The sequence below is a fragment of the Poecile atricapillus genome, chromosome 2 (assembly GCF_030490865.1).
Source record: "Poecile atricapillus isolate bPoeAtr1 chromosome 2, bPoeAtr1.hap1, whole genome shotgun sequence".
NCBI lineage: Eukaryota > Metazoa > Chordata > Aves > Passeriformes > Paridae > Poecile > Poecile atricapillus.
Genome location: NC_081250.1, coordinates 30,095,752 through 30,239,930, shown reverse-complemented (window position 1 = coordinate 30,239,930; position 144,179 = coordinate 30,095,752). Strand labels below are relative to the sequence as shown.

General features: G+C 37.4%; 1 protein-coding gene across 4 annotated transcripts; it reads left to right on the top strand.

Moving 5' to 3' along the window:
* The first annotated feature begins 25,190 nt into the window (after nucleotides 1-25,190).
* Nucleotides 25,191-92,931, top strand: SNX13 (sorting nexin 13). 4 transcript variants are annotated; one of them, XM_058831770.1, is made up of 26 exons: nucleotides 25,191-25,427; nucleotides 46,625-46,737; nucleotides 52,787-52,889; nucleotides 57,874-57,963; nucleotides 58,365-58,486; nucleotides 60,854-60,975; nucleotides 61,122-61,223; nucleotides 61,882-61,970; nucleotides 62,418-62,501; nucleotides 64,885-65,023; nucleotides 65,466-65,554; nucleotides 66,221-66,320; nucleotides 67,817-68,010; nucleotides 69,064-69,168; nucleotides 70,753-70,885; nucleotides 71,622-71,659; nucleotides 75,921-75,990; nucleotides 78,561-78,700; nucleotides 81,096-81,203; nucleotides 81,934-82,044; nucleotides 83,337-83,498; nucleotides 84,711-84,782; nucleotides 85,640-85,785; nucleotides 87,550-87,618; nucleotides 88,753-88,865; nucleotides 89,341-92,931. In XM_058831770.1, exons 1-26 carry the CDS (start codon nucleotides 25,416-25,418, stop codon nucleotides 89,586-89,588), a joined length of 2,874 nt encoding a protein of 957 aa, XP_058687753.1. In that variant the 5' UTR covers nucleotides 25,191-25,415; the 3' UTR covers nucleotides 89,589-92,931. The 4 variants fall into 4 exon arrangements, with proteins under 4 accessions (XP_058687753.1, XP_058687752.1, XP_058687754.1 ...); XM_058831769.1 differs by having other exon boundaries at nucleotides 25,207-25,427; nucleotides 78,528-78,700; XM_058831771.1 differs by lacking the exon at nucleotides 69,064-69,168 and having other exon boundaries at nucleotides 25,207-25,427; nucleotides 78,528-78,700.
* Nucleotides 92,932-144,179: the final 51,248 nt, after the last annotated feature.

Below are 144,179 nucleotides of genomic sequence, written 5' to 3'. Positions count from 1 at the left end.
CAATCATAGAAACAACAACAAAAAAAAATGGAGAATCAATCCACAAAACTATTCTGTCAAAATAAAACCTGTCATAATTTCAACTAATAGGCAAGAAAGGTCTATTACAGTTTCTTATTTTCATAACAGAGAACACAGGATTGCATGCAATGGATAGCCTAATGCTAAGAGCTGTGATCTGTACAGAAGATAACACAGCATAGTGTTTCCATACTGGTGTGTAAATGAGAGCAGAGAAAGCTGTTTCAGCTTATAAACCTCGTTTGTTCTTTTAGAACACAGGCTAATTTTTTTCCCCTAAATTTCATTCAGAGACATGGCAAAAGAGTCTTCTCAAAGAATGAGGCTTCCTATTAGCGCATTTGGAAATCTACTTGAAGATGTGCACCTCTGGAGGAATTCTGCAGCTTTGGAAAAGGTACAGTGGTAGCCATTACAAATGTGTTTAGCACAAGGGGAGAATGAGAGAAAGATGGATACTTGTTCTGCTGACTTGAGCTTCATTTCTGACTGTTTACTTCTGGTGACCAGTGACAAATTTCGGACATGCTTCTGTACAAGTATGAATTCAGGGAGTTAACAGAATATGAGATATAGGGAATAAGCATGACAGCTGAAACTGTAGAAGAGCATAAAATTAACTACTGAGTTACCTTAAAGCAATTTGTTTATCCATGGAAATTTGTACCTTTCCTAGCTAGCCTCTTTTAAAAGATAATTTCACTCTGTTCTTCATGTAGTAATAGAAATATTGCAATTTCAGCAGTTAAAGCAAAAGAATTTGACACTGTTTTGATGAGTTAAATCAATGATAATTTAATGATAGAGCAAGATAATTTTAAATACTATTAATGCTTAGAGTGGTTTTAACCTACAACTGAATGCTTTTAAATGAGAGTGCATTAAACAAAACCAGCTCTGGATGCTTTAACTTCTCTATAAATATAATTTCAGGAAAATCCAGCCCATGGTAAATCATGTTTTACCATCATGCTTTCTGCTATGGGGGTGGTGACATTTCTAAAATATTCCCATATAGACACCAAACTTCCAAAACTGAAAAAGTAGAGCTCGTACTCAACAACCTAAGCTGGCCCATCATTTTTTTTTTGTAGTATATATTTTTGAGGAAAAAACTAAGTGACAGTATGTCTACCCATGCAAGAAGGTATTAATTGAATGAACTTAATTTCTGAATCTGGAAACAGAGATGGAAGAAACCTTGGTAATGAAGTCCTTTCAAGCCAGAAGCCTAAGAGATCAGGATTTTTATATTTTCACAGTTAAAATAAAACCAAAAAAGATGAACCCCAAGAGACCCATATGGAAAAGTTTAATAAAATTAAAACCAAACTGCCAACCTTTTTTTAATGACATCACTTCAAGAACAAATAGTGCTGTAAGGGCCCAGCAGGCACAAGAGCAGTAGGAGAATGGGGATTTTGAAAAGAGAGATGATTGAAGTAGACTAGAAGTAGATTAGGGATTTTGCCTTGACTTAAATAAAAAAAATAAAAAAAAAAAATCTATGAAAGCTTGTTTTAGGTTTGTTAGAGCTTGTTTTAGACATCTTACCAAGAGTTACATAAACACTAGAAATTAGGTTAAATTTTAGGCACCCCACATGCCAGTTTGATGCCCATGTCTTTATTCCAGCTAAATTGTGTACAGCCTAATATGCCTTCAAATAGAGTAATACTTAAAATGAAAACTTGTATTACTGTGAAAAGTTAAAATTCCTGTACTTCATTTAAAGAACTTAGATTGTCTGCAAGGATTACATTGGTCATCCACAGAGAGTTTCTGACTCTTAAAGTGAAGTAAACTGTTGGGACTACTTCCCATAGTTGCTTGCAGCAATCTATTATTCCTCAGTAATCACACTCATCTCAATTAGAGACAAACTTGGAACTGGATTTCTATGAATATGCAACACTGGATTTTGAAATAGGTATGTCTACCCAAAACCTCAAATAATCTTTAAAAATCTATCTAAATTAAAAATTTAAAACTCTTAGTCTTATTAGCAAGATCCATGTAATACAACAGGCTTGGATCAACTGCAATGCATATAATGACATAGTTCCTTAGACTCTCCCTTAACCCCTAAATATTCAGTCACTTTTGAAAGCAATATTTAGCTTTGGAATATGTAGATAATTTTAGAAATATTGAGCATCACCCAAAGTATATTAATCCCTGTCCCACAGGGATTTTAATACAAAAAAACCCCCATAATTTCAGGCTAAACTGGGGTCTTTTCCCATTCTAAACCAAGGGGTTGACCAATGGTAAACCCTGCCTGTTGGTTGGGTAGAATATACTGTTCCCACCTCAGTTAATGGTGCTGGAGTTAGTGAGTATGACGTGGCCACAGCTGAAGTCACAGAATATTTCATCACTGGCATCAGTTACAGCTTCTACATCAGTTTCTTTCTTGACAATTTTACTTCCTTCTCTGGCTTCTGTTCTCAAAACATATCAAATTAATACTCTTCTACGTAACTTTGAACATTTTATTTTAATTGTACATCTTGCCTTCCTATTTACTAATCCAGAGTTTAATCCATCAGCAATAACTGCTGGAATTTTAAATTTTAGTTTTTCCAGCTGAAAATCACAGCTCTTGATCATTCCTGCATTTCAAATATATGCCTGAAATGTCATGGTATGTCATTTGAGACCACTACTAAAATTCTTTATATAGCTCAGGTCTGTGTAGGATTAAAAGGAAATCTGTTCAGTTTTCCTAACATAACACTCAATAGTATCCACTGAGTCTCTCAGTTATGACTTATACTGTCAGTCTCAGTAATTACTTCCTATTAAAATGAAGGATGGACATTCCTTCCCCTTGGCTTTCTTTGCATGTGTAACTGAACACCAAAGTCATCAGCCTGCAAAATTAACTTCTCTGCAGAGAGCAGAGTAACCTGGTCTGACTCCCAGCTGACCATGCCTTGAGCAGAAGGTAGGACTAGAACCCTCCAGCACTCTTCCTTTCAAGCCTGAATTATTTTATGGTCCTGCATATCCTGAACATCAGAACCTTCAACAGTGAAGAGCTGAAAAAAAGGGTGCAGACTGCTCAGAAGCAGCAGCAGCAACCCACATCAAATACTTGCAGCCAGACTACTAGAGATCATTTATTTAGTAGCTACTGGCTCGTTTGGCCAATAGTATGGTAAAAGCAGAATTGCAGAGGTGTTTTAGAGCCAATATCAGGTTATTCCCGGCCATCTCAGAAATATAGAAAAGACTAATAATTCAGGAAAGCAAAACTCTAGTCATACTTTGTTAAATCAGAATCTTAAATGGTCAGTGACATGGTTATAGGAAGAAATATATTTAAGAAATCAGAATAACTGTCATCACAGTTTTATTTGCTTTTTCTTTCAGCATTTATAATGTTGCATTTACAAAAGGGTGCTGATCAGTAGGCTTCTGCTTAGACTGCATTTAAAAAATATACGGAATAAACTGCCACCTAGAGTTAAATCCTTGATGTTAATATTGGTTACATTTATATTCAAGATAGACAGCTTTACTATTACAATATTCAGGACCCAGGTACCAGAGTCAGCACAGTCTTTGAGCACTGGCAAAGGAAGTACACATTTGATGTACATTACAAATGGAATCTGATGATGTGCCTAATTTCTTGACAGATATAAATCCATTTAAAAGTCAGTAAGGAGCTAGAGATCATTACTGGCATAGGTTATTCTCACCCTGTTAATGGTGATCAATGGTCTGAGCAAGTATTATTGAAACCAGGGTTTCTTTTTCATTTGGCAGTCACTTTCAGTCCATTGGGACTGCCTGTGTATTTGCAAACCTCAACAAATTCATTAGCTGGTTGATTTCATCCTAGATGCATTTTAAAGCAAATAAATATCTACTGCCCCCTATACGTGCTGCAACAATTCTTTTATTTATTTTTTTTTTGTATTTAAACTATTATTAACTATGCTAAGTAAGTGTAGTGAGTCGACCTCATCTAACTGCCAGGTGCCCACCAAGCTGCTTGCTCAGCTCCCCTCCTCATCAAGGCTGGGAGAAAAGAAGATTAAAAGCTCATGGGTCCAGATGAAGGCACTTTAATGAAAGAAGCAAAGGCTGTACATAAAAGCAAAACAAAAAACAAAAGAAAGAGGAAGATTTATTCTCCACTTCTTATCAGCAGGCATTGTCCAGGCATTTTCTGGGAAGCAGAGCCTCAGAACTTACAGGAGTCCTTCAGAAGACAAATACCTTAAAAACAAGTTGCCCGTTTCCACCTTCCCTACGCCCCCATCCCCTACCTTTTATTGCTGGACATGACATCACATAGTATGGCAAATCCCTGTGGTGAGTGTGGGACAGCTCTCCCAGCTTCCCAGCCCCCTGCCCACCCCCAGCCTGCTGGCCTTTGGCAGGGGAGGATGAAGAGACAGCCTTGATGCTGTGCAAGCATCACTCTGCAATAGCCAAAACACACATGTGTTATCAGCACTGCTTGGGCTACACAGACAAGCCTCAGCACTACAGTGCTGCTATGAGGAGAGTTCATTCCATCCCAACAAGTAACCTGAAAGTGCTGACAAGTCCTCTGTTGCCCTGTAGGAAAGTAATCTCTGCATTAAGGCAGCTGTGGCAGCTGAGGACAGTAGTGAATAGTGCAGGTGGTGATTGACATGTCCTTTTGTGAAAAACAGAATAACGCTTCAGAATTTTTAAAAAGTTTATTAGGGAATAAAATAAGAGACAAAAGTCCAGTGCTGGGGTGCTCCTGGCAAACAGCCAAAGAACACACTGGTAGTCCCCAACAATATAACTATACTGTTATATTACTGAGGTACATGCATATTCATTAGGTCCACACATTATTTACACGCTGCTGTGAATTGTTTGATGTTACAGGAATTCTTCTCTTTGGTTTCTTCATTCTCTGGTCTATCTGCATCTTGTGTGTCAAGTTAATATATTTTATTCCTTCTTGTGTCTCCATCCTGTTGTTTTACATCCTCTTATAAGGGTTTAGTATGTCCTTTTTAAATTTAACATGGCATTTTCTAATTGTCCTCCAGTGCTCTGGTTTGTGTCACGGTTATCTTAGCACTTGGAGAATTCAGTCAGTGAAGAAATGATTGCCTTACACCTTCTATTTGGGTTACATAGAGGTATTTTAACACCCACTGTTTAGTTAAGGCCTATAACACCACCCCACTACTATTTCTATATGCTATGCAGTACATACTTAAATTGGTAGATTACATTACACTAACAAACAGCTAAATAAAGGTATATATAATACTATATGTAAATACTTATGATCAGTGCAAAGACTAATACATAAATACAAAAGCAAATATCATATTGCAATCCTTTCTAACAGTCCACAAACGTGAGGAACCACCTAATTATCTTACACAATTCTCTGAGTTAGTAACATGGATAAAAGCATTTTAACTTCACATAGTCTCTAGTTCAATATTATGCTCCAGCCTAAGACATATTTATCACACTACTATTTATATAAACTATACAGTGCATACATAAACTGACAGATTATACTATACCAAAAAACAGTTAAAAGGAAATATAAATTGTACCATATCAAAATCTTTGTGATTAATAATAGGCAAAAGCTAATACATAAATGCAAAAGCCAACACTATATTGTCATCTATAATACTTTGAATACTTACCTTCTCCAGATACTGATCATTTGTGTCATCTGATTTCCCAGAGCAGTTTACACAGATATTATATTTTTTAAAATCTCCCAATTAGAGATGCAAGAAGTACATAAAAGGTGCATGTCATGCAGTCTATGGCAGGAAGGGAGATGGAAGTTAGACCCCTTTAATACCTTCCCTTACACTAACGCCTGTCAATCCTTTAATGAAGAACAAGCTTATTACATTCTCTTTTTGTGCTAGTATTCTGATACAATGTGGTTGACCAAATCATGCCATATGTTCACAAGTCTGGAAGCCTGTTCCCAGTAAGATATTCGTGCATTTTTCCCTACAAACCAAACTGGAAATAAGATTTCAAATCTTAAAAAAGCTGTGAAGAAATCTATGATTGAATAGAGAGGATAAACCTAAATTAGTAGCCACCTATAAAGGATTGGCCAACAAGATTAAGCCATTTTACCTCCCCCTCCCCTCTCCTTTTGGAACCAACTGATCAGCTTGTGAGTGAAGAAGTGGTAGGTCAGCTTTGGTGAGCAAAAATTGCTTGAAGAGAGGGATAAGGCAAACCTGCAAAAAAAGGCAGAAAGAGGAAAGAAGAAATTGATGAGAGGAAAAATATGACAGGGAATTATTTTATACCATTTTTTTTTTAAATCAGCAGAGCTGAGTGACTCTTCAGTTCCTGAACTAACATCCACAGCACAGGGAATGGACAGGGGGATGGAGAATGGTAGGATAGCTCACACAACTGTAGAGCTGTCATGGGTGGATGTAGGCTTTTTAGGATGGACTCAGGATAGCAGTGATGAACAGGAACAGCCTGCAAAACTTTACTTGTAAAACAAGTAATAAAATATGTGACAGGATGCCCAGCAGTCTGCCCTGGTATGGACGATGACACAGTTTAAAACTTTTAGACTGGGATGAGAGGAGTGATCAAGGATGGACAATGTTTGGTGGGTGTCTCCTACAGACTGTCTGATAAATGAGGTCTCTTCAGACAACTGAAGCGCCTTCACATTCCCCATTATTCATCAGGAATGACTTGAACCACCAGTTGTCTGATGAACAGACAACAGAGCAGAGCACAAGCCATCCAGGAGGTTTCTGGGGGGCATTGGTGGCCACTCTCTAACATGGGCAAATAAGGAACAAATAGAGGGTAGCTTTAGCTGCAGTGACTCCACAGGACATTGTGGAGTTCAGGATTCTGAGAGAAGGAAACAAATCCAATAAACAGAATCATAGCCCTGACTTTCAGGCCTCTTCAGGGGGTTACTTGGAAGAATCCTGTAAGACAGTCCCAGAGGAATGAGGGTTGTAAGAGGTTTAGTTGCTTTTCAAGGATCCTTCCAGCTGGTAGGCAGGAGGTTAAGCAAAGGCCTGCATGGGTGAACAGTGAGCTCCTGACAAAATTCAAATGTAAAACAAGTAATAAAAACAAAACCAAAAAATAGGTGGTTTGTGCATATTCACTCTATTGTCACTATATACTGGAAGCATGATGCTCTGCTCCTCTGTAATAACTTACAAGCCTCAAATCCACCAGTAAATTCTGTCTCAGACAGTAGCTGACATGATATAACCATGTTACTCCCTGTTACAGAGCTGTCATGCAGAATGAAGTCTGTCACTAGCACTTTAAAAGTATTTATAAAAGCCTTGCTGCTACTGTTGCTATATCATCATCATGGTTTGTGAAGAAGACTCCTCACATCACAGACACTGAAATAGTGAAAGTTTGCACAAAGCCATTAAATATTAAAAAAGTTGCAGCTATTCTTGCAATTGAAGTACTTAGTCCTTAAAATACAGAGAAATTGTGCAGTTCAGTCCATGTCAAGTAGTTGTTTATCAAGCTACAGTTACAAAGAAATAAATTCTTTCCTACTTTGTATGTCTGATCTGCTTATAAGTTTTTCACACCTCACTTGTGCACAGCAATTCCTTTCTTTTTCATCCACCTAATTTTGTTTAAGTTGGATGACCTTGAAATGAAGGTTTAGACATGTAGTAATGGCAGATAATCCGTTTCACGCATTTGGAAATGTTTGTTTAATTTCATTACCATTAAAATCCCTTAAAAATAGAAGAAAAAGGGACTATTACTAGGGGTTTTGCCCCTGTAAGGGACTCTTGTCTGCAATAATTAAGGATCCTGTTATTTGTTTTGAGTATACATGAGATGCTCAGAATCAGAGCCTAATTTAGTATTGTTTGAAAGGGATACAAGGTGATATTTTCAGAAAATTAAAATTACATACTTTGTATTAAAAGTACATCTGTGTTTGTAGATAGTCTTGAAGGCCACAGATACCTAGGACAAGCAGTGTGAATACCTGGACTATCCATAAATGCATGCCTGTTCCCTAGAAGCAGAACATTTTTGGGGTTTTTTTAATGTAGAACTGCTTTCATCTGTAGTATTTACATACAGGTTTCTTCAAGGACTTGTGCTTCTCTGTACTTAAGTTCAATGATAGACAACTATCAAAGCAACGGAAAGTATTTGAAAAAGCACATATTTTTTTCATTCAGACAGCTTAACTCCTTTAAAATATAAGTTTGTAGCTGATCACTTTTTTTTAATTAGATCTATGCAGAGGCTGGGTTTTAACTCTACTAGTAGCTCAGGCAGCCTTTGTTCAATAAGCAGCCTGAGTATGGGCAAGATAAGAAAAAGGAGGTAGAAAAAGGAGGTATAAAAATAATCTGCAGTGACCCAATTCTAATGTGAACAAACACAACCTATGACCTCCACAGTCTGGAGTTTTGAATCTCAGTCCCATCTGGAAGACAAGAGAAGGGGTCAAATATCCCAGTCTCTACCTGCCTAATGCAATTGCTTTGCTGCAGCTGGGGTGATTCACCAGTCACTTGCTTTGCCAACTTCATCTAGGACCACTGAAAGCATGTGAGTGACACTGGAGATAGTGCTGCACTGCTGCTACACTCTAAATATGCTTCTGGCTGCAGAACTCTGTTTTGCAATTTGGAAGTCAAATTGCAAAGCTTAGCTTAGTTAATAACCTGCTCTGACGTCTGTTGTCACTGAACAGGCTAAAAGATATAGTTCACAATGAAGAAACAATGAAAGCAAACACATAGCAAATTTTCCTTACAAACCTTCTTCAGAAATTCTAATACTATTAATGTATACACCAAGTACTGATAGAGAGGCAGGATTAGTCTGAAAGAAGTCCTTGCTTGAGAAACTTCTTTCATCTAAATTTTTCAAGCTAAGTCCTGTTTCTTCAAGCACTCATCAGTAAAGTAGTACCACTTAATGGCTGGTAGGTTTATTCAGTAAGAGCCATTATCTTCTGAAGAAAGAAAAAGTAAGACTAATGAGTAGTCTCGATAAAGGTAGTGAATTGGAGTAGGAGGACTGGAGGGGGCAGGCTGAGTCACATTTCCCACCCTGCAGCCACACTATGGCACTGCTGGCCCTGCATCACCATAGGGCTCTGGCAGAGACCACAGCACTGACGGGAGCTGCAGGAGGGCATCTCTAAGGCCCCTTTCAACCCAAACCATTCTACAATTCTCCAACACTTCTTGCAGAATTACCCAGGGCAAAAAGATCAGCGTGAGAATTCATAGCCCCAGAATAAAAGAAATAACCCCAGTACAAAACAAACATCACCTGGCACATGTTGTGAAAAACCACACAAGACCTTTTAAAACATAAGGAAGCATCCAGTACCTTTGATTCTGCTAGGAAAACATAATCTTGTTTATTGTACTCCTACTGCTTTCCCCACCACTCCTTCCTCTGTTTTCTCGGATGCCATTGTGGAAACCTAGATCGAGCAATAAGTTAGCTGCAGACTTTTAGACAGAGAACTTGTTTTATTAACTCTACTCCAAAATATTGAGTATGGGGGCTTGAAAAAGAATAGATTTTTAGTACACATGGAAAAACGAGAGTTTTGGCATAGTTCTGCTCCCATTAACAATCAATTGTAAGGGACTTAAGTTTCAAGTAAAGAACAAGACAGAGATTAAATGGAGGTCTTGAGCCAGTGGCAGAAGCTGTGTGGGTCCAGGTCTCAGCTAAGGATTCTCACAGAAATTGCAGCCTCTCTGTGCACTTGGTGCCCTGAACCATACGTCTTTATTCACCAGGAGAATTCCTCTGGAATTACAATCATCCTGATGAAAAAAATACCTCCAAAATTTTGTTCAACTGTTATCATCAAACAACCAGATCATCTCTGAAATCCTCTCAGAAAGAGAATTATCCTAAAAAGGTCATTGAACATAGGTATACCTTTAGAAACATTAATAACACCTGCTGGGATGAAGACTCGGGACAATACTTATTTCCAATTAGTAACAATCTGCTTTGCATCAGAGAATGCAATTTTTAATCTTCAAGAGACTTTGTACTAAGCAATTGTGTGATGAATAAGATACAGTAATTCTTGAAAACAGTTTGCCCCAAATTTTATAAGAAATGTGTTTTTTGACATGGCTGGGTGTCTCACAGGTAACAACTGCATAAGAGATATGTTCTGACTTTAAAACAATTGTGTGAATTTATACACCTATCAGTAGCTTTGTCCTTTAGTTGGAGAGGTTTTTATTTCTAATTTTGAGTCAATTCTTCAGCTAAGCATAAATGTAGAGCCATCATTGTTGAAGATGTAATGCACTAAATTAGGTCCCCTGGGGTGTATATGGGAAAAAAGAAAGAAGGAAATGTGATTAAAAGGAAATTCAGACAGATTGTTAAGAAACTGGCAAAATAAAGAATCTTACGGTATTCCTGAACTAATGTTAGAAGCTTGGGAGAACATCAGAAACTACTACAGATTTTCATGAATAAACATAATTATAATTGGATTGACAGACAATGTAGAACGAGCTTCACAAGTGAAATGCTCGTCAGTGACACCCTGTACTCTCAGTTCAGAGATGACAAACTACTAAACTACTGGGGAAGTGGCAGGCCTAGTCTATTATAGACTTGAGCCACAGAGTAAAGGGTCATCTCTGAATACACATCCAGGGAATATGATGTGACTTCACATAAGATATATTGATTCAGAGGCCCGTTCTTCTTCAGCTTTAGTTTGTTTCTCACTTTTTAGCAGCTCAAAATCACATACTTAACCCAATATCACTTTAGGACCTTGTGCACTAGACTGAATGCATGGGATTCAAAAAGATCATGACCAGAATTACTTCTATATAATTGTTCATGGGTTTTATGTTAAATGTTCTATGAAAAAAAAAATGCAAAAGGGAGTCAAAAGATAATGTGACTTTTGAAAACTCAAATTTGGCTCTTTTTTGCGCACTCCCCTCAGAAGTTATGAAATGGTTCTCCTTGTGCAAGGTCTTCTCCTGGCAATTTGGAAGTGACCAGTGACCTCAAAAAGCACTATGGTTTCATGGTTGACGTATGTCCTCATATTCAGTGAAAAAGAAAATTACACCAATAGAGAGAAAAGAGCTGGTACTAATGTTCATTAGAAGAAAGACAAATAGAATGGAAACATTTATACCCTGTTTAACAGAAGTGCTTGGCTGATCTACTTACACTGGCCAGCCAGCCAGCACAGATGTCACTGAATTAGCCATACCATAAAGAAGGCAGGTAAAATGAGGGTAGATTTAGGATATGCTGAGTGCTGGGCAGTTTGGGTTGTATTTGCAAATTGGGGTGGACATTGGAGATACTGCTAGGGATGAGGCCAATAAAGGTCTTGGAGAAGACCAGATTTGCAGTGGGTGTGCTATATAGACCTATGGCAACATGGGATTATTACAAGAGTGCATTACTACATCATAAATCCACAAAAAACACCAAACTTTAATATTAATTTTCAGTTTTTAAGACATCTTATTCTGCTACTTAAGATTTATAACCAGCCTTTGAAAGTAAATTTTTAACTTAAATCTACCATGAATATTAAGTTTGGTTATTCTAGGTAGGAAGAAGACATTACAGAAACTTCCATCATTTTAATTTGAAATCTCATACCGTACCTGAAATGGTAGGACACTCTATCTTTATTTAATAAGATAATTTTTCTCCATTTTGTGTTTTGATTGTAGTATTTAAGTAAATGCATATTTAGTCAATGAACAATTTGTCTATAAATAAGTTTTTATGATTGAACTATGGAATGCATCCACAGCTATTTAAAGTTTTTAATTAGATTCTTTTTTTTTATATCAATGGTCTTCCATGCTAGTTTCTATAGCAAAGTATTTTAGAAATACCAACATTATCCACAAGCTCCATAAAAGATCACAAGCTCCATAAAAGCGTCCAAATTCTTACTATGTACATGCACCCTTACATGAAAAAACTACTGATGTTTGCCTTTAAAGCAATAGTTTCATGCATGGATGATGATTACTTCCCCAAATGCCCTCCATAATTACTTTAAAAGATGTAAATACTTGTCCTTATATTTCTTACTATTTTAGAACTTGGAAAATGTATTGCAAAATGAAATATCTGTCAATTCAAATAAATATATCAATAAATCAATTTCTTTTTCTCCTAATTTCTATATTAAATGCAGTTGCACATAGAAGAAAGCTTTAGTACTTCATCAAGCATTTTGAATATATTTGCATACAGAATAACCAGAAAAGACCAAATTACAACTTAGAACACATTTTTATAGTAGTTATACCCTATGCCAAACAGAGAGTGTCTTTTCTATGCAAACAAAAAAAAAAAAATCTAAAAGTAGTATATGACTGTAGTTCTGCTGTTGCTATGGATGTTCTGAATGTCCTCCTTAACATCTTTACCTACTTAAGACAAACTACTAATATACAAGGACAATATAAGGACATATGAATTACTTAATCAAAATCACAAAAAAACCAAAATTAATTTTATAAGTGTGAAGCTGTGGGCTTTTTTTTTCTTTTGTGATTTGCTTTTATGTTACTACATAGTTTCCTAAAGCTTCCTCTTTGATCATGAACAATGAAACTTTATTTAAGTGTGGGGTTTTCAAGAAAATGAAGATAATATAAGCCCCAGAAGTCTGACAAAAGTGCCATAGAGACATGTGATATTAATGAGAAACTTTTATTCTTCCACATAGTATTTGGATAGGAAGTCTCAGAAAAACGGGGAAAAAACCCAACAAAACAGTTTTAAAGTATCAAAGGGGGCACACCCTGCAGGGTTTCTTACACTTTGGATTACTTTAAGCTACTAGATCGAGTGCTCTGGAGACCTTTGAAAGTGGCTGGCAGCACCAAGTCTCTGCTAGTCCGTGGAGATTGGCCTACGATTTCAGAGGTGAAAATGAGCTGAGAAGCTTCTGAAAATCTATCTTTAGAGGTTTCAGTGAATTGTCTGACTGCCATGCACTACAGAGCATCCCAGAGGGTGGAGGACAGGGTAGCAGGGCTGGATGTATGCTGCTGAGGGACACTGCCTATTAGGTGCTGCTGTCAGCAGGCAGCAAACACCTACACAGGCTGGATGGAGGCAACAGGTACCCTTTAAAACTCTTCAAGTAATTTAATGGAGCTGGGCATTCCAGGGACTTAACAGCTGTAACATCAAAGGCTGCACATGAATGGAGGACTTGGAACCTTTACCAAGGTTGGTAAAGAAAGGACATAAAACCAGACAGCTAGGCATCTTGAACGTATCTTAATATGCAATACCCAGTTTAGGTATCAGCCAAGAAGTCCCTCATCTGAGATAATTATACAGGGTGTCCTCAAGGTAGCTTCTCTAGTGTCTGATAATGTATGCACTTACACGACAACTTTTCCTTTAAAAGAACACTGATAAGATTTCCTTATTTTACTTGGCCATTTTCCAAGCCTTGTAAGAACATATTTTATTTTTAGAACTATGGTCCTAAGTTAATTTTGGCTTGAATTAGCCAAAGGGCTCAAAGGCATTAATGGAAAACAGAGAGATAAACATGCATGTGTGCATGCATTTGGCACACATACATATTTGAGCCCACACAGGCATTTTTGTTATCTCATAAAAACCAATTTGAAAATACAATTTAAAATATAGCCTTCAGCAGTAATCTGCATGTTATACAACAACAAATACATTAAGAATAGCTGACACTTTATTTGGTTTGGAAAATTTCCCTATTGTTCATAAAAAACAAAATTTAACTATAGAATTAAGCTTATATAGGAAAAAAGATTATTTCTATACTCCCAGCAAGATACTTTAACTATATGTAAGTCCCAACATAATGAAAGATTCCCTGTTTGCCAAGTAACAGCATGGTGGTCTGTAATAAATACTAATATAATATAGCATGTCAGAGATCAAAGCCTCAGTCCTAAAAGATACAGAATAACTCATGAAATCATAATTACTGTTTTGATTTAATCCGGGCAGTTTGCTTAAAGTATTTTTTAAAGGCATGCAAGAATTTCAAAGAAAACAATTTTCTAAAAGCAAAACAGGAAATAATCTGGTTGCCTGTCCTTCCTCTTTTTATTTTCTGGCACACCTATTTTTTTTGATATTATATAAAAAAGCCCATATCCAACCTACTAATTCCCTCATCACGGTTTTCCTTCAGTACTGTTGTCAACTGAATCCTATTGAAGTGGAAATAGATTGCTTTAGCAAAGGTCTCCTGCTTTTGCTTAGTATCATATAAGCTATAACGTGATTAAAATGTGCAGTCATTTAAGATGCAAAACTCAAACCCACAGTTTTGCAGAATCAGGTCATGATTATACAGTCTGTTTAATGTGATTAAATCCTGCTGATTACATGCAAAAATGGGTGCATGTACTCTCACTTGCCTGGCTCAAAAGCCTCCTTGCTTGTAGCAGCATTAAGGGAGATGCTGGGAGTGAGCAGCTGGGCACATGAGGAGACAGAGTCAATTTGTGTCAGGTTAACGTGAGTGTGAGCCATCACTGCAGCCTCTTATTTGCAAGTAATAGATGTAGTTTTTCTTATTTCTATGAAGCATCTCATACAGTCGGGGCACTTTAAAAAAGTTAATTTTCCTTGTAAATGTTGCCATTTTTAGATAGAAAACTTAAAAATAGTTATTATGAAGGAAGACCATTATTAGCTATTCATTCGTTCGACCATAGGATTTTAATGTCAAAACTGTCAAACCAATGCTAATGCCTACACACCTCAAAACTGACCTTATGACAGTTTGTGGTCTGCATAACAAGGTGCATTTTACCTCATTCTTGAAGAGAAAGGTCTACCACCAATACTGGTGAAGTCAGTGAGAATCTTAAACCTACTTCTTCCATAAAAATCTAGAAATATACATGATATATAAAAACTGGACGCAAAAATACATTTGGGGTTGTGTCATTCACAACAGTAAGTATAGTCCTACACATTAAAACTGAGACTTTTGGAAGAAGATGTAAGTACCATGTATCTGTGCCTAAAACCCTGGGAGCTCCAATCAGCAATCACGCTAGTAGGCATATGCACCTGAGCCAACAAAATGTTATCTTAAAAACAGATCAACTCTTAAAATTAAATGTCATTCCTAATTGGAAAACAAATCACAAAATGCCACTCAAATGATTTCATTCTGTACATTTAAAATTTTTTTTTTTTTGCAATCTTTTAATCAGCAGCTGTGTACTTTACATACATGATGAGTGTGTTAGCTCCAAAGAAAAAAAAAAAAAGAAAATTTTCCATGGAAATATACGTAGTTTTGCTTTCTCTGTCTTGAATGCAGGACTCTAATTCATTCTAGATTCATTCCAATTCATTGTAATTCATCCCACAATTGAACTTTGTCTAAATAGAATGTAAAAGTTTAAGAAACAGTTTAGAAAGACTTTGCCAACTTCTGTGTAACTAGCCTACTCCCAGATACGTGGATCCCAATGAATAAATGCAATTCTATTCATATCTCTCACCTAAGGTAAGGAAAGTATTTTTCCTTATCCTCACTGAAATAAATGTCCTTGTGGAACAGAGCTCTGTCTCTTTATAGTTATTTTTGGATAAAGACTGCTAAAGAGGTCTTCTGTGTCCTGGAAATCTCCAGATTTTGGAGAAGAAGACTGATCACATCTTTTTAAATATTAATCTGCTTGTGGAGCACTGTTTGGAATAGAGCTACCCAGTCAGTAGCAGGTGGCAGAAGACGCCCAAATGTGCTTTGGTCACAATCCTACAGACACTTTAGCATATTTGTGTTAAAGTGTAAGTTCTGTGCATTGAGTGATTCTAAGTTATTCCAGTAGTAAAGTTAACAGATGCAAAAGTTTCTGAGGGCTTCAAGCATTAGGAACAACCAAGATGGAGGGGTTTGAGTCCAGCGGTACCCATATCACAAACTAGAAATGCATTTTTTTCTACTTACCCGAGTTTCTAAGACTTTAGGATTCACATAAGTAAGCATTTCTGTTCCAAGAGGAAGAACGAAAACTTGCTTGCCTACAGCAGAATCTTTCATCATCACATGGCTCAGGCACATGTCTTCACAGATGGCAGCTTTAGGTCAAGCAGCAAAACCAACCCCAGAACCTGCTATAGTGATGAACTCTATTTTATTTTTCCATTTAAAGCTGTTTCATATTTACTGAAAAGCTATACAGTTTAAAGTTACAGAGCAAATATATCCTTTCCCCATTAGTGAGACTATTCTATCCAGAAACACTTTTGGTAGCTACCATCAGCCTTGTTCCTGAGCACACTTCCTTTCAGAGATAGAAGCTCTTTGGTTTGAGGGAAGGGCAGAAGATGGATGAATCCTGGCAGCTTGCTCACTCCCCTGGGACAGTATTTTCCCCAGGTGGCAAGCAAAAGATATGTTCATGCTGAGCTGTGAGAAAGAGAGGTATTTCTGAAAGGAATATGGAGTTGTTGCCACACCAGGGGCCTAGGAACAGAAAGGAAGCATATTTCTCCTATGAAAATGGAGGAATAGAACTAAGAATGTATTACATACAGCTATTGCTGGGTGAAGAACAAAAGAAAAAATAAAAATGATACTGAGTCAGCAGAGAAGGTACAGATGGATGAACACTAGACTTTGCAGAGAAGATATTTATTTTTCACAGCTGGATGTAAATGGGATTGTAATTTTTTTTTTTTTTAATCTTAAATTTTCTCAACAAGTATGTTATTCTAACTTCGTTTTGTTTCTTTCCCCTGATATATTTTCTAACTGCGTGTTCATTGGATTGCTCCAGAAAGAAGCAAGAAAAGATCTAGCACAGCTGATTTATGTTTTGTAACTGGAAAATATTTGTTCCAGCCCTGTTCTTTGTCACTTCTGTCAGTTAATTTGCAAGTTAAATTAGAGGTGTTGTTTGTTTTTAACTCTGGCAACACCTGAAGGCATTACATAAGTTTTTAATTGCATCATGTATTGAAGAAGTACTTAATATACCTAATTGTTTCTAACTCACAATTTTAAATTTAATAGGTGGATAAAAATTCAAAATAACAATGATCAGATCAGTCATACATTAGGCTCGGACAGGACAAATCTTTTTTCTCACCTCGAAAGCACAGGTGAGTTTGGAGTAAATTGGGCTTTTTCTGGCAGTTATCTGTGTAAATCCAAAATCTCCATTACTATGATGACTAAGCAGATCTAAATTTCAACTCAAAACTGCACTGCAGACTCCTGTGCACAGTTGTTAAAGAGATTTTAGCTTAATTTTTTACTTTGTAATCTCAACTTTGACCCCAGAGTAGTCTGGGTCAAATGATGTTTATATTGAGTGTTTTCAAATAAAATCCCTGTGATTGTACTTTTGGTTTGAGACTTATTTTGACTGCAGCATCTGTACTGTTTGTAATACGGGACATAAGTAAGCCTGAAGTACTGTGTTCTCAGCCTGAAGAAAAGTGATAACCTTTGTTAAACCCACTGACATCAAGGAGAAAGGGAAAGACTAAACATGTATTTTAAGCTTAAAAATTCTTTTCCAGCTGGCATTTCCAGAAGAACTATTTTAAGAAAGAACAGGAATTATCAGGAAATTATGGGATTTATCATAGAAAATTTCACTGTCCTACTTTAGGATATGCCTTTGCTGCAAGGACTAATGCTCAGGCATGTGAGTCACTCTGCAAAATCCTACCTAAGATTATGCCTTTACTGGTCCTTTGTGACCTTAGGTGTACTGCTGATGTCCCTATGTCAGCAGTAGTGGCATACATGGTTCCAATTATTTCACAATAGACTGTGGAGAAATGGGTCTGTCTTTCCAGAAAACCAAACTTGTGAAAAACTTAAGGAGAAACCAGCATGTCAAAAATAAAGCAAATAAACCATGGAAACAAATAGAGAATCAAATCTTCATTGCATGCACCTTGTATATAAAATCCACCCAAATGAAATTCTTTGTAATGGACTCTCTGACTATGCGTCCAAAAATGAGGAAGAGGAGTGCCTGAGGAACAGGTTTGTCTGGTGAAGGAGGGAGTTGGTAGTCCTTGTAATACATGAAAAACAATTTGGCATTGACATAGGACCAGTTTTTTAACTCTCCTTCAGGAGAGCAGACACTGATTTCTGTTGTAAAGTCCACAGGGGAGAGTATTGTGAGAGTCCCAGATAACCAGAGGAAACATTGTTATTCAAATAAACAAAAATTGTTGTGCTGTCACTTCTTAATGCATTTTGTTTCAGGTGTTTGAACTTACTGTGGCTGTTTCCAGTGGTTAAACTAAATCTCTACATGTTGTAGTTGCATCAGTGTCTGTTAAGAACAAACCGCTGTAAGTGGGCAGCAAAACAAACGAGCAGAAGAGTGCAGCCAATCCCCAAGGTGACTTCAAAGGTCTAAAGCTTCAACTCTGAGAACACATAGAGTACTAATAAAGTCCCTCACACATAGTCAAGATGCAAACATCAGTGATGCACAGTGGAAGGAAAGTATAATAAGCTCTCCAGTATTCTCACAGTTTTTGCCAAGTCCTAAAAGTTTATTACAACTTATAATATTTAGCTTCTTTCTTATATGGTTTTTGGAGCCAAGTAATTTATTGCCAGAGGAAATAAGCTTTTAAAAGATTTTGTAGTGATTATGATTGCAAAGCAAAGCCTAAAAATATGACTTGACAATTTCATACAGGTTCAGGAGACACAGAATATGTAAACAACTTTCAGTTCCAATGTCATGATTCTTAGGGCTTGGCTAATGTTTCTGAACACCTGAGGTTGCTGATACTGCAGACAGAATATTTATTTTACTCATAGCTATTAAATTCTTCTCATTTTCTCCTCTACATCCATCCCCTATAAGTCGATTAACTGTCCTAGAAATTTTATTGATTATAGATTAAGCCTTTACAACTCAGTGGAAAACATTGCTTAAAGAAAAAAGAAAAAAAAAGGCTTTAGAATCACTTCTAATACCCCTCTGCTCAGATTATTGTTTTTTAAATACATTTCCTAACCAAGAACATTTTGTACCATGTGATAACTGCAGTACAGTTAGTCAGGCTTCTTAGACTTCTCAGAATGATATATTCATCTGGATTTATGTAAAGAGGACACAATAGACACTAATTTTGCAGAATACAAATATGGTAAATGATGATAATTTTTTTAATGCATAATGAATAACTTTGCTTTCTATTTGGTTTTTTGGGTTTTTTATTAGCTGTTAGTCTTATTAAGTGGATATTTCCTCCCAAAATGTTTTAGATATAACTTATTTAATGTTCTTTTTAACATTGAAAATCCTAATTTTGTTCTTAAATTACTGGCAAAATTCTGTATTGTTGTAACAATCACAGTGCCAGTATCACTGTAATCGCTACTGTATCAGTTTGTAACCTGAAAATTCAGGCCCAAACTCCTGTTTGGGACCTACACCTAATGTCTGGAAGGATAACTATGATATAATGATGTAAACAAATTCTTCTTACTAGAAAAGCTAACTGAGCCCACTGCGACACCATCATCAAGCAAAACTAAAACTCATGTACACAAATTGCTTGAAGTATAATTCTAAAATTCTGCCTACGTATGCTTGATAGAATACCAAAAGTATCCTTTTGAAGTATCCTTTTAATACTTTTTAGATCGATGGACCAGTCACATAGGCTGATCTACCTACCAGATACACTCAGGGGTTCAGATCTCAGAAGAGAAACCATCCAAACCCTTTTGCATTGAGTAGTTGTTGATACTGTGTCAAGCTTGGGTAGCAGCAAATAGTCTGAAAAGCAATAGAAATATCTTTAAATCACAGATATGCTTTCATGACTCTTGAGACACTTGAAAGGAGTGGGATAAGTTACCATAACGTAGAATAAGAATTCCATTTAACAGTTTTTTTTACCATATCAGTCAGATTATCGTACCATTCAGATAAAGAATTGCACTGGTTGTTTCCAAAGGAATTTTAAGAATTGAAGTGAGTTTTCCAAACAGTTTGTTGCATTCTACCTTGCTTGCCTTTGTATCAACAGTGTACAAATAGCATAGGAAGCCTTCTGTTTGTGTGCAGTATTTTCACAGAAAATCCCCAGCCAGAAGCTAAGCAGCTGATGACTAATATGTATGTTACAATTCTGATATGACTCTAGTGATAGACTCCTGATAGACTTCTGAAAAAGACACCATAATTTTGAAAATTCTCTTTGTATTAAAAAATATAGCTTATCTTTATTCTAATACTTACTTAGACAACAAGGATGAAGCTGCTAAGGCAAACAGTGTCTGACTAGCCTGTCTAGCTGCAGACAGCTGTTTGAATACAAAATGTTCACAATAGCAAAGATGTAAACTGGCAAAAGCTTTAAAAGAAATGTCAGCCTCCCATAAACAATTCTGAGAACATGAACACAGGGGAGATATTGCAACCTTACTGCAAAGGATGAAGCAGGAATTATAGCTGATGCTTCTTCAGTAATTATTTATCTAATGCCCAACATCCACATCATATTGCTTTGAGTGGGCCTTTCGCATGTAGCCTTGCATCTTCTATCTGTGCTGCATCTCAGGTGAATGATGAAAAAGCTTATAGAGAATGAGATATTTAATTGGAAGTTATAAAGTTGTGATCCTGACCAGAAACAAAACTTCTGATCAGGCCACTCAGACCAAAGAGCTTAGAACTGGCAACATCCTGAAATAACAAAACATTCAAATTTCACACATAAAAGGTGTTTTGAGTTCCCCTTTCAGTCACGTTGCTATGTAGACTTTTGGGGTCATGTGACCTTATTTGAAATGAAATGGAATGCAATTACAGAGAATTGCTCTTAGACAGTCAAGACTTAACACTTGAAATATTTAATGACCAAAAAATTCTTCAGATCTTCTCCACCTCACCTTCTCCCCCAACGAAAAGAATGAATCCCAAACTGAACAACCCTATGGAAACTCTAACCATACTGCCAGCCTGAGCTACAAGCAACTTAAACAAGAGAACAGAAGCCAAACCTTGGTTTGCATCAGTTGTTATGGACAAACAGAACTAATTACAGTGTTCAGAAATAATTCTGTAAGAGATCTTTCTAGATTATAAAGAAAGGCACAGAAGTTCAGGCTTGCTGATGTTAGAAACAGTCTGGTAGCCACTTCCATGAAACTGCTTTGTAAAGCAAAATCAGTCTGTTGTTCTTTCAATCTGTCCCTCCCCCAACCCTGCCTGTAATTTCCCCTTTCCTTAGTCTTCACTTGTTTTCCTGTACAGGCCACAAGAACATATCCTTTTGCTCTCCAAATGCAGGCTATTGCTCTATCAGAGGTTATCGTGATGGCAATTAGGTCACCAATTTCATTTTTTATAAGCTGGTGAGCTAACAGTCATTTAGTTTGTGGAACTGCCCTCCTTTCAGGGCTGGAAAATAATTTGCACTCCTTTGTGCTTCACTGCAAGTTGGCACAGTTGCTCTTTTATTGCTAAATCCTGCTTCTGCCCCTGCTTCTCTGTGTGTTGTGTCCTCCTCCCCATGACTATATTTTTGCCTCTTAACTTAGTGCACTTCCTATGCTTTATTTTACAAAATCTTAATAAACTTCTGGATGTAGAGCCTGATGGTGTTATCTCTGTCTCCTCCTGTTGTATTTCAGATTTTAATGCTGCATTCATCCATCATTTCAGTAGAGAGCCCCATGGCTCCTAGTGTCCCCCCAGTGGGATTTCAAAATGGATCTAGACCATCAGACCACTCTTTTAGCTTATAATGAAAACTGTAATGAGTGCAAAGAGCACAAAGATGTTTGGCAACAGGTCAGAGTTGTTTTATAACTATGAAGGTATTTGCAGACATCAGTTTTCAGGTAGATGAACTAAACATTTGTCTAGGCCTAAGAGAAAAAAAATCTGTGAGTATTTTAAGGACTGACTGCAAACACTTTCCACCAGGTTTGCCTTTGACTGCAGATATAAATACTTGCCCTAACACGCTACTTCACACTGTGCTGCGGGCTTGTGGAAGTGACATGAAAAACAAGGCTGCTCTGCCTGGATGAGTGTGGTGCTAACGTGGCTGCCCTGCTGCTGTTAATATGCTGGCTTGTTGCAGCGCCTGTCCCAAGCTGTATGGAATGAATGCAAAAGGATGACATGGATAAAGCTCTCTTACGGATGACTCATCAAGTCTAATGGAATTATTGTCACTTGAAGATGGGCTCAGGGAAAGCATTCTAGTACTTCTGGACTACTACTGATAATTCTTTCAGTCTCTGTTGAAGCTGCATTTCCAGGTTTGTTCACAGTAATTTAGAAACACCCTCCTTCCTAGGGAAAAAAAAAAACAACCAACAACAAACCAAACAAAAACCTTGTACATTTTTTCAGTTTACTGTAAGAAAGGGAACAGGCAAAATAACTGCTGAGTTGCTCTCTTTTTCTCACAACAGTTTTTTAAGAATTCCCTGATATCATCCCCTTCCCAAACTGCTGCCTCTTCTCACCTCTCCTTTATGAGGCTGCCTCTTCTTCTGCCTTGAGTCTATGTGGTTCAGTCCTTCCTCATAGCCTCACTCCTTGCAGCTGAAATTACACTTTCCCTTTTGAAGTTGATATGATATTGACCAAAAATTAGAACAATGGATTCTAGCATTAGTAACAATTTGGAACACTATTAAGGCTGTGCTGATTGTTGTATAATCAGACAACAGTTTTCAGCAGAAGTACTGGTAGGTTTATTCCCAGCAGTAAAAGAACAGAAGGTGCTTCCCAGACTATTACACTGTTGGGATGCCAAATCCCAAGCAGAAGCAGGGGAAAATTCAAGTACAAAGTGTTAATTGTGACTTTATCTTGCTGGGAGATTTGTGTAAGGTTTGGTCCTCTTTTACATCTAGCACACTTAGGATATATACATCTTTGCAGTAAGTTGTTAAAAGGGATTATTTATTTTGAAAACCTTAACTGCTATTCATAAACACACAAAGTAAAGAGATACAGTGCTTAGAAAGTTTGCTTTTCTACATTATTACCTTGGCTCAATTACTATTATTTATATATATTCAAAAATATAGAACTTTTTAACCTCCTGCTTAACTCTTACATTTTATGAAATTTATTTTATCAGTTCATGATACTGTGCCTTGCCCAGAGGACATATTTATTGACTCAATGATGTGTCAAGCAGTATGTGCTTTAAGTATTTTGATTCTCAATCCTATCTACCTATGTATTGCAGTTTTTTCATAATTACACACTACTGATTTCATAATTTCATAATTACACATTTACTGATCACTCTGCTACTTTATGGGTACCTTCAGGAGTTCCTGTAACATAGATCTGAGCACAGGGCATTATTTGCTTGACTTGAAGCACAGTGAAAGCCACAAATATGGATCCTAGCTGTGTACATATATGTCTACCAAATAAGCACCTACAAAATTTTAGGGGACCAAAGCAGTACAATGGAATTGGTATTTCACAACCCTTGTTTCTTAGTGGTTTTGAACAATTTTTAATTTAGCAAAGTGGTGACTGTTGCATGGTGGTGTTATTGCCAGTGCTGTTGTTTAAAGTAGAGTTGTGTGTGCTGTAAGATTTGGATTTTCACTGAGGGATCAGCTTGGGAGAAAGAGTACTGCTAACATGAAACATTCAAAGTTATAGACTCAGGAGTAAAATAGCGTATTAGACACTTTAAAAAATAGTAATTTTTATTAATTATAAAAGGCAAATAAATGATTATGTGTATCAAGGGTTTGCTCTTTTTGCTTCACATGGCTAACAGCTGGGTCTCTGACAGGGAAAAACCAGTTGTATGAATAAAACTGAAACTCAGTAATACCCACAAATAAAAGAAAGAAGTGGTCAACCTTGAAATGTTAAGTATTTAACAATCTCTGGGAAAATTACAGAACTTCTACAAAACCCATCAGCCTTAAGAACTGCTTAATGCCCTTTACATTTCTGCAAGGAAACAGATTCTGTTTTTACTGAGGGAGAAATAAACACTGTAATTGAAGAAGGTTGGTTTTCTTAACATTAAAATAGCAGTGTTGTTTTTCCTTCATCTTTCCTTAAAACCATTACTATTTCTTTGGTGTGCATGTAGTGTTACTGGCAATGCAGGAAAAAAATCACATCTTGTTTCTACTGCCCTAAAGCACCTAAGGTTGACTGTGTAACTTGAAGTCTAGTGAAAAAGCAAGCACACAAACAAAAGCCCACAGAACAGTGCTTAAAGGAAGAGCAAGTTTCAGACCGGAATCTTTCCGTGTATTCAAATACTAAGCTGTGGCGGCGCATCACCCCAGGGCTCTCTGTGCTGTGGCAGACATTGCCCTGTTTCTGAGGAGATGTGTTTCTGTTCCATACTTTATGCCGTTTCTTAACAATACTGTAGGTAACAGAATTATAGAAGTTTCTTTCACGGAATCAATGTGTTTGGAAAAAACCTGAGATCGTCATGTTCAAACAATGACCGATCACCACCACGTCCAGTAGACCATGACACTAAGTGTCACATCCAGCGTTTCCCTAAACACCTCCAGGGACAGTGACCCGACCACCCCTCTGGGCGGCCCACTCCAATCTCTAAACACTTTCGTGAAGAAATTCTTCCTAATATCTAACCTAATAATATCGCCCCTTGTGCAGCTTAAGACCGTGTCCTCCCGCCCTGTCGCTGGTTGCCCGGGAGAAGAGATCACCTCGCTACAGCCTCCTTTCAGGGACTTGTAGATAGCGATAAGGTCACCCCCGAGCCTCCTTTTCTCCAGGCTAAACTCCCCCAGCTCCCTCAGCCGCTCCTCCAAGGACTTGTGCTCCGGATAGGACATGCGCTCTTCCTTAGCATCCAGAGCAGGGAAAGGCGCGTAGCGCTGCATACGTCACTGCTGGATGAGAGATGCGCTGCTTGGTCAGAAATTTAACAAAATATTTCGATTAGCGTCCGCAGCACACCGGAGAGCTCAAAGACAGGTCACACCAAGGGAGATAGGGCAAAAAACGCGACCCGCAGTTTCGAGCTCCGTGCCCTGCGGCCGGAGCCTACCAAGAGCCGCCGCTGCCGCTGCCGGTGCCGCCGGGCGGGGCGGGGAGCGCAGCGCCGGCCCCGGCAGGGGCGGCCCCGCTGGGCGGGCGGGGCGCGGCGGCGGCGCACGTAGCCGTCCCAAGATGGCGGCCGCTCCGGACCGGGCTGCGAGGGCGGCGGCGGGGCCGGGGCCGGCGGGCGGGCGCTGAGCGGGGCGGCGGCGGGGGCTGGCGGCGCTCGCCTCGCCTCCCCGCGGGGTGCGGGGTAGCTTTCCGCGGGGCCGCCAGGCTTCATCATGCTGCGGGGCTAGAGCCGCCGAGGCGCCGCCGCAGCGCAGCGGGGTAATAATGTTAACAGAGGTAAGAGCGCTGCCGGCGAGGTGCGGGAGCGCGGGGAGCGGCTCGCTGTCCGCCCGAGCGGACAGCGCTCAGTGCCGCGGCTCAGCCCTCAGCCGGGGCCTCCGGGTTGTCTCGGTAGCTGGCAGTTTCCCCCTTGGCCGCGGAGGGCAGAGGCGCTGGCCGGCTCGCCCAGGGCAGCGCCGGGCTCCTCTTATCAGCCTCCCTCCTCTCCCGGCAGGGCGGGACGGGAGCGGGGCGCTCCGTCTCCGCGGCGGAGCCCGGTCCGACGAGCCCGCTCCGTGCTCAGCTGGGCCCGGTCTCTGTTCCGACGCGGTCCGCAGACGGCCGGGCTGCGCTGTCCGGCGAGGGCCCGTGGGGCCGCGCCCCCGCGGCGGGCCCGTGTCTGGAGGAGCGGAGCGCACCTGGTGAGGGGGAACCCGCCTGGGCCCTGGGCCGCTCCGGGAAGATGCCCCCGCCTGGGCCCGCACACCCGCTCCGGCTTCAGCCTCTGTGGCCTCCTTCTCCGCGGTGGCTTCGTAAAGGGAACGTGTTTGTTTTCTTTTTGGAGGGTTTAAGCCGAGCGGTTCGGCTGTGCTTGTAGGAGTTTGTGGCAGTAGATAATCCTGAGAAGTTGGTTCCCCCGGTTCACCTCTGCCTGGTGAAGGGTTTCTGTTCTGAAGCAGCCCGGCTATGAGGCAGGCGGCTACTTGAGGATCAGCGTGGGCTATAAAGGTCTGCTGTGTCCAAAGGCATTCTAAAAGGTGGACTCTAGCAGTGCTTTCCAGTTGCTGGAAATTAGACTTTACCCCGTATTTTGTTTTGTCTACAAAAAGCAATTGATTTTCTATTTTTAATGTGAGCAAGGTGTCCTGAGTGCAGGTACTTGTGCAACACAATGACTGTGTTACCCGTGTTTTATAATTTTATTTTATTTTTTTCATTTTATTTCATTTTATTTCATTTTATTTTTTCATTTTCATTTTATTCTACGATGGACGTTATTCATACTCAAGTGAGTTGTCTTAAGTCTTGCAGGCTAAAGGCTTGCTTTACAACACCTGAACGTTTCAGCTTTGGTTTCCTGAATGATATTAAACAGTATCTTCCACGTTTTAATTCACATCAGTTCAAAGTTTCAGGGCATTAAGAAAGCAGTTGTATCGAGCCATGAGCTCTCAGATTTCCCCAGGAGGGTAAAATTTGCAGAATGAGTTAAACCTGTAAAAATATATGACCTATTTTTGCGTTGAGAGTATTTGGTGGGTGGTCATAAGGATTAATAAGCTGCATTAAAGAGAGTTGGTGAGTGTTATGCCATAAGCATTAGCCATAGTAATTTAGATTATTTTAAGAGTAGCATAGAACGTTAGAATGTTCTATGGTCGGTGCCTCCTACTGGACTGTTTCAAGTCTACTGATACATTATTTCTTTGTACATGGAAATGGAGATTGGCTGTATGGTGAACTGACATTAGAAGCAAAAACTGCACTAGTTTTTGGTGCTGGATATTTGTGGCCTTGTCGAGTTTGCTACTGCCTAGAGTGCCAAAATCACTGCAAATATTTTTTTAGCCATTAAAAATTTAGGTCCATTTTTCCTACCATAGCTGCTAGTTGTATAACTTAAAAACACAGAAAATATTTTTTATTAAATATGTTTAAGAATGAAAGAAAGGCAGGTCGGGTTTTATGTGTATTGTTATCATGCAACACAGTGTTGAGTTTCTCAAGGTCGGTTTCGTACATCCTTTGACTGTATCCGTATATGCAGACCCCAGCAGATTTGTTTCAGTTTTGTGTGAACGCAGTTAGGATTAGGAGTTTGTAATCAGTAATTTCAGGGGAAGATCATGCTTCCTGTCAGGAAAAAATACTCTGTGTGGTTTTTTTTTGGCCCTTTCTGCCCATCTTATTTTAGTTGTATTAAAAACACATGCTGTTGGATGCCAAGTACATACATTTATTTACCTAGCTGGAAAATGCCATTTCCAAATTCTTCACCATAAAACATATTTCTGCAGTAATGTGGAATACATTCTGTCAAGATGTGTTTATAGTCCTGCTGTGATGATCATTTTCCTAGTCTGTGCCTTTTCACTTGCTCCCCTTTTCTTGTTCATCAGATGTCTCCTCTGCTTTCCAGGCTAGTGTGGGCTGTTCCCGTGTGACTTACTGCCTCAGCACTTTCTCATCTGGCAAGGTCATGATGGACACAAGTTGCAGTGGTCTTTCTCTTGTTTTTTTGGACAACTGGCTTTGTCATGCTCGCCTCTTGTGCGGTGGTAACTGCACTGCATGGACTATAGGGAAGCAGTTGGTGTTTTATAGCTTTGACTCTTGGTGGTAACTAGTGTCTTAAATTCTTATGGAACAAACATTCAGTAGGATTTTCACTCAATTTACAAGAAGTTTTAGATGTCTTTCAAATTAATGACCTGTGCTGTCTGCATTTGCAGCCTGTGTTATCTCTGAAGAAAGCACTTTATCTCAGCTGAAAAGTAGGTTCCTTTTTTTTTCTCCCGAGCTAATCATTAAACTGCTTGGAGATGCTTAGGGAGGACTTCAGAATTTACCAGCAGCTAAATTTTTGGCAACTTAATTCTCAATTTAGCAAGAGTAACTTGTTGCAGTATTAGTGGCAGTTGAGATTTTTTAAATTTGATGAAGTAGGAAAACTTTCTTTCTTATCCACAACTACAAATGAGCCATACTAAATGAGCTCTGATGTGCTGGCATTTCTTGTTATTGCAACTGGTCAAGATAATTCACTAACTACATGCAGTATTTCCTATCCATTAAACAATCTACATTTTATTTATAAGAGTGGTTTAAAAACTTTTTTTTTGTTGTTAAATTTTGGTAACTACTAGCCATTGAGAACTGTTTCTTAGCAAAACCAAGAAAATTAGCCTGATTTTTAAGAATAAAGGTTGACTCAGCAGCTTAACTTGCTCTAGAATAATAGTGAATTAGCCTTTCTGCAACAGTAGCACATTGTAAAGTATATAAGTACAGCTCTGAAAGATGCAGGACACAGTTAACTACTTGATGTACTGTAGCATTAACTTTTTCTGTTCCTTGACACAGTGGCAGATTGCTCTAGTGCTTTATGTGTCTGAACTATGTTCTCCTGGTAGAGTCATTTTCAAATGTGTGGATAATTACCAGGGTGCTGAAATAAATTAATTTCCTGTCCTTTTGTGAAACTTATGTGCTGGGGCTTTCTTTAGTGCCAGTGTTTTGCTAGATGAGATGTAGCTGGAGCATTAGTTGCAAGCCCATGGGAGGTAAAAAGCCTCTTTCTCCTTCAGTATTTTCTTTCAATGAGGTTTCCCCTACAGCTGGTCTGTGTTGTGTCCCTAATTGTTCCCATTACAGCTCTTTTAATAACTCCATAGTTTATGAAGTGTCAGTTGAAAGTATATGAGAAATGCTAAAATTAAGAAAACTCATCTTTTGCGAAGAACAGTTGTCGAATATTCCTAAGTACTTGTTTTTAAATATTTTGCTGGCTACTAGTAAAAGACAGTATCCAAACATTCAGGACTATTCTTAGAGTGCACAGTTGGGCCTAAGCTGCTGAGATTGAATGCAGAGTTCTGCAACAACTCTAAAATGTCAGTCTGAACCATTCCCCAAACAGCATGGAAGAAGAAAAGCATGAAGTTCCTTACTTCAGCAAAAATAGTAATAGCTAGTCTGGTTAGATAGCTGAAGGAGCTCCAAATGAAGATTTCCCGTCTGGTTGCGCTCTAGGGAATTATCTCTCTTTTAAATATGGTTGTCTCTTCTTCCCACCCTTACAAAGATGACAAAGCATGTTTTGTTTGGGCTAGCATTGGGAGAATTGCTATTATTATAAAAGAGAAGTCATTGATATTGTATCTAAGTTATTTGCAACAGTGAAAGAATTAATATTTAGAAGTCTCAATAGCAATTTTTGCCATTGCCTGGTTGTGAATACCAAGGCTGGAACAATAGCAAAATCAATTGCAGTTAGCACTTGTAGTTATGTTGAGTGAGAAACTTTGTGAAGTAGAAGGCATTGTAAGCTTGGGCCTGATGCTTGTTCTTATGCCCCCACCATGTAATGCCTGATTTCTGAATTAATAAAACAGAGCATTATTTCATGATGTAAACATATTGACAAATTTGGACAAGAGCACTTGTTTACATAATTTTTGTGGAATCACACCTCAAAATGATGACGGCATGATTGTGATTAACAAGTTTGAGGTGAAATGGGTGTTTATTTATACTGTGAGTAAGCATAGATGATAGGTATGCTCAGCCAGGGGGACTACTTTTATAACTGCCATTTGTTTTGGACAAGAGGTCAATTCCTAGACTGCCACAGTTTGGGACGACCTATTAAAGATTATTATTGCTCTGAAACAGGAGTAGCTGTAAAATCCTGAGAGAGTGGAGATGGATCTCTGAAGAAGTTGCAATGTTGATTGACTTTGTGTTCTGTGTGGAATGGGATGTGATCTCAGTGTTGCAATTAAAATACTGTGAGCCAAATTTATTGCTGAATTCTAGTGCTGACATTTTAAAAACATTTTATGAGTCCCACAGATTTTTAACTATTTTTTTTTCAAGTGGGATGTTATGAAAAATCAGGGATTTCCTAGGATGAAATTAGTTTATTTTGAAGCTGTTTTACCTGTGACACTGAAATCTTTTCAGTCCTGCTCTTTTGCCTATTTTCTCAGACAGTGAGCACAAGATTAATTTAATTTGAACCTCACCAGTTTGCCAGTCCACTAGTTGCTGGCAGGAGATGGAGATAAAATAATCTCTGTTGGTTTGAATCTCATTAAATCCCTTCATGCATCAGATGGCTTGTGTGATGTCCTTTCTTCACTTGGAAGGATTTTTTGATAATCAGAAATACTAAATTTCAAGAAATTTTTCTTTGTTTCACAGGTGAAAATAGCACTTTGTTCATGTGAGGGCTCATATATGCCTAATTAAAAGTTCACAGGTACCACTGATGTCTGAAGTGCTTAATTCAGTATCCCACTGTGACAGGGGTTCTGAGTAGGAGGATGAGCTTTGCATGCATTTTCTTTCTGAGAATGTTCATAAGTTTAGGAACATTCTATGAAGAGTATTAACTGCTTAAATGCAGTTGAGCTTTTGTTACAATGTTTTTTTAATCTTTCATGTCTGTCCCTTTGCTGTTCTTCCCTTAATCACATGCTTCTTGGAGGAAGGAGGTGATCCTGGTTCTATTTGAATCAAATATGTTTGTGTCAGAATGTTTTGATTTCAGAAATGTCACTATTGTAAAATCATGTATTCTTGTTCATCAGTATATTTTTGGAATTCTAGGGAATGACTACTCAGCACTTCTGCTGGAGCCTCTAAGGCAGTGCAGGTTAGGCTATCTCTATGATGTAAGGCAATGAACTTGAGCAGGAAGTTTGAATTGCTACATATCCTGTAGGGTTCACTGCATTTCCACGCTTCCAGTCAGTGCTGTTATACAAGGCCAAGTAGAAAATAATCTAGAATAGCAAAATTTTTGCAGCAGCTGTCCAGTTAGTTATGAAACAGTGCCTCAGACCTGGGATGATTTCTCATATAACTCTTAAGTGATACTAAAAGCAATAGGAAACAAATGTGTATGGTGTTCCGAGTCACCCCTTATTCAGGATTTGGCATTCCATACTGCATGAATGAGTTGAAAATCTGGTGATGTACATGCCTGGGGAAGCAAGTGTACAACCTGTGTTACTGTAGAAGGAGTGATTGCTTTGAAATCTTGCAGATTGTCAGAATGGTCCTGAAACTGTCTGACTTGGGGAGATCAGGGAGTCTTGCTTGTTGCCCTGCTGCTGTTCTAAGAGCTGATGCAGGCTGAGATATCACTGAGTCTTGAGTCTTTTCTCCTGTGTGAGGCCCACTTAAACCTTTGCATTCCATCTCTGTTATAATAAATCAAAACTTTGTTTAGGTTGGGTTTCCACAAAAGTTATGGTGTTTCATACTGTTGTATCAGCTTACTTTTCTGAAGCCTATGGAATGATTTTTTGTGATACCATGAAAATAATGGGATCAGTAAAATATATATATATTTGTTATTCATTGAGGGAACTCTTTGTGCTTGAAATTGCATCTGTATTTATCTGTATTTGTGTGATTTTTTTTTTTCCTAAAAATAAATGCAAGTGGTTTTGATTCCATTCCCCACGCTTCCCCTCCCAGTATATCTTGGTGTATTTGTTACTGAGAGATATCTTAATTTTTAATGAAGCCTATTGGAGATTGAGGTATCCAACCTCTTTTAACATACTTGGAAGAAAAATACTTTTTTTTTATAGTTCATATACTCAAACTAGTATTTTTGAACACAATGGTAGCAAATGGAAATTTCTTTAACTTTGTAAAGTAGAATCATATACTGTGGAAGTCTTAAATCTTGTGATTTAATGGCTGAATTAAAAATTTAATTTAATGGTACATATAATGAAATGGTAATTACTTTTTATGCTTGTTTATTTCTTCTATAAAATTAAAAAGTTCTTCTGGAGAACAAATTGGTTTATGTGAATATAATTTTTTTATTTTTTTGATAAGAAGTTATTTATTGGGCTAGGAGAATAAGGTTTTATTTAAAATTTCCACACTTACCAAAGTTTTTCTCTTCACAGTCAGCATTTTTTCTAAATTGAATTGTGTGCAGTAGGTGTGTTAAAAATAATTTAATCTTAAATAGTTTTTAATCCTTACTTTGTGTATATGAGCACATAATACTGTTACTTTGCTTTACAGTGCACAGTCCTACAACTGTGTACTTAATTTCTTCTTTTGTGCTTTGTGCTTGACTTGCATGTGTGCTTGAACTTGGAAATAAATTTTATATTTATTTCTTTATGTCGTTTTTAAGATCTGGGCTTTAAATGGTACCAGTCTTCTGTCTTTCAGTTGGCAGTTGCCCTACTGCAGCTTCCTAGAAATTGTTATGAAGATTATGCAGTAGTGATACCAACAGCAAACAATATGTCTATGAATGTTTCTAAGCTCTTCAATTACTTTATTGGTTATTTTCCTTTATTGAATTGTCCAATTAATGATGGTTGGCTGTTGCCAATCACTGTTTCTTTTAATTGTGCTTTATTTATTGTCATCTTTTTTGTTTGAAATATTTTTTCTATTTTAACAATCTCTGTATGATGCTTGTAGTCTTCTTATTTTTTCTCTCTAGATTTGCCTGTAACTTTTATTTCCTTTATTCTCTATTTTTTGATGCATTATGCCAAATGTTTTTTGTTTTCCAGTGATAAAAGTAGCGGCATTATTCCTGTGGAGAGTTGTGTACCTGGGTTGGTCTATTAATGCTTCCACCTTGCTGTCTGTGTGGTTCTTCTTTTGTTCGTTCTTTGTTTCTCTCCTGTATTGCCCTCTTCTTTATTATTTTCTTTATTTATTTTTCCTTTCCTGCTCCTGTCACTGGAATGGCCATATATTTTTCTTTAGGTGTCATCCATGCATAAAGGCATTTAAGACGCTAGGAATGCCATTTCATGTTTGACTTCACTGGATCTAGTCTGGCTGCTACTGAAGTGGTTTTCTCCCCGCCACCAGACACAAGCTGGTCTGACAGCTTCTTGTTTCAGGTCTAGCAGCTAAGTAGCAACTGCATGAAGAATTCTTTTGCCTTGGTGAACCAGTCTTGTGGAGGGATATGAGGGTGGGAACACAGGATAAGTTGCCAAATCAACAGCTGCATGGTTTGGTGCTAGGGAAGTGCATAGTGTTAGTCTGCATTTCCTTCTGTGTAGATCTAAAATGAGTCAGTATCCAAAATAATTCCTATACTTTTGAAAACAGGGAATGTCACTATTCCTTCTGTCACTTCTCAATGCATCTCTGCCTTTAAAAAAAATACAAGTAAGGTTTGGTAGTTCCAGTTAGATTTCTTTTTTTGTTCTTGGCCATGTGGCAATGATTGAAGTTTTTACATATCTTGTTTAAACTTGCCCTCGGAGCTGGATATTCAAATGACTCAATTAGTTTAATCTATAATTAGCTTCAGTCTATAATCTTGAAGTGGTAAAAGTTGATGCACCATTTCTGTGGTTTCCTTCCTCTCTGAATTCATTGAAATCTGTTGGAAATATTCCATGCCCTTATATGAGAATGAAGTATTCCACCAAGTTCAAAGAAGTGTCCCTTTATGTAAATGTTATTTGTAGGTATTCACACTTACTTTCCCTCTTCTGTGTCTTCATGGGAAGAGGTAGTATGTGAACCTGGGACATACCCAGGAACTAGCAGACATGCTGATTCTGGGCCCAGGTTTTGTATGAGGAAGGAGATGACTACTTGAGGCTAAAAGATTAATCTAGAATACTCAGCAGCCTCTTTGCTTCCATAGAGATGGACAGAGGTCATGGAGCAGAATCTTGGAAGAAGTTGTAGGAGCTTTACTTTACTTACACTTACCTGCAGTGCTGTCCACAGTGTTCTGTAGCAAACCATTCAGTGAAACTTGTAGAGTTTCTCAGGGTTGTGCAAGCAGCAGACAGCAGTTTTCTCAGTAATGGTGTTCAGGAAAAGGCAAAAGTGCAGAAAGGATTGTGAAAGAAATGCAAGAGCAAGCGAGCCTTCCCAAAAGGGATGGTGAGCCAAACATCTCTGGAAAGCAAGCACGTAAAGCACACAAGCAGTAAGGACTGTTGAAGGTATTGGAAAAGGGAGATATTAAATACTTGAAGGGGAAAGGTTTTATTTGTTTCTGTTACATTCCCATTACATTTGTCCCATTGGAAAAGGACAATAATATTTAAACAATTTCTCCCCCTCTTAAATAGGGGCTTTTTTGCTGATTAAAAGCTAAATCAGAGTGCTGATTTTCTGTGTTGGCACTGTCCATTCTGTGAAGAGTTAGGCATCAGCTGCTTATTAAAGAGATCACAATATATAAAAATTTTGCAGACTATTGAAAAACTTGTTGACCCTGAACCAATCTCTTTCTCTTTCTTTGCTTTGTGCAACAGGATGATATTCTGTCCAGAAAAACAGTTGAGAGGAACAGGAACTTTTTTTGCTTACTCTAGCTTTGTAAAGGTTTGTGTCACTTTGTATAACAGCTGTTTCCATGGTTATTTTGTCTTCATCCAGAAAGCATGCTTCATATGAAATTTGGCCCTGTAGGAGTTCAGATGTACTCTCAGAGACCACTGGGAATTTGTAGGGAAATAGTAGTTGTATCAGAGTTTGTATTTTGTAACTAGAGAAAACCTGTGGCACTCAGAGAACTGCATAAAAATTAAACTTTTGAAGAAAACATTGGAAAAACATCACGATCTCCAGAGGAAGGTGCTGGTATTCTGTCAGTGGTTTTAAGTTTCTTAAAAATGGGCTGTATTTGCAGCTTGGGATCCTACTTGTTATTTGTGTACTGACAACAAATTCTTTATGGTGCATACTCTGATCCTTGGAGTTCTATTTTTGATATCCATTCCATTTTCCAGTTTGTAAATTATGATGCTGATTAAAAAAGCACTACATAGTTTTAAGAACTGTTGTGGAACTATCAGTACATTTTTGGCAAGAAATCAGATCTAGTGAAGTGATCATTGCAAGCAGGACTCCAAACTGAAACTAGTTCATGCTGCTGGCACCGAGGTCTTGGAATTAAAAGAACAAAACATATCTGCCAAAATCAGTGAATACAGTGTTGGTAGCTGTTTCTTCAGAATTCAGTGTTTAGGCAGTAGATGCCCTTTATTATTTGGGTGGTAAGAGTGTAGAGACTATTACCCTTGTTTATTTTTGAAGACAAAGGTGAGCACCAGGGAGAGGAGGAAGGTGGTAGTACTTGAAAAATTGTGTTACTCCTCAGTCATATAAAAGGGGGTCAGAATGTTAATTGGGAGTACCAACAAGCATTCTAAGTCTACCTTTGGTGGCAAGTGTAGCCAGTGTGTGGCTTCATAATATGGATAGATTTTATTTTAGCACAAAATCCTTTGTGGTGGAATTGGATATTGTACATCGGCTTCCAGATAGATTTGTGTTGTAACAGGGAGACCAGAACTGGACACCTGTCTCCAGGGATGTCCACATGGACAGGATGGTTCACTTTGCTGTCTCTGCTGGTGACACCTCTGCTGATAGAGGGTATTATACCACCTTTGGTATTATTAGTAAGGACCACCTTTGCTACAACAGCATGCTGGTGACTCACGTTCACCTTACAGCTCACCTCTGGGTCCCTTTCTGCAGAGTTGCTTCACAGAGAGTGGGCCCCACACTTTGTTGTGGCCCAGGGTTAGTCCACCCCAGATGCAAACCTGTGCTTGTTTTTGTTGAACTTGATGAGGTTCCTGTCAACCCCTTTCTCCCACCGGTTGACACACCTCAAAACCCTGTGGTGTAATGAGCACTCACCCTGCTTTAGCATTCTGTGCACCCATTTACTGAGAGTTCAGTGTGTCACATCACCCACATTGCTCAGGCATCATCAGTCCTGTATTGATCGGTGAAGGTTCCCACCTAGTCACTGTCTGTATGCTGAACTCTATACCACTGATCATGTCTTTGCATCCAGTATTTTTCACTTACCTTTTCATCTACTCATCCAGCCCATACCTCACCAATTTAGTGACAAGGAAGCTGTGGGATATTGTGTGAAAGGCAAAGTGGTCATCACCTAAGGCCTCGCCCTTGTCCTCTGCATCATGGCCTCACTATAGAAAGCCACTGGGTTGGCCAGATGTGATTTGCACTTGGTAAATCTCTTTTCGTTGCTCACAAGCTTCTTAGGGTCTGAGGTGATGCTGATATACTGATATGCTGGTATATATTTTTCCTTCCTCCCTGGCCCGAAACTGCTTTCATGCTGATGGTCTTATGCTGTTAATACAGTAGACAAGAAGTCATTTGTAGTGGCTTTCTGTTAAGCTTTGGTTTTTTTTGGATTCCATGATAGCAGTTACAGCACTGTATTTAATCAAGGTGACATTTTATGTTACAGCTGAGAAACTCAGTGTGGTTTTCCTTTCCACTACATTATTGCTTACAGCTTTTTTCCTCCTTTCTAGTAAATTAAAAAAACAAACAAAAACCCTCCCAAACCCCCCCCCCCCCTTTTTTTAGGGGTTGTAAAAAGGATATGTATGTTTTAACCACATTATTTAATTTGCCAAAAAAATTCTACAAGGATAGATGGCATGATTGACTGCATTTAAAGACAACAGCCTTTATCACTAAGGATAATGAGAAAATAAATTTTTAGTCTGGTTGAGTATGTGTCAATTATGATAAATAATGTAAATTGGCTTCTTCCACTTGTATTCCTTCAGATTTGTAACCCAGCCTAATAAGGCAAATAGAGTCAATCTTTATATTTACTGCAGTCCTTGATAAAAATATTCTAAAGTTATGTTTTTAGTATAGTATTTTTAAAGTAACTATTTCATCTAGATGAGGAATGTTGCTTATTTGGGACCTATTAGATTGTGGTATGTACTATTCAAAGAATACTGCATCCAAAGCAGTTGCATCTTAACTTCAGTGGAATAATGCTGAAACTTTTTCTGCAAGTAGCAAAAAGCAACATAATATTACCAGTGGATTAAAGAACTATGCAAAACTCTTGGATGACGAATTTTATAGCCTGAGGAAGCCAGAGTACTAAAAGGTTGATCAGAAGTTAATGACTAAATCTTTCTGCAATAAACTTAAGTACAGGATTTTGTGGTTATATATAATATTTATGTATATGTGAAATTTGTATAAACACACAATACTTTTAACTCTCAGTAGATATCCTGCAGATATATATTTAAATATATGTTTATCAGCCTGTTTAGAAGAAACTACTGATTTTAAGGAATTTGCTTAAAAATAATTATTTGCTTATTGCTGCTTTCAACCAAGTCATCAAATGATAGAAACAAAAATCTTAGTATTTTTGTCAGTATAAAATTTGAAGGTGTTGTCTGCTGCTTACATGTGATGAGTTGTTTAGGAAAAAGCAAACCAATAAAGCTCAATGACTGCTGCTGCAGTGTGCAGTTCCAAAATATTCCAAATTGTATGTAATTTATCTTACCTTATACCTTCATATCTTTGACACTTCTGTATTTGCAAGGACTGTGCTCTTTCACTTAATTTCACTCTTTGTTGTGGGGTTGTTGTTTGAAGTTATCATGATTTTCCAAAGCAGATACTGTATCATTGTGCATCTTTTTTGTATTTATTCTTTTTTAAGCTGGTTCTGTCAAATCAAGATTGCACAAACTGTTTTGGACACAGCCACTGCTATGAAATTGTGTGGTATCTCCATAGAAAAATAAATGAATTTATTTTAAGAAAAGTAATCATTGTTTATCAGACAATAACCCATCTTTTTCCACTTTGTCCTCCCTGTAAAGATCATAGACAATAATGCATTGTCTTTGAACAGGAGGCTCTTTAAAAAATAGTGTTTATATTAATAAACTTTATATACATTTTTTTAGTAATGGTATAAGTTGGGCAAGTGTAATGGAGATTTAAGTTCCAGGAGTAGGCAGATGCTTATTGCTTGGCAGAAGGGATGCTGAGCTGAAATTACCACTACAATGGAAGAACAGCTTAGTATTAGAGATTTCTTCTCTACCTTCCAAAAGCATAGCTCTTAAGGTATGAAGAAATCTTTTTTAAAAAATGTACCATACAACTGTTTCTGTAGTATCCATGAACTCTGCTTGCATGTTTTTTATCAGAAATAACATGTATACAGATATATTTCCATACAGATAAATATTAGGAGCTGGAGTGGTAGAAATTGTTCTCAAAGCAAAGCTAATGATTCTTAAAGTTCATTTAGTGGAATCAGGTTTTTTTAGCACTGAAAAAAAGAAAAAAAATGGTGACAAGAACTTTTAGATAACTTTTTGCTGCAGGAAAGTAAAAACTTTAAGATGCTGCTTGAACAGTAGCCACAAATTACATACACAGTAACAGTTTCTTGACTAAGCACATTCATTATTTTGAGCCATATAGGAGAACAGACCTTTCTTTTCCATGTGCTAGAGATTCTGGAGGCTTCCCCCTCTTTCCCCTTTGTCACTGTTTTGCACCAGAAAAACCTGAAATAGATGTAATCTGTTTATCCAGGGGCTGAATGTAGAACAGTCTAGATTATCTCATTGGCTTGAATTCAAGGTAGAGGGATTACTTTATTCTCTCACTTTAGATCACCTTAGGCAATCCTGTCAAGCCTGGCCTTGTTTCAGTCATCTAAGATGATCCAAGATGCTTTTACCTTTTTGTCTTGCTTTCTGTCCAAATAAATAAATTAGCTTGGATACAAGTCAGTATGGATTGTTACAAAGGAAAAGGATCACTTCCTTGGACTTTATATTAAAGATGAGTTTGAGTATGTCACTCTTATATTCAAGGAAGTAGTAGAAAGTGGGGCTTGCATCTCTTATTTCCCATTGCTATCCAAGATGATCAAGTGATTATTTTAATTTTGTCCAAAATTCAGTATCCTTTTCATGGATGCTAACTATGAAGCAGGCAGCACAGTGCCTGTGGAATAGCAGGCCGCATAGCTTTCTCAGTCTTGCCTGAGAAAGTGACCTGGGAAATCATAAGGAGGAATTGAAATAATCCTCAGAGATAGAAAACAGCCTTGCCGGTGCTGTTTGTCAATTTCTTGTTTTCTTGCAGGAGAAAGTCGAGGGGTGGTGAACCCCACTGACCAATGATGGTGTCGAGGGGTGGTGAACCTCACTGACCAATGATGGTGTCGAGGGGTGGTGAACCTCACTGACCAATGATGGTGATGTGTTAGTTTACTAACCATTAAGAGTTTTACTTTTCTGTACTTTCACGTATCGGTCTATAAGAAAAGATCTGAGGTAATAAACCGGGAGAAATTCTCCTGTTGACTCCACAAGAGAGTCTGTGTCGTTCTTCTCGCCGTTCCCAACAGAGCGACATCCTTTAACTAGAACATGATTCAGAGTGGGTTTTAATGCAAGCATGTTATCAGAAACAATGTGCATCTGTGAAGGCAGCCCCTTTGTTTTTCACAGCAAGTACTTGGGCCACTCAAGAAAAAATTATATGGAATGAAACTTTCTGTCCCTTGCTGATAGTTCTGCTATATAGTAACGTAGCTGTTAGCAATGGAAATAAAGGTTAGTAAAATGAAGATCAGTTTAAAATTAAACGTTTCACTTCCTAATTTCATGTAATGATCAGCAATGGTGGCAAAGCCAGGTGTGAGAGAGGAAGAAAAATAGTCTTGACTCTTGACTCTGCTTACTTGAGAAGAAAGTTTGATGCTGAAAATATTTACCATTTCTTATAGAACTGTAAGTGTTAATCAGAAAATTAGTCTTTTCCTTGCAAAAAACCCAGTTGTTTCAAAAATATGGAACATAATTTTTTTTATTTTTCATTATATTGCAAGTTATATAATCATATTCTGATTATTGCAAACAGTAAAGTTTTAGTAAGGGAATTTGTTGTTCTCTGGATAAATATTAAAATCAATGTAATGCATATAATAACTTTAAATCTTTCTAGTTACATACTATAATGTTACATATTTTAAGAAAATGTTAGCATGTATTTTCATTTAAATGTTTTCACTTCTAAAAATGAGTTTCAGGAATAGTCAAAACTGCATTAATAGTGAATACAGATGAAAAATTGTCACCTATCCCTTAAAGCCTAATCTGTTAGACTGCCTTTGTATAGTGGTAGGGGGGAGTAGGGAGGAGAGTATAGGAAAATGATCCCAAAAGCTTTGTTGTTTCATGCAGTGTGAGGAACAGCAGGAAAACCCAAACTCAGTACAGTTAGACTTGGTTGTGTTTGCATTAATGCAACTGTTGAATAATTAAGCCATTTGACATACAGAGTGCGCATTAGCGGAAGGAGATGTGGTAGAGAGGAGACAGATGGACTCTTGCTTGCAACAGAGAGTTTCCAGCCTCTGTTACCGGGGGGGATCAGCAGGAATACTGCACATATCTAGAAAAAACATCACTGGCCAGACTTCTTAACTCTTAGCATTAATTAACATTACCTTATTTATTTAAAATATTTTTAGTGTGAATTTATATGCTTTAGTATTTTAAGCCTTCTCTGGGGAAAAAAAACCCATAAACCTAAAACAGTCTAAACTTAGAACAGTAAAAACAAAATAGACTGTGTAAATTCCTTTTACTTTTTTTTTTTAAATTCCAAGAGTTTCCTTGGGAGGACTGCAGTGAATTATCATGTAGATTCACCACAATTATTTTTCCATAGTGTGAAGTAGGGGTGGGGTTTAGGGTGTTTTTTTCCTTTGCCTTTTTGGACTAAGGAAGGAAAAGGGCAAAAGGATAAAAAGAAAGAGATTAAAAAGAGACCTTTAGTGTTGTTAGGAAATCATGATATGCAGAACTCAGAACCCTGTTGACATGTATTTCAGATGACCGCTTTAACTTGAGCAGATAGGAGAATGTAACAAGAAAGTTGTTAATGGTTTGTTTCACAATTGTTAAATATTTCTCTGAGTAGTGTAACATAATAATTTCATTGCACTGAAATTGGCACTCTGGTTATTACAGCTTTCCAATTTTACTTGTCATGCTAGTGAAGAGACGGTAATTTGAAACCTAAAATAATGTTTTTAATCACTTGACAAAAGTGACACTCACCTTAATTATAGAAAGGTTTATATGTGAACATGTTCCATTTGCACTCAAAATGGAAGTCAAATTAAAAGGCAGATGTGTGGAATTAACAAAATTAAACTTGACATCTACTGTAAATGCAGTCCCTGACAATTTTTTTAATGTGAACCCAGAGGAGGCATTAAAAAAAAAACCTAATAATTTAAACTACCCAAATGGCAAAAAAATAGTTTATCAGTGTCTTTTAGGAACAGGTCAGCTACTGTAACTTTTAAAATATTAATGTAAAAATATAATTCGGTAAGAGTAAAAGAATTGTGAGCAAAGAAACATGGGTTTGATTTTAAATGCTGCTGTTCTTTCAAAGCTCAGATTATTCTGTTGTGACCATTGAATTTGAAAAGAATCATAAATTTTAGTCTTTCAAGGTGGTATCAGTCTTTTTGATGTTACTGTTAGACTTGACTTAAATTGTCTTCTGCTGCAGCTTTAAGATTGAGAAGTAGATGATTGTAGAACCCTGCCTTCCTATATGGATGTTCCTCTTGTGCTGTGTCTCCAAACTTGAAACCACAATTGCTGTGAATGTGTGTGGGAATTGTGGAGATAAGCGCCTGGAACAGGAGCTTCTCGCTGGAGCAGGAGGGTGGTGGCACTAGAGTCGCATGAGTGGAAACTGTCCTCTGCTCGGTGGCAGAGGGGGGCTAGGAGGAACCTGGCATCTGCATTTGTGGAATAACGCTTGTTTTGCCCTAAACCAGACACACGTGTTACCTTACTGCCAGTTGCAAGCTAAAATTAACAGCGCTAGTTTAAATCCAAACAACAAACCTACATTACCTTGGTGAATCATTTTTAGAGAAAGATGTGTCAAGACTGAGGATTTTGCTCAAAAATGAGTGTGGGACAAAGGTCTGAAAGACTGTCAGATTCAGCAAATGGGAAATCTATTGAAGCTACTATTTAGTGAGACATAATTGTGTTTGTTTCTGGAATAAATAATTGCTGTGGACTGTGGATTTCTAGAAACTTCTGTATGAATGTTAAGTCACATAGGCTTAGCTCAGCACTACTAGCTGTAATGGCATGCAGCTTGTTGCATTCCGGGGCTGCAGGATCATGTCCAGGGAAGCTACAGTTACTGGTGGCCGACACGGGACTCCAAGAAGACAGGCTTCTGTTTGGTTAAGCTCAGGAAACCATTTATTCAATGCAGGAACAAACTCAGCTTAGATCCAGAGACAGAGAGCCCCGAGAAGAGGCAGGGTGGTGGGCTCTATGGGACAGAACCAGGGTGGAGTTTAAGATCGGGGTCCAGTAGGAACATAGCAAGGGAGAAACCCCAGGGCCTCAAACTCAATCAGAACACCCTGGGCTGCCACCCCACGAGCGTCTGGGGTGGGGCAATTCTTCCCGGGCTCTCAGGGTCCATCCCCCGAGGCAGAGGGACGGACTCCACTCTTCCCGAGCTTTAAAGCTATGCCTCTTACTTCAGCAGTGCTTATCTGAAACTAAATCTTTGCCTTTGTGAGGGCAGGGGCACCTCACACAGCTTAAACTATCAAAATTCTGCCTTGTTTAGGAAGCAGAAACCAAAGGGAAAAATAGCAAATATGCTTAAGAAAGCAAATTCTTTATGTACTACTTTTAATACTTGGCTGTATACTGTGGAAAAACCATTCAGTGTGAAAAATGTACAAAACCTAGTCAAAAATCCCCCAATAAGCAGGTGTCATTGAGGTGACAGTTTTGTTATCTGTAAAAGCTGAATCAAGCACATATGCGTATTCACCTTTGTGTGTCTTCCCACACTGTATGAGCCTCTGCAGTGTACTGTTGGGACTTACAGACACCCCTGTGTTTCAGCTGCAGTTTATTTTGCTGAATCAACTCCAACTGTGGAAAGAAAATTACTTTGAGTGACCACAATGCTACATTAACCCGTTACATATGTATTACCTTATAATATACTGCAGAAGTCTTTGTAAAATCATGGACTTGAAAGCTAAGAAGTGATGACAGTGGGACAACCATAGGGTATCTGCAGTGGTGGTGAGCAGAAGTGGCTAAAACTGATGAAGTGGAACAGCTGCTGCCATGAAATAAACATTCTTTATCCATGTGTATGTACACAGTGTATACCCGACAGGCACGGAGGCCTGTGTATCTCTTCAGGCTTTAGGTAACTGTCCCTAATTCCTTGAAAGTCAGTGAGCAGCACTATGCCAGGTCAGCTTGGAAGTTTGCCCTGCCAATGTAGGGCAGGTCAGCTTCTTATAAATGGTCTGGATAGCTGTGACTGAAAGACCAGCAATTACACCATTTCTTCAGAAGACTGGTTTGTTCTTTGTGTTAAGAGTTGTAAGCATTCACCCTGCAGCTAACTTTAGTAAGGCTAACACAGCTTCACTAAATCTGTAAGTCTTCTAAAAACCTAACATTATAAATGAAATTTGGAAATAAGCTGTAAGGTCTGAATTTAAATACCTGAACTGTTTTCATACTGACCAGCTGTATAGTCATATTTGTGTATGTTTGGACATTCTATTCAAAATCAGTTGGTTTTTATGTATAAAGAACTTAAGGTTTTAATTTTTTTCCTAGGTCTTTTACTGCTGAAGTCCCTTCAAGAAGTGTGGAGTTAGGGAAAGTTTTGTTTACAGTCAGCACAAAGGGTACCATCCTGATGATTTAATCCCTTTGAATGTCTCAAAATCTGTAAGGCTATAAACCACTTATTTAGAATATACAAGAATTGTATATTCTACCAATATCTGTTGTGCTTCCTGTAGTGTACCAAGTTGTACAATTTTTAAGAAATCCTATTAAAATACCAAATGAGATTTGAATCTCCGTACCCATATGCTAAATTGCAAAACTGGAGCATAGGACAAAAGGTCACTGTTTTATTTATTAGAGTTACAGAGCTTTCTTTGTTAATTATGCATTCATCCAACTCTGACTATACATCCATCTAGTTTAATTAAGTCATTTAGAGTGCTTATCCCATATTTAGAACTTAAACTTTTTTGAATGATGTGATTAAGCATAATGGGTTTTTGACATAAAAAGACCTTCATTAAATGCTATCTTCTGTGTGCATATCTTCCTTATCATGCTTGTAGTGCTCCGCAGAAGTTCTAAAATGTATTTCTGAGGGTATGAATATGCTGAATCTTCTTTTTGTATTGAAATGTAGATGTGCAATGAGATACCATGTTTTAGTTAATTGTTGCACTTGCCAGGATCTTTTTCTTCCTTTTTTTTCAACTGGTATGTCTCTCCCTCTGTGTTCCAAAGAGTTTATCATAGAATCTAGAATGGTTTGAGTTGGAAGGGACCTTAAACACCATTTACTTCATGGGCAGGGACACTTTTTGCTAGACTAGGTTGCTCAAAACCCCAGCCAACCTGGCCTTGAACACTGCCAGGGTTGGGGCGCCCACAGCTTCTCTGGGCAGCCTGTTCCAGTGCTTTACCACCCTCTCACCTTCTATCTAATCTAAACATAGTCTCTGAAGCCATTCCGCCTTGTTCTGTCACTACATGTCCTTGTGAATAGTTTCTCTCCATGTACTGGAAGGCCACAATTATCTACCGCATTTACTTATGAATCAGCAAAACAACAAAATCTTCTACTTGGCTGTGATTTTAGTATTGCCAATTCAGCATTTTCATTATGTGGATTTAGTGGTTTATATTATCTCTTAAAGCAATTCCTCAGTTTAAAGAGAATTTAATAACTTGCAATGCATTTTTTTTTTAATTGCGGCACTTCAGTTACACTTATCTACATACTTGTATGTTTAATTTTTCCCAGCCTCAAACACTAAGAACAAAGCCAGTACAACTTGTATCTCCTGCTAAGAAAGTTCAACCAGGAAGAAAATAGAATTTCATCTCAATGTTCCATTAAACTTTTAACTAGGAAGAATTAAATAATTCTGATTATTACATTTTAGATCTGTGAAACAGTCTCTCTTCAGAACTGTGATTTTGCTTTTTGATCATGCTGTCAAAAAATAATCAAAGCTGCTTTATATAGGAGTCTTAATTTATATTATTTTTCATTGTCTATAGGATTTTAAAAACTTTTATTGAAAAAGTTGATTTTTTTTTTTAATCCTGTGCCTAAGAGGAAGAGATGACATCCAAATAGTTCCTTGAGAGAAATGAGCTGTAGCTCCTTTGTATTAAAAGCTAAAAAAGGGCTCCCTGCAAATCTGGTGTTCAATCTCTATTTGTTTTCTAAATGTCAAACTGCAAGACAAGTTTATTTAAATACTTTCTTAGTGTCACTTTTTGACACAGTTGTCTGAGTTCCCATCAAGGTGTCATTTGATCACTGTTAAGAACGGCGTAAATTAGACAACAGCAACCAAGAAAAAAAGAAATTAAAAAAAAATTCAGAACCTTAGAGCCGGAACAGTTTGGGTGGCCTATAAATACTTGTCATCCTTGTATTTCACACTCTTGGGACTTGGCTGAAACATGCTTTCCATATTGAACTAGTGGCTAGATTGAATTAATTTATATAAGTTTTGTTGACTGCATTGCAGAATTGTGATCGTCTAAAAACTATTGGAGCTCAGATCAGTCAGGTTTTCCCTTGCCTTGCTTTTTTGGATTACCATGCATGTATGTACAGACACACTATATAGATAGTCTACACAGATAGAAGGATAGATCAAGTATGTATGTTTATACATGGGTATATATAAATGCAAACTCATACTTACATTGCAACCTGTATTGGCACAAGAACTGGAATCTTGCTGCTTTTTTCATACTTCTGGTAGCTGCCGGTGCAGGTGGAGTTTCACCTGCTGCATTTATGCCAGACATCAACCTTCAAAATCCCACCAGCCCCACATGTGCTCTTGTCACTGACTTCATCATGGGCTTTTTGAACAACCCTTGCCTCTCTGCCACTGTCCAAGTATCAGTTTCTGAATTTTCCCTCCCTTTTATTTATGTGAAAGACTAAAATTATACTTGTGCCATTTATTTGGTGCCCCTGTTGACCTGCCTGTGACTTTACTGGAGAAAGGGACACTTTTTTAGTCTTTCACCTCCTTTGATCTAGGGAAGAAACAACATTGCTTGGTTGTAGAAAAGAACATGTTTAGATGTGTAAAACAAGGCTGTATTGTCTCTTCCTATTCTATCATAAAGCCTGCTTTTTCCTAGGAGATGCTGGAGACCTTTTAACAGGGTGGGGATAAGGGAAGAGGTGAGGAGGAGGGATCTCAAGAAAAAAAAGTGCCCAGAAGGAGAATAGAAAAGAAAAAAGTGGCACCTTAAAGGTTGATAGGTTTATCTGAAGTGAGAGATGAGCAGTATTTGAAAGAAAAATGCTCTAATGTTGGCTAAACTGGATTACTGGCCCACAATATAATAGGGGACATATTTGATAGCAATGTACTCTTGAAAACAAAGGTAATTTTAAATTCATCAAGCAGAAATTATATCTGGTTAAAATGTATCAAACATTATAGAAACTACAAGTATTGCTCTGGAGACTTAAATTTGTATGAATGTAATATTAACTATTCCTTTTCTATATGTTCTTGTTTACAGACCAGTCTTTCCATATGGGGATGGGGAAGTCTTGGCCTTGTGCTTTTTCTAGTAACTTTTGGACCCTTCGCTATATTTTACTTTGCATTTTATATCCTCTGCTTTGTGGGTGGGTAAGTATATTACTTAGTGTTTAATTTGCCGTGAAAGTAAAATTTTAATGAGTGTATTAGCAAAGAGGTTGCTCTGAAAATCTGAAGTGGCTTTATATAATTAATATTTCCACATTTGAACACCTCTTTATGAGCAAATTTTTTGTGATTGAAATCTCAATTTAGCTATTTTTAGTGGATGTTAGAGGATAACTGCTCACATAAAACCAGTAGTAATTTCAGTTCATACTTTTTATTAGTGTCAGTTCTTTTCCCAGGTACTTCTAAGTACTTATATTTAATTTTCTATCCCAGTTTCATTTTCCTATCTAAGATTCTTGTTTCATGGGGGTAGATGTTGTCCTCTGTGTGTGGAAATAATGTTATGCTTTGAACAAGTAGATCAGTTCAGCAGCTATGGACTTTTCATGTTATCTACACAGGCAGGAAGGGAGCAAGCAGGGGCAGTTTAGCACCACTGCTACATTGTATATTATGATGTTTGCCTTGTAACCATTAAAACATTTTAATGGCAAGTTAGAATGTCTAATAATATCTAAAAATGGGATATTCTTTTTACCTCTTATTTGATACCATACAGAATGTATGTTTATTCCTCTATATCTCATCAAAATTGTAATAGAGTTTAGTAGCTAGAATTAGAGCTGCTACATTTGGGTTTCAACTATATTAGGCTTGGTATTTCAGCTCTGAGAAATCAGAATAGTCAGTCTGTTAGAAAAAGGATTTAGTTAAAGTAAAACTAACTTGAAGTAAATGCTTTTGTCTTGTTAAGCCATGATACAGGTATGGTTGGCATATTTTGCTATCTGTTTGTCCAGGGCAAAAGTCAGAGTTCATCCAAAGGACAAGAGTGCATCTGATTGCTGTTTTGTCTTACCACTTTCTTTGTACTTTCATTATGGGAAATAATATGGGATATAATAATTTCTTAAGACGTTATCCTTCATTCTTGCACCGTTTCAGTTGTTTGGCTTTTCAAAGCTATCAATCAAAGCAGGGTCTCAGAGCATGTCTGAAGTCAGCTACAGTTTGGTACTATTAAACTGCAAGTGGTGCCTGAGCTCATTCATTATCAAGTCAGCTCTCATATCTCTTTGCTGTGGTTATTGCGCTGCTTTGATACATTTTTGTAGCTAGTCAGTAAACATTGATCTTGTTAAGGATAAATTCATCTAGTGGCAGTGTATCTGTTAGAGCAGAGTGTTTACTTACATATATAGATGTGAAATCTCAGCCCTTGCAGTAGAATGTCATCACTTCATTACTTGAACATCTTGGCTATGGCTGTGATCTGGCCCTTTTTTACATTGTTAATCTTTTTCAGAGTGACACACTTACTTTAACATTCAGCACATAGAATCAGGAGTGCTAACTAGGCCAAATGGCTAAAGTATTCTTGCCTGCTTTTTTTTTTTTTTTTTTTAAATTAATTCCCTTGAAGTTTCACAAAATGCTTGGTCATGCTTCTGTTAGAAACAAATTGTTATGAAGTAACTTTTGCACTTATGATTAGCAATTATATGTCATAACATCATATATATATGTATATATATATATAAATTTAGAAAACAAAAATGTAGTTTTGGTTCATGATTATAGTGGTGTCCATAATATTTACTGTGCTCTTCTCTGGAGCAAGATAGCAATTTTGGACATGGATTTTTGAGGTTGAATTTTTTGTTGAAACTTGGAGTTCTTATTCAATTTGTCACACAGTTTTCTAGGTCTTTATATTTTGTTCAAAAAAAAGCCTGTGTCAAATGTTTCTGAGTTCCAGTAGCTGGAAGTCCAGCTTCTGTCCTATTTTGCAGTTTTAGCTAAAGAAAATGCTGAATCACAGCTGGTTGCATTGTTAGTATTGACCTAAGCATTTAAATAATATATCAGTGAGCTGTGCAGGAAGGCAATGGTAATGCCAAATCTATGTCAATGTAATCAATCTGTTTATCCTGTTTAACTCCTATTATGTGCTAATGTTTTTTTTTTATTTACACTCAAAACTATGATTGCACAGATGTCTTGTAGTAAATGTACTATTGTTTTTGGTGTACATGGAAGAATACTGAAACATGAATAAAAGTTCAAAATCACAATTTGTCTGTATTTAATTTTATTTTGTTTCAAGACTGATTTATAAAATGTTAGCCTTTTTTTCTATTTGGGATCTGGTAACTCAATCACTTAGGGAACTGAGCTCAAAAGCAGAAGGCTAAAGATAGATACTATTTACTTAACCTGTGTAGAATATTACAGGGTGGTATTCTTCTTTCTTCCTTTCCTTCAAGTACTGGTGTAGACCCCTTTACCTGAGCGCTGAGCCTGTCCGTTACTATCTGCCTTTCCTACTGAGAGTCTTTCTTGTCTTACTCTCTTTCCTTCCCTCTTTCAGCCCTAAGGAAGCGAAATAAAAATTATGTGAATTGTGGTTTTGCCAAATACAAAAATTTAAATTTCTTGGATCATCAATTGCTTTGCCATTTAAAAGAATTTGCTCTGTCATCAAATCTCATAATTATTGATACTCAGTCACATCCATATGTATGTGACTGTCTGGCTCCATTAATGATTGTAACTGCTGACCAAATCAGGAATGGTTCTGTAGCTGCTTTTTGACTTTCACAAAACATTCAGCTGAGGCTGTTACTTTTCATACTTGAAGGGAAAGTAATAAATCTGTGGATTTCTATCTGTTACCTTTGTTCTGTTTTTAATCTGCTCTTGAAAAAGCTGGCCAACAGAATAGAATTTAAAATTCTTTGGAAAAATTTTAAAAAATGAAGCGAAATACAATCTTTTCCTGCTCTATTCATTTAGAAAAGACTAAAATGATTTCTCATTCATGTATTGAAAATCCTCTTGATGAATTAAATAAGCATTTACACTAGAAGATTGAGGTTAGATAACAGATGCCCTGAATGGTCAGACTATGTATCCTTCTTTAATGCTTATAAGATTTTACATTAGAGAATAAAATGTGTTAAGTTTCTGATAGAGAAGAAGAAGCTCCTAGCATTTCTAGCATAAAACTGGAAATACTTCAAGGTATCTAAGAAGATTAGCATTTTTTTTAAGCCATATTGGTAGTATTAGTATTTTTGAATGAGTCATTAACTTTAAAAGTATCAAAATATTTGTGATAAAACTGAGGTACAGTCTAAGGTGGTTATTTCCAAGGCTTCAGTCCTTTTGAATGAAAGAAGATAAGCTGATGGATGTTTGAAGTTAAAGTTGATTTTAGGATGAACTCGAGTATACTGTTTTCTTTAAAAGACAACTGAGGTTTCTAATAGAAAAGTCATAGATAATCAAGAGGAAATCGAAATTTAAATAATTAAAAATGAAGCAAAGTATTAGCGAAACTAATATTGAGATTTTTCTAAGCAAGTTCTTGTCTGTGAACTCTGATTGGTGTTATGATTTTTAAGTTACAGGGAACAGGAGGGCAGTTAAACCTGCTTTTATTTCTTGCTGTCGTATGGCAAGTAAAGATGGCTGTAATGGAATTAGAGAACCCAGTGAATTCCTCTTTTGTGTTGTCAAGCTACTGATAATTTCTGTAGCTTTTTTTTTCCCCCTCTTTCATGGAATTAACCTCACAGCTTCTGAATTGCTGGGCCTCTGGGGGACTTAAGAAGAAATTTTTTAATTTTGGGAATTAAAACCTTTAAATGGCATATTTTAGCTTGGATAGGATTTTTTCTCTAATCTTGTAAGTGAGAGTATCATATATCAACAGCTATCTGCATTAAAAGAATGTATTACTTCAGCACATTTCAAGCCTGGAATAGCTTTGTGACTTCCTGTGGTCACAAATGCTGGTCAGCTGGCCTTTAAATTGAATGCTTTGAAATTTGTCTGAAAAGCTGTGTGTGTTTAGTCTTCCTAAGGCTAATCTATTTTCTTATTTTCATTGCTTGAGATTTCAAAGGGTACATGCTCTGCTTATTCTAGAACTGGGGCAGACACTAGTTTTTCATCTAATGTCATGGGGTGGCTTTACCTTTAAGATAGCTTTGGGAGCTAAGGAAGTGAAGCTGCTGGTGACGGATGGGAGTCTTTTCTCCTGACCAATTATCAGTCATTTCTAAGAATTGACAGCAGTTTTAACCATTGAAAAGTGAAGTCAACTTGTAAACACCTCCTTAAGATGTAAAGCCAGAACACTTTTGCCCTCTTTGTTTCCTGGCTGTGAAAGGTAACAGAGCTTTAGCTGGTTCCCGTTCCCTGCCCAGGCCATGTGGCCCGGGCGGGGGCTGGGCTGGGCCCAGCGGCTCCCGGCTGGGAGATGGGGCCTGCGGGGCTTGCCCCGGGCTCTGGCCAGGCCAGGCTGGTCCCTGGCTCGGCTGCAGTTTTTGCTGTGACTGAATTCACCAGAGACTGCTGAGTAAAGAAAGAAAGAAAAAAAAAGCTCTTGACCTGCAGCGGGCTGAGACAGCGACCACACTCTCCAGAGCAGCCATTAAGAATCTTCCGTCGCAGACAGCTCCAGCTGCTGCTCCAGCAGAGGTCACAGAACCATCTACAAAGCCTGGGCAGGATTTTAACCTTTTCATTACCCAGATGAGACTTGCAGATTAATCCTTTTATCCATAGAGAAAAAAAGAGAGTAATCAACATGTAAAGAGACTTTATAAACTATCAGAGACAGTAAAGAAAAGAAGCTTCAGAAAAGGTATAGAATAAGGAGATGCTTTATAAGCTGAAATATTTTTCTGTTAAAGCTATGGAGATGGACAATAAGGTCCTGAAAAAAACTCCTTTAATTCATGATAGAGTATATAAGGAGGAATGGAGTGTTCAAAGTGTGGATTTTGAGTAAAAAGTAGAGTAATTGTGATACAGTGAAGTGCTGGAACAAAGTGAAGCGAAGATTTGAAGCCTTGGGGGGCGATGAGAAAACTGTTTTCTAGTGGAGCTCACAGAGACAGATGAAGAATACTTTTGTCTTTGAATAACGCATCCTTAAAATGACATCCCTAGACTCATGGCCCATACACACCTCAGAGTGGTGTGAAATGGGAGGAGTGAGCTCTGGTGACAAGATTTCTGGGCAGTTGATATCAGGGAAATAGAAAACTATAACAGAAATAGTTTTCTTGTGAGAAACTCCATAGATTAACAGAAAGAGACTTCTGTTTCTCTACAAAGACTGATGAAAAGACTGTAGCAGGAACTGGGACTGTTTTAACCACCAAAGTTCTAAAGTTTTTTCTGTCTCTATGTTGTCACGTGTACAAAAGAATGGTCAAATAGTGGGGGATAAAAGAGTATTCTGGAAGTTTATTCTGGGTTTTTTTTTTTTTGGTGTTTTGTGGTTTTTTTTTTGTTTGTTTTTTGGTTTATTTTTTTTTTATTCTTGTAGTTTTGTTAATAAACTTTCTTTATTCGTTTTAAGTTTTAAGCCTGTTTTGCTCTTGTTCTAATCCATATCTCACAGCAAGAAATAAGTAATTTTTTAGTTACTGGTTTAAAACCACGACAATTTCTTAGTAAAACCAGCTTGATGTTCATGTGGTTTTGTGCCCTAGTGTCATAAGCTATAAATAAATTCTTGCTGTTCTAGCAAGGGTAAGCACAATGTCTAAACATATGCAGTGGTTAGTTATGCTTGCTGCATCAGTTTATTCCTGGACTGTGATTTTGTGGCTTACACTACCGTGGAGCAGCCTACAGAGTTTATTTCTGCATAGTGATGGAGACTCTTCATATAAATGCAACCAAAGCAACTTCTGTACGTACCCCTCTTCCCAAGTGCTAATATTTGTGAGCACAGGCAATGTGCCATCACAGCAGGCACACTGTAGACAATGCTATATAGATCTTCTGTGTGGTAAGAATATATCAAGACAGACAATACAAGACTGGGAAACTTCATACTTAGGGTTGTGTCAGTTATTTTGAGCAGCATGTTACAGTGTGAAAAAGCATGAGCGTAAACAGTGAGGACTGTTATGTATTGTCATTTTATATAACTTGCTGTTAAATATTTTCTAGATGTGAGAAAACGTGGCTGTTTTTGTACCTGGTCTTTCTTTTTCCATTTTAGGGGTTTTGTGGTTACTCTTTTATTTGGAAAAAGCAATTCAGAAAAATACCTTGAGCAGTGTGAACATTCGTTTCTCCCTTGTATGTCAGTTGGGATCCCTAAGGTAAGGAAAGTTTTCTGGTCTTAACTTCCAGATCAGATTTTATAACTCAGTTAGACATAATCAGTTTTAATATAAGAGTTGTGCCCATTTCTCAAGGTAAAAGAGCCTGCTTTTATCATTTGAATCAGCTGCAATGTGTAAGTGAAATGCAATATTTTTCTTTTATGAAATACAAATTTTTTAATAGGTTATGGAAAGTTTGATTAAAGTGTTGTTTCTTCATTGTGAGAAATGAGTATGATATGACTGACTAATATAATCTGTTGGGAAATTAATAACCATGCCTTTCTATACGACTTGTGTGTCTTGGTTTGTTTTGGGGGGTAGCTCTTGCTTTTCTGTGCAAGATTGTCACCACTATTTAGGTGTCTTCCATCACTGGATCTGTAGTCTCTCCACTTTTGATTGTGATCACAAAGTTGCCTGTCTAAGGAAGTCAAACTGTTACAAAAGTCTAGATTTGCAGTCCTTCAAGGATGTCGAAGTTATCTTTGGCTCTCTTTAAGCAAAAATTCTGGAAAGGCATAGATGAATACAGAGCAGCAGTGGAATCCACTTTTCAGCTCTTTTCTTTTCTGAATACCCAGCAGACACATCGTTTTGGTTGATGGACTTAAGTTCAGGGTTCCTAAGTGGCTAAGTCTACATCTGTTTGCTATAGAAAAAGTTGTTGATAGCCAAGAGGTAGATTTTCTAGGAGTTCCTCAATGCATCTTGTTAGCTCAGAAGTTTAGATATATCTTGGCCTAATCCATTAGCACTCATCAGAATAAACACTTCATGCCAAAGATTGCTAATAATTAAATTATGTTAAATTTAATCTCACAGCTATTCTGACTGAAGCATCCTGTTCTTTCTTAGCTGTCAGTTCACTGCACTTCATGTTGTCTATCAAAGGGCATGAATGTTCAGCATTATCAGTAGCACATAGAAATTTGCCTTGTGATTCAGCAGTATGTTTTCTAGTCACAGAACTTTTTTCTGTGACTGTTTCATAGCTTGTTTGGTAAGTGGCCTTTTCACTTAAGTCTTTGAATATTTTAAGGTAAATCTTAACATATACCCTAAACTTTCAAGCAAGGTCACTGCTCCAGATGAAAAGTACAAAGGTTAAGACTGAAAAAGGAAAAGTCAGCAGTTAGCTAATGTTTCTGTTTTGTTAATGAAACCTCATTTTGGATGGCTAAGATTATTGATGCTATATAGACTTCAGTGCTTCTATTATATAGGTTATGGAGCATGTCCTAGGTTTTGAGAGCAGATTTAGAGAAGCTTTTGTGGTTTTTAAATTTCCTCTACATGCTGAAACTTTTTTTAATGTTAATGTTACTTTTTTGGGTTCAGTATGTACGTATGCTCTGGTTGCTTTATAAAAGAATAAAATCTTGTGGAGTTTTTGTGAAATTTTTGCAATCTAGTGTGACATCTGATTTGAGTATGGACTATTGCCACAGTACTTTCCTCAACTGACCTGTCTCCACTAATCTCTGGATTTAAGTTTTGTAATGTGAAGGTATTTGTTTTTAGCTGACTTATGAAATGCTATTTGAAGCTGTTCACCAAATAAAATGTATTTGTCTTCTACAATTGTGTTTTCTCTTTTGCCACTGCATTAAAGTATAATTAACAAGTGCAGGTGAGCTTTTCAGTAGCAGTGCAAGTAGAGATGAGTCCCACCCAAAACCAAACGTGTTGTTTGCTTGTGATTCCTATTTGCTATTTCTGTATTAAATTTCTGCTTACTTGCATGGAAAATAATATTTTTAACTTTAAATTTTTTTCATGTTTAAAATAATTTTGGCCTTAAATGGTCTTGAACAATGAATATTCTTTCTAGTGGCTGGTGTGTATAGATTATACTTCTTCCATGAACTAGGTACGAGCTGAATTCACCTGAACATTTAATTATTTTGTGGTAGTCTGAGGAATAATCTGGTGATACTTGTTCTTTATAAGATGCTCTTTTCATCAGAGTTTTATTGATAGTTTTGGGGTATTTTTGGTACTTAGAGATTTTCTTCAGGCTATGATAAATGTTCAAATGCTTGATTTTACAGAAATCATTTGTAATACAGAGCATCAAAATTGTGGCTGGATGTAATGTGTAGAATGTACCTTTACATTACTGCACCAGATTTGGTGCTGATAGGTTTCCTTGATTGCTGCTGCAGATTATACTTATTAGCAAATATATAGTGAATACCTCACATTAAGGAGAATACTTAAGGTACATTTGATGGAAGATTGTATACCTTTCTATGGTTTTTTTTTGTTTGTTTACATACACACAGGGAGGCTTAAAAATTAGGCTTAGACCTGCTTTTTCTTTTTGCAAATCATATATAGCTTCTGTGTCAGGAACCTTCAGGATGATGCAATAATGAACTGGCTCTGCAAGATAAACAGTTGTCTGCAGGCTTGTATTAAAACAATGTTGAGTGAAAGGTAAGTTTAGAGCCTTCTGAGCTGTTAACTTGAATGCTGCTTTCAGTTGAAATTACAGTTTCACTCCAACTTCAACAGAAGTGTGAAATGTTTGGTTATGATACTTGATGTCTCTAAGCTTCACCCAAAAGACAAATAATTTCTGGAGGCTGTGTACAAGATTGCCAAGGTGCAGTAAGAAAATAGCGATAACAACTTACAAGCAGTAGTTGTATGTTGGATCCCTGAGTAGTCTCTGAGTTTCTTTAAGTCAGTGGGTAATATCCTATGTCACAGATTTGAGGCAGATGTGTAAATACTCCCTGTGTTTTGTCCACCTGTGAAACCCTGTGACTGCAATTGAGGAAACAGTAGCACAGTCTAAAAGAGGAATATTTCATATTAGGCAGTTAGCTAACAGTTTCAAAAGAGGACTTAAGAAATACCCATTAGTGCAGTGAAACGAAAGTGTGAAATAACTCAGCGCAGTTAGATGCTTGTGGAGTCTGGATTTGTTTGTGCTGCATCTCACTTTGGGGAGTCTGTGTCTTGCATTCCTCCAAGGTGCTTCCTCCCTGCTTAAAATGAAGCAAAAAGATGTCAAATAACAAGTGATACCCATTTTTCCTAACCAATGATTTAATGATGATAGAGTGCATCAGACTAATTGTGAGTGAAATGACAGTCAAATGAGACAGTTGTCATGTGAATTGAGTCCTTCATTTAAGTTTGTGTTTTGTTTCAGTGTCTGAAAGGCAGAAGTAAAACCAACAATGCTTTCCAAGTGAGACTAGTCAGCTGTTGTACCTCTAATGGAATAAAAGCACATACTCTCTATATTTTAGATATCTTCAGACATATCAAAAGCAAATTAAATTATACTGCTGGCACATAAAAATTTCACTGGAGATAAAGAATATGACAAAATGGTCTAATCTTGTAGTTGGCTTTGCTTTGAGCAGAAGGTTGGACAAAATATGAATTAGTGAAATCCAGGTCAAAACCTGGATCCTATGAACATTCAGATTTTTACCAAGTAATCTTGCATATACTCTCTCTCTCTCTCTCTCTCTCTCTCTTTCTTGTGCCTGCTGATTTTTTACTGCCATATTTTCCTCTCTGTTTTCCAAAGGTAGTTTATGAATGCAGTCCTTCAAAGTTATTTTGACATTCTCTCTGGTAATATGTACTATGCTGTGCTTAGTAAAAAGGTTTCATTATTCAGTTCCATATCATTTTGGTGTTTTTGACACAATCAGCACAAAAATACTTTGAAAATTCATCAGTCTATGGGTGGAATATACTAATTGTTTGAATATGAACAGTTTTATTTGTATCAAAGCAGCATTGAAGGTTCCCTTGTCTTGGAAGCAAAAAAATATACAGAATTTCGCAACAAAATATTTCTGTGTTATGATACAGAGTTGCTTAAATAGGAGGATGATTTTTTTTTCTGGCCTCAGGTACTTCACTGCCGTTCACTGTTAACTGATTTGAGTGAGAGATATTTAGGGCGAGTCACGTAGAATAAAAACCTTGGATATTTGGTTTATAATTCCTTCATTTATGCTTTTGGCAGTTCTTTTTTTCCAGTATAGTCATAACTTTTTCTCTAGATCAAAGAAGTTACTGGTTTATTTGAACAATAGTGTAAGTTGTTGGGTTGTTATTTCTGTGAAAATAGAGGAGTTTATTGCCTGTTTTATTGAAATTTTGTAGAAAGACTGCATTAGTCCACTGGAGATAAGCACTGATAAAGGGAGTTCTTTTTTGGTATGTCACTTGCCAAAAGTCATCTCTGATGAGGTCATTCTTGGAGTTAAATGCTTTGAGTTACAAATCCTTCTATAAAGTAATTTCTTTCCCTCTTCATCAATTACTTTCCAAAGGCTCGTCTGTTGAGTAGCAATGGTACAAAAAAGTAATTTATGTTCTGGCATATAGAATAAACTGAGGTGGATAAAGAAACCGAAAAACCCAACTGAAAATTATCTGCCTGAGATGGCACAGTCAAGTCACAAACAGGAGGGGAACTGGAGTCTTTCACAAAAACTATATTGTGCTGTTCTTGTGTCTCCCCCTTCCTTCCCTTTCTAACTGTTTGAGTTTTATTTCCTTCTGACTTAGTAATTTAGCAAACACTTGTTCCTTTATAGTAAGCAAAAAGTAAGTTTCCAGGAGTTCCTCATCATTAAGTACTATATAGAGAAAAATACAGAAACTTGTTGCTCAGAGAGGTATGTTTCCATTCCTGGAAACATTGTAGGTCAGGTTGAACAGGGCTCTGAGCAACCTGATGTAGTTCAAGATGTCCCTGCCCTTTGCAGGTGGGTTGAACTAGACCTTCCAACCCAAATAGCTCTGTGAGTCTATGATTATATCTTCTCTATAAATTAAAATAATATAGAAAATGTTTAATTACTGGAAGTGTGTATATATATATATATATATGTATATATATATATATATATATATATATAAAATATATATCATAAGCAGTAGAGCTGTTTTTTAATTAGAGCTACACCCTACAAAGTTACATATCCCAATCTCTTTCAAGTGCATAGAAGAAATGAAACGTGAAGCCAGACCTATTAAGATTGACAGAAGACTGACAGGTGCAAACATAATTGATGAGCCTTTGCAACAGGTAAGTTCTAACCAGGACTATTTAACCTACTTCTATTTTTTTGCAAGTATTGAGTATATATGCAACTATGTAATACAGAAGTAGTTGAGTGACAAGTGACAAATAGAATTTCAAAATTTTACCATATATGAGTGATAAATGAAAAACAATGGGAGATGGTCCAGCATATTGGGCAATGTTTGAGTATGTTTTCAGTATATTTTACTTTCTCAGTGTACTGGTGATAAAAACGGTATGTGCAAACCAGTCTGAAAAAGAAGTTTTAGTGTGTGAATTTTATTGTTTTACTCCCAGTTTCATAATGACAGAGACTGCTATTATGTTATCAGGCACAAAAAACTGTTGTATATTTTTTGTCCTTTTTCATGAGGTTTTTTTTTTTCTTTTCTTTCCAATTTCAGGTAATCCAGTTTTCTCTGAGAGACTATGTGCAGTATTGGTATTACACACTAAGTGATGATGAATCCTTTCTTCTGGAAATTAGGCAGGCTCTTCAGTATGCACTTGTTCAGTTTTCTGCCAGGTAAGATTTGTTTTATTTACATTAATATACTGTGGGTTGTATGGTAGTAGATAAGTGATTAAGTTCATCTACTAGCATAGTTCAGTGCATTTTACGGAAAGAACATATAAAAATTTAAGATTATAAGAAGTACAGTCTTTTGCTGTATAATGGAGATGATGGCGTTTGAAGTCACGATCTTTCGCGAAATGGCCATTTCAAAATTTAGATCAATGTCTAAAATCACTGAGCTGATTTTTTTTCTTTTTTACAACTTAAGCATTAAGTTTGTGAACCATTACATCTTTGTATTCAGGTCTTTTTTCTCTGAAGAGTAGGGCAACTCCCAAGGTAGCTGGTCCAGTCCAAAAGTCTGAATTCAACATATGTGTCATCTCAGATGATTTTTAGAGGTGGTGTGGTTCTTCTGTATGTAAGAGCAATGGGTATTTTAAAAACAATAGTAGTCCAGGGAATAAAGTAGAATGTCACATATGCAAACTTTTTTTTAAAACAGGATTGATTGAGGACAAATGGATAGTTTGTTCATTGCCCCTTATTCCTACTGCTGTTCCCTGACTTCTTGCTACTTGATTAAACAACTCGTCTGGGAAACTGACCTCTTTAGTATGGCTGATTTCCCAGCCTGGGTACCACATGCCTTTATATCCATATACTTGCTTATTAAGTTTTTATTTCAGGTATTCATCCCACTGTGCTTGTTGTTACTTGCTTTGTCTGCAGAGGAGATTGTGGTTCACCTAAATATAAGTAACTTCTTAGCAATTTCAGGTGTTATCCCCTCCCTCTGTTGACTTGAAAACTTAGGTTACTGTGCTTTTCTGACAATGAGGGTCAAAGATGGGAGAGCTGGGTTTAATACTAGGAAGAAATAACTATAATAGTAATTACAAATATAATAGAATAATATATAATGTAATAGAGTAAAATAATGAAAATCCTAGGAAACAGTGTTGAAATGGTGAAAACCGTGCTAAATAAACTGTTACAGCAGACAAACTTATGGTTGCATGAAATGGACCTGACTACCCAGCTTCAGTGTTTTTATCTGTTTGGCAGAGTTACTTCATTGGACAGCGTCGAGCACTGAGTTTGTGTCAAAGTAGGTCAAATTCTTGCAAGTTTAGTTTTCTTTCCTACGGTACTATAGCTCTTCAAAAATAGGCACTGCTCCTGTGCACTTGTGTTCTGCTGTAGAAAGCAAATCAATTTCACAGGCCTAGAGCAGTTCTTCTGCAGAAAAAATGACATAGTGTATTCATAATGCCTGTAGTTGGGTATAGCTGAAGCAGTTGAGGTTAGTACCATCTCCTGTACTTTCATACAGCCTGTCAGCTTCTGGGGAGAATGAGTACAGTGGGAATCTCCCAACTCCCTGACAGCTGCGGCTTTGGGATCCTGGTGTAAGGCTGCCACCCAGAGGTTTTGTGCGGGTCTGGCTTGTGCCGGTGTTAGATCTGGACTGTTCGATCGATGGCCCTTTGGGACAATTCTGCTTCTTATTTACACGTCTAGATTTTGTGGGAGCTTTCCCTTTCTTCCAGAGTTCCTTATCTCTTTCTCTATCTTTGAGAAGAGCAGGTAAGGAACAACACAAAAAAAGGAAGTGTTCTAGAAGGATTCCTACTATAACAAAGTAAGCATCTTGAGGGAGTTTAGGCAATAAAATATTTAGTGCAGGGTAAGAGCTATTACTAGCATCAAGGTTCATTAAACCTATAATGCCAAATCACATTTTCAGGTTGCCTAGTAAGGCACAGATACCATAAAAATGCCTCTATCCTTTTCACACCACTAAGGAAGCAGTTTTGTGTAAATCTAACAGTGACTATTTTCTGATCTAAACCTGTGTGTGTTGTTAGAAGAGTATGCTAAGTACCTCATGTAAGCTGTGGAATCAATCGTTGATAATATTAGATTGTGTTTAGTTTCAAGTGAAATGTGTGTTTTCTCATTGGTGCATATTCTGCAAATTCAGAAGAAAATGATTTTGATTCGATGCCTTCCAAAATGGTAGCAAGTACGGCTGAAAAAGACGTAGAGAGTATTTTAGTTTTACCTTGTGAGCTGTTTATATCAGGACTTCTCACAGGTGCTTGACAATATCACAAATCAGAGCACTATTCTAGATGCAAATGTTGACTTTCAACCAAATCAAGCATAAATATTAATGTGGTGTGAGAGTGGTATTTTACAATATTTGGTTTTTCAGTAGATAGGCAATTAGGAGGCTGATTTATTTCTTTGCTTTTCCATGTTTACTGTCAGTGTGGTTCTTGGCAGGAAGGAAGGAAAAGTAGGAATTTATTATTGTTCTTTGTGTTCACAACAAAATAATTAATTTCCATGGATGTCCTTTACTAATAGGTCAAAGGAAACAGACTGGCAGCCTTATTTCACTACACGACTTGTTGATGACTTTGGCACTCATCTTCGAGTTTTCAGAAAAGCTCAGCAAAGGATAGCAGAGAAAGGTGATCAGATGAAAGGTAATGTGAAGTATTTTTTAATTGGATCTGAATAGGCTGTTATCTTATGTGTATGAAATATAGTTAGCTTTATTTTATAACTCAAGTTTGCTCTCAAGTTTCTAGTCTTGACAAAAACATGCTTTCTTTTATTTTCTTTTCCATAGATCAAGCTGAGGAACTTGTAGATACATTCTTTGAGGTTGAAGTTGAAATGGAAAAAGAAGTCTGTCGTGATCTAGTCTGCACTTCTCCCAAAGATGAAGAAGGTCTCTCAATATTATTTTCTGAGTAAATATTTTAGTACGGGAGACTAAATTAAAGTACTAACAATTATGTTCACAATATGAAGTGAGTTAAAATCTTAGCATATGACTTTCAAAGTGTGGTTATATAACATACAAGTATATTTCCTCTGGTTTGTACATATTAATGCTAGAACTAAAACATAGCATGTGGATATGTAAGTTGTCCTCCTTTCATTGGAAGAATTTTAAGATAAAAGTATTTTTTCCTGAGAGAGAGGGGATGGTTTTGCAGATTCTTACTGCTTTTTGTTATATGTGCCTTCCTTATCACTATTCTGTAGTCTTCCTTCAAAAACCACTATAGTTTTAGGCAAAGTGTTGAAGGAGGGGAAAAAAAGCTCTATATGTTAAGTAAGGAAAATTAATTAGAGTTAGGTTGTTGGGGTTTTTTTAATCTTGCAATTTGGCTTTTGTTGTCTTGGGTTTGAGGTAGATCTTTTTCATCAGTGCTGCTTATATTCCATCTGAAAGGTATTCCTGTAATGCAATATAAGAGATACATGACTGAATGTTTGAACTCAGAATCAAGTATTTATCTATGGGATTTGGTGATATCAGGTAAGATGTGAAGTAACATAATACGCAACTCTGCTGAGGGGGTTTTGTTTTCTTTCTCTAGGATTCCTAAGGGATCTGTGTGAGGTTTTACTGTATATATTGCTACCTCCTGGAGACTTCCAGAACAAGATCATGCGATACTTTGTCAGGGTAAGTACAGACTCTAAAAACGATCCCAATTCTTTGGTTTAATGTCATAAAAAAATTATAGATCTAAACTGCTGGTCTTATTTTCTAAAATTGATCTAATTTAATATTATTTTAAGCTAGAGTCTTGGTAAGTATTTAATAACAGTGAACAGTTTGTCTGAAATGTTTTTGAAGGGTCTTTAAACTCCATCATGACAAAAGCATGAGAAGATAGATGTTGTTTTTCTCGAGGTTGTTTTTTTCTTGAGGAGGTTTGTCTTGTAATTTCTTGCAATTACAAATTACATTTGTAGTGTTAATTGGAAGAGAATGTGGTAGTGCGTATTAAATGTTTTCTGTAATTACACTTGTGTGTTTGAAGGTCTACACAGTGATGTTTAAATTGTTGCAGTTATACTAGCTTTATGAATAAATATATAAAATGGTCTATTATCCTTTGTTTTTTAGGAAATCCTCTCCCGAGGAATTCTTCTTCCATTAATAAACCAGCTCAGTGATCCTGATTATATTAATCAGTATGTCATATGGATGGTAAGATTTAAAATGTTTAAAATTATTTGTATCTCCAGAACATTTTCATATAAAGCTTTATTTGTGTTCCATATAATCATGATGGATAAGTGTCTGATATAAAAGTTACCAATGAATGTTGGTAGAGATAGTGAACTTAGGGCTGTTATATTAAATTTTATATTATATTGAGTTACAAATACACATAGACACAGACACTATATATATTTGCACTCTTCATTTTGATTGTTCAGCAAAAGTTGCCTGACTGAGGACAAAATGTGTATCACAAAATGTGGAGTTCACTCCTCTGAATATTCTGTTTGGCTGTTTGGGAAGTGTGGCAGTAACCGTGGGGGTGTATTCCCCTGACTGTGTTTACAGTTTGGCCCTTCAAGCTTAAGAGGCCTCAAAAATAAAAGCTAAGAAACATTTATGTTCTGCTAAGGAATTTCAGGGCAATTGTTTTAGGACCATTTGTGTTAACCCTAAATAATTCAACTGAATAGGCAGAAACAATTTTTTTACTTTGATAATTCTTCTAATGCACTTGCAAGAAAAGCCCCCAAACTATTTAAAGTAGTATTATAGTAAAGCTAACAAAAATAGAATATTTGTGCTTTAATTAACAATATCAATTCTTTGCAAAGCAAGTTAAAACTTACTTTTAAATGTTATTATCCTTTATAGTTCACGAATCAAGTTTAATATTTTTTCCCCAACTTCTCTCTTTTTATTCATATATTTTAGTCTTATAGTATACACAAGTTCTATGCTGAAAACACCCTTGAATTTCAAAGTTCTTATTACATATGGAATTCTGGAATGGCTTCAAGTGTATGTGTACAATGTTTCCTTCACTCCAGCCTGCTCCATTTCATGTAAAAGTTTGCATGCATTCTACAGGTACCTGGATTTAGCAAGAAAAAATACTGCTCATCTGGACTAGAATTTTCAATTTTCAATTCCCCCTTCCTCCTATGTGTGTTCTATGTTTGTAACTTGGCCTCATTCTTTATTTACTGAGCACTGCCCCCAGCTGCATCCAGAGATATGATTCTGAATTTTTTATAAAGCTTTCTGTTATGTTAGTGATGTCCCAAATAACTAATTTTCAAAATTGCTTTCTGAGATGGACAAGTAAATGTGCTGGGCAAAAGATAAGGAAAAAATTTGATACAAGTCTTTTGAAATAGAGATTGTTGCAGAAATTAAGGTCAGAAGTAGAGATGACTGAAATAAATCCTGGCTGCTTTTGGAACCTTTGACATAAAGTCAGACTTGAATGAAAAGATCAGTTTCTGGAAAAGAGAAGTTTAATTACAGGTTTCTAGGCATACCACAGTCTGATACTAATTCTGTTGCAATAAAATACAAAGCTTCAATATAAAATTAGAAGTTAAGTCAAACTTCTTTCTTCACAGTGAAATTCACAGATTTACAAAATGTTTTAAGTTCAAGCGTTGCCTGTATTGTTGCTTTTAAAAGCAGATTTCTAGGGAGATTTTTCTATTTACTTTGATCAATGGTATCCAGTCTTCATTCTTTCTGCTTTGTGCAGCTCATGTCAATGCACTTGCTCAGTATGGACCAAGTAGTACATTTCCATATCAAAGTGAGCATCTAGAATAGATGTGTGTGAAGTGACTTTTTTAGCTTCAGATGGTAAAACAGCATTAGAACTCAACCCTCAGCACCTGCGTGCACGTGTTGTAAAGCTGCCAGCCTTTCCCTGGTCTCCATGCTGCATTCACAGCACAGTTTCCAGTGATCTTGGCAATACAGCAGGCTTCCTTCACTTGCACAAATTCCTTTGAGTCCCTAGAGCAGGTTCACTCTATGCTAATAGTGGTAAAATAGTATATGTTTAAATAGCTTAATAGTATTTGCCAGGGTATCATAATTAGGGTTCCAAAGTAGAGTCATTTGCTCTTTTTTTCCTCTCTGTAGGTTCTTATTACATTGTAGAATGTTTTAATTATTTTTGTAATTTTGTATCTTAAGAAGCCATTACTCTGGGAGCATGTATACTTGCTGGGGATCTTGGTAAAGCTGAACCTGTTCAGTGGTCTCATCATTTTCTGCCTGCTTAGCTAAGGTGATAAAAGCAGAAGAAGGTGGATTGGATTTTGGAGATCTTCATTAAGGAGGTTGATGGACTTTCCATGTGTCTGTGTATACTTCTTGAAAACAGGAAGTGATGGTGTGAAATAAGTTTTGACTATGCATCCTTTTTTTCTGTCCTAGTCAATGTAAAATTTCAGTACCAAAAGGAAGTTTAGAAGTGTCAAAGAATTTTCAAAATGCTACTTTGCAGTGCTGTATCAAAGTAATTCACTTGAAGAGCATGTCTTGTACTTTTAGCTGTTTTGCATTGTTTACGCTATAAAACTTTGTGTTTCAGATTCGTGATTCCAACTGTAACTATGAGGCCTTTATGAATATTATTAAATTAAGTGATAATATAGGAGAGTTGGAAGCAGTGAAAGATAAAGCAAGTGAAGAACTGCAATATCTTCGATCTCTAGATACAGCAGGAGATGGTTAGTGCTGCATTGTTTTGCAAAATTTGAAATGCATTTACCTGCATGATCTCTGTAGAATATTGCAACAATTAAAAAATGAAAGCTCTGATGCAGCATAGTATAAAGTATTTTATTTTTTAAAAAATTGCCTGAGAAGTGATAAAACTCGAGCTTTCATTCTCGTAAGTGTTTTATTGGTTGGTGTGTGTCTGATTCCTTTTTGTAAATATAGAGAATTTGATTAGCTAAGTGTATTTCTGTTAAAACTGCCTGAATGGTGGTTCTGAATTTCAGTAATATTTAAGGTATTAATGGTAGTCATTTAACCATTAATCTGAAAAAGGAGAAAGAAAAATATTTCTTCTTGTTCACTTTCATTAGCAAAGTATTTAAGCTGAAAAAACACCCCAAGACTTTGGGACTTCCTGCATTGCTGAATTGTCTTTGTTTTTGCTTTCAGATATCAATACTATAAAAAATCAAATAAACAGTTTATTATATGTTATTAAAGTATGTGATTCAAGAATTCAGAGGTTGCAGTCAGGAAAAGTAAGTGTTTTAAAACTTTTTTTTAGTTTCCAAAGAGTGAGGTTACAAATGACTGACTAGTTGTTCATTTTGCTGGTTTTTTAACTAAGGGTTGATAGAGTTGGTCTATTTGGCTTTACTTAGTTTCTTGACTCTCTTAAGTCGACCTAGATGTGGTTCCAAGATAATGTAATAATCTGTATGTATTGACTACTAAAATGATTAAGCATTCTATAGCTGGAACTGAAGGCATTGCTGTAATGGCAAGAAATGCCATATAGTCAGAAGAAAATGTGACAGAGGTGGATTTAAGTTGTGGTGACCTGGGCTCATCAAATACTTAATTAATTCTTGTTAATTAATTTCCTAATGCTGTCATTGTTGATGAGGTATTTGGGGTTTATTTGACCTGTAGAATATTACATGAACAGCAATATTAAAATCCAGTTTACCATGCAGCAGAATAGCTGCAGCCTGTTTTGAAGGCAAATAATTAAGGAAACATGACCTTCTAATCTAGATCTTCATTTACTAGCAATCATGAAAATAGCTAATCATTGAGATGCTACTTTATTTTATGTAATGTAATATTTTCTAACCTATATGCTTTGTGGTAAGTAGAAGTTTTAAAAGTTAATTAAAAAAAAAAAAAAAAAGGTTATAAACACACCGGACTGTGTCTTACAGGAAATAGATACTGTGAAACTGGCAGCAAACTTTGGAAAACTTTGCACAGTCCCTCTGGACCATATTCTGGTAGACAATGTTGCACTACAGTTTTTTATGGGTAAGTGTTAATTTAGCTGGTCTGTTTTACTTATATAGAATATGCTAACTCACAGGACTGTATACTTAGAATTGCTAAATGTCAGTACTAAGAATATCCATCAGTTTTGTTGTTGATTTTTTAATGCAGTGGCTGGAAACAGTCCAGGAAGTTCCTGGAGTGTGTGGGAGGTACTTCCTGATAGACTTGATGAGGCAGCCAACCTAGGAAAGCACCTGTCTGAACTTGTTTGCAAACAGGGTGATGTGATGGTTGGAGGCTGCCTTGGGCATAAAGTGAACACCCTCAATCAGTTTACAAATGACACTTAAGTTGGGCAGGAGTGTCCATCTGCTGGAGGGAAGGAAAGCTCTTCAGAGGGAGGAAGGTTGGATTTATGGTCCAAGTTAATTTGTATGAGATTCAATGAAGCCAAGTGCCTGCACTTGTGTCAACCCCAGGCAGTGCTGCAGGCTGGGGGCAGAGTGACTGGAAACTGCCTCTCAGAAAAGCACCTGGGAGTGCTGATTGACAGGAGCTGAACATGAGCCAGGAATGAGTCAAGTTGACCAGGAAGGCCATTGGTATCTTGGCTAGAATCAGCAATAGTGTGGCCAGCAGGATTAGGGCAGAGATTGTCCCCCTGTACTCAGCACTGGTGAGGCCACACCTCAAATCCTGTGTTGAATTTTTGGGACTTTCACTACAAGAAAGACATTGCGGTGCTGGAGCATGTCCAGAGAAGGGCAACAAAGCTGGAAAGGGTCTGGAGCACAAGTCTTACGTGGAGTGGCCCAGGGAACTGGGGTTGCTTATGCTGGAGAAAAGGGTGCTCGGGGGGACCTTATCACGCTCTACACTGCCTGAAAGGAGGCTGTAGTGAGGTGAAGGCTGCTTTCTTCTCCTAGGCAGCTAGCAACAGGTTGAGAGGAGATTGCCTCAAGGTATGCCAGATGAGGTTTAGATTGGGTATTAGGAAATATTTCTTCACCAAAAGGGTGAAGCATTGGCTTGACAGGCTGCCCAGGGAAGTGATTGGGTTGCCTTCCCTGGTGGTATTTAAAAGACATGTAGATGTGGTGCTTAGGAGCATGGTTTACTGGTGGGCTTGGATGTATTAGATTGGCAGTCTTGAACATCTTTTCCAGTCTAAGTGATCCTATGATTCAATGAACCTGAAATTCAGTTTGAACTTCATCTCCATTTGTATCATGCTGTACAGGCCTGTTATATTCACACGGTAACAGTGGATTCACTTTTTACATGTGCATTTGAGGATTCAGTGCTTAGTTCCTAGACTTTGCTGTCTTTTTGACTGATTATCACCAACATGTAGATATGTATACATATATACACATATATATCACAAATATGTATATGTATTTTTGTAATTGACATTATGTGGCAAGTTTTCCAGATGCATAACCAGATCCTCGTGTTCCATATGTAGTCAGCATCATAGAGAATTCCAAGATTCACAACAGTAACTAAGGTCATGTGGTGTCTGTTTTCCGTAGATTACATGCAGCAAACTGGTGGCCAAGCACATTTGTTTTTCTGGATGACAGTGGAAGGATACAGGGTTACAGCACAGCAACAGCTAGAGGTACTTCAAAGCCGGCAGAAAGATGGAAAACATCAGACTAATCAGACCAAGGGTCTATTAAGAGCAGCTGCATTTGGAGTTTATGAGCAATATTTATCAGAAAAGGTAGGAATAATTTAATTCTGCAGTTTGGTGTTTATTCTTTGTACTGATACTTCTTTGAATAGTTATGGCTAAATTAATATGACATGGTTATTATGTAGCACAAGTTGCTCACATGTTGACATCTAAACTATTGCTTGTGTATCTTATCTCTCTCATCTCAAGCAGTAAGGAAGTCTTCCTTTTTGTGTTCCCCCTCATTTAAAAAGGCTTATATTGCCACTGACTGCCCTGTCAGAGCACTGAATGTGTTCTTCAGAAGCTGACTTTCTAGAGTTAACAAACTAGAGACAATGTGAAGACAGAATAAAAAAGTGTCACTCTGCTTATGGTCTACTTGCTGTCCTTGTCCTTCCTTTTATTCTGCCCTTCACCCTTGCCTGCCCCCTTAAGAAGTGTTATTAAAAAAATGGAACTAAGTATTTGTTTAAACTTGGATTAAGATTGAGTTATCAGATGAAATAGCTTCCTGTGCCTCTCTACCACTGTCTGTGTAAATTGCTCAAGTATCACCATTGGGTATCTTTCAATAGACAGTAAAGATTCCTTGGTGGAAGAAACTGCTCATCAACTTGCATTGACAAAGCATCTTTGTTCTGAATTTGTGCATAAAAATCTTCTCTCACTCAGAAATGGGCAGTTGACAAACTGTTGACCTTTCCTCAGATGTCTCAGGACTTCATCCTATTACTTTTTTATTGAACTTGTTCTTGATTTCTGAATCTTAATATTTTTCATAAATAAATAAAAACTCTTTATAAGTCTGAATAAATCTGATTTAGGTACTGCTTCAAAATGTATGTATAAATTGTTTTTGAGGCAGTTTCTATTGTTTAATAGTGAAAAATCAAAGTTTTAATACAAACTCTGAACTGAATTTAGTTTTGTGGGTGGGTGGATCTGACTCCTGTTGTATATTCTAGACAGTTACAGAGATACTTGTGAAGAAAAAATTTAGTTTACTTAGAGAGCTGCAGCATTGCATTGGATTTTATTTGTTAAAGTAGAACTTTCTTGTTTTTATGCTGCGAAAGTTGATTTAGATCTCTATGACAGGCATCTCCAAGAGTTAATATTGATGACAACTTAGTAGCAAAACTTGCAGAAACACTGAACCATGAGGATCCGACACCCGAAATCTTTGATGACATTCAGAGAAAGGTATACTCTATTTGTCCCTTATTTCATAAGAACTGTTAATGCTATAGAGTATAAAATATAGTTGCAGACACTAAAAAAGAAGGAAGTCAAATATCTAAACCCTAAAACCAGTACTACCATTTGCCTGTTCTGTGAAAATCACACTCTAAAATTGTCAACTTTTGCTTTGCCATTTGTTAGCTTATGGTTTTAAAAGCAGTAGACAGGAGTAGGTGTCCTTCCTGTATTAATCTAAATATGAAACACAGTTTAGAATGATCATGTTTTCATTTCTGTTAATGCACTGATTTAAGAAAAATGTCATGAGTAGACCAAGACATACAGTTTTTGTTCAGTTACACTTCTCTTTTTCAGAGAGGTGGAATGTAATGGTCCTATGTGAAGTCCAGTAGCTGTTCCTAAAAATTAGTTTGACTGATCTGTTTCTGCAAACTTGCACAGTGAAGCACACAGAAGCAGCAAGTGCTGAAGAAAAAAACCAGTATATTTATTACCTGCCTATGTAGAGTTTATCACTCAAGTCTAATATATGTATTTAAAAAGGAAAAGTGAATGATTAATATTCTGGCATACATACCCAGTTCTGAAATGTTTTTATATTAGATTGTTACTTTGATGTTCTCATTCATGCTACAAATTAGTGATATGAGCTGTAGAATTTAGAATCACACTGTTGTACTTAGGACTCCCATTTAAGACTAATTAAAGCACGTTGTGAAATTTGGGCCATGCTTGCGAATTCTGCTGAAGAGCATAAATTCCCTTATATTACAAAAGAAATGGACCTCCTTTAACCTGGATGGATTGGGTTTTTTTCTGTTCTTACTAAATAATAGTACTTGAACAGTGATCCATTGAAAAAAAGTAATTAAAATATTCTAGAGTTGACATGAGTATTAAACATTATGAATTAATTCCTGCTATGTATAGATACTAGTTTGTATGTATATATATATATACTGTATAGGCTGAATACCTATGAAGTTATAGTGAATACCTGTGAAGGTAAATTGTATGAGGTGGTGTGGCTAAAATCTTTGTGAGGTATGGCTACATTGTATTGGCTAAACTAGAAATTGTCAGAAAGGTCACATATGATGTCTTCCGTCCCCTTCTTTCCCTCTTTTTACCTGTTGCCCTAAGTGTTTGCAGGTCTACATTTATAGTTTATCCCCAGGGAGGGACTGAGATAACCCTTTATGAAATGGATAAAGACCAAATAGGTTTATACTGCAATTGCAAGGATTAAGAGCAGAGGACAGAAGCATTTACAGCTATTGTGCTACTTCCCTTTCTAGATATGCACGTCTGACTAGTTAGTTATTTTCTGATAACCTTTCCATTAAGAATAAGTCAGAGACATGTATGCACAGGTGCCACAGCAGTTGAGTTCCTAAAGTTTCTATTATAAAATAAATTGTATGCAGTTCATACTTTCACTGGAAGAATTTGGAAGAGAGGCTCAAAACGTTTTTTGAGGAAAAGTTGTTTTACAAAAATTCAAGTAGAATTTATGAAAACTGCTTGGATTATTTAACAAATGCAATAAGTATTCCTGAAGTTGGCATTTTTGTTTCAATAAAGGTGTATGAGTTGATGCTGCGAGATGAGAGATTCTACCCTTCGTTCAAGCAGAATGTGTTGTATGTGCGTATGTTAGCTGAGCTGGATATGCTGAAGGATCCCAGTTTCAGAGGATCAGATGATGGTGAAGGAGGTGAGCTCTGTACCTCTAAGGGGTATTTCCTGGGACCATTCTTTTCTCTGCTTTAAAATGAAAATTAAAAAATTATCCTCACTGTTTTTAGGAAATTAAATACTCCTGTGGTGTTTCTGATATTTAAATTAATTTTCCTCCTTGTGCTTTTGCATGTAAATTGTTTTGGGATTCACATAGGGTTTTCATTGTGATAAGTATATTAATCTTATACAAATTCTTGTCAGGTCTTGGTAACTAGTTTGTCGCTAAAATAGATATGTGACTCTTCCATTCTACGTTTTTCTTGAGAACATTTAAAACTCTTCAGTATGCTGGGTTCTTTTAATATATGACTCTATACTCCTCTCTGGAAATAGAAATTGAAAGCACATAGGAGATGTGGCTTTTTAAAACAAATAAAGTCATCATTCTTGTTAACTGAAGTACAAATCCAATGGAAATTGTTTTTACTGTTAAACTAGCTTCTTAACAAAGCAGTACCATGTGGGGATATAAACTTAAAAAAATGTTATCTGAAGCATTTATTTAGTGTCTTTATAAACTTATATTTCTTTAAGTGTCTTTACTGGAAATTTGAAACACTTCCATGTTGCATGCAGCATTTTGCCCAGTGCCACAGTTCTCCCTCATTTTCCATAATGTTTTGTGGATGCATATTTATTTATATCTTGCCCTACAATGGGGGAGAGTCTTCTAACCTGTTTTTCCCTTTCCTTTTCCTCACTGCTCCCAGAATCTTTTAATGGGTCTCCTACTGGCAGCATAAATCTGGTAAGTGCTTGTTTTTTTTCTAAATTTTTTTTCTTGCCCTCAACCATAGAGAAAGCGTGATATAATAATTTAACGTCAATGTACATTACAGGTTTCACTTCACTGCAGTTGAATTTCTGAAAAAGTTTTTGAATCAAATTGAAACACAGAAGTCATTAATTACTCTGTAAGATAAAACTTCTTTTTTTATTTTCCCAAGTTTAATGAAATTTTACATTGTTTCTCACAGAAACAGTTGATTTATAGAAAGCATACTTTCTCATCCCTATTTGTTTTCCTTAAATAGGTATAAATTTGGAGTTATGTAATAATAGGTGAAAACAAATCCTTTGAAACAGAAATCTCAAAGAATTAAATTCAATTAGACTGCAAAATGAGGAATTTAATTACATTTTTGTTGGTTGGTTATTTTTTTTCATTAGGACTTGATTTGGAGACAATAAAGTATCTGGAGTTTGTTCCATCCATGAGTCTTTATTTTTTTAATCTATCCAATTTCAAGGTCAGGGTTTTTTTTAAGTGATTCTTGACCTGCGTCAGTTTGTCAAAACCTTTTCTTTTTTAAATGAGTGTACCTAAGCCAAAAATGCAGATACAGTTATTTAAAAAGTAAAAATCATTAAAAAGTTTGATTTATATCCCATGTTTCTCCAGACAGTAGCTGAACCACAAGGTATGCAAGATTCAGTTGGGCATACGAGAGTATGTTTCCAAACCTTTTAGCTTCATGAAGGTTTACCTAGAGATTTACAATCTGCATGCAATTTCCTGGGTTATGTGATGCCTGGGCCCTTCTAGTTTGTTCTTGGAAGGTGCTGGTCATGTTTGCATGCAAAGGAATGAGTGTTTTCTAAGGGAATACACGTAGCATTAATGTAAATGTGTTTCAGTTTGGGGGTTTGTTGTTTATGGAGTTCAGTTTTTTGGTTTTTGTGGTTTTTTTTTAATTTAAACTGGAATTTTCTTTCCTATTATTATCTTGTTGTTGACATTTTGAAATGTAAAGAAAAGGGGAAGTGTTTATTTGATACAATTTATGCAAACTCCTGGTAGATGTAGAAGAAAAACTTAATTTAGCCATGTTTTTTTCATATGAGCCTTTTAACTGACTAATCGGTTTAAAAGAACTTTCAAATGTCTTTTAAGTATTCTTTCAAATAATGTTGTGACATACCAGAGTTATGTTTTATGGATGAGGATTTGTCATTGTGGTGGCTTATCTGGCTAGTGGTTATCTGCTGCTTTGTTTCAAGTGACTTTATGAGCTAAGTTAGAAAGTCCTAAAGTCTTTACCAAGCACTTTTGCAGTACAAATAGGTATTTGCATGGGACTCCTCAAAGACTTGATTTTTTTTTTATTGTTACAAGGGTATTTGTAGAATACTACATTGATTACAAAGAGTTAGGAACATTCTAGGAGAAATACACAAGTAAATTTCTCTTTATGGAGAACTAGTTTTACTTTTCTGTAGTCCATATTGTTCAGGGTGTTCAGTGCTTTTACAGGTGTTTGAATACTAGTAGATTAGTTTTTGCTGGCTGAATTCCATGTCAAGAGTAAATTTCTGGACACATAGTTTAGCTCCCTTGTGTTAGTCTATTACATAAGAAAAATAGATGTTGGAAAGGTTACTTCAAAGGTCAGGGAATTTCTGTACTTGCAGCTAATGACAATGTATTAAATAAGATCAGGTTGTGATGTGATATTTTTAGGTTTTTAATTAACTTGTGTTCCTGTGAATATATGTAATGGCAGAGATATTAGCTCATATTAAATGTCTCTCTGTTGTGTTATCTGTTCAGGTTTCAAACTTTTAATTTACTTGTATTAATAGTAGCTGCTCCTTGCCACAGCAGTTGAGTTCCTAAAGTTTCTATTATAAAATAAATTGTCTGCAGTTCATACTTTCACTGGAAGAATTTGGAAGAGGCTCAAAACTTTTTTTGAGGAAAAGTTGCTTTACAAAAATATCTTAATTTCTGCCTTTTGATTTGACACATTAATCTACTATATTAAATCAGCGGGTCACATTTTGGGAGTATAAAATAATTTTAAATATTTACAGACTCTTGCAGATTTCCTCTAAGGGATCCATAATGGGAGCTTTGCATTGAGTAAATAGGAGTTACACAGGTGTTCCAAGACCTTGAAGGGCAGCAAAAGTGGCTGGGTTGAACTTTTGGCAGTCATTAGCATATGTCAGCTTGAACCCCACTCAGTAATCACAAAGAAGTCTGAACTTGAGTGACAGTGAAGGGAAGCAGAAAAAGAAGAAATAATTATGCCTTTAAAATAATAGTACTTTAGTGTCAGTATTTTGTAGCAAACAAAACATTGCAGCAGTTGACACTTAACTTGTCTTCTCTTATAACATCATATCCCTTCCATCTTACTGATAATCAAATCCTAGAGCTTTCACAACATCAAACACCTTATCCAAACTTTCACAAATGTCTTCCGTTAGCCAGTCTCAGGCGGTACTCTGCTCCTAAACTGAACATTGCAGTACAGAGCAGCACGCCTGACAGTGTCATGGCTGTCCAAGGGACTTGCTCAAGAATGGACTAAGTTGGAGTCCCGCGTCCAGCAGTGACTGAAAGCAAGCACAAAGATTAAAGGAACACTCACTTATGGTGATACTTTACCAGAATAACTCCCCAGCATCCAGTAACTTATAGATTCTTGAGGTAAAGATGATGTCTGCTGTCAAAATATTTTTGCATAAATTCATCTGTTCTACTGTTCGACAGACATAAACTTCTGGCACTATAACTTGTAGTGGCAAAACAGATTTCCCCAAAAGGGCTTTTCTTTCTTTTACCTTTTCTCAGTCTGGGACCTTAGTACTGTAAGTCTACAAGCATATTATAAAGATATTCAGGAGACTCCCTACTGCAACATGTGTTATTCGGACACTTTTAAGCTGCCTTTTATTCGGTATCTAGACTTTATAACAGAAATGTTATTTCCCTCACCTTCAGTAGCAGACATTTAGGCAGAGACTGGTTGAGGTGGTTGAAGCAGAAAAGAGCCATTCCTTGTAGAGAACTAGAGGAGGAAAGAATGGAATATTAAGTTGGAAATTGTGGAGTTTAGATAAAGATTCATAGGAAGAAGGGACAAGAGTACAATCTTTGAATAATTCAAGTCCTGCCTATTTTTTGATTGTAATCTGATATATTGTTTTATATTTAAGGAAACAGAGGAGATTTAGAAACTGGATTGATGTAGGTAGAGGTTTTAGTTTGATATGGGCTTGGCATTGCTGACCAGTAAGTCCCATTACAGGTAACTTTTTGTGGTAAGTCACTATTAAACTGGTTTGGTTAAATTATAAAAGATAGCAGATAGCTATATTCATTCTGAATGTGTTTCTTTGGAGAATTTTAGAATTCTGGGGTAAAACATATAAAGGAACTGGTATCCCATTGTCTGTAAATTCTACTTAGGTATCTCCAACTATTTTTTTTTTTTTTTTTTTAACCTGGTAATTTAAGATTAGGATGCATAGTGGCCCATCCTCTATTACTTTCAGTTGCATATGCAAGCCTTTCAACAGTTTCAGAGAGCTTTATTGTGTTAAATCATAGTAATCAAATGTATTTATTTTAACTAAAAACAAAGCTTCTCTAAAACACCCATTAGGGTTCTTTTGATGCCAGTAATTGTTAAATATGGAGACAGAGCATTAATCAGCTGAAGATATACCTGCTCATTTTTTATGACAGAAAATATTCCTGAGAAGAATATTGGCTGGTTTTTTTTTACATAAAGCAGAACTTGCAGTTTCTGCTACATTCATAACATTTGTGTAGTGCTAAAGACATTTGAAAGAAAACAGCTATGAAAGCAAAAGCCAAAAGACCTGTTACATAACATCTGTATCTCCCCAGTTGTTCTGGAGATTTTCTGGTTTGGGTTCTTTTTCCCAATGCTCAGTAAAAGACCATTTTTAGCTGTGTTTCGACTAGAGTTGAGATATCAAATTGAAGTGGCAAATATGTTTGATCAAATGTGAGTTGTCACAAAAGTATGTGTGAAATTGATGGGGGAAATGAAGGGCCCTATACTGTGCAAAAGAAGGGCTTTGGTAGCTGGGTAGTACAAGCACCTGCATTGTTACAGGGCACTAAGCTTTTAGTATAGTGAACTGAAACTTTGAAAATTAAATAGATTAATCAAAACACATCTCAAAAAAAAAGTATTTCTGATATTCTTTTTTTCTCATTTTTTCCTCCTACGTTCTCTCCCCTGCTGCAGTCCTTAGATGACCTTTCAAATGTCCCTTCTGATGAGACAGTTCAGCTCCATGCGTACATCTCAGATACTGGTAAGTGAATCTGTTATGATATCTGCTTACTTTTTTCCCACCATTTTGAGTTTTGCAGTATTACAGACCCTTGAAATCCTAATTGTCTCATTTTTTTGGCCTCACAGAACATTTGAATTCATATTTTCCATTAAATTCTTTTGGAGATCTTTACCGTATTTGTTGTGTAGGTCACAGACAATGTATCTGTACTTAAAAAGTGATTTAATTTTTATTGCTTATTTATTGCTACTTCTGCCTCTGGAGAGTCATTCATTAAACTTACTATTGAGTAGGATTTATTTTAGCAATTATTTAAAGAAATTCTGAAAGCCATTTCTCTTTCTAGTCGCAGAATTACAATTCTTGACTGTTTTATTGTTTTAGTATAATATTTTACCCTTATTCTTTGTGCTTTCTTACTCATTTAGCTTAGTTTAAGGAAGTGGCTTCTGTCCTTATCATGGTGTCATTTTTGGTTATCTTTTAAAAAAACTTTGCCTAGAAAGAAATTATTTTTCTTTATTACATGAGAGTAAATAAAAAAAAAATAATCTCAGCTATTATTTGCAAATACTCTAGTTAAATGAGATTGCATTGGTTAATTAAATTGTGAAGTGGTCTTCAGATACTTTTTTTGGTAGATTTTATTATGCAATATGCTTTTAAATCTGTGCATTTATGTAGTGGACACCTGCTGTCAGCAAGCATTCAGCTATTTTACATTTTAATTAAACCTATTCCAACTCATTGTGAGGGCAATGTGCAGTCCAAGTGTCATGGTAGTCAGTCCTCAGGGAAAGGGGAAAATGAGTTGAAATAATCAAATTCTGCTTTTTTATTAAAATGACATGTGGTACTTTTTTTTCTGAATTAAACATAGAAGTTTTGTCATTCTGACCCAAGAAAAAAAGGAAAACTTAGAACCACATAAATTGTAAATTTTATAATCTTGAGGGCAGCATGTATTGATAACTACCAGTCTGAATACATAATGCTCCAGTTGAAGCAGGAGATCTGTACAGGTTTGTATTGCAAGATTAAACTGCATTTGTGAGCAGGTTCTTTTCCTTACTCGGTCACTATCCTTTACTGTGCGTGAGGGTTATTTACAGACAGGATTATGTCTGTGTTTCAGGATTTACACTGTCTTGGGTTGCAAAATAAGTACTAATTAAGAGGGTATGACATAAGGGGCAGCAGGACAACTTCTTTCTTTTTCTGTCTGAAGTGGTTCTGAAGATGCCACTTAGCAGTGTCCCTGGGATGTGGTCTGGTGGCTGCAGGGCCAAGTGGTCAATGTGAGTGTGGAGGACAGTGCTTGTGCAGCATCTGTGGGGCTGGAAGTTCCTGTCTCCACTCTCTGGCCAGTCTTTTGGCACCATCCTGACTGCCTGCTCATTCGCCTGGGGGCTCAGCACTCAACATTCTTCTTTTAGAGGGTGGAATGGCAAAGACGAGTTGCTCTGTGCCCACTCTTCACCTTTCTAGAGTGTAACTCTTGCATTGGCAGCAGCTGCCACTATCCTACAGGTGCTCCCTGGTTGCTTAGACAAAAGCATTATAATTCAGAGAAATCAAGACTTAAAGTACTACAGAGGATGGAATTGATGATTTCTCAGGAAAATTGTATTTTATTCAGTGTGGGTGCATAGAAAAATTCAGAGACCTTGATTAATAATATTTCCATCTAGCCACTGGAAAACTGTAGGTAGTGGATATTGGGTCAGTACTTAGAAATACAGCATGTTGCCAATTTAAACAGTGTGCAGTGTAAAAAATATTGGTTCTAGGTTATTCTCTAAGTAAAATGAAAGTTTTGAAACAATCTGTACTGGGAAAGTTGTGTGAGGGAAGACTGTCCAGGAAGACTTAAATATTTAACAGAGATCAAAAAGATGTTTGCTTCTATTTCATGTAGCTGTATGTGTTCATTTCATGTATGAATTGACTTTTCCAAACAATGTGTGTGCACACACAGCAAATGCATTATATATATGTACACACGTCTGTATATATAGTTGACTAAAATAGCATGGGGAATGTTTTTTATCTTAGAGGCAATAACAAACTGCTGAGTTAATAACAAACTACTGATGCCAATAACAAAACTGGATGCTTGCAGCTTGCAATCATTCTCTTGTATTTATAGACTTTTTTCATGAGCTGACTTCTGCAATGTGGTTAGACTACTTTGCAGACTGAAATTTCTTCTGGTTTCACAATTCTCTTTCACTTGAATTCTTTAGGTTAAAATATTTTGTTAAAATATCTCTTTGCTATTTAAAAGTTGAAAATTTTTCTGTTTGTTTATGTTTTGCATGTCATTGAAACCTGTCTAACTTTAAAAGCTGCTTAATCTCTATTTCAGTTTTTGTAGTAAGTTTTGGATGGTATCATACCATGTTTAAGTTAAAGGGTAGTTTAGTCTTCTGCTTGCATGCCCATTTTTGTCTTTCAAGTCTGTCATTCCAGACATTTCTTCACTTCACATTTGTGTCCTTTCGTCTTCCTTCTTTTGTTTGTTCCTTTTTTATTTTTGTTTTCAAAACTACTAGTCTATGCTGACTCTGACCCATATGCTGTGGCAGGAGTGTGTAATGACCACGGCAAGACATATGCCCTGTATGCCATTACTGTCCACCGGCGAAACGCAAACAGTGAGGAGATGTGGAAGACATATCGGCGTTACAGTGACTTCCATGACTTTCACATGAGGATCACCGAGCAGGTAACCAATCTCATGAAAATCTTTATAGGTGCACATTTTTACAGCTTAATAACCAGTGACTGTATGATTTCTCTATAAAAAAGAAATGGAACTTAGAAAGTCTCCTCCCTCTTCCCATACGGCTTCATTTTACTTTAAATCTACTTTAAAGTGCTGTTGGTCTCAGAGAGAGTTAGTTATATTTGTCACAGAGATTAAGAAATAAAAGCTGAGGTTGGGAAATAGGTATTTAGGTTTTAAGTGACTGTTAAGAATTGGTGGGGTCCCAAAAGGGAGAACTGGTAGCACTTCACTGTACTACTAGTAATCTGCCTTTTACTGCTATACTTGATTTCTCAGACTCTTAACCCTCCTAAAATGAAGGAAGGAAGAAATATAGAGTTGTAATTCACCAGCTGGTACAAAGTAGAATCTACTGACATGAAAAAATGATGAAAACATGGTGCTTTTAAACCAAGCCTTTGGAGAAGTCAGATTTGACTGCATAACCTTTGAACTAGTCAGAAGTGTCAGTTTATATCCCTTTACTCTGTTATTAAGTGAGAGTCATAGAGAACAAATTCTGTGCAGGTAAGTTAGCATTTTAAAGTAACCACAGTAATAAAAATTGAAAAGGCTTTTATTAAAAAAGCAAACGTGTTGAATATTTGGATTACTTACAAATGAAGTCCGACTTATCTTTGAATTTCTTATGATCTTAGTGTGCTGTCAATAAATTTGAAATACCAATTTTTATACTCCCTCAAATTGATTTTTCAAAATTAATTCAGTGTTTTGAAGAATCCTGGATCTTAGAGTGAATTAACATTCTGCTGCTATGGGGTGATCCTTTAAAATTAACATAACTGTAAATGAGTAGAAATAAATGGCAAAAGCAAAGTTGTTCAAAATATGAAAGCTCAACATTTCTGGTTGCTAAGTCTGATTGAATTTGCAGAGACTAGAAATGTTACCCTAGAGCACTAAGACTGCAAAAAGCAAACAGATTTCTGTGATTCCCTGTGGCATCTCAGATGCTCCCAACAGTTCTGCTTTGTCTTGACAATAAAATAGACATTCTTACTGTCTTGTATGCTTGTATGAGACATTTTTGTTGACATGTTAAGGGTAAAAGTTAGAATCATTGATTTAAAGTTAATTGGAAGGGCAGGGATTGTTTTTCAGAGAAAATAGTTGATCCAAAATGGAATTGAAGTTAGCAGTTCAAAGTATTTGAGGTTTTTTTTTCCTTAGAGCACTGAATAGATTCACACCAGTTCCTTTAGTCAGTCATGTAATGAATACCATTTGAAGTAGATACCTATATTTAAAATCGAGGCTGTTAGTGGCTTACATTGCTTCTGCTTAGATAGGAGAGTCCAAATGAAAACTAGACCATCTTCAGTTCTTCAGTTCAGTTATTTTCCCATATGACCTACTTGCAAGGGAATGGGACTTGTGAAGTTGTAAAGAACTATTCTTTGGTGCTTCCTACAGACCATAAATTATATATGAGCTTTGTGGCCTTCCAAAGTTTAATGATGCAAAAAGAGATCTTGGAGGGACTGAATGGAATTCATATCTCTAAATTTGTAATGTTGTGGTCTTTTATAAAGGAAAAGGATTCAACCTGTTTCCAGATTGTTTCTTAAAGCCTAGAATACTGTATGTTTTTCTCTTTACCACCTTAAGGATATTTACAGGAAGTCTTAATTCTGTATGGGGATAGTCCTGATTCTTCAAGTTTTGTTCTTGTTGTTTTTTTATTTTTTGTGCATTTTATCAAATATATTCAGCCTTATTAAGTCTTAAGGCCTCTTCTTTTCCTTCTGCTTCCCTGGCACTGTCATTCTTTCTGCAAAACTAGATCAGAATACATGTCAACCAGTGCCAATCACTGTCATTATGCAGAGAAAGGGCACAGGTCTCATGACATATAGAGCCTGTTGTGATAACCTATGTGTAAACTGGGTCCTGCCATCTTTCCAGGGAGAAAAGCTTAATTATTTCCTTAATATGCATGATCAGGATAGGATAGGAAAGAGATTTTAGAAAGATTTACATGTTCGCTTGAAAATCTTTACTCTTTATATGGTCTCATAATCCTAGTAACTTCATTCCAAATATTAATGATAAATTTTGAGCCTAAGCCTTTTACACACCCTATTGATTTGTATTTCGAAAGAGAATTTCACAAGAAATTAAATTTTACCCTTGATAGTATCCTGGGAATTCTCACGCATTTTTTCTTGACAGCTCTCACTTTGGCTTCTCTGAGGATTCTGAGTTCCAGGCATGACGCAGAATTATTTTTGTCAGGTGTTAGATGATATACAAGAATAGGTGAATATAATGTCCTTATATGAAGACTTGAAACTCTTGAAAACAGAACAAAAAATCTTCTCTTTTTTCCTAGTTTGAAAACCTTGCAAATATACTAAAACTTCCTGGCAAAAAAACATTTAACAATATGGACAGAGAATTTTTGGAAAAGAGGAAAAAAGATTTAAATGCTTATTTACAGGTAAGCTGTTACTGTTTTATTTTAGCTCTGTGCTTGGAATTATTTTTTCAGAGGTAGCTTGCCTTTGTGTTTTTTTCTTTTTTTTTAAAAAAAAGCTGTGTTGTAGTTGGAGCTAAGTAATATACCATAAAAACTTGATACTATCTCATAAGTTTGCATTTTCTTTGGTGCTTTGGTTTATTCTCAGCCAGTTCTGTCACAGCTTTTCTGAGCTGATGAGGTTCCAGGTATCTTGGTTTTGAGCTTTAGGCCTTTGATCTTCTCCTGCTGACATGTTTGTGGTCACTTTCTCTTGTGCTGCTGCGTAAGGATTTCCGTGGCACCCACTCCAGCAAAGTAGCAAACCACACAGTTCCTCTGTTCAGATAAGGCCTATATCAGCCCAAATGAAAAAATTCAGTTCTCTTTCTTCATAGGGACTTTCTGGTCATTTAGCACTAAAATATATTGACCAAGTCAATGAACATGTTAACAGTAAATAATGAAGATGAGTAAAACACTGTGTAATGACAGTTTGATGATAAAGGTGTATATTTTTCTGTGAGATGCTATAATTACCATAATGGTTAAAATTATGCTAATTACTAAGAAGCCCATTGTTTCTGTCTTGAGATTAGTGTAATGTTGGAATAAAATTTGGGAATGAAAAAATGCATTGCTAGATGTGATGTCTTTGATTGTGTCTTGTTCATTATATATTAAAATAACTTTAACAATTTATTTTACTCAGCTCTTGTTAAATCCTGAAATGATGAAAGCTTCTCCAGCTTTAGCCCATTATGTGTATGACTTCCTGGAGAATAAAGCCTACAGCAAAGGGAAAGGTGATTTTGCACGGAAGGTAAGAATGTTTTTTACAGTCAAGGGAACTTTAGAGCATTCATTCATGCAATGGTTACATTAAACAGACATGTTGAACTGATATTAAAGAGCTATGTAGCTCTTTGAAATCAACTTGCAAGTGAGTTGCTTTTAAAACTTTCAGTGGCAAATTATCTCAGGACATACAGAACCAAATAACCATTTTTATAATAGGTAAATCTCTTTGTAAGACAAGGAAATTAAATTTTGAAATTGGACACAGTGAATTGCACTGAGACTATTACTCTAGAAGTGTGTTTGTTCCAAGTCGCTTTCCGTTAGACATCTGTGGTTTTTTTTTTTTATGGTCTTTCTGATTTCTTTTTTCAGTTCTTTACTCTGTATTTGCTGCTGTTACCGTGCTTTCCACTCTTCAGCTCAAAAACACAATATGTATTTCCCTTCAAAAGCACCTGTTATGTGTTTAGGTGTAACCATCCAGAGTCATTGGTCAAATTCAGAGCTCAGGACATCCTTTTCTTTAAGCTACCAGAACTGTCTTCAGACAAGTGGTTCTTTGTTCAGTTGACCAGTTTGTGTGAGCATCTGCTTTGCAAAAGTAGCCATTTCTAAAGTTTTAGAGACTTAGATATAAAGAGCATCTGCAGCTCTATTGTCACCTTAAATTACTATCCTGCCTATTCTCCTTAAATAATTAACAGTGAAATAGTTAAATATTTATCAAGGTTTATATAATGACTAAGATGTGTTTCCCAGCTTAGAAGATTCTTTATAAGCATAACTTTTCAAAGGGCATCACACTGGTATTTGTGCCTCTGTTCTGACTGAATTTAAAGCATATACTGACAGAAAAATTGTAACAGTTTCTGTCGAGCTACTTTGTCTTTAATTATTCTTGCCATGATACATACTATTCCAGTGCTGTTTAGAAGAGGCATGTTGAAATGATGAAGAGTTGAAAGCAGAATTGAAACATCTGGAAGTAGAAAGCTTGGAAGGGAGAAATGGTATTGAATGGAGAAGAAAAGGAAAATAAATTTAAGCTAAGAAAAGCCAAGAGATTGGAAATGAAAATGACTCAGGAAAACATCTGTTGAAAGATGTAAATAGCTGCAGTAGAGCTGTAACAAATGAGAAATATAAATGGAAATAAAATTAAAACTGTATTTTGCATTCTGTAATGAAGTTAAGTAATTTTAGTTATTCTTTTATATTATTTTTCTCTGGAACAGTGCTATACTTCTCATATTGTATTAATATGCTAGTGTCCTCATAGATTATACAATTCTGGTTAAACATCTTCCCCTTCAGATGGACACGTTTGTAAATCCACTGCGTAATTCTATGAGAAATGTATCAAATGCAGTCAAGTCTATCCCTGACAGCCTGGCAGAGGGAATGACTAAAATGTCAGACAACATGGGTAAAATGTCAGAGAGACTGGGACAAGACATAAAGCAATCATTTTTCAAGGTAAGAAAATACTGGTGGTTGATACATACTAGTAAATTAACAGACGAGTCACTATTGACTCACTTAAACTAATGTTCTATAGAAGAGTCAAGTCATTAAACAGAAGACCAAACATTTTTGTACCTGCACCTTTTTAATAAAGTTCAGCAGGCATTTTATTACAAAAATGGAGGTGTTTGCTATTAAGTAATGTGTTTTAAGATGGCATCTGCAGACTGTTACAGTTCTCCTTCACTTAATTCAGTGAAGTAACTTGAGAACAACATGAGATTCGTGGCTTTTCTTATGTTTTAACCAACAATTCTTAATCAGCTAATTTCCTGTATCTGCTGTTTTTGTTAGGAAAAAAAAAACCCATATATTTTGAAACTCTGGATAAGGAGAAAGCCTCTTTTCTGCTTGTTCCTGGCGGAATTCTGGTTTAATTTTTTTTTTCCCCCTGTATTTCCTACCATCTTCCCTCATCTCTTACATTCATAAAATATAATACTTTAGAGATGGGGAATGATAGCATGACATACAATCTGGGAGTCCTATGAAAATAGTTATGTTCAGAACACGTTCATCTTCCCTTTGTTTCTCTGGTCTTCCTCTTTCTGTGTGTAGCTGTAAGGTCTGTGGTCAGGGGTTGTTCCATTTTGTGCTGCCAAAGCAGTTATATATGGCAGATGTAGAACAGCAACTGAGATGGGTGAATTAGCTCTTAAATCACAAAAGGGAATAATAAAGGGGGGCCTGGGGGGATATATGAGGTCTTTTAATTACTTGCATGGTAAAATGAGTGTCTCTGGACTTTCTCATTGCTAATAAGTTCCCTGGTGTGTGACTATCAATATATTGCAGTTGTAGTCACTGGGAAGCCTGTGACTAGGCAGAACTTAAGATCAGGAAGAAATACCAAAACAAATATCAGTCCCACAAGAATTCTTAGGTGTTTCTCAGTTGAAGAATTAGGCACTTGATAAATTACATGTGGATTGTCTTAAAGGTGTTTCTAATTTTGGTAGCTAAACAAAAATGTATATGGGCTTGATTTTTGGTTTTGGAAGGTGAAAGGGCTACTGTGTATTTATCTGCATTAGTTTGCAGTTACTTTTGACCAAAGGTTGTTGTTTTAGATTTTCATAACCAAACTTTTTATCATACTTTTTTCTGATTTATTCATACTCTAAAGTATTTTTTCTGTAATTAACACAGCCTTTTCTATTGTAGGTGCCACCTCTGATGCAGAAAACCTATTCAGATCCTGACCATTGCCGTGTTGCAGCACCAATTGATGACAACGTGAGTCTGACTTATGTCCTTTCAAAGTTGACACCTCTAAAAACCGAACGAGTTACTTATTCTTCATTGAGCTACACTTTTATTGTTTTCTGACACCGTACCAGGCACTTCAAAACAATTCTAAGCTTTTTAAAAAGAAATTTGCACACTTCCTTTTAAAAACAACATTTTTGCTAGCACTGAAATGGTTTGCATAACACTGGAATAACTGTGAAGAGTGCATGTACTGTTTCTGTGTTTTATGGGTGGGGTTTCCTTTTTTTGGTTTTCTACTCCACTTCCTCCAGCATGTTTTTTGTAGGCCAATCTGTGTAACATTATCTTCTAAAAAAGTAAAATTATGATCCTTTTCATAATCTTCAAGCATAAAAGCACTGGATAGTTATGCAGGTTACAGTGATGTCTAAATAAAAAGCAGTTCATTGCAGTGAAATGTCATTGTTTTTAGCATCCATAAGAAAATGGTGCCCAAGAAAAGCTCCTTCCTGAGTTTTTGTGTTAGGCAGTTGGAAGCACAGCAACCAAGGAAGAGGTCAGGGATGAGGTCTCTCTTTAGGACATATTTACATGTATTAATTTTATTCAACTTCTGTAATAACTGTTGGCTTTTGAAAAAGCTGCTACTTCTTGTCTTGCTTTAAAAATTCAGTGTATCTGGTTTTATATTTAATTTTCACTCCTTTGCTACTAATCGTGTTACAGAAGATTTAGGGATGATTTCATATTACAGTAAAATACAGAGTAAAGTGTTTGTCATTGTTGTGCTTATACTGAAGACTCATAAAGTAGCTTATAAAAGTGTAGCTTTCTTGAACTAAAATAGAAGTTTACTGTTTATTCTTTTACTTGGTGGTCAGGTGGATGACAATATTCCGCTGAGGGTAATGCTCCTACTTATGGATGAAGTCTTTGATTTAAAGGAGAGAAATCAGTGGTTAAGAAGAAATATAAAAAATCTGCTTCAGCAACTTATTAGAGCAACATATGGTGACACAATTAATAGGTACTGTTTTTCTTATATAGAGAAATTACATGAATGATCCTTTATAGTCTCTGTCAATACATTCTTCTTGGTATTACTAAATTAATGTGGTTTAAATCTGCATGCATTCCTCTTCGAAGAACATCAATAAACTGAGTGCAAATGTGGTGAAAATGGAGATAAACACAAAACGTTACTGAAAGAAAAATACCAGTAACTCTTACATGCCAGAGAACTTAAAAAAGAGCGTTCACATATAAGAGTTCATTTTTCTGTGAATGTAACTTAATATTTATGCTTTTTGCCCTGTTTTACCACTATATCTTTTTTTATTATTGCTTGCTGCACTATTTCTGCTTACATCTCTTTGATGCCACAAATGATACATCGGTACTTTCAAATCAGGTGAACTATACTGAGTTGCTGTGTTAAGTTTTTGCTCTCACACTTTAAAGATGGAGGTGGGAAAGGAAAAGGACTCATGGGATCTGTTTTGGCTGCTCTTTATTCTTTGAAATTCATATGTACACTTACTCATACAAATGCAAAGCCAGTCAGTAGTCCTAATTAAGTAATGTTTCTTACCCTCAGCTTAGAAATATATAGTTTCCAGGCTTGCCTTCTAATAATTTGTTTTTGAAATGTGAACAAATATAAGAACAACAACAAATTCTAGATACAGGTTTAGAACTGCATTCTACTTTCAATTTAGTGCCATGAATCAAAAACTAAATTTCTAGATGGTGAGAAGTAGCTTCCTATTACCTTTTCAGGACATTCCTCACTGTATCTTTTTTTTTTTTTACTCTTCACAATTATATTTGTGATGTTTTCATCATCACTGTTAAACATACAGACTTGTGGTAGCAGTAATGATGTGACCATGTGATAAAGTAGAACTGGATTTTTCTCAATTCCTTATGGCCAGTTGAAAACTGTCTTGAGAACTGTACTTCCAAGAACATGCTGGCCTATTGAACAACTGTGAATACTTTTTGCTGTTTCCAGATTATAGTATAAGCATCAGAGTTTGTGTACAGGCTGCTGATTCCATTTTGCAGAGATGGCTGTAGTGTAGTAATAGTTTGCTTCTGCATTTAGAGCCATTTCAGGTACTTATGGCTTCCTCTGGTCAGCAGTCATACCTTGTCCTGGCAAGTTCTTGGGATTTAATGGCATTCTGCAGAAAAAAATTGTCTTTTTCTGTTTCTTAGAAAACTAAATTCAAATTGTGGTTAGGGAAACAGTCCTGGGATTGTGCTGATACACAAATGTATGTATCATCCTAAAATAGGATCCTAGATTTGGATATAGATTTTGGATATAGATTTGGATATAGAGCTGAATGATGAATGATCAGTCTGTATCTCCTGTTAAGGACTGTGAAGTAACTGTACATATTGCAGCACCTATTTTGAGATTCTGAGTAGGTCCTGAGCTTACAGAAGCAGAACTTAAGGGTGCTGCATGAAGAGGAGTGCTCTACAAACCAACCAGTTATCTAATGCTGATCGGAGATGCAACAGCAGCTTTGCAGCCAACTTCATTATCATCCATTTACCTAAAAAGAAAAAAGCTTTAGCTTTTGGGAATGATCAGTGAGCTTAGATTTCTATCTTGAGAATCGGTGTTTGCCTTCCTATTATGCAATATTATAGAACCTACTTACAGAGTTGGAGAAAGTTGAAATTATACTTTGTTTGCCCTAGAATGCACTTTAAAATGCTTCACTTATGGGTTTTCTGCTTTAAAAATTAAACAAGAGACTTGTTGCTTTGATTTTAGAAAAATAGTTGATCATGTTGACTGGATGACATCTCCCGAGCAAGTAGCAGATGCAGTGAAACGCTTCAGGTATGTCTTTCATCACAGATGTTAAATACAGAGCACTCACCAATTGGTGTCTCGTATCTGTGTCCTCCTATTCTCCTTACATAAGGAAATTATTATTCTCCAGAATACAATTGGATCATATACTGCTTTATACACATGTTAAGTGAGAGTAAGCAATTGTCACATAGCAAAGTGTATTTTGAAGTTTTCTACTCTACCTTAAAAACTTCTTTGTTAACCAGTCTAGAAGAGCTAGAGTACAGGTATACTTAGAAATTTCATCATTTACCACTTTGGTGATGTAGTGTCTTGTTTGCCTTGGTGAAGGCATGTACGTGCCTTGCTTTTAAAGGCAAACAATTGGTGCTGAAAGACCCCTGGTTCTGAGATTGTTTCACTTTGGACAGATACAATGGCACTGGAGTCTGAATTTGAAACTGTCACTTTCCTGAAAGTTTTAATTGCTTCTACATTGATGTTGAGAAAGTGTTACACGCTTTTTTTCTTTCCTTATAGTTTGGGGGTTTTTTGTTGGGGTGAAAGTCAAAGTAGGGTAATGTATTCCCCAAAGGGTTTCACTTGGCAAGTGTACTTTTATTCTTTGATTAAACTGTAAGAATGCGTACTTTTTATTAAGAAAAAAATTGTCTTTCACTGAGGCAAAATATTATTAGAAGGATGTCTTTTGCATTGGACTTTCTGCTACACTGAAACTATTTCTTCTCAGCTTTATCTTGTTGAAAGGCTAACTGCTAGTGTCAAAATTCTAATGAAGCAATTAATAGATCTGGAGTCTCAGTAGCAGTAAAGCCTGGTAAAAGCAAGGCTTAGGTCTATTTTATGTAAGAATTATGTGGTATTTGAATGGTTTTGATTTGCATTATTTTATTAAAATTTCATTTCTTCTGGTTCCTGTACTAAAAAAATATATGGTAGCTACTGATAGGTTGATTGTATTGTACTACTTACTTTTGATTTCTTCATCTTCTTCATCATTCTTCTCTTTTTTTACCTCTTCTGATATTTGAGCTGTGTGTTAGGTTGTGTGCAAATTACTTTCTTGTACTTATTTTATGAGATAGCCTTGAGAGATTTAAAAGAGCTTTTCACTTGATAAAATGTTAATGTATTTTGACAGATTTGCTTTTGTTACAGAGACGCTTTTTGGCCTAACGGCATTTTAGCAGAAACTGTTCCACGAAGGGACAAAGCTATTAGAATGAGAACAAGAGTGGCAGGGAAAACCAAATTGCTGGAGGTAATGCCAGGTAAGTCTGGGATTAAAGCCTAATAGTCCATACCACATATTATTAGTGAAATTAATGTCTGTGTTCTTGTTGATTGTTTTAAATACTGAGAAGAAATGTTGATATATGAACTGTATTTAAATAAAAAGGTTTCTAATTGTTAAAGTATTGGACATTTTCATGTGTACTGTCAGTAATTCTCTTAGACCCAAACCAGTATTAAGTTTCTAGAGGATTTAAATTGTGCCTGAAATAGATATAGTCCAAAGCAGTACAATTTCTTGCAAACATGGTTTGCACATATATAGAGTAAGAGTGAAGTGGTTTTCAGAAACAATCTCGTCTGTAAGAGAACTTTTAGTTTGGTCATGTTGTGTAGAGGCACTGTTACCTCAAAATTCAGGCCAACATAGTTTGAAAGACTTAATATTCAGTTTAAGTTTGTTAACGTGGAAGTAGAATTTAGCTTAAACTTCTGTGTGACTTGTTTTTGTAGATGAACTGAAGCACATCATAGGCGCTGAGACTACGCGGAAAGGCATTCTTCGGGTCTTTGAAATGTTCCAGCATAGTCAGCTGAATAAGAGAATGGTGTATGTGTTTCTGGAGAGATTCCTAGAAACCTTATTTCCACAAAATAAGTTCCCTGAGCTGTTCCACAAACTGCATTCAAGGTCAAAGCAAATGCAGAGATATAAGCAGAGACTACACTCTACTCAAGCGCCTTCCTTACAGAAAAGGTGACACTTCAAATCCATTAAGCTGGTGTTTGTCCAGGATTAATTACTTGGGCAGATTCTCTGGGGCTTCAAACTCACATGCTGTCATTTCTGCACCAGTCTTCTAGTGTCACATATTAGATTATTAATGCATCTGTAAGACCTGTGGATCTTCTCATCTTCACTTGTAATTCAACCACTACCAGAATGGTTTGTGTGTCTTAAATGATTTGGTGCGTCTTCATGCAACATTGAGAAGAAAACTGGCCCAGTATATCAGAATGCTGATCCCTTCCGTTCCTGAGTCGATGTTTTGCCAGCAATGAAAAGTGCCAGACTGTTCAAGTAAAGCACAACTATAGTGATACAATTGAAGAAAAGGGTGTTTTGGCACTGGGAGATAGTGCAATGTGTGTGAGTCAGGTGGAATTGTTCAACATTACAAGTGTTGAGGCACTGTAGGGCTATTTCAACAGTCCTGTAAAGGTTGAGTTAACCAGAAAAGCAGTCTGTGCAATAGCAGGTTCATAGGAGCAGGGAGAAATAGCTATAGCCCCATCATAAAAGTACATTTATTGAATAAAAGTGGAGGTAAGGTGGCTTTTATGCCACATTTGCATCACCTTTCATATTTTGAAAATTAAACTAACCTTATATCTAATGGAGGTTTTAGTAAAAGGAGAGGTGCAGTAGAAACAAACCCTTTATTCTGATTATTCTGTAGCTTTAAGGGCCGTATGCTGCTCTTATAGCACCTGGCATACATTTTGCGTGTAACTTCAGTGGAGAAGGAGCATCAAATTTATGTTCAATTGGTCAATTGGAACATAAGTCAAATTGATAATTGTAGAAGGAAAGGGATATGTGTTTCAAAGAGGATAGATATTGTGTTACAAGATGAGGAAGTTGCACTAAGACACAGTTTACACACACCTCCCCACTAAAATCTGGAGCTTTTTCGGGATGTGAAAGAACTATGTCCTACTTAATTGAAAGATTCCTTACCTTTTAGTGTGTAAGCCTCATATGGAAAAACGTTAGAATTACTTGGTTCCTCACAGGTAAAAGATTTCATTAGTCATATGCAAACACTTGGAAATTTCTGAATGCATCTCAGTGTATATATGAAAATAAAAAGGAAATAAAACGACAATATTTTTTTAAATAATTTTTTTATTTTTTTGCATAGTGTAAAATTTTAATAAAAATTTGACATCAAGGCCCCACATCCATCTGTTTAGTTTCATTGAAGAAGTTCTGTCTGATTAAAAATGCAGTAACATCTGAATAATCCTGTTTGGCCACAGCATATCTCAGTTTGTGTTTTCTTTTTCATAGTCCTGACTGTTTGAGCACTACTATCTCGAGCGAGTAGAAGGTCATCTTTTAGAGTCCCATTTTTTTCTGAACGCTAAGCACAGGGTAAAATACAGTTATGGATCAAGGTTCCCAAGGATCCTTGTTGTAATTTGTGTCTTAATGAGAACAAATGGTCCTTTTATGCAAGAGAGAAACATAGACCTTTGATGAAAGCGTTCTGAGACAAGATAGAAGGCTCTCAAAGGACCTTGTTAAATTGACTGACACCTCTATATAGATAATTTTTCTCATGGACTCTATTAATGAAATGTAGCCTTTTATCATACTACTTAATGATGATCATATTGTACTGTTAACATTCTCATACAGTATGCATGGGCTCAAGTGCACTTGTTTTTTTCTTTATTGCAGAACTAAATGCTGTAAATTAAATCCCTCTTTTTTGTAATCCCTAGGAAGACAACTTAGTAAATATAGAAGAACCCCTCACCCTTCCTCTCTGCAGGTTCTGTAGAAGTGTGACGGTTAAATGCTTTTGAATTTAACAAAATTTTTTGAGTTCTGTGTGAAATAATCAACATAGCCAGCTCCTATTGTTTACATGCCTGTATCTTCCTCTGATGTCGGAGTGCTCAAGCATAACTGATATCTGACTGATGAAATATCATTCAGCAGTTGTTCTAGGTGATACAGTAAATATCTCATTAATCCTATCAAATCTAATTTATGTCTTTTAAGGCACCGAATTCGTTAAGCAGTATGAAAGTGGGAAGTTCAAATACTGTTTTGTCAAATCCGTGGAACCTTTTAACTATCTGTAGGTACCATGAAAAATTTCAAGAGAATAGTGATAATATGCGAATTTGGCTTTTGTTTTTGTTTTTGTTTTTTTTTTTTTTAGTTATCTGGTACATTTCTGTACAAAAATAAAATAATATTTCTAGGAATGTGAACTGAACATAATACACTGTGCTTCTTAGTAGTTTTACTTAATGAATTTATTACGTATACCTATACACACATTTATATACGCATGTGTGCATATGTATATATATATTGAAGTTTTGTCTTCTGTATTTAATTACAGAATGTGGCTTCCTAATTCAGTGATGCCTGTTGGCTGGCAAGAACCATCAGAAATGAGTACTTTACTTTTAGTTAAAGCGAGTTTGTATGTATCTTTATTTAAAAGGTTTTCCTGTTGACAGTTTGAAGTACCTACCCTGTGAACCCATGCAGCCTATTATCCTAGGAAGTCTCCAAAACTGAATGTTAATATACAGCACTTAAGTGTCTGGGTGTATCTTCTGGCCTTTAGGTGCTGTGACTGGCCGCTGAAAATTGTGCCACTGTCAACAAATGCACTTGTTTTAGCCTTAATTATTTTTAAGAGTAAACGAGCAATTGAATTTTTCATTTGGTTTATCCTCAAGCCTGTGCTGCTGGTGTTTGCTAGAACTAAACAGTAAATTTTAAGTGCTACCAGAATGTGTACCAAAATGAAACTATATGAATTCCACAATCTAAATTTTAATTTTGTGCAATATTTTAATTTAATGCATGTGTATTTGAATGGCTGTAAAATAAATGAATTTTTAATGTTCTGAAGTCTAAGTTAAAAATGTCTTCTCAGCTGAACAATTCTGCATTCTGTTGTTCCGTTAGTTTATTTAAGGACTTGTTTTAAAAGTCTTACTTGTTACTCCTTTGTTAATTCCTTTGTTCTCAATGATCCTTGCTCTCCTGAGCAAAGCTCATATATTACAAGGGAAGAATCTGAAGAACACATCTCATAAGCTCATAGAGCTGTTATGAATTACTTGTGCATATCATTGTACAGTAAGTGTCAGCTGTGTGCCTAATTGTTCTATTGATGCTTTCCCCTCCCTTCCCCCTCCTCTCGTTTCTGTAACAAAGAATGAACATGAAACGTGCTGCCATGGTCACTTCTACTGAATGGCAGAGAACTCTGAATTTTTTTTGGAGTTTGCATTTATGTTCTGTCCAATAGAAAGCTAAAAAATTACACTAATAAAGTATTAACAGGATTACTATGAGTCTCCATTTGTTTTTCAAATAACTTTCTCACCAGCAGGTACAAAAGGTCGCTAAATATAAAACTATTCCTGTTTAAATAAAAACAACCGTTCTTTGATTAATTTTTTTTTTAACATTTTATAAACTTGGTTTGCTTCTAACAAATTAATCTTTACATTCAGTTTTGACCAGTGTTTTAGAGAGTCCTGTATTTTAAAAAGTAGCAGAAACAATGGGATTGTATGATGTAGGAGGGGTTTATATCACAGTTTTTTTAAATCTTTGGCTTTTTCCCCCCGGGTTTATTTTTGCAGCAGCTGGGTCTACCATGGGTTCACAATTGTTACCCTTGATATGTTTATTCCAGCTGTTTCACATTCATCAAAAAGATATCCTGAGCTAGACTGATGTTAGTTCTTTGACCCTTGTGTAAAGTATTTACCACTTTCTCTTGCTACAGGATATAGACACATATCAGGAATTTTACTAGCTGATTGGAAGTTCTTATTTTTTGAACCTGTTATCCTAGGGTACTTTCATGGCAAAAATAAGCTTCTTTTTCAAAAAGTCTTTAAAATATCTACCCTTTGCGAACTGAGGGTTTTGTGTGTCTATGGCTTATTTAAATCTTCAGTCTATCAGATTATTTAATTTTGGTATTGATGTCTAATGCAGTGTGATTGCGAAAGTTTTTGTGGAGTTCAGTAGTCTGCATCAGGCTTCCTTGACACGACTACAAATTCCGTAATTTATCTTGTGGAAGAAGGGAAATTATATCATGAAAATAATTAGTTCACTTTTGTTATGTATTTCAAAAGAAATTACACTTTAGTAAACACTTGAAATAGGTACACCACTACAGTGTGTCCCTCCCCAAAAGATGTTTGACAATTTTTGTATTCAGATGTCTCAAATAACTGTTTCCCAGTTATGTGAGATATTTGCCATGTCTCTGAATTACTATGGCGTGTTGGGCTTGGGATAATCTGCATGGGTCAGTTGAATAATTTGATACCTGGTTCAGCAAGGGCTAACCGGAATTCTTATTTGGCACATTAGAATTGGATTAGTCCGCAAATTAATCCTGAGGTTGGGTTTAAGTGGAGAACAAGATTATATTGAATTTGTTGGCAATCAAGATGTAATAAAAGGAAATAAGGAATGTAGATTTCAAAAACTGTATTTTTCTTTCTTACTATGACACTTTTAAACATGAGTCCAAAGTAGTCCTTAGAGGTTTTTGTGCTGAATTTTCTCAGCTTGAGCTCTGGAAACATTAATTTTGAACTAAATTGAGAAATAATGATGAAATTTTGCTGTTACCAACTTTTGGGCGTTTTAGATAAGAGATTATTAAAATTATTTTATTTGGGAACATTCTTCTTCATTTGGAGCATGTGGAATATGGTTCTGCAAGTTACTTGAGAATTCCATGCACAGAATAGCCAGAACTTTCACTTTTTTTGTTTTTTTTCTTAAAACAGACAGCCTTTATTGGGGTAAGTACGAAACTTTGCAAATGTCAGCTCCCCTACAGGCTATTTTTCAGTGTGATGGTGAAGTTGGAATTTGATCATCAAAGGCAATGGTTTTGTTATCAAGAGCTTCGTACAAAGCATTCCTTTATAGTACGTTTAAAAAATTGGTTTTGCATCTTACTCAATTTTATGTTATCTATGTTGATTTAAAACAACGGCTTGCCGTTAATCCCGAACACCATTTCTGCAAACAAACAAGCTTATGCTGCTTCTGTCTAATGTAAAAACATGGGTATCTGGGGGAAGAAAGGGATAGGACCTCCATGAAATGTTCTTCTGTCTTGTGGGATTTTATCAGTGCAAAAGTGAACCCGGGATGTCAGGCATTTGGAAATTCACCAGTTTTGCTGAGTGTGCAGTGCCATGTAAAGGAAACATGGATTCGTGGTTCTCCTGTGGATCTCAAGGAAAAACATTTTAGTTTTGTTTTTACTGCATGTGGGTTCTGAGTGTTGCTGAGGCTAGAGGTGAGTAGTTGTGGTAAGTGCCTCTGAATGGCTTGGAGCCTCACTGTCCTGCGTGTGAGGAAAGTGCAGCCTGCAGAAATGTGTCACTGACAGGACTTCTCTAGAGCCAACACATGGGCCTGTCACCACTGAAAAAACTTGAAGCACACAGAAATATTTGTGCTGTTCTATTTGCTATAAAATCCATACTTTTTTACTTTCTGTCAATGGTATTGCTATTGCCAAGAATATCGTGGTCTCTAGAGGGTGTGTTGTCCTGCGCCTAAGGAGTAGTAATACTGGATAGTGGGCTGTTTGTGTGGGTGGACTCTTGTCTTAACAGTCATAATACCTTTCTTCTGGTATTCTGGACTACAGCTGAAAAGAATCCATAAGAAGCAATAATAAGATAAATTTTAAATAATAATTAAGATTAATTACTAAGAATAATAATTTAAAAATTATTTCAACTGGAAACTTTTTTACTGATGATTTATTTATTTGATGCCAAGTCAAGTGATGACTAACTAAACAGAGAGATGTGGCTCTCATAGTAACCCATTTCTTAGAAAACAAACAGTAAAATTTTGTACTCATTTAGCAACAGCATGTGAAGTACAGTATTCTCAGTTCATTAACTTGAGAGAGAACTGAATAATCTGGAAAGAGAGGACTGTAGGAGAAAAATTGGTAGGTCAGAAATATCTCTCAACTTCAGATTTATTTTGAAAACTTAAACCTTTATTGATATCCCATTTCAATACTTTAACCTTTTACACTCTTAATACAAATTGGACGAAAATTGATTGAAATTTGCAGTGTAATTTTTTTTTGTGCATCTCTAATATTGTGTGCATTTATACTTCTGAGACTTACACATTTTGTATTGAGCATTTCACATCAGAGAAATACTATTTCACATACAATACTTGTTTTCTTTCCCATTAGCTGTTTGTAGGTTTTATCACAGATGAAGGGAAGCGCTCTCCAAATAAACTGCCGAGTCTTTGCACACTGCTTTGGTTGCTCACATCAAAATTAGTTAAATTTGCTTAACTATAAAATGCTTTTCTTTTTGTTAAAACAATCTTAATTGGCATATTTTGTATCTGAATAAAATAAATGAAATAAAATCATATTTTTATCTTTTTTTAAGAATTGTTTTTGGTTGACTATTTTCTTTTTTTAATCTGATCAGTACTTTCATACTTGTAATCATCCTTCATGTGAAAAATGGCCTGAAAAAAAAGAAAGGACTGACATATATTTGCATGTCTCCTTTGGCTACACAGAGTGTTTTCAGCTACTTGGAATATTTTTCATGGAGCTGCTCCTAAAATATAGACAAATGTAAACACGTTTATGGTGAATGATGCCACAGTGCATCCACACACTGCTTAAACAGGGATTAGCTTAAAGGCAAAGGGGTTGGGTCTGTAGAGGAGATGTGGGCAAAGAATTGTGTTACATTACAGATGTTCAGAGAGTGGAAACACCAGAGATGTTTACTTTCAAAGCAGAGGAGGACACAGAGTGAAATCTTGGCTAGCAGAAGGTGATTACAAAACAGGAATGCACATCCTGGTCAAGCATGGGAACGGGCTCCCCAGGGAATGGTCACAGCACCAAGTCTGTCTGAGATCAAGGAGCATCTGGACAACATTCGGGCACATGGTGTGATTTTTGGTGGTGTCCTGTGCAGGGATCCAGGAGTTGAACATGATGATTGTTACAGTCCCTCCCAGCTCAGGAATACTCTGTTGTGTGATTCATGAATTGCTGTCTGAGCCTGTTTGGACCACGTATGCTTTTGCTTTCTACATGGTGGCCATTCCATTAAGTTAAATAAGAAAGAAACCAGTTAGGAATCTTCTCTCTCCTATTAACAGTTCCACATGTAAGCTAAATTCAATTCTTTACAACCTGATGATCTTTTAGTTAATTTCAATTCACAAGTCCTAATAAAAAGTATTGCAAGGATAATTACCTGAGATTTTCCATACTTGCACATTGTGTTACTTTCACACATCAAGTTAAAAATACTCTTGATTTTTAAATTTAATTATGTTTGAAATAAATCAGACAATTCTAGTATTGTTTGTGCTCAGTAGGTTTTACAGCAACAACTGTTTACTCAGTGTAGGAATAAGTTTGAAAGACTGTTTTTTGTTAAACTAACATAAACTTACAAAACAAAAATAAAATATTTCCAAATACAATGAAACCCAGTAAAACACGTTTTAAAATTTGCTCTTTTTCAACTCTATTGTCAAAAATTAACGTTTTTGTTATTGTTGCTCCTCAAGTTGTTTTGTTGTAAGTACAAGCACAGCATAGTATGTTTCTAAGAGCAGATGTATTTTGAAGGAGATGGCATAGTGCATATGGAGAGTTGAATGATACATGTGACAAGATACTTGTGGACAGGCAGTGAAGTTACTGAGCTCAGTTAAGAACTGCAGTAGAGGACCTGAAACTCCTCTTGAACTGCAGAGGTTAAAAAGAGGTCAGGCACTGGAGTTCTTGGATCTCTACCCCTTCCTCTTGTCCATCCTTCCCACTCCCTGCAGTGTTTTGGTTATACTTTATGGCTTGAAAATTCAAGAAGCTTGTCTCCTGGCATGATTTGGAGATGACATTTCGTAAGAATAATTGGTTGTATGAGATGAAAATAAATACTTCAGAAATATTTATGAATGTTGATCCAAAGCTTCATGGCAGCTAGTTCCAGGCCTTTGTTCTCATTTATCCTAACCCTGAGCCATGTTCCTGGTCTACATTCCTCTCTCTTCACAAAGTGTTTTATGTTCTGTGGTTTTTATCAGAGTGTGTGATGGTCCAATAGTGCCTGAGATCTGCTTGGTATAAAGAAAGTGGTTGTGTGTGTCAGTATGATCAGTGCATGCAGTAAGGGGGCTCCACTGGGGGAAAACTGACACACAGCAGGTGTGTAAGGAATAAGCAAAAACATTTTACTATGATAAAGATCATGAAACTGAAGGCCAGAGAATGTCAACTATTTCTAAGACCCCTGACATTTTCATAAAGTGGTCTTATGCTACAAGCTTGCCATCATCTGTTCAGCTGTGGAGGGTTTTAGAAAAAAAATGTTAATTCAATGCTGCTGTCCTTGATAGAATCACAAAACTTCATGTTATTGCACAAAAGTCTGTGATCTTAAAGCATTAGTGGAGGGTGTAATTTAAAGTATTATCTTACAAAGAACTTGGTCTTTGTGCATTGTAGTATGTTTGGGGTTGTTTGTGGGTGTGATCACGCTTTGAACTTTGGTTTGAGGAGCGCTGGAGTTTGTGTTTCTGTGCCCCACAGGATAGGGCTGAATATTTGCTATAGCCAGATGTGATGCAAGATGAGCACAGCCTCACACAGACAGAGGTGAGCTCCACCAAAGGCATTTGTTCTGATAATTCTGGTGCTTTTGGGAAGAGGGAAAGGTCTGCTTTGAAAGCTGCACTTGTTCTCTGTTCCCACAGACCTGCTGATCCTTTTGTGTCAAATGAGACTTTTCTGAAATTACATGGGCTGTGGTGTACAAGGAGGTTGGACATGACATATCTTCTATTTAACCTTATCCTACCAAAAGTCAGGGATCTCCTTGGCACCTGAGTGTGAGGCACACCTCAAGAGAGGTGTGTTTGCAGGTCGACTTGCTGAAAATCTGCCATAGTTTCCCTCCTAGGAAATAAGCGTTGAGTAGGACCAGGTTGTGTGGAGACTGCACTGAGCAGAGGCCTTGAGGAGCCTCTGGAGAGTCCCCCAGCCAGTGCTGAGCCCATGGGAGCCTCTGTGTCTGAGCAGGAGAGACTGCCCAGGCAGTGGAAGAAGGGTTTTGCACCCCAATGTGTGGTGTGACTGGAGGAATGGCATTCAGTGTAGTGGTATCAGGGTGATCTCCTGCACCCTCACAGGTAAAGCCTTCCTTTCATGGGCCCCAAATGGAGCTTATACAAAATCATGGTTCTGCTTTCAGGGGCACAGAAAGAACACAAGGCTCTGCAGGGAGCAATCTGGTCCTTTGCTTTTCATTTTAGTCCTTCCCAGGAGCTTTGGAATGGTGCTTATGGGTTTCACTTTATTTTCTGAACAAGAACTATTGGGATAGCCTTGAATGATGTAGATAAATAAATCCATGACTTTTTCAGCCTAGTGCTACTTTAAAGTCCTGTCTTTAGTGTTTAGTTTTTTTAAAAATAGAATGTAACTGGTTGCATCACTATATTTTTGCTTTGGTGTATCATCTGGCCAGCACAGCTTCACAGTAGCTGGCATTTTAACCCTCTTGGAAAAAAACCTTGCTACAGGTGGTTGGGTTTTTTTTTCCTGTAAGAGGGTTCTAGAAGGTCACAGAAGCATGAAATCTATCCTAATTCAGCTTAGCTGCTAATCACAGAGAGAGAAAGGAAAGTGTGACTGAGTATTGAGTAAATGTCAGTTGGCACCTGTTTTCACAATCTCAATTTGTTTTTCTTCTCACACCATATTACACCTCTTAATTTAATTTGTGACCAGCCTTTTCTCCTTCCAGCTGTCCAGGGCTGCAGGACACACGTTCCAGCTGGTGTTATTGGGGGTTTGCTTAGCCCGAGGACTGAGCTGAGCAAATAACCCAAGTCCCGCAGCCGCCCAGGATCTGGGTCCCCTCTTGCTGCCTTATCTCACTTACAGGCTGGTAACTTGATTCCCTGGACCTGAAATGGAATATGCATATTTCAAATACCTTTAAAAAGTCTTTCCCATCCTAACTATGTTGTTTTGGGATTAAAATGGACTCTAGGTAACAGAGTGGCCCATTCATCAGCTTTGCAATAATTATGGTGCTAATGTTGATTTAAGTTTGTTGTTTCGAAGAGAAAGGTTCCTAATGGCATTTGCAGAAGGGTAGGCTGCCTGGCAGTTGTACTCTGAGTGTGTCACATGTAAGGGCTGCATTCTCCCTCTATCCCGTGTGAAAGCACATGAAAAACAGCCGGGCTGGAGAAATCCAACATCCCACCCCCGTGCCCCAGTAAAGTTTAAGACAGTCCCAGAGTGACGTTCAAAGAAGTAGCAAATTTAATTTCTTGGACCTCAGGCTATGATAGCTTAATCCTTCCTCTCCAGAACAGCTATCTTCAAAAGTAAGATGCATGAGTGTCTGGCAAGATTAACAGACAGACTGAAAGATGATGAATTTGTAAGATACAGAAGCCAGTGTTATCGCCAGAGCTTCTCTTTGTGTAGATCTTGGCATCCAGGTCAAGAAAGAAGGAAATTGCCCAGCCCTGTTCTCCCTCAGCAAATGTTTCTTGTCTTCTGTCAACCCTGAATTTCTAAAAACTATACTGTGTGTATGTTGTAGTCCATATTATTAAATAGCCTGTTAATTTGCTGTGCAGAAGCTATTTTTTTCCCAGCTCTGACTGCCACTGAAATCTGATAGCTAAGGATACTTCCATTCTGATAAACTAATTTTTTTTACAAAATCATTGTCACATTTTCTCTCACTACTGTTAGCAATTTCTCCCATTTTAATTTGGAAAAAATCCTGTAAAGTAGTATGGTCCCTATATTAAATGATACTGCTTCTTTTCCTCTCCATAAGTTGTTGTTGTCTTTGAGCAAGTAGTCAGATTGAAAATGTATTTCTGAAAATGGGTTCTAAACTGAAGAGCTGCGTGAAAGGTTTTTTGTTGACAGTTTTTTTGTTCGTTTAATTTGCTTGTTGTTGATTTTTTTGGGGGGAAGTTGATGGCTTTGGATGGAAAAAAGAACTGAAAAATATTTAATTTAGATGCAGTTTTGGTCAGCACAGGTTGTGGTTACAGGTGGTATTGGCAGGGCAGGCATCAGACACATGGCCTTGGAGGTGGAAAGGGCAAAAACCTCGATGGGCATGGCTGGCAGCCCTGCCAACTCCCAGAGGCTGTTTAAGGGGGTTCTAGATAGCCTTTCTCATTTTCCCAAACCCCAAACAATTGCATTGTTTGTATTAAGGATGACCCAGTATTGAATTTCATTTCAGCAGGTCATTCATTCATTTCATTGAATTTAATTTCATTCTCTGTTGCCCTTCTCTGCCATTTTCTTGGCTTTGTAAAAGCTCCTTGTGGACAAAGGATCTGACAACTATTGAAATGTTACCCCCATTCTGCATGTATTTCATGGATGTGGGATGGATATCTGAGAAGAAACAATCTTTCAGTCTTCAGGTTTTGATTTTTAGTAAGTCTCTGCCGGCACATGATGACTAAAGAGGAATTTTCAGAAAAGTCACTCTTGTCACAGCTGGTGACTGCTTGAAGCTTGAAACTTAACACATGTTGAGGCTATCATCATATAGGTTATTGCAGCTTGCTTTATGCCCCAGCCTTGGCAAGGGCAATCTTACCTCTGCAGGGTACTGCCAGAGACTGCATTTTTAACAGGAGCTATTATAATTTTCTGCTTTTCCCACTACAGAGTACATGATCTTTTTAGTCCCCCAGAACCTGTAGAAACAGTAACAGGAAAAATTAAGCTGCAGAGAGATCCCATAACAAAGTCAGAAAAGTACACTTTAGCAGTTTTTGGCAAATGATATTTAAAAAAAACATGCTCATTTTGATTTGCAATAGTCCTTTTTTCCCCCTCCCCCAAGAAACTGTCCCAGCTGTATTACTTTATAGTTCTCATAGACCTGCTTCCTGTGTACAGCAAACACACTTTGAGCAAATGTGAAAAGTCTGGTGCCCAGGTGCAGTGTGGTGGCTGCTTCTGCAACTGGTAGGAGACCTGGGTCTGCTCATAGCATCATCTTCCAAATCACCCTGGTGCAATGCATGAGATAGATACATCCACTGAGTAGTACAGGGATTAATTTTTCTTGATTTTTCTGATGTTTCCTCTCATTGTCATGCCTGATAATCGGCAAAATTAGGCCACAGAAATTGGAAGCTTCTCTGTTTTGAATTTCCATATTTCTTTTTCATCTCTCCCAGTGTTGCAGGTTTGCCATAATGAAATTAGGTTGATTTTTTCTTTTGTTGCCTATATTTACTTATATTTTGTGCTGATTGCCATTACTTTGAGTCAAAAATGTGCAGATGCCAACATTTGATTTTCACAGATATCCAGCTAAATTCAAAAAGTAGAAGGTTTGTATAAAATGTTGGAAGAGATTGCTGACTTTCTGGCAGACTTCCCTCTCTCTTGCCTCACTTTTTCATCTTTATTTTAACCCTTACATTGAACCCTGCCCTTTCAAGAAGGTATCATAGGGCTGATATGATTTAATAATTTTACTTGCATGCTTATTGTGGATGACAGAAATGTCAGGTTAAACTTGAGCATGTGCAGGTTAATCTGTAGAGGCTGCTGAGTTTCTCTTCCAGTCTCTCTAATGAAGGATTACTGCTGCCTAAGATTGTTACACTGAGATAGGGAAAAGTGAAGCTTGGAAGAGAAGTAAACACTGGGAAAATTTATTTGCCTAATTATACCTTGTGGGAGCAGGCTGGATTGAACTTCCTACTGTGTTCTGGTGACCTTTTATTTTTCTAAGTGCAGAGAAATTCCCTAACAATAAAACAAAGACTAAGGCACTTGGCTTTAAAGTAGGACCACTTAAAAATAAGTATTCCACTTTTCCTGCAGTAAAAGTTGCTATTCTGAGTATTTCAGGCCCAGCACATCTTAAAAAGTAATGGGGAGCAACATCCAAACAAAGTCTGTGAGGAGAAGTGGTGTATCCTTTTCCTGCAAGGAGGAAGAGGCTTCTCTTGAAAGGAGCCATATGTTCAGTCAAGAGAAGCAAGGTTCCCTAGAGAAGAAAATACAGAGACTTATTTTATTAGCTCAGAATAATTGACTCAAATCTATGAAATGAAACTTCTAAAATAATTACTTGCTTTTGAAGGTCCCTATTATATGGATTCTGTAGTGTCTATATTACTTTTCTGTCAGACCTGAACAACTCTTGTCCTGTGTCTCTTAAATTGTTCACATACAGCTCCACTCCCATCCCAGCATGGTGGGAAGAAGGCAGTAAACCTGTCAGTGTGTGGCAAAAGAAGAGCTACAGAGCTGGGGAAGGGTCTGCAGCACAAGTCTTATGAGGAGGGAGCTGGGATTGTTTACCCTGGAGAAAAGGAGGCTCAGGGGAGACCTTATGGCTCTCGACAAATGCCTGAAAGAAGACTGTAGTGAGGTGGAGGTCAGTCTTTTCTTCCAGGTAGCAAGTGACAGGACAAGAGGAGATGACCTCAAGTTGCACCAGAGGAGGTTCAGACTGGAAATAGGAAAAATTTATTATCTGAGCACATTGTCAGGCACTGAGGCAGGCTGCCCAGGGAAGCTGTGGAGATGCCATTCCTGTAGGTGTTTAAGAGTTGTGTAGATGTGCCACTTAGGGACTTGGTTTAGTGGTGAACTTGGTTAATGGTTGAACTCTATGATGTTAAAGATATTTTTCTATTGATTCCATGAGTCCCTGAAATTTGTCTGAAGCCTCTGCTGCTGGAAGGATATGGCCAGGGCACCTCTTCATTGGTCTCTGCCTGAAGGACTCCAGTCCTGCAGCATTTCACCGATTCAGCCATCTGTGTTCACCTGGATCTTTTTGCATGAGAATTAAAATTGATATTTACGGTCTTTTGATAGCAGCATCTAGTAACTGAGAGCTGCTGTTTGTTCAAGCTGCCTTTGTTAATTGTGCCCCCTTGTCTCTCTCTGTTCAAGTTTTGTAAACGTGCATTTTTAGGTTAGACATGCTTCACTACAAATCTACTTGTTAAAGGAAACTTTCCTGCCTCTGGTTTTTATGGCTGACTACCCTGACTTAAACACAGATGCAGGTTTCCCTGAAAGATCATCTTTTCCAGGGTAATTGTGACTTTGTTTTTGGCTGCTGACTCCTGTGCCAGTATCATGGTGTATGACTAAGGCAGGAAATACATGACTATAACCTGTCTTGTACTTCCCTAGCTACTGGCAAACTCTCAGACAAATGAAATGTTCAGAGTAGCATGTTTCTCCCAAAGTTCACTGGCAAATCAGGGTATAATAACTGGTAATATTTGGGTGCCTTTAGACAGAATTCTGTCTCTGTTGAGCTAAAAGTGCAATTAATAACTGTAACTGCATTTATTAAAAAAGTTAATCTTTTATGTAAAAAACTTAAGTAATACTCAAACTGATGGATATCAAGCATTTATTGAAACGTGACCTAAACTTTTTGTGTGCAACTATGCTAATCTAAGCACAATGAAATATAACAATATTATCTAAATTAAAGGGGAGAAATTATATTGTTTTTTTTTGCAAAGTTTAGCGCAGTGGTGGTGCCTCCTCCAACATTTCCCCTCACAGAGGGATGGCTGCAGGGCTTTCTGGCAATGCAGAGAGAAGTATGCTGCTGCTTTTTTCTTTTCTTATATTTACCAAGAAGGAGGGGTGCTATCAGCAACCGTAACAAACTTGAGCAGAGGGCATTTCCCAATGACCTGATGACTGACTGGTTTTAATGACCCTCAGCTTTTCTCTGGGTCATTAACTCTCCTAGGTAGTTATTAATCCCCAGGAAACGTCCTGTTCAACTCAATGTTCAGTGTTTAAAGACATGACAGTCTCTTGCAGATATTTTTCCTACAAAGCATCCAAAACACATATTCAACAAATTTTTTTTTTTTTTCATCCCAGATGTTCCAGTGTTTTTCAGTCTCCAGGAGGAATCATATCTTAGTGATTTATTTTGGTCTTATGTTGTGTTGGTATGCAGCTAGTGTACATCTGTGAATTGAAGGTTTCCACACCCTCTGGTCTTGGGGCCTTTAGTCTCATTTCATTAAATGAACTGCAAACGTCTGTGCACAACACAATGATTGTTGTGCTTTGAGATATAGAATTTATTGACCTAATTCTTACTTTCTGTCTTTTGGAGTCACTGTGCTATACTGATGCCCAGAACAGCAGCCTCTTGCAGAGGACAGAGGGATTGATGCTGTAACAGGCACAAACCCTTTCATTAACTATTGGAGCCAGGAATGAGGAACCCTGGGCCCCAGCAGCCACCGCATGGCTTGAATGGATGGTGTCTCAAAACACCAGAAGTTCTTTGATTCTACTCTTGTGTCCTCTTATTTCCTTTAATATAGGACTGCTCAGAGTTTTCAGGACGGTTCTTTGAAAAAATTTACCTGGGGATGAAAAAGCATCTGCTGCAAGACACAGCTGAGTCCCAAAGAAAACAGCCCATTTCAGGTGCTGTTTTGGGAGGTACAGCCATGCATTGGTGCACCAAACCCTGACTTGGCAGTGGCGGGGATGCTGACTCTGAGCACGTCTTGGGACACTGCTGAGAAGCCTCAGCTCCTGCTGCTGTCTGTTAACAAGCTCTTGTTCAGTGTTGATTGTTTTGGAATCTGCAACATCTGGAATGAAATGGTTTGTTACTAATGGTAGACCTCTGTAGAGGCTGATCTCTTAGTTTTACACACAGCTTGCAAGATGAAGTTCTTTTCTCCAAACATAGAACTTCTTGAAGCATTTCTGGGGTAAAAAATACCAAGTTATGTTGTGTTTCCTGTGTTACAGTAATCCCTCTGGAGAGTGGAAGCACAGCTGTGATGCCTGTGAAAGTTCCCAGTGAATGTGTTCTCTGTGATACACCTCTGTCTCTTGGTGCATCTCTGTCTACACCCAGGGCCTTGAAAAGGCAGAATGGCCAAACTTTCCCAAAATGCACAGAAATGCTGTGGCAGAAGGGTAGAGTTCAGGGAATGAAATATCATCCCAGACTTGTGTTTCCTCCTGTTCAATAGGGGTCACAGAATTTGTTGTGGTAAATCTCCCATTTCCTTCACTGGATAAGGTGTTGCAGGTGGGATCAGGCCGTGTGTAAGAAATAGCTCCTTCTTCTTTATTTGTAGGAAATTATTTTTATTTTTCTTTTTTCTTTTTTTCCTGCAAACCAGGGCTGAATTACTTTGTAGTGTATGCATATTTTTTTTTTTAGTACATATTCAAATAACGTTTTTGTATGTTCAGATGCCTATTATTTTTTTATTTTATTCCAGGTTCTTTCAGGAAGCAAAATTTACAGTACCTGTCCCACACTGAGCTCCTCTGTGCTCATTTTGTGAGGAAGGCAAAAAATCCCACCTCCTGTAAAGAAAGAAGAGCTTTCAATTGAACCTACTTCCACTTTAAAAGTTCGGCCTATAAAATAAGCCCATGATCAGTTTTGCAGCCCTAAATGTAATTATAAATAAGAGACCTGTTGCAAAATAATTCTACTTACCAAGAACAACTTTTAAAAACTGTTATTTCCAGTTGGAATGCTCAACTTTAATATATCTTTATTTCTAGAGATGAGGAGATTTTTTCTTCTCTTTTGATGTTGTGCCTATAATAAGATGTAGCTGCCAATTTAAAATTGAGTTGGTTTCATTATTTATTCTGCAAGCTCCTACAGGTCAAAGCCCTGATGCTGGAGTCTGGCTGAAAACAGCGCAAGCATGAAACAAGATTGCCACCTCCTGGTTGGAAACTGAGCTGAACTGGGTGGATTGCAACATATTTAAACAGGTTTTATATGACAACATTAATGCCTGCTTTTATGGCTCTGTGCTATCTATCTGCATGCCTGGTCAATGACTGCAATGAGTCGGGATCGCTGGGAGAGGGTGTCACGCAGGGAAGCCACCACAGTCATGTTTATTACCTTTAGTCAGCTCAGTGGCCCCTTTCAAGCCCCAGAATCCAGGGAGACATACATAAAGAAAAATTTAGAGATATTAAGTAATTATAGCTGTGGGATAGCCAACCAGTTGGAGCTGTATTTTCTACATTAAAAATGGGAAAATAATTGTAGTGCCTGAAATATTCCTGTAGTGATAAGGCAAGGCCAATGCTTGAATATTAGACCTCTTTAAAGTACCTCTTGAAAATAACAGTGGTGGGCAGTGTAGATTTTACCAAAGTATTACTTTGTTTTCTGAATTTTTGTACTAATTCCCCAATTTGATGTCTGGAAACAAAGTTAACAAATACTGTTTTAAGCACTGTGATAATTAAGCACGTATTCAATGTACAGTGGTATGAGTAAACATTTGCAGTCCTATTCAGCTCCAAACCAAGGGTCCTCAACAAGTAAGAACTGCAATATCAAACCTGAATCACTTCACTGATTGGTATTTTTCTAGTGGAACAAGCAACCTTACATTTATGTTCCTACTGCACGTACTATTTTTAAAGACACATGTTTAACAGCCGGCATAAATCAGTCTAAAGAAAGAAATTCTATAGAGCTTCAGACACAATATTTTATAAACAAACTATATTCCTAATGATTTTAAAGGGATTATTTATCAAAACTGTCTGGCTGAGACCACTGTGGGTGGAGAGCCTTGCTGCAGGTCCCCCCTCTCGGCCCATGCAGGGGTGGCAGTGGCCAGTCCTGTCCCCAGCTGCCAGTGTGATATTTAGTGGCTGCTAGTTCTCCCTGTGACTGATGTTTCCCTCTGGACCAGGGACAAGCAACATTTTTGGTTCTTTGCAGCTTTTTCATTAAAACATAACTTGTCTTCTTGCCCTGTCATCTCAAAGGGCCACACTTACTGTCAGCTGTTTTCTGCCACAAAAATGGCATCTGAAATGGCATTTTTACTACAACAGTATAATTAAAAATATATATATGAAGGTTAAAGTTGCTTCCTTGACCTTTTCTCAACTGTAAGAGAAGAACAGACAGCCTGTATGGAAGTTGTAGAAACATACATCCAAACTGAGGATATCCAAAGTGGATGAACAGTGGTTAAATGTTTTGCCATCCAAACAAAACCAGGTAAACTCCATTTGCCTTATGCCTCTAAATATGTTAATGTGCTGTATTTTACCTCATGCATTTAATTTGAACAAGTACAAATTATGATATATGGCTGTAGATTACAATACCTCTTTTCAAGGTTAACTTAGCTTGTCTTTACTCCCTACAGCCTACTGAAATTCTCTTACATTGTTACCTGGCCATAAGGACAAGCTGCAGAAGAAAACTTATCCATGAGAGAAACTTTTTCAGTGGGCACTTTGTTAATGAGGTCCAGAAAATGGATGTAGAAATAACGCTGAGGGTGCTAATTACTTATTATTGCTTATTCCCGAAATAAAGAATAAAAAAATTCCAAGCTTTTGAAAGCTGGGCCTTTCCAGTGCTTAGAGGTGACTCTCTTTTCATCCAACGTTTTTTCTGGAAATTGAAATATCCTCTGAAACTGAAACATCCACAATGTGTGAGGTGCCAGGAAATGCACTGTCTGAAAGAGCCCTTGGTGTAGAGGAGATTGAGCAGAATACTCTAGAATGTGCTTACACTGATGGATGTTGGAGGCTGCCCATGCTCTCGGGTAGTTTGTGTGACAGGAACATCCAGTCACTTGCGGCTGCAAGGTCTCAGTTGCGGCGCCAACCTGACACTCGCGCGCTGGGGTACAGCTGGTGGTGTGCAGCTACAGCAGGACAAGGCTCACATGCCCTGTTTCCTTCCCAAGCCTGGGTAAAGAGCTGAAGGGGAGATGTGTGGTGCTATTTATCTGCTGGGAGTTGGGCTGAACCCACTGACTCACTTAGCAGAGGTTATTACTTGGAGATTTGCAGCTGTCTCAGTCACATTGCTGGGAGGAAGACTTTAGACTCTCAGCCATGAAGCACTTCCAAAGTAATGCATTAACTCCTATTAAATTCAGCACTTGTTCTTCCTTTTTCAGGGTTTGCTTGGTCAAACAGCAAAATGAAAGTGTATGCCTGAAGACAGAACTATAGCACTAAGCATTACTGTTAAAAATTTGAGGAGAGCTGCCAACTAATTAACACATCCAAGCAGTTAAGCTTTCCTGCTGAGTTACAGCTGCCAAGGGACTATTCAAGGAGCTGGTTGGGAGCACAGTGGTGCTCTGTGCCTGTTCCTGAACTTTTGATATGTAAGCAAGTGACAAACTGGAAGAAGAAAAACATTCAAACAAATACTTTAAAAGGACCTCAGGAATTACTCATAAGCACGCTTTCCTGTGAATAGTAATATATGATTTTTTTTTTTTTTAAATATAATTCTTAGAAACATTTAAAATACGCTTAATACAGAAGGATTGATTTAGGAGGGATTATCATCTCTCACATTTATGATTCTGACACCTCCTAAGAGTCAGATTTGCCCCATCTCCTATTTCATCACCTGAGATCCAGATTTTCAGAAGCAGTCAAACTGGTAAGTGTATTTGAAAACATAATTCTAAAGGGCTCTTGGTTGTTTCGAAACCCAGTGCATGATTTACTCTCTGAGCAAGGCTGGAATTTGTCTTGTGGGAGGGTTGGGACACACATGTGAATGGGCCCTTCTTTTCTGTGGCACACAAATGAGATATTAATTGTGGCCTTCAAAAGGCCTTGCAAGAGGCTGTGCACCTCTTCCCTGTGCACTGGGTACCTGTCAGACCTGCCCTGGAATCCTGGCTCTCCTTTTCATGTCTCACATGCAGCACTGTCTGCCATTAGCTCTGTTTTGTAGCTAGACCACAGACCACTTAAAACTGCTCCTCATGATGTACGTGAACTTTACATCAGGGAAAAGACACCAAGGGGATGGGGCTCTGGCCTCTCTTGGGCAAACATTGGGTCTTCGCTTTGACAGAGCACTTTATTATTTTGGCTTTTCTTTGCTTTTCTTCTCCATGGGCTGATGCTGGATGGAGACCATGTCAGCTCCTGGCTGCACCCACTGCATCCACAGCCCATGGACAGACAAGCTGGATGGGCCTTCAGGAAAAGTAACCCACCAAGAGTGCTGGAGAAACAGCACAGGCAAACAGCAGGGCCTGCTGATTTCCTTTATTATTGAATCAAAGTTGGCTTTTCTTTCCACCTTTCTCTTGGTAACCAGCCTTGTGAAACATTGGCTTGCTGGCCAAGCTAATGCTGGAGATCAGAGCAGGTTTCAGTGTGTTTTCCTGTACCATCAGTCCTGCTGCAGGCTTTGGTGAGAAACCCTTGGGGTTTCATCCACCCTCCCTGAAAGTGTGTTGTCTTCAGTGGAAAGCACGGGATGTTGTGTCCCAAGTTATTAGCTCGTCAGGTTAATATAAGTGTATTCCCATAATTTTCACATTTTTTTCTCAATAAAGATCAGCAAACCTACTAAATGAGCTATTACCTTATGTTTTAGTAATCAGTAAGTAAATAGATACAAATAAAATAAGTACCACATATTATTGGTATTATTTCAGCTCAGATTATCATTAAACATCTAGGATATCAAGCCTAAGGCATAAATTTGTTGTTTCTTTCTCCCCCCATGCTGGATCTTTCAGTTTATGAAGTTTTATCACCATTCAGAGCAATATAAATATAAAGTGATTTATATGCTGCATTTTCTGGATTTAATTTCTAATGGAAAAATTGCTTTCCTGCTCAACATGACAAAACATGTCAACTTAAACCCCAGAAGAGCTCTTAAATATGGCTTAAAAAGGATAATGTTGTTTTTTCAGCCAGACATCTGTAACAATTGTAGTAGAAAATACTGATGAGCCTTAAATTCACTGCTGGACTCATAGTGCCACCTAGTGAATAGGAAAAAATTAGGCACCTTACACAACCTTCTACTAAATTAATGTATTTTATACAAATGCATCATAAAGTTTGAAAGAGTAGCTTTGAGAGTAAATATACTTTCATTGGATTTCAAGCTTGAAATGCTCGTACATTAAATAGAGGTTGTATTTAGCCCTGTGAAAAGGCTTGTCTACTTGATGAAGTGTTGCCACAGGGTGATATTTATCATGTTATGGATTTTTTTTCCAGATATGCAATTTCACAGAAAGCCTGTGCAATTTTTTTTTTCTTTGTGGCCTCTTAAAAATTTTCCCATTCTGTTCCTGTGTAAACTTGTTTTATGCTCAGTCCTGATCACAGGGGTAGCTTGTACATTTAATATTGCTCCTAAGTGACAAATTCACTGCTGGGATTTAAGGATATTTTTTAAGGAAATCAAGAGCAGATGAGGTGTTTTTCTGTTTATTTAGTTGGGTGAGTTTGTTTTGTTTTGGGGTTTATTTTTTTAATTTGATTTTTTTTTTGTTTGCTTTTTTGGGGAGGGTGTTTTTTGTTGTTGTTCTTGGTTTTTTTGGATTTTTGTGGTGCAGGTTTAGTTGTTTCTCTGGATTATTTTTTAGAAAGAAAACTCTCAGATGTCAGATTTTGATTTTCATTATTAATCCATATTTTGTGTCTGTCGTTCCCAAGGTGACTGCTTTCTGCTTTGTGTAGGTTTTCACAGAGATATGCACTGTAAATATTTGGTCTTACACACAGAGAAAGCATATATAGGATACACAGTGTTTCGCCTTTCTTGTATATCACAACTTGGTTGAATGCAAACAGGTTTTAAAAGGTATTTCCTTTAAAATATGGAAAGGAAAAAAGGAGCAATTCAAGTAACATGGAAGGAAAAGCAAGAAAAAAAGATTGCCTCTGTATTTTGCAGAAGTGTTTTCTGTATTTTTTTTACTTCCATTTAAGCCATCCAAAACACACTAAATTCTTACAGGAAACAAGAACATCTACCATCAATAACCTTGATGTGTCACAGTGCTTGCTTCCTGCTTTCAGCTGTTTATCTTTTACAAGAAAAGAGACCTTAAAGAAGAATTTTTTTTTTTTTGTAGTTTTCATCCACTTGTTTGAATTATTTGGGAAAAAAAGTCTGTATTTTATTCCTGCAGTTTTGGCAATAATTTTTTGTTTTGGTAATAATTGCTGTCATTTCCCTTCTTATACTGTTGTCCATATACTACAAGTTCTCTGCCTGTAGGTGATTGCAAATAAAAAGCTCCCTTGTGGCTCCCTTGTATCTTGCTGTTGTGGGATAGCTCTGATTAAGTTTTATATTATTTGGGTGTTTTTCCCCCTTCCCTGCTCTGAATAGATCCCTTTGGTTGATTTTACTGGGATGTAAAGGTTTGTGGTTTCTCTGCTTGGCAGCTCTTTCTCAGCCAGAAATAATGGAGCAGACCCTGTCCCCGAGTGCCTCAAAAAGGCACTTCCAGGTTGAAGTGATGAACCCCTTTTTGAATGGGGCCATGGCAAATTGTTGTAGAAAGGAAATGCAATTAGGGAAACATCAGCCCGAGCTCTTAGATATGAGTCTTCAGGAAAACCAACCAACAACAGATGCACAGTGTATTGCTGACCTCCAAGGTCAAAAAACTGGTACATTTAAGAGAAAAATGCTTTGGTGACTAATGGAACCCTTGCAGTAACATCCTTTCCCAGCCCTGGAGAGTGGCCATTTCAGCTTCGTCAGAAAACTGCTGAATTATATCACAGCCCTGATAACTAACTCTTTCAAAGTAGAAACAAATTCTAAAGCATTCAAAAGTGTCTCTGATCTTTTACCTTTATCCATACTGTGGTGAAAAGAGTGTGTGAACTCCGGGCAGGCTATGAAGAGGGGTGCAATAAATATGTTGGCAGGTGTTTTTTTCAAGGAGGCCATTCTATTTAATACACTGAATCAAACCCCTATGAGGTTAGATTTCAGATATAAAACTAAAAAGCGGAAATTTAGAGTTTAGCTTTTAGTTTAGTTTTGTTTTTTCTTTAATAACTCCCTTGTGGATAATGTGCATCTGTTTTAATGTCGGAGTCTTTCATGCCATAATTACATAACACTGACTAGCCTTACCTGCTAATATATTTGATGATACTGATCATCATGTAATTTTTCTTCTTCAACATATTTTTAGAGTGTAATAGACAGTGGCTTCAAATTCTTAAGATTTTTTGAGAGTTTCAAAATGAACATAGCATTTTTCTTTAATATTTTAGCAATGCTTTACTAAAATCTGAGGTTCTTGTCCCCAGACAATGCCAGAAAAAAGAAAAGTAGAAAATGATGAGGATCCAAGGCTGGGGAATGGTTTTGGCACTCAATGTTTATATGCACAACATGGAACAGGCATCTCCAATGGGGTCTAGGCAGATACCTTCCAAGCCTGTTCTTACTGCGAGCCAGCACGGGCCTTGGCATGGGGTCACAAGCTCAGACACTCAGAGAGGCTGTATTTGTTTGGCTGCATAGTCAGAAAAAGGACATTCACTTGTCCCCTGGTGGGTCAAACCAATGGTTTTCCAGCTGTTGCTGAATTAATGACAGTTTCCCAGAGCTGGGGAGAAAATCTTGTGTTATATCCCTGATCCTAAATGCCCCTCGTATGTTCCCATTCCCAACCTATCAACCATCAAGAAAAGTGGTGTTTGAGCAGTTTCTCAGCATGGCTGCACAGAGACCTCGCTTGGTGAACACAAGTTCCTCTGTGATTTCCCCACCCAAAGTGGTGGCACTTCTTTCTTCCCTGCTTGCTGGTCTGGGTCCATCCTAAAGGAACAGGTTCACTCACCAGAACAGCAGCTTGGCTTGTAACATCAGCCCTGCAGTAAGTCCACTTCACACCAATATAACTAAATCAGTTATATTGAAGTTATATATATTAATCAGTTAAATGAAGTTAAGTTAATGTGTTTGAAGTGCTCTGTGGTGTTTTGCCAGTTTTGCTACTTTTGGTGCTAGCAGTAGTTTCAGAGGCACTTCAGCTTTCTGTGTACTCTGTCAGCTGCTGTTTGGTTAGCTGTGTGAGGACTGTCTTTTTGAAAACAATAAGATTTCAAGGCCATTTAATTTTTGTCCTTGACAGCTGAGATAGCTATCTTTAGTCTTAAATAACTGTAGTCAAATCGCAACTAGGGACTGAAATAATTTTTATTATGAAAAATATACCGAGGGTCATGTATATTCACCACTGGTTTCAGGCTACTGTAGGCAGCTTGCTTCAGTACTCTTCAGAGGGCCAAAATCGTAAGTCTAGACTTTTAAATGCAATGCAGATGGGTATAGATATTAACTATGCATAGCCACAATCACTAGTGCTGATGGGACTCCAGGGAAAATTTGTCTTGCTTCCTTAATTTTGACTTGTATGCCAGCTAGAGCCAAAATCTGTGTGTCTTTCTTGTTTACACGCACTCTGTGTTTCTATTCTGAGTGAAGGAACAGGATTATGTTTTTGTAGTACTGCAGTTGTTTGCCGTGCTGAAGCTGGTGTTAATGGTGGAAGCAGGTAAAGTTTAGACTGACTTTCCTGAGCTGCTCTTATCAAGCAATGCTTCTGCTTTAGCATCCAGTAAGTGCCTTGATACATGGCTTTCATAATAAATCTCAGTGACTCTTGCTAAGAGACTCTCAAGAGGTATTCCTACGGGACCAGGATTTGCAGACAGACGTTGGGAACATCAGCCACTGGCTGATGCTTTTATCCTGTGGATGCCTGTCTGTGCATGCCTACACTAGCTGATGGCTGAAAGATAGCTCCTTTTCCACTGCTGGATGGCATTGTGTCTTGGGGCAGATAATTCTGCACAACTCTATGCTCAGTTTTATCAGCACAACTTTTAAGTTTATTTTAGCAGCTGGTTTTGTTATTGTTGTTATTTCCAAACTGGAACAAGTTTTTGTATTCTGATGCAAAATACCTATTCAATTAAAAATGTGTTATTACGATGGTTCCCAATATGGGGAAACCATATCTCAGATGTTTTATTTATAATCACTACTTTCTAAAGGTAACTTGCAGCCTTAGGCTTGAAATGTGGCTATCTAACGATGTGCTGATTGTACTTTTGGAAAGCTTTCATTTTGTTGCAGAATGGTTCAAAAAGGATGGCTTTTTTGAGAAGTTTACTGAGTAGAAAAGATGACTTGGGTACTTGAACATCAAATTTAAGTCACCCAATTACACATCTCGTATGATTTGGCAGGCTAATATAGAAATGCATCTAGCTCAAATCTAACCTTGCCTCATTGAGGGCTGGGGTGGGGAGAGAAAGGAAAAGTTACACAAGGAGTAAAGCAGAAAATTTATGGCTTCAGCTGACAGAGGCTTGGCAAAATAGGCTGACTTCAAAGTGTACTAATACTCTGCAGAGATCAGTAAACATGATTAATATATAGTCTATGGGGTATTATTTTCTCTGTGTGTGAAGTTATATAAAAACAAAAACAGCTTTTATATTTAATGTCTAATGTGTTCCATATGAGGGAGTGTGCATCAATATGCTCCTACTAAGGGACATACTGGGGACGAAGTGCACATGCTGAGTAGTAACTTAGTCTGCAAATAGTGCAACAGCACTCTTCTAATGAGAAAATAATTAGCATATGAGTTTAAATCTCCCATATCAATATGTTTAGAAAACCAGCAACACGTTTCTCCAAGTTTTCTCCTCTGTGGTCTCCTATTGGTCTCCTATACTGGTTTTCTATGTATTTTTCTCTCTGGGGTCTCCTATTGGTCCCCTTTAACAGGCAGCCTGGGGAACCATGTAGCTCTGATACTAATTTTTATCCTGTGGTGGGTCTGCTGTGTCTGACTATGTGGTCTGTGCTACTCATGCCGGTGCAGCTTCACTGGAAATTCTTTCCCATAGCCCACTCTTCCTTTGTGCATCTTTTCCTAGTTTAATGGGTGATACATGTTCTCATCAGCGGATGCTGTGAGCCTAGAGCAGTGCACTGCTGGGTCCTGCATCTCACATGGTAATCATGCTCTGATTCTGGTGTCCTGAGTCATCTCTTCATCTTCCGTAGCTTTCTTCAAATGTCAAAATTTTGTGATTTTTTATTTTGTAGACTTAGAATGGTCTCCTTTAGATATTTATATTAGATATTATTAGAGCAGTTAAACTCCAGCCTTTTTCCTACCTAGCTAAGGATATAATCTGTTCTGTTCTGTTATCATTGGAGTTTCAGCTGATACAGGAATTAGGTGTCTGTAAATGGCCATGTAATTTCCCTGCAATTCTCTTACTTCCTTTCAAAATGGTGGAGGCAAGGGGGAGAATGTATGTTTAATGTATTTGCTTTCTTCTCCCATTTCTCCTTGAAATTACTTGTACCAAAGCTATATGATGTTAAATTGTAAAATTTCCCTGTTTCTCCTCCTTTCTTCTGCAGCTGCTAAACAGTTGGCAGCCAGCTGCAGCTTAAAAGGAGAGCTTTGATGGCATTTGTGACTTTCTGCTGGCATCGTGGCCAGCTCTGCCCACAGCAGAAATCCACAAAATGTCTGTATGCAATGTGCAAAGAATTGCCCAGTTGTGCAGTATGGATTATCCCCTTCTCAAAAGGCAAGGTAAATTTCCATTCCTTCTAATAGGAGGAATGTGGCACAACTGATGTTTATAACTGCAATAAACAAAAGACACCTTTCTTTTTGGGACTATTATTTAAAACAAAGCATTTTGAGGTGTAAATCTACTGTTGCAAGTGTCCAAGAGAAGGAATTCCACTCTCTGAACTTCACCTGTCCAGAGAGGAGCCATGGGTATTCCGGTTGTGGGAGCTCTCTCTTTCTGACTTTCACACTAACAGTGACGAGGGAAGACATCCAGGGTGGAGTTTCTGAAGACTCTTCTTTATCCAGCAGAAGGCTGGGATTGCTCTGGAGCATGGCTTTCTTGCAAGATGGAGAGAAATTACTGAGGGTGTTTCCAGTGCTACGGGGCTAGCAGGCATGGTGAGGATTTAACTGATGCTGGTGAGGCATTATGTAGGGATTTTTATTTCTGGTCCATGACATGAAGTTAGAATTACAAAAACAGTAAGCACTTGCAAGGATTTGGGTTTGCTAGAGTTGTTTTCATTTTGTGTGAATTACTGAAACTTGTAACTACAATTTTTAAATGGATTTTTATTGCCTTTAATTTGACCATGGATCAAAAGAATTAGACCTATTATACCATGTGCTTGACAGCATGTTTGGACTGGAAATCTCAATGTTCAAGATCCATTCAGTATGCTAAAATCTTATCACAGGTGCTTTACTCAATAGCAACAGTCAATTAACCCAGAAACTAAATATATGCAACTTTTTCAATGGGGTTTCCTTGCTTGTGCAAGCAGCAGCATGCACCATGCTTTGACAAAACACACTGTGTAGTCAAGATCAGCAGAAACTGAATATACGAGGTTTGTGCTGGGGACAGTGAGCTCTGGGAGGGAAATATTAACTGTATTCCATCAAAACCAAAGTGATTAGGCATACAGTATTAGTGTGATAAATATCTGCTTTCTCAATGGAGTAGTTGCTTGTTCAATGGACTTCTTCTTTTGAAGGTGGAATTAAAGGCCCACAACATTGGATGGAGAGAGATCAGGCAGTGAAGTTTTCCACAATCTGCAGGAATCTAAAAGATTGAAATCCATTCCCCTTTGCCATTTGTTATACTAACCTTGATTTGTAAATTATCCCAGGTTGCAAAGAGTTAAACATTAAGATGTTTTAATTAAGGATTTCATCGCTTTGGATTTCACAGTATCCTATCAAAGAGAAATACCATGATGAAATAAATATTTTGAAAGATATTTCTCCTCTGGGACAGAGACATTTACTGAAATTCCGTACATGAAAATGTCAAATGTTACTCATCCTCTCTCAGGCTTTTTTTTTTTCCTTTTTGAAGTATATTTACTTCCATTTGCTAGCTGAGGGTGTCACTGCTTGTTATTTGATATGTGGAACTGGGGCACACAAAAGGATGACTAATCCCATTTACTGGAATTTTACAGTTTTCAGCAAGGCCACAGTTTCCATTTCAAGCTTTCTAGTAAAAGCAAAACATCAACTGGCAAACTGACTTCTGGTTATTGTTGTAGCAAATTAACATGGGTTACTATTAAAGGGTTCTTTTTGAAGGTTGTTTCTTGAATTGAAAAGAAACTTACATTTAAATATTTTCTCAGGGGCAGTTTATAGTAACCACATTGACAGTACAGAAAGCTCCCAGTCCTTCACCCGGCAGAGACAGGCAGCATATTGTGTCTTTTTGCAAATACACAGTCTCTCTTCTTCTGTGTCTCAGTCTCCCTCTCTCCTTCTCGCCTTCATTCCATGGTTTCAAGACCAATGCTTTGCATCCAGGCTGAAATAAACCTCTTGTTACAGCTATGTGACTCTCATAGTTATCAGTGAAAAATGCATGTACCCCTTGTATCTTGAATAATTTTTCCTTGTAATTCAGCAGATTCTGAGGAAAAAAAACCCCTCATGGTCACCATCTTAAGCATCAAAAGCCTCTTCTTGCAATTTCTCATGCTTTTGTTGCAGTGGTGTTTCTGGAGCCTCAGTGGTGGCAGCTATTGTAAGCTGTTCTGAGCTTATTGTGACAAATTTGACTCCCCTTTTCTAAAAAAGAAATCAAATTTTAAGAGCCACCAGTTTGCATTCCAGCACTAAGCCCCTTTAAATCACATCACTGTGGTGAAGTGCCCTCACTAGGCATAGATTATACCTGCTTCTTTCCCTTTCTTCTCCCATGAGTTCCAGTGAGTCCATGTTTTGTTTCCTTCCATCTTGCTCTCTCCATATTGCACCTACTGTGCACCACTTTCTGGCCTCCATTGTAGTGGGTTGCTACAAAAGATCACAGCCTTTGGAATAACAAGACAGACAAAAAGAGATTAGATTTATATAGAAATACAACTGGGATTGACTCATTCTTTGCTTTATTGAAAATCCTACAGCACGTGATATTTTCTAAACCCCCAGCTGCTCCAGGTTTGTCTACCTAAAGACCTCACCTGGGTGCAGCTGAGGATTTAACTAAAATAAAATAAATAAATTCTAAGGTTTGGTAGTCACAATTTTAGAGACTTCATGGATTTTAGACCAAATCTGTTTGCATTGATCCATCCTGAATATATGACATCATTTTTTATTGCTCAGTGTATTTTTCTCCTCTTTTCCTCTGGAAATTAGGTCTCCATAGCAAAGTCTCCTTTTTGTGATGTTAAATACAATTTATTTTTGGGAATGGTTAAGTGCCCTTTCTGATGTAATCAAATAAAGAAACCAACACAAAAAGGATAACAGAAATCTTTGGAAAGAAATGAAAAGTTGGGAAAGATCTCTGTTGTAAAGTTCTCTGACTCCTGAAGGCTGAAGTCCTCTCTTGCTGGCAGCACTGGGACAATTTTCCATCTCTTGAGACTGAATGCAGGTTTTGGCCACATGCTGGTACCACGTTGGGACCAGACAGACGAATTGTGCAGGCTGACGTGCCCTGAGATGGGAAATGTGGGCTGTCTCCCTGTCAGGTCCATCGGGTACAGCCTGTCTGCAGGGGTGGCGGGTCCCACCGCCCTGCCAGCCTGCCCCATCTCTCAGGGCTGAGAGCTTGGCAGCTGCAGCACCCAGATGTGTTTTGCTCTGGGCTGAGACAGTGCCAGCCAGCCCTGGTGGATTTGGGAACAAGGGTCAGTCTCCTGTGAGTACAGCCGAGCTCACCTGACTAATGCCTTATTTTGATAGCTGTAGTGACTCTTTCCCACGTAATACAGTTTCCTCTCCCACACGATCCTGTGTCTAAATTAAAGGTCAACACTCATCTGGTTTAAATCATCGTGGCTGTGCTGAGTTCATGCTTGCAATCATAACTAATGAGCTGGAAATTTACAGCTAGCACTGTTTTACAAGTGGATGGAGACTCATGGCACAAGGGTCATCAATGACAACGTGAGTAAGGATGTTGAGACATTTTGGACTTGGTTCTTGTGACGCCAATAGTTGCGGATTTGGAAAATCACCCTGCCATATTTTTGTGGGGGGCTAACAGTTCCGTTTTATGTTAGAGTTCATCTTTGTATAATAAACTGTCTCTACTCCTACACCATCCTTGCACAAGCTGCTCATCAACGTAACTCTGCTAATTAACCAAATGTGGCCATCCCCAGATCCCAGACGTTCCTTGTAAAACTTTCATTTGCTTAAATGGCAGCCAATCTCAAAGCCTTCCTTTTCTCTAAATCTGGTGAGACGCAACAGAGCCACTCTTGTGACAGTGTATTGAGAGTGGTCTCAGAGACTGCTGCTGATGCCAGGTTTACTCCTTTGTGTGTTAAACATTGAGGGAGCCTCCCAGAAACTGGGAGCCCTGCCATGACAGTAGGTTGTCAGCAGCTGAACTGCTCTCTAGAAGTGGAAACTGTGTTTTCACGTCTTCTGCTAGTTTTCTCTAATGAACTTTGAGGTGTTTTTTCCCTTTTGTTTTTTCTGATCAAGCAAGTTGTCCAATCAGCTAAACCTGTGTACTGAAGCTACTGCTGTCCCTTAAAGATTTAGTATTAACACAGATTTCTCTCTTAGCATATAGAAACATTTTTAGACATTATTTCAAAGAGAATAAATGTTAATCCAGCAAAAATAACTGCTTCTAGTTTTATTTTTTTCTCTCTCTGTGAGATGCTAAAAAGAATGATATTATGACTACCCTATACTTTAACACTGTTTTATGGAAGAAAACAAATGCGAGCAGATTAATGACGCAGCAATAGATTTGTTTTTTTGGAGAGAGCTGAACTGTAGGGTGTCTGTAATAGCACTGTACATGTATTTGAACATCAAAAGTCTACCAGGAATAAGTGCTCCAAAGCTGAGCTGTATTGATTCCCATCTGTCCCCTAAACACTCTCCCTTTATGGAGCAGCTTTGCCTCTCCTCCTAGATTTTCCAGAAGGTGTCACTGTAAGGCAGTGATGGTCAAAAGTCCATAGATTTAAAATTAAATGAGTGAGAAGTACTTAATGGCTCTAATTTTCTTGCAATGATTATTTAACTCCTAATAAATCAACAAAAACAGTTTAAAACATTAGAATAAGAACAAGAATTGGGAGTATCAAAGTTTCTTCATAGTTTGAATTTACAGCCTGTCTGAAAACATGTCATCTCAAACAAAATTCAGCTGCTCAGGCCATTAATTCAATAGCTGAGAGTGCAAAACTACCAAAATGACTGAGCAGTTTTAAAGCCTGCTCTTTTAGTGCTGATATTGTGTGTGCACACAGGGGTACATCTGAGAAACACATGTGCACACCAGTGGACGCAACTTCATAAGGAAAAGCTGGAAACATAAATATCTGTTTTTTCCAGGTATTTAGTGAGATGCGGTTTTTGCTGGCAGATTTCAGCTTCCACTGATCTTGGGGGCTCAGCACAACACACTGGGGGCCCTTACAGAATAAGTGGGTGACACAGATTGGGAAATGATGCTGTTGGGGTAGAAGGATTGGAGGGAAGCACTACAAGAGTAAACGAGCATGAGAGCTCCAGCCATCTAAAGGTGATACCATTAAAAGGGAATGCAAAGGCTCAGACTTAGGAAGAATAAGCCAAAATTTGTCTGTAGGCTACAAGTGAAGAGATGAGAAGGCTCAAGTCACACTGGAATCTAATGCTCCTGATATAATCTGTCATGAAAAGTAAGTTTGCTGTAGAATCAAGGGGAAGAGTTTCCAGTGAAGCTGGAGGAGCTTTAGCACCTCTGACCTGAGGCTGGCTGAGCACTCACCTAGAATGTTGCATCCAGATCTTGTCCTTTGCCTTGGGAGGTGGTGAGTGTGGGCTGAAATGGAAAGAGCACTAGCATGCCTGGGAAGCCAACTATAACATGCCAGAAACACAATCTAGGGTGCAGCAAAGTGGCAGCACTGCCTAATTGGTGCATAGTGGCCATCTGAGATATAAAATAGAGAAATAAATATTTTGTGGACAGCGCCCTTTGATTAATGTAAAATTAACTATAGATTATATGATGTCCATAATTATAACCCAAGACTAAAGTTAACAGTTCTGGAGTCACCCGTGTCCTTCCTGTTTCCTCACAAAATAATAACATACAAATGCTGGATTCCTCTTCCTCCTAGCAGGGGGTGGGTGCAGCCCCAGAAGTGATGCTATGTCACCTATCATCTGTTTCATGTTATCCCAAGCATAAACCTCTATGGACTGTTCTTGAGGAGGAGGAGAGCAGCCTTTTCGTGCATGCCCTGTGCAGATATTGGTGCTGTGCTGGTTTACCAGCACAGAGACAAGCCCTTCAGGCTTCCGCCAGTCTCCTCCACCTTGCTTATTTAAAATAAAATCCATGAGATAGGACAGCCACTTTACTCTGTTCTTGGCAGTTTTCCTGGAGGAGCTCTGTCTTGGGAAGAAACCCTGTGGCAGGAACAGTTTTAGGGCAGGGGCGGATTGGTGAACTCCTGGGGCTTCATTGAGTGGGAAGGGGATCCCTGCAAAAAACCCCAATAGATACCACAACAGTCCTGGTTGCACTTTGTGCAGACTTGGTTTGTGGGTCCTTTGCAGTAAAAAGCTGACCTGAAGGGTGAGCATAAAGCCATAATGCTCTTGTGATTTCTGCTTCCCCAGGACAGTCATCAGAGTGGAGAGAGGAAGGGAAAGCAGGAGAGAGCTGGGGGGAGACAAGGCAAATATTGGAGTTATGTCCCTGAAGGACCCTACTGGGTCACACTTTCAAGCATTCATTTTTACAGCACATTCTTTAGCAACAAATTTTCTATTTAACCAATGTGTTGACAAATAAATCCTGGTTTGAATTTGTACGTTGCTTTGATTCTTCAGGCAACTCTTGGATACGTAGCCAGATTCTTAATATAGAAGCAACTGGAAGTAGGTCATTTCCGCCCTTCAAATACCATTAAAAAGTTTCTCTCTGCTATGGAAGAGAGGGAAAGGTTTTCCCTGTCTTTTCATCTTCCTAGGTTTCTGCTGTGCAAAGCAGCCCATGAAAATAAATTGGCATCAAATAAAAGTTGTTATTTCCTTTTTCCTTCGATTTTACTCTTCATCAGGACAGTTTTAATGAAATCCATCTATTTAGTTTGTGGGATTCTAGTAACGTACCTTCTCATTATACCATAAATAATGGCAAAGTAAGAATCTTATGACTATTACTTTTAAATCAAAGTTATGGGTTTCCTAATGGATTCCATAATACAGATTTCAAAGTTTACAGTAGTTTAACCATACACAAACATTGTATCCTCCCCTCCTTTGTAATCCAGCTGCTCTTTATTTTCTTCTGCAGCCTCATATGGTTTAAACATCTGGGCTTTCGGAGCTGTTCCATGCCTGCTCGCCTTGTTAGAGGGTTTGGTGCTGGAGCCTCCGACTGAATGCCAGAATCCTTCCCTTTGTGCTCCTCAGTGACGTACACAAGAACTTTGAGGTGGTGTAAGAACAGAAGGATTCGTGGCTAATAAATACTTCATCTAAATGGGTGAGTGTTCGAGCTGCGCTGTTAGCTTAATTCTAACCAGAAGGAGAAATAACCACAGCATACTTAGGGTGGGAGAAGATATCAATCACTGTCACTTTTCAGCAGAGGAAAATGAGCAGAGAGAGAAGAAGCTGGGGTAGATTTTATATTTTGGAAACCAGGCTGTAAGCTTCACATCCAGGCTAGTTTTCTTCTGGATTATTGGTGTTCCTAATGTTTCATTTCAGTAGTAACATTTCTCCTGTTACTAGGTAAAATACACTGATTAATACATGTAACACGACCAAGGCTGGCTACAGCTACATTATTCAATTGTGTTGGATCTTAGAAGGACCATATTTGTGCCTTTTTACAGAGGTTTTCAAAGTAACTCCCTTGACATACCAGAACTGACACACCTCTGCTGTGCTCTGAAGTTTATTCCAAATTATTCAGCCTGGGAGAAGTCTTGTGAATCTTGTCACAAATTTACATGCTGCCATATCAGGCATTCAACAAGTTTAGAAGCTTCTTTCTCATGGTCATTTTAAGCTTAATTACATCTCCATTTGTAGGCAATGTAAAGATTTGCTTTTAAATCATCATGGTATGTTTATCAGGGGGAGTGATTCCCTAACACAATTATTTCTGAGGTGAAAATTACTCATTCCCTTTAGTAAGTTTTGCATTCACTATTTTACATACAGAGGATGAGCTCCCGGCCTTGTAGGTGCCAGGAAAAATTTTGTGTTTGATTCCAGAATTTCAAGACATCACCTTCAGTCTTCAGTGCAGCCTGTCTCCTCATAATCCTCATTTCCCTGACAATCTCCTCAGCATTCCTATGAGTAATAAAAAAGCTCATTGGCACTGTCCCTTCCTATTTGGTTTTCAGACACTATGTGCACTCAGGGAAATCTCATTTTCATCTGCAGCATCAGTGCTGTCACTGGCGTGGGGAGAGGGGCAGCTGTGGCAGTGCATCGCTGTCTGTGCCCATTACCAGCAGAGGAAAGAGATCTCCCACACGTCTCATTCATTTAGAAGGGAGCCTTTTACCACTGCAGAACTTCACTCTCCTAACTGTAATCACCATGGAGGTTTTCTTCTCTCAGACATATTCTGCCACGTTGAAGCAGTTGAGATTTTGTAAAGAAAATGCATTTTCCTCCTCCTTCTGGAAAACTGCTGGCATTCAGATGAGTTGCTGCTTCTCTTAAATCTCTCCCTCTACCCGGGTTGAGAGCCAGCTGAATTACATAACAATACATAAATGAGAATTAAGTGAGAAGGGCTTTTGCTTTATATTTTCCCCTTATCATTGTTACTCTATCCATGTCATCTTCAGATTTACAACAGATTAAATTCTGAATAGAAGGAAAGATGACATAATCCAGCAGGATCTCCTAATTAAACTCTTTCAATCAGTTGTATTTTTCCCTTTTGGTAACTTTTCAAGTTTAGTGGCCTGATCAGGTTGGAAATGAACTTAGAATGTTTTTTTGCATCAACAGATTTACTATAATGCCCATTGATAGAAGTAGAAGGAAAATAAACACTTAATGCATTTTAAGTGTGACAAAAATAAAGTTTTGTCATGTATTTTTTTTCCTAATAATAGCATTTTCTAAACGGATTTTTTTAATTGAAAAGGTTGGGATTTTCACATTTAATTACAGCCTGGCTGATAAAAATATCAGTTGATTGAAGGGTTTTTTTTTTTTATACTTTGTTGCTTCTTTTTCTCTTTTCCACCACCATTTCTTAGAATCTTCCTTCTATTGCAGTTTGTTTTGTCTTCATATTGGTTCCCATTTTTATTTGCTTATGTATATCTGTATGTATGCATATGTTTTTTTCTTTTGCTCTTTCCTTCCCTCCCCTATCTCCTTTCTTGTCCATGCTTCTGCTCCTTTGTACTGAGGAAGTGACTGGAACCTCAAACCTATGTTTAAGATCATAATTTTACTCCTCTCATTTGAAAAAACTGAAAATTTGAAATTTGAAAATTTGAAAACTTACATGTATCATGCAGCTGCTAAGGAAGGAAGGTAATTCAACAGATAGTAATATCTATAAAATGAAAATGGACAGTGTAAAGCACCATTCCTGAGCTGTATGTATTTGTATATATATACTATATATATATATATATATATATACTAATGGGAGTATCAGAGGAAGAGAAGACCACCAAACATTGTACTTGGCCTCAGTTGTGGAGAGACTCTGTGTAAGGTGGAACTCCAGTGGACACCTGGAGTGTGGAAATCTAGCAGAAGCCTGGGAGGGTATGGAATGGTTACACTGGGCCTTTCTGAACACACCTGTGCATGGAGATACCAGTAATTTGCTTTGAAAATTTCAAAGCTGTAAATAACTACATGGTGAGCAAGATTTGTATTAGTAGGGAAGATGCAATTTTGGTGCATATGTAGGTGGTGGAGAACTAGAAATATGATGCAGCTCCTGAGAGCATACCTGATGCAACAGCACCCAGAAAGGACTGGCAAAAGACAGTCTCAGTCTCTTGAGCTGATGACTGGAGTGTGCACCAGAAGCTCATCTGGTTTGAGTAAATTCCTGTCAGTAGCCTGCCTTCTGCTTAATAAGGTTTGGGGTCAAGAAATTAGACTTCCTCTTGCCTGAGTTCTCTGAAGGTTTTCTTTCTAGTTGTGTGATTTCTGAGGCTCCTAATACATAGTGATCACATAAGATTCATCTTAACACGTTGGGATGTGTGTTGAGCAGTCTTGTGAAAAATATCCAGAGATCAGAAAGTGGGAGATTTAGATTTCAACTCTAAAGGTTTTTAACAGCACTGTGCGCATAAGAGTGCTCTAGTGGTCTTGTCTAAGTATCCTGGTAAAGTCTGACCCATTTTATCAGTGGGGTTTTGCTTTATGCAAGTTATCTGAATAGTTTTTTGGAGCACAGAAAAAAAAAAATTAATTTCCAGCCTCATAATTTGGTTCATTGCCTTGGGAGACTGGAAATCAAATTTCAAACCTATGATTATTTCCAATTATCATTTTGGGTTTTAATATGAAGTGAAGAAAAGGAATAGGAGTTTGAGGGTACCTTCAAAACCAGATATATCTGGTTATCTATATATTTATATATATCTATAGCCTGGTTGTTCAGACATATATTCAAAAACTGGATTATGTTGTTTTAAAACTCCTTAATAAATGGAACCAAAATCCCAATAATTTTAAACTTTTTTTTTTTTTTTTTTTTTTTTTTTTTGGCTATTAGGAGAAAACCTTAAGCATTTAAAAATGTAGTTTTTTCTTTCTCAAATTCTTACTATAGGCACTTCAGGGGATGTACTCTCTAAATCAAAATTTTCTTTCAGTCTATGACACCTTCTTTGAAAAGCTTTTTTTCTTTAAGCCAAAATGGTATTTTTATTTCTCATCATTCTGTTCTGTTTTGTTTTATTCAAATCAGTTTTCAAACTCTTCTAATAATCTGCTTAAATCATTCACTTTGTGGACATAAGTGAAACAAAGACTGACTGCTTTGAAAAAAATCTGTTCCCTTCTTCTGGTACACAAAATAGAGGGGGCTAACCAGACAGAGTCTGCTCTTATTCTTGAAATAGTTCTCAACTGGGAACATTCAGCACCGTGGTTGATGTGTCAATGTGTTTGCCACTGAAGAATAAACATCTCCATGCTTACACTGTAAATAAAACACTCTCCCTCCCCCAACTATCCAGGTCCCCTCTGGATCTTCCTTACTGACCAGACACAGAAAAAACATGTTAGCACTGAGAGATGAAGCTGATTATGTCAAAGGGAGAATCCAAACCACACACCTAAAAGTTGTCTGGAAACAGTTTTGACGTATCACTAAACCTGAAAGACTACTTGTCTTTGAATCTCTCCTGTAAGTGACCACCCCTCATCCCTTCCAACTGAATTATTAAAAATATTTTGCAGTATAGTCTTGACACTCTTTTAATTAATTTGTTTTGGAAGCATAAGCTCTCTTACAATAATAAGGAAATTGATTTTGGCAACCACATTACTTCTGCCTATTCCACACTGGATCTCTTCAAATGACTACTGCCACTAATGCTCTTTGTAATTCATGTGAGTTACTATATATCTTTTAATCCTGTTAAGAAGAGAATAGTGATTATTTAGTGATGATTAGATTATTAAGGAGCTCATTGGAAAAATGATCTAAATTCTGCTCTGAATACTTAAACAAAGCCCATAATTAAATTTTGTAACACTGTGGAAAAACTTCTGTGATTAATTCAGTGGGTCAGCAGTGAAGATCAGTTTCAAATGTATTAAACTTTGAATACAAGTATGAAGAAGGATGTTATTCTCTGCCCTGCCACATTTCTTATTTTTATCCATCTCACTTCTGAATTAATTTAAAAATTTGGGATTGGATAGGTTCTAAAAAAGTAGTGTCACCCAGTGGTAATTCTTCTGAGCAAATGGAAGCATCTGCCAACTCAGAGAGATGACAGTGTGATTATTCACCTGCTCATAGATGTAGTCCAGTTCTTAATGCATTCAAACTTTATTTGTATTTTTATTTCAAATACATTGACTTCATTACTTTTTAATACAGAAACTGATGTATGTTGCTCTCTGGAACCCCATTGCCCCCAGTTCCCTCATGGTTTTTCTACTGAAAATCCTGTATCCATCTTCACCAAGCATCCAGCGAAAGTCAAGACACTTGAGGACCATTTGAGAGGAATGGTGAAAATCTGAGGTGCAGTGGTGAGTGTGTCTCTTGAGAAGATCTGACCGGTCTTGCAGGAAGAATATTTATTTACCTGGTACCAAATGATGAATCAAATCCTGCTTTTAACTTTCCTCTTCTACTAATATTACAGCACCAAGTAACAGAACAGATCATGACAACTGATTCTTTAAGCAACTATTTTCAGCATTATAGAAGTTATAGGAATTTCTTTTTACCTGTTTCTTAAACTGAAAAATCTTTCTGGAATGCTTAGCCCTCTGCTGAACCTATGTTGTTAGGTAAAAGGGAATTTTAAACTCAATGTTAATGCTATTGCTAATGCTTAGCCATACATCTTCAGTAACATATTAGGCATATCAAAGCAAAAGAGTGTTCAAGCTAGAAAAAAATGTAAAAAACAGCTTCACATTTCCCCTCTCTTAGTGCTTTGAAAGAGCAGTTTCATAAAGCTGAAAACAATTAAGAGCTGAATCTTTGGGGAAAAAGATTTTAAACAGTAAAATGTGAATGATAATTGGGAGCTGCTTAGGAATATTTTACCAAACGCTTCAAAAACCACAAATGAGAGAGAAGGCCATGTTGGTTTAAAAAAAAAAATACCACCCAAACAAAACAAAACAAAACAAAATGAAACCCTGGCTCAAAGGGAAAGTGGAAACAGATATGAAACAAATAAGCAAAATAAACCCAGGAAAAATTTAAATTTATATAAAAATGGAAGAAAGGCAAATTTGATAATGGTACAAGTCAGAATCATAGAATGGTTTGGGCTGGAAGGGACCTTAAGGAAGGTAGAAATTATTCAACAGCTGTTAAGGGATAAAAAACCCAAAACCCCACAGAGACAGAACATGTAGAATATAAGAGGGAAGTTTTCAAGTATGTTAAGAAAAGTTGCAATTATACTGTTCCATTGCTAAAGACAAGTGCTATTATTGTCTATAATGACCCAGAGAGGCAGAACTGCTCTGTAAGTAATCATGTTATCCAGTATTTAAGGACATCAAACACATACCATCCAAGTTAGATATTTTAAAATAAATTGGTATGATAAACCCCCTCTGTAAACATTTATTCTAATCTAGAGCTGGGAAAAATTAATACCGTACTAATATTTTAGAGGAACAAGATGGTGACTGCAGTAGGTGGAGGATTTGTGGGAAGCTGCTGAAGAACTTCTACGTGAAAAATGAAAGGAAGGTCCTAGTGTCAGCATCAGTTGACACTGTTTTGCAGCAAAGAGCTTTTAATATCTTGTTTTGAATAAATTGAGGTAAGTTTGGTTCTTAATGACAATGGCAGTTGTTTTTTCATTTGGCATTCTGGTTAAGACATGAAAACTTGGTAATATAGCAAAGACTAAAACCCCATCATGATAGCTCACATTTTAACCATTTCTGGCAGCTGTCAGAGCACAGGTGGGTCCTGTCTGATGTATTGATGCAGAAAGAAAGAATAATTCATTTTGATATGGGATGGTTATGCACAAAATTATGCAACATTGCAGCAATGTAACAGAAGAGATAATGACTGAGGGAAGGTGGTGACGTTCCTGTGAGCAGGATCAGAGGATGGCTCTCCTGAGACGTTTGGTTTCAGCTGTTCTTTCCATCTACAAAAAAAATCATTAGTATGGCTAGCAACTATTGTCATAGTTTGTCCACTGCTGCAATTTAAGGCAAGTTTTTTTTAGGACTTAATTGTGGGAAGTCCTGCAGCCTCTGAGAGGGCCAGGCTAGATGGTCCCTTACAATCTGTGAAGCGACAAAGGAAGAAAAAAACATCCAAACCAGGAAACCTGCAGTGGGAAGGGGAGAGAACTACCCAGGTTTGAAAATACTGCTGCAGATGTCACAACTCACAGAGCATTTGGAGAGTTTTACGCTAATGTAATCCATCTCCTTAAAAATGACACATCTGTTTCCACTTTCTGTTTCTTATATTATCTTTGTAACATCACTGTAGACTCCATCTGGAACTGAAATTCTCTTTAATTTTTTTAAAGCAGCGTTCCTGATAGAATCTGGCATTGCAATGATTTAAAGGCAAGGATAAGCTTGGAAAATGGAACATGTTCTGTTTCCTGCCCATGTAACTATGGTCCTTCCCTCTCTGCAGGCACACATGGTAAAGATATACAGAAATATGAATGCATTTACACTGCATGTATACTGTGAAGGGAAAACCAACACAGTTAGACTGAGAAGACAGATCCTTGCTTTTGTATTGATAATACTGTACTAATCCTAAAGACAAATTAAAATGTGTAATTGGAGAAGTGTTTTAAATATTAAAAGGCATGATTCCTAATTTCTTAGTATCAGTAATCTTTGTACAGTTCCCTCTTCTTATTACTTATGTTTTAAAATCTCCCTTGGCTTTGTAGTCAATCCAGGCTGCTGGGGCTTGTTCTCGTCTTACTGCAGTTTAAAGGAATTTTGTCACTGACTTCAGAAAGGGCCAGCTCTACTTCTCCTTTGGCTTTGCAGCCTCTTTTAATTTCCTTTCCTGTACTCATTAGCCCAGAGGTAATATTCCCAATCCTGTTATGGAAAGATCCTTTATAAATATCAGCATTTTACTATTTTAGTGGAAGTGTGAATAATATTTGTGTGTGTGTGTGTGTGTGTGTGTGTGTGTGTGTGTGTGTGTTTTGATCATTAATACTGAGGGGAACTATTAAACTGTATCCTCAAGCTGTTTATCTATGCATTTAGCAGTGCAAAATATACTTGGAAATCTAAAAATGTTCCTGGTTAATATGGAGTAACTTTGGGTGTATCTTATTGCACCAGGAAGAATGAATAAATGCGATTACTGGAAAACCTGTTTAGTCTCATATTGTATTTCCCCTAGAGGTCCCAGTACAGTCTCCTGGAGTCAATGAAGGCTTGGAGTGCAAGCATTCCTCCAGTGCCTTTGATTTAGCAATAACAGTGACTTATTAATCTTCTGTTGCTAGACTAGGGTGGATCTCTTTCCAGGAAAAAATGAAATATTTTGCTCAGGGAAAAGAAAAGCAATTAAAAAAAAAAAAAAGTTATGTTTTTAAGCACTACTCCATTTATCCCCTGAGAGAGAAATAATCAGGAGGGCTTTCTGGTAACTAAGTAGTCTCTCTGTGTCTTTTTCCTGGCTGACTAGTCAGGCACTTCAAACTTTTTGCTGGGCAGGAAAGGAAAGAATAATGTCAATCATGACAAAATTTAAACATGGAGTAAAAGAGGGCAATTTCAAGGAGGACTGGACACTTCTTGTCCAGGTTCATAGCTCAGTTTAATTTAGTTTTATTTTGGTTTTTTTTATGGAGGAGAGGAAGTATTTTGCAGTGTCACATGTGGTTATAATGGAACTATCTCTGGACTTCTCTTTCTTCTTTTGTTTCCTTGCACTCCTGTTTCCTGCCTTAGGTTTTGGAAGGAAATGCACTGCAGCCCCAACACAATGCCTTAGTCCTTCACAGCATGCGGGAAAGGTCTGAGAACTTGTTAATGGTGGTGGCCTGGCAACATCCTTTCCCTCCTTATGAGAGCTGGCACGACATAACTCATCCTTATGACTTCACTCCTGCTTTTTCCCAGCACTTTATCTATGTGTCAACAACACTCAAAAGGTATTTTGCCTAGTAAGAGTCAAGTAGCACCTTGAAGCTGTGTGCATTCTTCAATTTTCCCATTCAAGACAGAGAGGGGTTTGAAGTGTTATCCTGTGCCCCACATAAACAGTTATCCAAAAATTAAGCCATCAATACACTCTATCCACCTAGAACTGGTAATTTCACTTGCTCCGTCCCTCTGTCCTAGGCATGTACTTGTGTAATCTGGATGGTTGTCTATCAGTATAACCTAGTGTGTGCTTTGATGGATGCAAGTGTAGCCAAGGTCACCATGACACACAGCTGAAGTGCAAAGAGGAGATTTATTCCATCACCCTGCTGGCCAGAGGATTCCAAACTCAAAAGGGGACACATGCACTCCTAAGCTTAGCCCATGTCAGCAGGGGCAAAAAGTTGGGAGCACATTCCCATCCTCAGCATCTCCAAGGGCCTGGGGCATGTGCAGTGCTTCACAGCACTTTGCTTTCCGTAACACCCAGCTCCTTATCTCTCTAACAAGCCTGTCCATGAAGAATACCTCAGGCCTTTGACAGTTTTCTGTTATCCTTTACAAAAACTCCACCTCTCAAGAAAGACAGAAAACAACCCAAAGCAAGCACAATACACAAAATTTTCCACACTGGATATTCTTAGCATCCCCAAGTCTGCAAGTTGAGAGAAGACAACTCTACTTTCCCCCCTTGCCAAATCTTCTGCTTTCAATCCCTTCCCTGCAACATCTAGATGGATAGATTGATAGATATTGATTGATGTTATTTTAGCAGCTTTCAAAACATCCCAGACAGCCGTCCATGTTGCAGTTCATGGGGTATTCAACGTTTAAAATTCTGTCTTTCAATGAAGACTAAGAACATTAAATGAAGTTCCAAATACTTTACAAAGAAAAAAGAAACAAGAAGTAATCCTTCAAAGAGTGGGAAGATTTCTCTTGACTGTGGAGGAGACTACATCAGCTCTTGGGCCACATCATGCAGTCTAGACTGTCAAGTGATACTGATAAATATTCATAATAGTGTTGAAGATTACACAAGGCAAACTGGGAATAAATGCATTCATGTCTTGTTTTTAAAAATCTTGGTTGGGAAAAAGCCAACAGTTTAATTTTGTTAGCAGTTCAAATCAGGTTTAGACTGAAAAGCTCTGAAAGTTGTCAACACTGAATAAAAACCCTGAGTTTGCAGTAGTAAGGCAGTTGCAGAGAGGGACCCATCACAAAACCTGCCCGGATAGCCAACACAGTTTTCAGTAGAGGTTTCTGCTGTTCTTGAGTAGGGAAGGGGCATTGTCATTCCAAATCACAAGGAGTTAGCTCAAGGACTGCCATTTTAACTCCTTTTGGCCAGATGTGAGACAGTCAGTGGTGTCAAAGCTGGAGCCAATAGGGTCTTGCTGAGTGCTCTGAACTCTGCTACAAAACTATCATTACCATATTATTGAAAGAAGTTTTATGTCAGTTTTATGTCAGATTTACAGTTTATGTTAAGACCCTTTAGAGCCTTTCTAGGAGGGACATGAAAAATTAGAGTGACGATAAACTGGAATTAACTGAGTACACCTTACAATGCTGCTTTTTTTTCAAGCAGTGAACAGAGTAATCACTGCAAGTGGGAATCTGTTGCCTTTAATCAGGGCTCAGGAGTATATATTTTCTGTAAAGCTCCTTGAAATCTCATCTGTTTAAATGCAAGAAATCTTTAAGGAACTGATCAAATTTTCTGGACACCATTACAAATCTGTAATGAAGAAGTCTGAAAGTTTTAATTTATTTTAGTGTTTGAGCAAAACTGACCCATGGAAGGAGAGTGCATTATTACTTTTTATACTGTCATGTATTGAATTCACTTGGGCACTATATTAATCTGATCACTTATAAGCTAAAGATACAAAACTGTTTGCCTTTATTTTTTTCATCACAAAAGTGGAACTGACAACTTCATGTAAGATTTTCTCATTTGCAGAAAGGATAAAGGTACAATCTATAATTTTTAAGTTTGCTTTTGATTTAATTAACACATCTTTATATTAAAAAAACTAGTTACAAAATTTAAATAGTTTCTCATCAAAATGCCAAAAATACTTTCCTATTGGAAGTGTTTGGCCATGCTAAACACAAATTTACAAAAGCCTTGGGTTTTCCAGAAACTTTCATACAGCTTCTGCAGCATGTCATAAAAACTAATCCAGTGTTAGACTTAAGTTTGCTCTGATAAGAGTGTGAGAGGCCACATGTTTCCATTTTCTCATTCTAAACCCTTTTATGAAGTGCTCAGTTTCAGTACAATCATACCAGATTCAAGATACGCACAGGTATACTCTGGGATCAGGAAGCTAGAAACATTTTGAAAGGTGGTGATACATAGGAGTGTGTGCACACAAGCACGCCTTTGGAGGTTCCCTTTGAGGCTATGAATTGTGATTTCATCCAATTTTAGACAAGCCATTTAGTTTTAATGGGAGCTTTGATCACTGATAGAAGAAAATAGTTTTCATTACTCAAATTTAGAATGCAGAGGACGACTTAACAGTGAAGTGTGTGCTTAATGCTCACATCCCTGCTTCAGCCCCAGTGTGCTGTTTCCTTGTGCTTTTCCTCTCAACCCAAGAACATCATGTTCTGTTCTAAAGATTGAAGTTGACAAGACATTAAGACATGTCTTTCAGTAGATTGAACCCAAAAGTTCATTGTGTTTGTTTCTTAATCCTACTTTGGAAATTTTCAGAAGTCATCAGTTATGGAAATGATCGAAAGCAAGACCTGTGACATTACAGAGAAAGATTTCTCGTCTAAAATGAAGGAGAACTGTCATTCAAGGATTGCCAAGGGCCAGGGAACCATGGTACAATTTCATAGGCAATGCAAAATGGATTTTTTCTAAAGTAATATTTACAATAATAATAAATAGGTCCTCTGAAAATTAAGAATTTTATGATAATGAATCTCATGCTAGTTAAAGCATATTAGACACTAGCAACAGAGTCAAATACCAAGATATTGGCATAACAAGATAGAAAGAAAATACTACCAAAGTATAGAAAACAAGAAAGACCTAGTCTTGTTCCCTGCTCTGCTGCTTGACAAGTGGATAATCTCAGTTCCAGTAAAATCAATGTGGTTTCATATAAATTCATATTAATTCAGTTGATCCTTTTATGGGTTTTTTTCCTTTCCCTATTTTTTTACTCCCAGTGAGAGATGCATGAAGAATTAAATCTGTATTTTCATGCATTCAGTGAAGAAATTATGACAGTAGAAAATCCCCTGATGTTTGTTAGTCAGGTGATAATCTGAGTGAAAGAAATCTCACTCAAAAATTAAATTTGAAATATCTGTAACTGTAGGAGTACTGTAGGAGTCTTCTCAATAGGGAAATGCAGGTTTAGATGGATTTCTTATCATTAACTGAGTCTACATATTCCTAAATATATAAACATCCCTGTCTTTTCACAGAAGTCTTTAAGTATGAATTGATGCTGGAGTTTCAGCTGTAATTCTTGATTTCTACTACCTGTATATATAAAAGAAAGAACAATAACATTGGGTTTTGTAACTTTTCTGTCTTTGAATATGTTTTTTACAGCATGTAGTCAAACAGCCAGGTCAGAGTGCAAGAAGATCAGCCTCACTTCCTTTTTGTTTCATATATGGCATGTGTCAGCAGAATGGGCACAATATGAGGGTTACCAAGTTGTATGTCCATGTTTCTTCCAAAAAGCACTGCTTCTCCTGTAGTCTTCTGAAGACAAATCACTTGCACTTCCAAAGGTTTGTGCTTATTTCTGTGCAGCAGTGGTTAGAAGACACTGTTGCATATAATAATTTTCTTCACAGTGGTCTTTCTGAGCTCTTCAAAGTGTTTCTTTGGGAGTCTGCTGCTAACCCAGAGGAAGCCAGACAGCCAACCAAGAGCTGACCCAGTATCCTTCAACTACCTTGTGCAACCAAGAGTTGTTCGTTGTGCTTGTGCTACTGCATAGAGCCATAATTAGCTCTGAAAAAGAAAAGGAACTGAAAGAGTTATCACCTGCTCCAAATGTGATATTCTTGTCTGGCTAAATTTTTTTAGCCTTCATTCTTAAGCAACTTCAAAAAGCTTGTAAAGGTGTTGGATAGGAGAGACTTTCGAGGGAGATTTATCATGTGGTTAAACCATAGACCCTCTTACACAGGTGGTTTTGGTTGTAATGGAGAACTTGTGTTATGCTGTAGCTGCTTGAGTATTCTCAGCAGTGGATCTGCTGTGATCTCAGAACACCTGACCAGAAGTCATCCCTCTGACGTGACCCCAGGGGGAAAGATAGGATCTGTCCTTGCAAGGATCATTCTGGCAATTCCATTCCATATCCTTTCTGTTATCAGGATGTTGATCTCACAACTCATTCACTAGTGGAGCAGAGGAAAACCAGCTGCTGCAGGACTGCCTCTGAAACAAGTCTCTTGTTATGCCCACTTTCTGCAGTTTGTTCGCTCCAAGACATTACAGACTACCAATCTGGAGAACCTCCGGTGAGAAGAGATCCAGCTGGCTCCTCATGTGCTTACACCCTTTCTGACCAGCTGGGCCAGACTAGAACTAATCTGCGGTAAAATCCTCTCTACTGAGCAAATTGGGAAGCTGGCTCTTCAAGAACAACTTTATCTCTCTAAAGGTCAGCTCCTATTAAAATCCATCACTTGCCAAGGCAGACACAGACAGATATCAGTTTCTTGTTGTGAACATAGACATATATTGGCATTTGCTGTAAACTGATGACAGAGCAGCTTTGCTTGATAGTGTTTTTTGTGCACAACTTTCCTCCAGAGCATGACCCTGCCACATCCACCATCTAAGCATGGATGTTTCCCTCCTTGGCTGCTTCTCGTGACTCAAAGCGAAGGCTACGGCTTCCTTCCTGCAAGACAGCAGACTGACCAGCTGCCACACCTCTCTGCTGATGGATTGAAGTGTTTTCAGGCCTGACCTTGCATTCCCTCCAGCTACTACTATGTATACAATTTTTACTAGGCAAGAATAAAGAGATTTAAGGGAAGAAGGAATAAAAGTGAATTTTCAAAGGAAATCCTGCTATTGGTTTCCACTATTTCCATCTATTGTTGAATGTCGCAGATGCTGAAGTAAATGTCTACTGAGATGGGAATCCCACGTTAACTATTGTTATCCAAGTTTGATCATGGGCAGCAGTTAAATCATTCTTCCTTCTCATTTGAACAGCTGGACTCTACAGTGGTATTTCAGATATTTTTTCTGAGTAAGCATGCATAATGTTTCCCACAGGTCACTGTCCTCTGAAATGGGCCAAAAAGATTGAAATAAAAATGTTGAACCTTCCATAAACTCTCTGGTGCTTTCTATGGAACTGCATAGAGCAGGATGCTTGCCAAAACAAACAACTTATAAGTGCCATGTTTTTTTTATTTTTCTTTTTTTCTCTTTTTTCTTTTTTTTTTTTTTTCTTCTCTTCCCTATACTTTTAGCTTAATTTATATGGAACACAACTGAATCCCTCAGTGATGCTGTTGATTTTCTCCCTGCTGAGATGGCTAGGAAATTTCTGAGAATCCTTTCCAGTTCTAAAATGCTCAAATCACTCTCCCTTGAAGGCATATATTCAGTGTATGGGGGCAATCTCTGTTTTACATGCTGTGCTTAAGATTTAGAAAACTCATTGTGCATCACTTCTAATGGGGTTATGAGGTAAGGGGAGTGCATGGGCCTCCTCCACCGACCAGATGTGACATTATCCTGGCAGACCTGATTGTGTTTTCTCTCCTTCAACATGAATACACTTTACTAGGGAATGTGGATTATAAGTATTCACTGTGGTTTGCAGTTCTGCTCAAAAAAGACACAAAAATGATCCCGGTGAGAAATCACCCAAAGAAAGAATCCAAGCAATAGGGTTAGCTATAATTCTTGTTAAAACTTATTAGCTCTTAATGCTTGTTAATACTGAAGATGCAAAGGGTGGAAGAGTAAAAAGACAAGCAGCAACCCAACTTACAAAGTGATATAACAGGCACTATATTTAATAACTATTTTACTTGAAAGAGGGTAAGAATTTAAAAGCTGTGAATATGGCCTGTAGATGTTTCCTTCAGGGAGCAGTCTCATAGTTGTGTTAAATCTGCTGATTCTCTGCTTCCCACCCCTCCCTCCCCTACAGTAGTCAGCACAGGGACTGAAGGGGGCCCAGATGTGCCAGGACATGCTGTGAGCACAGGCTCCATCTATGCCAATCTCAGCCCTGTGGCTAAAATTACTCAAGACATTGGCACTGCTGGAGAGGTTGGCTTTAGAAGTTTCCAGCACCCCCTCTGCCCTGGTGCCTTGTATCCTCCATGCTGGTGTTTACCATACCCTCGGGTCGCACTTCTGTGACAAATTAAACAGAGCTGAGTCAGAGCAGTCATGGGCCCATCTTCATGCTTTGCTCTGTGTCTCTCCCCTCCTCTCTTGTGCTACTCCTGGCATGAGAGTGCCAGGCTACAGAAACTGTTGGAAGCTTTCTGTTAAGCCCTTTGAGCCAGCTCTGAGCCACTGGGAACCGCCAGTGCCAGCAGCAGAGGGGTGGAGATCTCAAGGGAAAGACAGGGATGCTGGTGGCAAAGTTGGTTTAAGTTGTTGAGAAACCTCATCCCCATTGCACAAGAGCAGCATATGGGGCTACTCAGTGAGTTGAATTACTGAAATGAACAAAACAAAACAGACCCCCCAGAAAAACCCAATCTAAATCTCCCTTCCCGTAAAGGACTGTTTTGGTGTGGCTGAAGTAGTGAACTACTGCAGAGTTCCTTTAGGGTCACTTAGGCTCTCATTTCACCCCATAAATTTCATCCCATAAATTACTCCAGAACTAAGAAGATCATCAAAAATGAAAGTTAAAAATCCTTTTGTAAACTGAAAGTGGTAGATTTTGATATAGAGTTGCTTAATTAGAATCCCCAATTTTAACAGCCTGTTCAAAGTTATTGAATTTATATGTTGATATTCTGCATGGCACTTGAGTCAACGAAAACCTGTTGTGACTTTCAGAAAATATAACTGACTCTCCTAAATATGTTTGCCAGAAATACTGGGATATAAATCATCCCAACAGAGTGGTTTGAACAAATTAAAACCAGTCTGTTAGAGTGACAACATGCTTACTTAACTCAAGATACAGTAATAAACTCTTTGATGTTTTTCTAACTGAACCAGATTCCCAAAATTATTTTCTACATTTACTTTTAATGTCTTTAATTATGCTTCTATGTCTCATTGAAATAAAACCCCATGTGTTTTGTATTTTTAGATGTAACACCACCCATTTTGAAATATTTTTGGATTAAATATTTAAAATTTTGACAGAAATTTAGGTGGTGGATCATTATGCTTATTTATTTATATATGTGAAAGATAGAAGACCTTTCTTCCTTATCAAGTATTCATATAATCTGAGTGGCTGAACTTCAGATTTCTGATTCAAAGATTTTTCAGATTCAAAGATGCAAGTTTCCTTCATCTTTGTTTTTGGACATCTCTATGTAAGTATAACATCTTGTGTTAAGAAGCTGTGTTAATAAGTTAGCAAGTTAAGTGGGTCTTTTGTACGCTTCCACTTCCCAGGATATGCAACTCAGCAGGATTGTCCTTAGTAACGTGCTGTACCTTGTTCTTTTGCTGTTTACTAAAGGACATTATGACATACCACCTGGATTACTGGGTGCTTAATTATGGATTTTACCCTGCTTGCTCAAGGGTCAGTGCATCTCTCCCAGTCTCATTGATTCCATTAGTACCCATATCATGAGATGTTTTAGTTTCCAGAGGAATTTTCAAGTGAATTTCCAGAAGATGGAAATGCTCCATGGTACCTGTTGTTGAAGAACGGTGCTTTGGTTTGACTATATGGCATTATTTCTTTAGTACAGTCATGCTTTTATGTTCCTGTATATTGACATTAAAGCAGAGTTGCCTGTCTTTTGTATAACAGAGGATAGGACATCTGCATTCCCATTGGAGATGACAGCAGCCCTGTATAATAGGTGTGGGCATCAAAATTCAGATATTTTCATGCCTTGCACCTTTTTCTTTAGGAAAAATAATAGATGGTCAAGATATTAGTAGCATCTTTAAAAGAAAGAGCATAATCTGAAATGAATGGAAGAGGGATGTGCCTGGTTCTCACGCTCTGCGAGGAAACCTTCAGAGATCTTAAAAAACGGGATTCATCACAGGGCACAGCTATGTCCAAACCACTTCCCTGCTCAGATGATTTCAAAGTGTTGTGGTTTTAAACCAGTAATTAATAAAAGGGGAAAAAGGAAAAAAAATTACTTATTTCTTGCTGTGAGATATGGATTAAAACAAGAGTAAATCAGGCATAAAACTTAAAAGGAATAAAGAAAGTTTATTGACAAACTACAAGAATAAGAACACCAGAATAAACTTCCAGAAAAACCTTTTCATTTCTTACTGCCCACCATTCCTTTGTTCACACGACAACAGAGACAAAAACTTTATAATTTTGATGGTTTAAATAATCTCAATTCCTTCTACAGTCTTTTCATCAGTCTCTGTAGAGAAACAGAAGTTCCTTTCTGTTAATTTATGGAGTTTCTCACAAGAAAACTATTTTTGTTATAGTTTTCCGTTTCCTTGATATCAGCTGCCCAGAGCTGCTGTTATCAAAGCTCACTCCTCCCATTCCACATCACTCTGAAATGTGTTATGGGTCATGAGTTTGAGGATAGCATTTTTAAGGATAAGTTAGTCAAAGGCAAAAAGTATTCTTCATCTGTTTCTGTGAGCTCCACTAGAAAACAGTTTTCTCATTGCCTCTCAAGGCTTCAAATCTCCCAGCACTTCACTATACCACAATTACTCTACTTTTTACTCAAATTTACACTTTGAACACTCTGTTCCTCCCCATACTCCATCATGAATTAAAGGAGTTCTTTTCAGGACTTCATTGTCCATTCCCATAGTTTTAACAGAAAGATATTTCAGCTTAATTAAAGCATCTTCTTAATTCTCTACCTTTCTTGAAGCTTCTTTTCTTTCTTGCCACTAGTAGTTTATAAAGTCTCTTTTCATGTTGATCACTCTCCTTTTCTCTCTCTGGATAAAAAGATTAATCCGCAAGTCTCATCTGGATAAGAAAGAGTTAAAATCTTGCCCAAGCTTTTGTAGATGGTTCGGTGATCTCTGCTGAACAGGAGCTGGAGCTGTCTGCGATGGAAAGTTCCTCATAGCTGCTGTAGAGAGTGTAGTTAGTGTCTCTGCTTGCTGCAGGCTTAGAGCTCTTCTCCTTCTTTACTCGGCAGTTTCTGGTAAATTCCATCACGGCAAAACCTGCAGCCAAGCCAGGAACCGGCCTGGCCTAGCTTGGCTCGGGGCAAGCTCCCGCAGGCCCCATCTCCCGGCCGGGAGATGGGAGAACGGCAGGCCCAGCCCGGCCCCCGCCCGGCCGCGTGGCCGGGCAGAGAGCGAGAGGCCGAAGCTCTGCTTCCTTTCACAGCCAGAAAAACAAAGAAAACAAGAGAGTTCTGGTTGTACACTTTAAGGTGGGGTTCACAAGTTGATCCCACTTTTCAATGGCTAAAACTGCTGTCAATTCTCAGCAATGACCGATAATTGGTCAGGAGAAAATACTCCAGGCAGTCCCCAGCAACTTTAACTTTCTTAAAGGTAAAGTAACTCCATGACACAAATAAACAAATTAAATGCAAAAACCAGCCTTGTGTCACAGTGATCTGGATGCCTTCTACTGAGATTTATGCTTATATCTGGGTAAAAAGTCTTTCTGTTCTCTGTCCTAAAAGAAACAACAGCTACACTTACAGACAGGCTGTGGGTGCTGGCTCCAGTGTATTTCTTTCTTGAGTGAGGCAAAAAACAAAGACAAAACCCTTAGTGGAGGTGAGAGAGAATGTGAGCATTTTTAGTGCTTTGTATTCTGCTAATTGTTAAACAATCCTCATTCTTGTTCTATTTATAGACTACTTTGCTGAAAACAAACTGTAATAGCATCTTAGAAATCCATAGGCAAAACAGACTTTAAAGGCTCTTTTAACCACAAAACATACTATTTATTATGTTAATTTGAATTAATGCACTTTGAAAACAAAATTCATAGTTGCAACACTTTCAGTGGAATAAGTAACAGAGGCTTGTTTTCACTGTTTCTGAAATTCTGCTGTTCCCAGTAAATTCAGCAAGAAAATGGAGCACTGGAGAAGAAAAAACTTTTACCACACCCATTCCCAGTTCATGCTTCAGAGTAAAAAATCTCTCCAAGATAACTCACAGTCTGTGCTTCAACTAAATATATAATAAAAAATCATGCTCGATAAGCTAAACTACCAAAGTCTCAGGATAAGAGTTTATGGTGCTGTTGGCTAGATTCCAAACCAGGGAATTAATTTATTTTGTAGGTGTCTGAGGTTGGTAGCTGTGCTCTTCTGTGTTCCACTGAGGTAGTTTGTCAGATGAAAAAGGTTTTTTTCTGTAGAATTATGCTGTGGGAAGACAGAGCCTGTCCAGAAGAAATGGCGAGTCACTGGTTTACTTTATCTTATCTTGTAATATTGAACATGTTCTTCATTAATTCTTTAATGTGTGTTTTCTCTGGCAAATATGGCTTCTCTAGAGCTAATGCAGAGGTGCCAGTTACTACAGTTGTCCTCAAATGCATACATGTCCCAGGAGTTATCCTTCTCCTATTTGACATAATATTGTCATTTCTAATCTTCATTTGTCATCTTTTTATTATTATAGTTATGAATTACTAAGATTACAAATAATATATTTTTTACAAGTTTCTGCCATCCTAAAGTATAGAAGAACATTAAAAAACTTACTGATGGAAAGTTACCTTAAAAACACAGCAAAACATACTTAATTTCCTTTTATATCATTGCTTTTATACATTTTGTTTTTCAATTGTCCTTGCTGGCAGTTTTCTGAGATTTATTCTGGGAATTTTTTGGTTTGAAGAAACCAAGACGATGAAGCCGTGCAGTGCAGAGCCAAAGCTCTGCCAGGCACAGCTGCATGAGCCTTTCCAAATTTAATTTTTAAAGGGCTTGAGAACAGGCAGAGGAGAATGTAGTCTCCAAAGTTCAGCAAGACAGGCAGGTGCCTGAATCAAGAGTCTTTATGCTGTTTGTGACATCTGAGGTTAAGGTGGTGTTCTCTAATCTGCCAGAAGTGTCAGTAAGGCTCTTTGTTCCTTAAGTAAACTGTCTTTGGTCTGACCGATCTGAAATCTGAAAAAAAAATTAAAAAAAATAAAGGTGCTCCAGATAGAAGGAGCTTTGCAGGAGGACCCTGTTTGTGCTGTGTATCACTTCACACAGGCATATGTTGTGTGAGCTTATGCCTGCCTGTGCTATGAAATGGAGAGGAGTTTGGAAATAATCCTCAGGTGAAACACTTTTTATGATGCTTAAATATTAATGTAAAGTGAGGCTGACTGTGTTTTCTACCTGCAGTTATAGCACAGCAGGGTTACAAGGGTAAAAAAACACGCTAGCTGTCTATTTTCCATGGTGTTTTGACCCATGGGCCTCTGTTGGCTGCTGCAGCTTTCACCAATACTGAGTCAACCTCACTGAAAATTCTGATTATAAGCTTGAATAAAGGGGTCAGAATCTCACCCCTAAAGACTAAAAGATAAAACTCACAGACTGTAATGTTCAGTTCTTTATTGAACTGGAGCTGTACTGACATTTTTCTAAAAAATATTTGCCAGAGTATGCATATAGGAAAATTTATGCATATGTATTTCACATCCTGAATTTTGTTCTCCAAAGAATGGCATACTCTTCCTCCAACAGCAGAGCAAAATAATTGATGGGGTTTAGATGTTTACAAGATTAGCTGCCAAAGTCTGCTTTTAGTTAAACTGATAATAAAGCAAATTGTTTTATATTTTCCATGCAAGCATTTTGGTGTGGGTGCCCAGAAGGTACAGTGATGTCTTTTTTTTCTTTTTTTTTTTTTTTCCCAAAACGAAAAAAAATCTTCCCTTGAAACTGTAAAACCTAACAGCTGCTATTAAAAGATAATATAAAACAACACTTAATATTCAGTGAAATACTCTTAGTACCAAAATAACTCTTGTTAACATTAGCACTATGTGAAAGATCAAGAGAGCAAGGACATTCCACCTATCAAAAAAATCACAGGTATGTGAATCTAATGAATGCTCATCTCAAATCTGGGAAAAAAGCCATGTATTAAGATATGGTGTTGAGAAGCTTAATTTTTACCTGAGAAATATAATTAGTTTGATGTTTGAGTCCTGAATATAATGTCTATATTTTCAACATGATTTTTTGCATTTTATTGGGCAATCTTCTGCTTTTTTTCATGTGGCCTAATACTGTATCCCTTGTTTCAGGGAGTGGTGTTTAGCCATATAAATAGCTGGGATTAAGTGCATGCCTAAATACTGAAGTTGAACTACTTGCATAAGGAGCTACCACTCAGTGGGAATAAAACAGAATTGGGTGTAGAATTATTCGTTTATTACTCATCAGACAGAATTACTTGACCACCCAAATGGAGTCCCTGAGGCTGTATCTGAAAGCCAGTAGTTAAGAAAAACCAACCAGATTACTCTCTTATAAGTGGTCTTTACAGTGGATTTTTAATTTAGTTTTGTTCTGGAGAGATTTTTTTACAGTTTATTAATGACAGGGTTAGGAAAAGAACATTTGAACTTAATTAGTGATGTAAGATAATACATATAATTACCGTATGAAGAGAAGCTAAATTATCTTGGTACATACAGTGTTTATTCCC

Coding starts and splice junctions, on each gene's coding strand:
- SNX13 (XM_058831769.1), top strand. Junction 70,886..71,621: donor ATCAGATGATGGTGAAGGAG/GTGAGCTCTGTA, acceptor CACTGCTCCCAG/AATCTTTTAATGGGTCTCCT. Junction 82,045..83,336: donor AAGGTGATTTTGCACGGAAG/GTAAGAATGTTT, acceptor CTTCCCCTTCAG/ATGGACACGTTTGTAAATCC.